The sequence below is a fragment of the Physella acuta genome, unplaced genomic scaffold (assembly GCF_028476545.2).
Source record: "Physella acuta isolate Inbredline_101_S28 unplaced genomic scaffold, ASM2847654v3 ptg000627l, whole genome shotgun sequence".
NCBI lineage: Eukaryota > Metazoa > Mollusca > Gastropoda > Physidae > Physella > Physella acuta.
This window is the reverse complement of record NW_026732146.1, coordinates 336,587-480,765: the sequence shown is the minus strand read 5'-3', so window position 1 is coordinate 480,765 and position 144,179 is coordinate 336,587. Positions and strand designations below refer to the sequence as shown.

The window sequence follows — 144,179 nt, the reverse complement described above, 5'->3', positions numbered from 1 at the left end:
ATTCGTGACCGGTGGTTAACCTCGTCAACGCTGCGTGGCCTATTCGTTTATATAACTAGTGATGCTCGTTCAGTGGTCTCTTTCAGAGCTATGCCTAATTACGAGCTATTTTTAGACTTAATTTAGACTAAATTGATCGGCCGTTAGGGCCTAGCCTTTGTCATTGCTGTGTATTTTAAACAATGCTCGTTCATCGGCCTTTTTTCTTTTGGCGATATAATCTGTTTACTGGCATTTATAGCTTTTTTTTTTCCGCTAGGCATAGATCGTAATAAAAAAATTTTTTTTACTCCAGCGTTTTCTTCTGTTAAAATTATAAGTACAGGATGAAGAGCTTGTATAGTACTTCATTCAAATTTGATTTAGATCTAGATCTATAGATCTACTCATCAAGACAAACGCTATGAAATATATACAATTATATTGGTCAAACTAATGCAAATTACTTAAAAACAACGTAATGACTATTGAATAGCCAGATTTTTAACGGAATCATTTAAGTCACTTAATCAGTGTGTGCCTGTGTTATGTTAAATGTGTCGGATTTTTAGCTAATTAATTATTATTTTTGCTTTGTTACTAATATCATTCAGCGTGTAGTAAAGCACATTGCGTTTTGACCAATAACTATTTCATAAATTAATTTTCTCAAGCAAGTATATTTTAAAATATATAGGCCTATAATTCAAATGAAACGGGTATCGATGGCTGGTTTATTATAAAGCCTATACAAATATTTAAAATTTTTAAAACCATTTGAATTTAAAATATTTAATCCTCAGTTCAATTATAAGAAGCAGGGCAGCATGGGAGAGGCAACAGGTGATTTAGATATACAGTCAGATGAATTAACAGCATTTTCATATTCTGAAGATGTGAAGCTAGAGCCATCTACAGTATTTTCATCTTCTGCTGACATAAAAACAGAATTATCAACACTTTTGACTTTCCATGATATGAAACCAAACATGGCATCGATAACTTCACAGGATTTGAAAACCGATGATACGCCAGAGTTATTATTTTCTAAAGAAACAAAAACAGAATATACATTTTCATCTTTTGATGATGTAAAACACAATATGACATTAGTAACTTCTCAAGATGTAGCAACAGGATGTACAAGATCTGAAGATATAAAATCAGAATTAGCAATGTTATCAACTAGTAAAGATATAAAATCAGAATTAGCAATGTTATCAACTCGTGAAAATATAAAACCAGATTTATGGACAAAATTTGTAGATTTTGAGGACAAACAACAAAATGGACTAGAGGAAGAGCTTAAACTTTCTGAACAAAAAACACATCTGTTTGTTGATGGTCAAGAACAGTTTTTTCAAAGCTTTAACTTGAATAAACATAAACAAGCTCAAGTAGGGGAAAAGCCTCTTGAATGTGATGTTTGCCATAAAAGGTTTTCAGACCGTTCTAGTTTAAGTAAACATAAAAAAGTTCATTCTGGAGATAAGCCTCATGAATGTGATGTTTGTCATAAAAAGTTTTCTTACAGTTCTCATTTATATACACACAAAAGAGTTCATTCAGAAGATAAACCATTTGAATGTGAAGTTTGCTATAAAAGGTTTTCAGATAGTTTTATGTTAAGTAAACATAAGAAAGTTCATTCAGAAGATAATCCAAATGTATGTGATGTTTGTCATAAAAAGTTTTCCAACAGTTCTTCTCTAAGCAAACACAAAAAAATTCATTTAGTTATTAAGCCTAATGAATGTGATGTTTGTCATAAAAAGTTTTCATACAGTTCTGCTCTAAGCAACCACAAAAAAAATCATTTTGTAGTTAAGCATTATGAATGTGATGTTTGTCATAAAAAGTTTTCCAACAGTTCAACTCTAAGCAAACACAAAAAAACTCATTTAGTAGTTAAGCCTTATGAATGCGATCTTTGTCACAAAAAGTTTTCATACAATTCTACTCTAAGCATACACAAAAAAATTCATTCAGGGGTTAAGCCTTATGAATGTGATGTTTGTCACAAAACGTTTTTACACAGTTCTAATTTTATTAGACACAAAAGAGTTCATTCAGGAGATAAACCAAATGAATGTGATGTTTGTCATAAAAAGTTTTCATACAGTTTTACTCTAAGCGAACACAAAAAAATTCATTTAGGGGTTAAGCCTTATGAATGTGATGTTTGTCACAAAACGTTTTTACACAGTTCTAATTTTAATAGACACAAAAGAGTTCATTCAGGGGATAATCCAAATGAGTGTGATGTTTGTCATAAAAAGTTTTTTTCATACAGTTCTGCTCTAAGCAAACACAAAAGAATTCATTTAGGGGTTAAGCCTTATGAATGTGATCTTTGTCACAAAAGGTTTTCAGACAGTTCTAATTTTAATAGACACAAAAGACTTCATTTAAGAGATAATCCAAATGAATGTGATGTTTGTCATAAAAAGTTTTCATACAGTTCTGCTCTAAGCAAACACAAAAAAAATCATTTAGTAGTTAAGCATTATGAATGTGATGTTTGTCATAAAAAGTTTTCAAACAGTTCTACTCTAAGGAAACACAAAATAATTCATTTAGTAGTTAAGCCTTTTGAATGTGATCTTTGTCATAAAAAGTTTTCACAAAGTTCTACTCTAAGTGTACACAAAAAAATTCATTTAGAGTTTATGCCTTATGAATGTGATCTTTGTCACAAAAGGTTTTCAGACCGTTCTAATTTTATTAGACACAAAAGAGTTCATTCAGGAGATAATCCAAATGAATGTGATGTTTGTCATAAAAAGATTTCATACAGTTCTGCTCTAAGCAAACACAAAAAAATTCATTTTGTAGTTAAAGCCTTATAAATGTGATGTTTGTCATAAAAAGTTGTCATGCAGTTCTGCTCTAAGCAAACACAAATAAAATCATTTAGTAGTTAAGCATTATGAATGTGATCTTTGTCATAAAAAGTCATTACAGACTTCTTGCTTAAGTAAGCACACAAAAAATCATACAGGAGATAAATTCTATAAATCTGATGTTGCTGATGAACATTTTACCCATAAGAGTGTATGACATTTTTTTAAATTGTTGAAGCACTAATAGAATAGACATTTTAATCCCCAATTCATTCATAATATGTATATATTAAAAATAGGATAGCATTTTTGTATATATGCAAATACAGCTAAATTAATGTTCATTGCATGCATTTAAATGAACATAAAAGATAATAGCAGACTATTATTAATAAATTATAATAGTAAAATTACCCAATTTAGACCATCCTTGTGGCTGAGCATTTATAGTTGATCTTTTTCTTTAATCTCAGTCTGAGAAGAGTAAGTGGGGCCATTGCCTAAAACAACTATCACTATCAGTTTCTGGTGCTTGACACTATCCCACTTTCTTTTCTATTTGCAAACAGTACCACCCTATACAAGTTGCAAATTAAAAGGCCTTAAAGAGACTAAAGCTGTAATGGTTATGTTTGACGTTTTGGTATTCTATTTCTAGCATAATTTATGCTTTGTTGTGTTTACATGTTTTTTTTTTTATTTTTAAAAACACTTTAATGAAAATGTTAATGTAGTCAACTGGTATGAGATTGTAACATGAAATTAAAAAATTTGTTACTAAATCTATCAATTTTTATTTAGTGTTTTACTACCAATGTCTGTATTCTAACATTAAAATTTCCAATAAGACCAATGTTTGTTGAATGCTGAGGTTTACTTGACCCTCATCTGATAATTGCATGCCTTAACATGCCAGGTATTTGAGGTCAGTGTCAGGCAACCGTGGCTTGCTCGGCATGTGATGTTAACATTTGTCTTTTCTAACAAACCCCGAGCAACCAAGTTTCTACTCTATATATTCTACTCACTATATTCTACCCCGCCTCACCAATCCAATGCGTTCAATATACCCTTCGCACCAACACGCACTCGTGCTAATCTCTATCTTAAACATACATCATAACAAGCACGACAGGATTGAGCTTTTTCATCATGTCATATACTAATTTAGTAACATGGCTCCGTAGTCTAATTGGATGATCGCTTATTGGAAAATCCAAGCACAAAGCCTGGGTCTTTAGTTGAGAAGAACCATGAGATGCTGCCCATGTATCATGGCACCTTCTCTCCGCACAGCTGAGGTGTCCAAGGGACAGGGCTTGGAATCAGCATAAAGGAAACCAGAGTTTATAATTTTATCGCCTAAGGGATTCCACTCCTGCTTGACTTTGGTGTTTTCTCTCTTAGATGGGTTGCTGTCTTCATTTGACGTACCTCATCTGCCCGAGGGTTCGAACTCGGGAGTTAAGGGTTAGCAACCATGAGCTTACCCGCCCGACCACTCTCTATCTCTGTCTATAGAAAAACTTATTTTAAATTTTCTTTCTTGTGCCTTATCTTTTATCATCAGTGCGCTCTCGTGTGCTCCTATACAGATTCAGTAGCTTGGGTTACACGAACTTGTTTGTGTTTACATTCATGTTTACTGCGGGTACAGCATCCAACTCCATCAAATGAAATACAGCAGCTTCTTTTATGATTTCTTTTTTCTTTAACAATAGCTTGATCTCTTTTGTGATCCTTTATTGAATACGCCGATCTCAACTCATCTTTTAAGTCCACCACCTTAACCCTTTAATCACGGAATTAAGAGCTGAATGAAATTTTGTCTCAAACAATGTGTTATTATATTGCTTTTGGCACACTAAAAGCATACGTCAAAGAAAATTTAGTTTCATTAATTTTTAATGGCCCAAATATATATTACTCTTAATAAGTACCGTCAGGAATGTAGGACATATTTTCCAAAATAATAAAAAAATTTACAAAATAGAAATAAACTGTAAAATGTATTAAGTATTAACTAATAACATAGCAATCATTATAACAACCATTTCTATAATTTTCACAAATAAACACAACACAAAAGTATATGTTAGTACGATTTTTTTACTGGATTTTCTATGGGAACACATCTTAGACCTTCTTCTGAATGTATCAAATGCAGAAAAATGTGTCGACATGTCCTACTCCCTTATTCGTTAGTGATACATTCTTGCCTGTGGTCTTTCTGGTGTGGTAATAGTCGCTGGACTATATACTTATATACATATAGGCTATAACTGGAATACATGCTAGATCTAGTTACAACAGGCAACATTGGAAAGACCTTTTTGTTGCGGCCCCATGTGTTTTGGGCCTTGAAGGAAAAAAACAATTTGCTGTTTTCAATTTATTTTTACTTTCTCGTATACGAGGTATAGAGGAAGTTTAAGTTAAAATGCGAATTAATAAAAGGTAATAGTTATACATATTTTTATTTTTAATTGGCAGAAGAGTACTGAAGAGTATCCAAAAACTTTCTTCATCATCTAGCAACAACAAGACAGATCAATATAATCTAGATCTAGATTCTACTTTGAGGTATACTATAGATCTAGATCTAAGTGATTAAGTGGATCTAGATTCTAGAAATCTAGATCTAAAAACTAAGCTCATTTACTCTAGCCGTCTTTAGCAGCCAAGTACAGTAATTAGGTACGTAAATTAAAAATCGCCCGCGACTAGTCTAGATCTAGAATCTAAATCTAGTTCTAGATCTAGTAATGTGAAAAACAGGTGACTCCTTCGGCCTTAGGCCTAATATTTTAATAATTATTTCACATTTTGAGGAGGATTTATGTTTTGAAAAATACATGGTAAAAATTTAGAGAAAACCCTTGATATTTCATAGTATCCGGCTGACGTCATGATGACGTCACGCGACCCGTAAACACTGCGTTTTTGGAGCTAAAAAGGGCCGAAAAAGCCATTTTTTCTACGTCAAACCACGTGAAGGCACCCGATCGACGATTTCGGTCATGCATGAGTGGTTTTCGTACGTTCTCGTGAACTAAATACCAGTTTCTTGACAACAAATTGGAAAGCGACAATTTCGTGAAAATAACGACCCTAGAGGAATGAAGATTATTAAATAAAAATCGATGCATTGGCTACATCACATGTGTTGATTCTAAAGTTGTCTATAATTGACTAGTACTAGTAGGGCATGCTGAAACAACGGCCTTAGGGCGCCGTGTAGTGTGTAGTTTCGCTAAATGTAAATTAATCAGCCCGGCCGCAGATCGACCGCAAACTGTTAAATTTGTTGAATGTGAAAAGCATACTACTTACAAATTACTTTTGAATATTCACATCACACAAAATAATCCCAAAGAAAGCACAAAATAAAATCCGTTAAAAAAGCATCACCATGAAATTTGAAAACCACAATATGTCAACCAGCCATCTTGGGCTCGATCTAGAGGTCATTCATTAGCCTACACATGAGCCTTGCCAACAAATTTAGTTTCTGATGGTACACGAGATTTAGATCAATATATTTATTAACAAACTAACTGAATTCCAACATTCTATCACTATAATCCTAAAATGAAACAGAATTTGAAGCACAATGATCTAACGAATAAATCCCACTCTAAGTAAGTGTCGCAGCTTTAATCCTGGATACAACCGTAGTGTGTAGTCATGTTGTGAGTAAACTTGCACGAGATAAAACACCGACCTAGACCTTCCTGATGCTGTGTATGGCCCCAAAGTTAAATGCTGGGCGTAGGGGAGGGGAATTTAACACCAGAATAGATTTTTTTTCAATAGTTAGGTCACCAGTAGTTCACGCATCCTAACGGGGTTGAAAGTGTAACTTTAAATTGAACTAGGCAAAAGGTGGAGGGGTGGTGTCATTGAAACGACGGAGCTATATTTCTAGTCGAAGAATATGGGGAAGCCGGCATTTCATTATTGTCATTCCTATTGAGTACAACCCTTTATTCTAGTTTAATGCACGACTAGGCTACTCATTACGAAATCTAATAAAATGTCGTTGTGCTACCATGCAAAAGTAGCGTAATATTTCTACTGAATGGGGTAGATATTTGACTTTGTTTATTTAAATGCAGATCCCATTTGCCTAAAAATATTTTGATACACATTTTAGTTATATCGTAAGGATTAATTTTATAATACAATGCATATATTCTTGCAGTCCTTCAAGTATTAGTAGTTATTGGACTATCCATAACTTGTATTTCAAAGATTTATAATGAGCGGGATGCACTCAATGTGTTTTAAGTGCTACATTCGGTAGCTGTTACTTTGTGCATGACAGTATCCCAATAGTTTTTCACTGTAAATATAAACTGAGCTTGATGAGATTCCCATCGCCAAGCAATCGTATGATGATACATTGATAGACCCAGCAAGCATCACTCAGTTCAATTCGACATCATGGCTGTACCCGTCCTTGATTATTTTCATTACTGCCTCGAAACGCCTAGTTCTTGGTTTTTAAAAAAAAAAAACGTCTCCCCCCCCCCTTCAGGCTTGTGCCGACGTCATCATAGACCAATACCACGGTGCATTTTTTTTCAACGAGTATAACACACCCCCCTCTCCCCCTCACAGCAAGCGCCAACAACAGTCACCCAAGGCCCAAGGCCAATAACACGCACCACGGTGGATTTTTTTTTACTGAGTATATACCCTACCCACCAGCCACCTTACAGCATACCGCTAGTCTTTACAAACTGGGTTAAAAGTTTAACTTTGAGTTCAAGAAGGGGAGAGGGTGGTATTGAAACAACGATGTTCTTAAATATGTTTAATAGTACAAGTACACAGTAAAAAATAATACTTATCTACTTCTATAGCATCATACATAATTTTATAAATTAGCAAATTAATTAACTAATTAATTAATTAAATCTAATATAATGAAGGGAGATTTTGGTTAATGCACGACACACAACACTATGCGTGCGTGGTATGTGGCCTGACTGACCGAAAGGAGATTGTTTATATTATTGTTTTGAGTTTATATTTAACTCAATGCAACGAGCCCGCAGGTTGGTTGAGGCCACGATGGGGGGACGATCTGTCCGGGATTTAAAGGGTCGATTCTAAATATTATCCAAATAGAAAAATGTTTCCTTGTTATGATTTATGTAGGCCTATGTGTTTTTAAACAATTGAATTAAAACTTTTCAGTAAGCCTAATAATTTATTAAATGAAGACTAGCGATGTTTCCAACAGATGCAACCATGCTCATTTACTATAGCAGCCATCTTGTTTATTTTTTTTATTGTAAACTTATAGCACAAGATTCAGGGGAAGCCACTCTAAGTTACAGATGGCGGCTTTTTATATAGCAAATCCTGCTCGCAAACACTGCTGTTTAAAGATAATTTCTTGCCTATATTGATATATTTAGCCATTGATTTAGGTTTATTATTCATTAATTTATAATATTTGACACAAATCTATCACAATATACTTCTATTAAAGCCTTGAAAATGAGGTAACTTTTTTGTACATTAATAGCCGTGGGCGATTTTACGTACCCAAAATGATAGATTACCTTTTTTCATAAAATCATAGTAAAATTCAGGGGAAGCCACTAAATTTTACAAATGTCTGCTGTTTATATAGCAAATCTTGCTCGCAAACACTGCTGTTTAAAATTAATTTCTGGCTCATATTGATATATTTAGCCATATATTTAAACCAACACAAACTCCAATCTACTGTAGCTACTAGGCACATAAACTCAAAAAATTGTTTTTTGCAAATACATCAACCGTATAATTGTCCCACATTGTTTTCCTTTTTTTTTTAACTTAAAAATCTTAAAGCTAGAGTTAGATCAACCATCCCTTTTTTTTTTTATAATTTCAAAATTTAATAACACTTACCCAGTCTCCATCTCAACTAACTTTAACAGTTAAGTAATCCAGCTTTGACTAGTGTATCTTATCAAATCCATCTGAAATTTTATTCACAGTGACCTAAAATAGATAAAATAAATAAAACATAAAACCTGATTTATAATCATGTTATAGCAGTAGTATAAATTTTTAAAATGTCTACTTATTTTGATTTAATTCAGCCCAATTTTTATTACAGAAGGATAAATACTAACATGGTGAAGGCAGGCTTTATTTAGTGACTGCTGCACACTTTATAGTACCTGTAAAATCTGAATGACAATGCCGGAAAGGAGATAATCTAATATATAAAGCTCAGTTCTGTATGTAATGCATTTGTATGTCCTTGGAATTGTACGAATTTAAGTGTTAGAAAATTATCGTGCGCATTTGTCTAAATTTATGAGCTAAAAAATTACTGTTGAAAGTGTTGGGAAATAATTTTCATTTTTCAAATTATAGTAATAATTGTCGGCATGTTCATTAAACACAAGTTTTAAAAAAAATATCATCTTTTACAAAAATTCTAATTATGTCTTTATTTAGTCCTATAGCACTTACTTCCCTTTGATAAATTAGGAAAAACACAATTACTTCCCTTTATAAAACCATTGCATTCCGTGAAAATAATTTACTTTTTAATTACTTTGTTTTGGTGTTGGGAAAAAAAATAATTACATAATTAGCGGGGATTGATCAAGTGCAAATGTTGTAGGTATTTTACGGATAAGCTTGGAGTATTAAAATTGTTTATTAAATTGAAACAGGCGCGTTCGTTTAAGTGAGTGCAAAAGACTGTGAATAAGTTGGGGTACTATAGTCGTTCATTAAGCTAAAACAGGTGATTCCGCCCCGGGCGTTTATGTTCGCGTTAGTGTTTTCTTTGTGTTTAGGTGGGTTTGCGTTAGTGGTTGCGTTTTAATTTGGTTCGTTTTTGTTCTTTCTTTTTTCGTTTTTGTTTGTGTTTTTTTTGTTTGGGTTTGTATTTGTGTTTTTGGTTGGTTTTGCGTTTGGATTTGGTTTGTTTTCGTTTGCTTTTTTCGTTGATATTTTTTTTTTTGGTATTGGTGTTTGTGGTTGGGTTTGTTGTTAGGTTTTTGTTTTCGTTTGCTTTTTTGTTTGTTTTTTCTTTGTGTTTGTATTGGTGTTTGTGGGTGTGGTTGTGTTTGTTGTTAAGTTTTTGTTTTCGTTTGTATTTGTAATTGTGTTAGCGTTATGTTCGCGTTTTGTTGTTTTGGTTTTGGTTGGTTGTGGTTTGGGTGGGCAATGCCGGGTTTATGATGATTACTAAACACACAGGTAATGGTCTTTAACAGAAAGGTTTTTCACAGAAGCCAGAGCAGGGCCTGGCCGGGACGGCTAGTTTATTATAAAGCCTATACAAATATTTAAAATTTTTAAAACCATTTGAATTTAAAATATTTAATCCTCAGTTCAATTATAAGAAGCAGGGCAGCATGGGAGAGGCAACTGGTGATTTAGATATACAGTCAGATGAATTAACAGCATTTTCATATTCTGAAGATGTGAAGCTAGAGCCATCTACAGTATTTTCATCTTCTGCTGACATAAAAACAGAATTATCAACACTTTTGACTTTCCATGATATAAAACCAAACATGGCATTGATAACTTCACAGGATTTTAAAACTGATGTTACGCCAGAGTTTTTATTTTCTAAAGAAACAAAAACAGAATATACATTTTCATCTTTTGATGATGTAAAACACAATATGACATTAGTAACTTCTCAAGATGTAGCAACAGGATTTTTACTTCATAAAGATATAGAGCCTGATGTATCAACAGTATGTACAAGATCTGAAGATATAAAATCAGAATTAGCAACGTTATCAACGAGCGAAGATATAAAATCAGAATTAGCAACGTTATCAACAAGCGAAGATATAAAATCAGAATTAGCAACGTTATCAACTAGTAAAGATATAAAATCAGAATTAGCAACGTTATCAACGAGCGAAGATATAAAATCAGAATTAGCAACGTTATCAACAAGCGAAGATATAAAATCAGAATTAGCAACGTTATCAACAAGCGAAGATATAAAATCAGAATTAGCAACGTTATCAAATAGTAAAGATATAAAATCAGAATTAGCAATGTTATCAACTCGTGAAAATATAAAACCAGATCTATTGACAAAATTTGTAGATTTTGAGGACAAACAACAAAATGGACTAGAGGAAGAGCTAAAACTTTCTGAAGAAAAAACACATCTGTCTGTTGATGGTCCTGAACAGTTTTTTCAAAGCTCTAACTTGAATAAACATAAACAAGCTCAAGTAGGGGAAAAGCCTCTTGAATGTGATGCTTGTCATAAAAGGTTTTCAGACAGTTCTAGTTTAAGTAAACATAAAAAAGTTCATTCTGGAGATAAGCCTCATGAATGTGATGTTTGTCATAAAAAGTTTTCCAACAGTTCTTCTCTAAGCAAACACAAAAAAATTCATTTAGTTGTTAAGCCTGATGAATGTGATGTTTGTCATAAAAAGTTTTCATACAGTTCTGCTCTAAGCAAACACAAAAAAAATCATTTAGTAAATAAGCACAATGAATGTGATGTATGTCATAAAAAGTTTTCCAACAGTTATACTCTAAGCAAACACAAAAAAATTCATTTAGTAGTTAAGCCTTATGAATGTGATGTTTGTCACAAAAGGTTTTCATACAGTTCTACTCTAAGCATACACAAAAAAATTCATTTAGGGGTTAAGCCTTATGAATGTGATCTTTGTCACAAAAGGTTTTCAGACAGTTCTCATTTTAATAGACACAAAAGAGCTCATTCAGGAGATAAACCACATGAATGTGATATTTGTCATAAAAAGTTTTCATACAGTTTTACTCTAAGCAAACACAAAAAAATTCATTTAGGGGTTAAAGCTTATGAATGTGATGTTTGTCATAAAAAGTTTTTACGCAGTTCAAGTTTTAATAGACACAAAAAAGTTCATTCAGGAGATAATCCAAATGAATGTGATGTTTGTCATAAAAAGTTTTTACGCAGTTCAAGTTTTAATAGACACAAAAAAGTTCATTCAGGAGATAATCCAAATGAGTGTGATGTTTGTCATAAAAAGTTTTCAAATAGTTCTGCTCTAAGCAGACACAAAAAAATTCATTTAGCTCATTCAGGAGATAAACCACATGAATGTGATATTTGTCATAAAAAGTTTTCATACAGTTTTACTCTAAGCGAACACAAAAAAATTCATTTAGGGGTTAAAGCTTATGAATGTGATGTTTGTCATAAAAAGTTTTTACGCAGTTCAAGTTTTAATAGACACAAAAAAATTCATTCAAGAGATAATCCAAATGAATGTGATGTTTGTCATAAAAAGTTTTTACGCAGTTCAAGTTTTAATAGGCACAAAAAAGTTCATTCAGGAGATAATCCAAATGAGTGTGATGTTTGTCATAAAAAGTTTTCATATAGTTCTGCTCTAAGCAAACACAAAAAAATTCATTTAGTGGTTAAGCCTTTTGAATGTGACCTTTGTCACAAAAGGTTTTCAGACAGTTCTTATTTTAATAGACACAAAAGACTTCATTTAAGAGATAATCCTAATGAATGTGATGTTTGTCATAAAAAGTTTTCATACAGTTCTGCTCTAAGCAAACACAAAAAAAATCATTTAGTAGTTAAGCCTTATGAATGTGATGTTTGTCATAAAAAGTTTTCATACAGTTCTACTCTAAGGAAACACAAAATAATTCATTTAGTAGTTAAGCCTTTTGAATGTGATCTTTGTCATAAAAAGTTTTCACACAGTTCTACTCTAAGTGTACACAAAAAAATTCATTTAGAGGTTAAGCCTTATGAATGTGATCTTTGTCACAAAAGGTTTTCAGACCGTTCTAATTTTATTAGACACAAAAGAGTTCATTCAGGAGATAATCCAAATGAATGTGATGTTTGTCATAAAAAGTTTTCATACAGTTCTGCTCTAAGCAAACACAAAAAAATTCATTTTGTAGTTAAAGCCTTATGATTGTTATGTTTGTCATAAAAGTTTTCAAATAGTTCTACTTTAACTGTAAGGAAACACAAAAAAAATTCATTTTGTAGTTAAAGCCTTATGAATGTGATCTTTGTCATAAAAAGTCATTACAGATTTCTAGCTTAAGTAAGCACACAAAAAAATCATACAGGAGAAAAATTCTATAAATCTGATGTTGCTCATGAAAATTTTACCTATAAGAGTAAGAGTGTATGAAGTTTTTTAAAATTCTTGAAGCACAAATAGAATAGACATTTTAATCTCCAATTCATTCATAATATGTTTATATTAATAATAGGATAGTATTTTTTTTATATATGCAAATACAGCTAAATTAATATTCATTGCATACATTTAAATGAAAAAAAAAATAATAGCAGACTATATTAATAAATTATAATAGTAAAATTACCCAATTTAGACCATCCTTGTGGCTGAACATTTATAGTTGATCTTTTTCTTTAATCTCAGTCTGAGAAGAGTAAGTGGGGCCATTCCCTAAAACAACTATCAGTTTCTGGTGCTTGACACTATCCCACTTTCTTTTCTATTTGCAAACAGTAGCACCCTATACAAGTTGCAAATTAAAAGGCATTAAAGACAAAAATATACTAAAGCTGTAATGGTTGTGTTTGACATTTTGGTATCCTATTTCTAACATAATTTATGCTTTGTTGTGTTTACATATTTTTATTTTTAAAAACACTTTAATGAAAATGTTACTGTAGTCAACTGGCATAAGATTGTAACATGAAATAAAAAAGAATGGTAACTAAATCTATCAATTTTTATTTAGTGTTTTACTACCAATGTCTGTATTCTAACATTAAAAACTCCAATAAGACCACTGTGTGTTGAATGCTGGGGTTTACTTGACCCTTATCTGATGATTTCATGCCTTAACATGCCAGTTAGTTGAGGTCAGTGTCTGACTACAAAGGCTTGCTTGGCATGTGATGTTAACATTTGACTTTTCTAACTGTTCAAATATTTTTCAGTAAAACTTTGTATTCAAATGCAAAAAGAAATGTAGTGTGTCTTTCTAATCAGGGGTAAAAACCATTTGTACTGACTTAAATCAATATATTCAATAGCATACTTTACACCACCTTGTCACATCCTACATTTAAAACAATTGTTGAAAATATGCACATGTATTAACAGAAATATGAGATATTTTTACTTTTCCTCATCCTATAGACAGAGGTTAAGTGCGGGGGGGGGGGGGGGGGGGGGGGTGCGTGCAGACCAAACCGGCTGACACAATGGCAAAACAATTTCATTATGTACTGAAGAATTTGCTCTTTGCCAGTTCCATTAATGGTTAATTAAAGTTAAATAGTCTTTTGAGTAAAAATCGACAATTATTACAAGAGAGTGGGGGTGAGACCATGACGTGCTAACAATAGAGAAAACAATGCTACACCCAACTGTATTATGGGACGGAGTGGTCTAGCTTTAGACAGCTGGACTTACTTTTTACGTTATAGATAAACATCGTTACTATTAAGTCTACAGTGATTAAAGCTTATACACCAGGGGTCGGCAACCTGCGGCTTTTTGATGTCAAGATGCGGCTCTTCAGCTCGATGCACAAATATAAATAACGAGCCGACCCGCTGCGTATCATACGCCGCTATTTAGTTGTTTTTTTTTCTACTTTTCAGTAATTTATAATTTGTGAATTCGACAGTACCAATGCTGCCACTGAAAATATTTGCTTAAAAACACTAACCCACCCCCACCCCCCCCCCCCCCCACGTGAAAGCAGCCTCCTCTTAGTTTCCTCCTCTAAGTTTAAAATCGTTTCAAACTAAATTATCTGCCCCTAATAGCCGTCACCAAACCCGTCTATATGATTGTAAAATGTAAACAGCGTGACCACAGCTCACCAGACAATGTGGGGGTGGGGGTGGTAGTGATAGAGAGAAAGAGAGGGGACTGCAAGGAGGCGCTTGCAGCTTGTTTTCTAACGGCTCCCAGAAGAGAATTATATATATTCTAGATTATTTTATTTTAAATTTAAAGCTCATAAAAGTATTAGTCTGCAACACTCAGTAATGAACGATATAATAACAAATTTAAACAGTAAACACTCGATATTCTATTAGAATATTTAGTGACTCGATATTTCAATGTAGACCTACTTCCTTGTTTCCTAAAACTGAGTTATTTAAATATAAAGAATACCTGTGTTTGGATGATATTTATCGGGGCACTAGCCCCAACCACCATGGCGTGCTGTGTGAAAGCCTTGAGTGTAAGTTAATAACTCACCGTAATATCACCGTTAATCACTCATCGACGGTAAGTGCCGCTCTCGTGAATCCGATAACACTACCGCCGGGGCGTCGCGTAGCCCCTAGCTCGGTTTAATTATCGAATGTCGTATTGTATGGTGCTCCTTAAAGGTAGGCGCTTAGTGCTCACGGGATAGTCCTGGGCGCCAAATTGCACCCTGCAGTGACGCCGGAGGACGCGCCTAATTCAATTTAGTGAGCGACTATAACAACCTATTGTATCCATAGCCTATCGCGCTGTTTAAAATGAACGTATTGTTGCCCATCGTGTCTATAGTGTACAGCCTTTAAAAAAAACCAATGTAGGCGCTATAGTGCGCGCAGGGTCGCCCAATGGACGAGGCGCCGGCGGTTGCGTCTGTTGCAGTTTTGCCGCTGAATATAGTAGTACCCCTTACCCGCTATATAGAACGCCCGACGAATGCCAAGTACTAACATAGCCGCTCTGGAACTCTGGGCGCCAAAACGTGTATTGACAAAAAATGCACCACCCGGGCTCCGCCCATAAGAAATTTTAATTTGTTTGTCGCAGCAATCTTCTCGGGAGTATTTTAATCTACTCTCCAAAGTTTCATGGAACTCGGATAAACTGTGAGGAACCGCATACAACCGTTTTTTTTACCGTATATAGAGAAAAATCGCACATCTACCCCCCTGGGGCGCCGCCCTTGCGAAATTTAAAAAAAAAATTTCACAAACGACCCTAGAAGTATTCTCAACAATTGTCCAAGTTTCATCTGATGAAAGGTGTAGTAATACATAAAGAAAAACAGACACACACACAAACACACATACATTGTTTTATGTATATATATATATATATATATATATTAGCTCCCTAATAAAACTCAATAGCATTATCTAATCAATAGTAATATAACTTTTACATATTATATTAACAATGACCGATAAAAAACTTTTACTTCGGCGCCCCACGTTTTTCATCGCTTATAGTAGAGTGATCGCTTGCATTATTGTGATGTATAGCATTTATTTTCTACTTTTTAGTTCAATCAGAAAACGTGGGTTTTTTTTAACTTTTTTAATGATAATTACTTTCTACTTTTTAGTCTTTGTCTGTTTGTTTGCATTCAAATCTTGCTATCGATTTTATCTTCTCGCATTCACTTTTTTTTTGGGTAGACGAAGACAACTCGTAAAAAACACGTGCCTTTTCCAATCGACGTTTCTTCTGTGTTGCCGTTTCTTTCACCATTTTGTCCTCGCATGCAAACCATTCGACCATCACCATTCTACTTCCTTTGTACACAAACACCGCGTGACCACTACTCAGCCAATCGCGTGCTTGCTCCCCCATACTGGCCACCAGTTGGTACGTTCCGGTTGTTTGTACACAAACACCGCGTGACCACTACTCAGTAAGGCAAAAGAGGGAGAGTACCGAACCTTGTGTTCATCAAATTTCAATTACTATGTTATGTCCCTTTTTTGTACAAATATATAGGGGTCTAAAATGATCAATAATTTTTTTCCATGGATCAATTTAGTAATACTAACAATTGAATATTCTATTGTCATCGGAAACAAAGCTTCCCTGAAAATTTCAGCGCGCTAGCTAACTGGGAAGTGCCCGAAATTTCGATCGCAAGGTTTGATTGGAAAACCAAACAAACAGACGCGAAAGCAAGTTAAAGAAAACGTGGGAAAAATATAACTATTTCAGAACATGAACAAAATATAGAGTAATTTTAATGTTGAACTAATAGAAAAATACTATTTGACTGGTGCAACTTCCTAACTTATGTGAATTACTTGCAATGCTTTAATTTTAGAATAATCAAAAACATTGAAAAGTACATCGTAAAAGCTTAACATAACGTTTGAAATCTGAAAAAGTGCATTAACAAATATATGAGTAAAATTAGAAACAATATTTAAAATTACAGCAAAAATGCCAATTGTTTCCCCTTCAATAAATAAACCAGGAAATAAATTATCTCAGTAAACAGCACACATTTACACCAGTAGCGTAGCGAGGGGGGGGGGCGGACATATGTCCTCGGGCGCCGACCTTAGGGGGCGCCAAAATGGGTCGGAAAAATAAATTGAAAGGTTGTCAAAATCTCCTATGTGCTTGAGCTTTCTCACCATGTAATATACTAATTTAATAACATGGCTCCGTAGACTAATTGGGTGATCGCGTATTGGAAAATCCAAGCACAAAGCCTGGGTCTTTAGTTGAGAAGAACCATGAGATGCTGCCCATGTATCATCGCACCCTCTCTCCGCACAGCTGAGGTGTCCAAGGGACAGGGCTTGGAATCAGCAAAAAGGAAACCAGAGTTTATAATTTTATCGCCTAAGGGATTCCACTCCTGCTTGACTTCGGTGTTTTCTATCTTAGATAGGTTGCTGTCTTCATCTGACGTACCTCATCTGCCCGTGGGTTCGAACTCGGAAGTTAAGGGTTAGCAGTGTTTCTTCCAGACTTTTTTCTCCGGGGGGGGGGCACTTGAAATTTTCGGGGGCGCGGTAGACTTTCTTGGGGGGGGGGCGGACACCGTTAAAAGTATATATCTTCTATATAAATTATATAAATTTCATTTCGTTCCGGGGAGGGGGGGGGGGCAATAGAATTTTTTCGGGTGGGGGGGGGGGGGGGAGGCAAAGCCCCCCCCCCCCCCCCCCCCCCCCCCCCGAAGAGATGCCTGGAAGAAACTCTGAGGGTTAGCAACCATGAGCTTACCCGCCCGACCACTCTCTATCTCTGTCTATAGAAAAACTTATTTAAAATTTTCCTTCTTGTGCCATATCTTTTATCATCAGTGCGCTGTCGTGTGCTCCTATACAGATTCAGTAGCTTGGGTTACACGAACTTGTTTTATGTTTACATTTACATTCGCGTTTACTGCGGGTACAGAATCCAACTCCATCAAATGAAATACAACGCCTATGTTGTATGACCACCACTTTCTCGTATACGAGGTATAGAGGAAGTTTAAGTTAAAATGCGAATTAATAAAAGGTAATAGTTAGGCCCTATACTTATTTTTATTTTTAATTGGCAGAAGAGTACTGAAGAGTATCCAAAAACTTTCTTAATCATCTTCGAGCAACAAGACAGAGATCGAATAGATTCTACTTTGAGGTATACTATAGACTATAGATAGATCTAGATCTAAGTGATTAAGTGGATCTGATTCTAGAAATCTAGATCTAAAAACTAAGCTCATTTACTCCAGCCGTCTTTAGTACGTAAATTAAAAATCGCCCGCGAATAGATCTACTAGAATCCTAGATTCTAGATCTACTCTAGTTAACTCTCTAACTCCTCTACACTGACTCTAGTAATGTGAAAAACAGGTGACTCCTTAGGCCTAAATATTTTAATAATTATTTCACATTTTGAGAAGGATTTATGTTTTGAAAAATACAAAAATGTTTCCTTGTTTCATTTATGTATCTGTTTTTAAACAATTGAATTAAAATTTTTCAGTAGGCCTAGGCCTAATAATTTAATAAATGAAGACTAGCAATGTTTCCAACAGATGCAACCATGCTCATTTACTATAGCAGCCATCTTGTTTATTTTTTTTTATTGTAAACTTATTCCCGCAAGATTCAGGGGAAGCCACTCTAACTTACAAATGAAAAATATGGCCGCTTTTTATATAGCAAATCCTGCTTGCAAACACTGCTGTTTAAAGATAATTTCTTGCCTATATTGATATATTTAGCCATTGATTTAGGTTTATTATTCATTAATTTATAATATTTGACACAAATATATCACAATATAGTATCAATATACTTCTATTAAAGCCTTGAAAATGAGGTAACTTTTTTGTACATTAATAGCCGCGGGCAATTTTACGTATCCAAAACGATAGATTACCTTTTTTGGTAAAATCATAGTGGGAGATTCAGGGGAAGCCACTCAATTTTACAAATGGCTGCTGTTTATATAGCAAATCTTGATATATTTAGCCATTGATTTTAATTTATTATTCAGTTATCTATAATATTATATAATATTATATACTATATATATATATATATATATATATATATATATATATATATATATATATATATATATATATATATATATATATATATATATATATATATATATATATATATATATATATAATTATATATGTATATATAATATATATATATATATATATATATATATATATATATATATATATATATATATATATATATATATATATATATATATATATATATATATATATATATATATATATATATATATATATATATATATATATATATATATATATATATATATATATATATATATAAATACTTATATAAATACTTAAATATATTTATATATACTTTTCTTGTTGGGGGTGACACCCGACCTAATGACCCCACTGCTGAGGTGTCAAGGGACAGGGCTCTATCATTTGCCGAAATAAGCACAACCAATTAGTTTAAGTCTTAAAGCAACACAAACTCCAATCTACTGTAGCTACTAGGCCCATAAACTCAAAAAATTGTTTTTTGCAAATACATCAACCGTATAATTGTCCCACATTGTTTTCCTTTTTTTTTAACTTAAGAATCTTAAAGCTAGAGTTAGTTCAACCATCCCCTTTTTTTTTTATAATTTCAAAATTTAATAACACTTACCCAGTCTCCTTCTCAACTGACCGTAACAGTTAAGTAATCTCTTATCAAATCCATCTGAGGTTTTATTCACAGTGACCTAAAATAGATAAAATAAATAAAACGTAAAACCTGATTTATAATCATGTTATAACACTAGTATAAATTTTTTAAAAGTTTACTTATTTTGATTTAATTCAGCCCAATTTTTATTACAGAAGGATAAATACTAACATGGTAAAGGCAGGCTTTATTTAGTGACTGCTGCACACTTAATAGTACCTGTAAAATCTGAATGACAATGCCGGAAAGGAGATAATTTATTATAAAGCCTATACAAATATTTAAAATTTTTAAAACCATTTGAATTTAAAATATTTAATCCTCAGTTCAATTATAAGAAGCAGGGCAGCATGGGAGAGGCAACAGGTGATTTAGATATACAGTCAGATGAATTAACAGCATTTTCATATTCTGAAGATGTGAAGCTAGAGCCATCTACAGTATTTTCATCTTCTGCTGACATAAAAACAGAATTATCAACACTTTTGACTTTCCATGATATAAAACCAAACATGGCATTGATAACTTCACAGGATTTTAAAACCGATGTTATGCCAGAGTTTTTATTTTCTAAAGAAACAAAAACAGAATATACATTTTCATCTTTTGATGATGTAAAACACAATATGACATTAGTAACTTCTCAAGATGTAACAACAGGATTTTTACTTCATAAAGATATAGAGCCTGATGTATCAACAGTATGTACAAGATCTGAAGATATAAAATCAGAATTAGCAAAGTTATCAACTAGTAAAGATATAAAATCCGAATTAGCAACATTATCAACTAGTAAAGATATAAAATCAGAATTAGCAATGTTATCAACTCATGAAAATATAAAACCAGATCTATGGACAAAATGTGTAGATTTTGAGGACAAACAAACAAATGGACTAGAGGAAGAGCTACAACTTTCTGAAGAAAAAACAAATCTGTCTGTTGATGGTCATGAACAGTTTTTTCAAAGCTCTAACTTGAATAGACATAAACAAGCTCAAGTACGGGAAAAGCCTCTTGAATGTGATGTTTGCCATAAAAGGTTTTCAGACAGTTCTAGTTTAAATAAACATAAAAAAGTTCATTCTGGAGATAAGCCACATGAATGTGATGTTTGTCATAAAAAGTTTTCAAACAATTCTACTCTAAGGAAACACAAAATAATTCATTTAGTAGTTAAGCCTTTTGAATGTGATCTTTGTCACAAAAAGTTTTCACAAAGTTCTACTTTAAGTGTACACAAAAACATTCATTTAGAGGTTAAGCCTTATGAATGTGATCTTTGTCACAAAATGTTTTCAGACCGTTCTAATTTTATTAGACACAAAAGAGTTCATTCAGGAGATAATCAAAATGAATGTGATGTTTGTCATAAAAAGTTTTCATACAGTTCTGCTTTAAGCAAACACAAAAAAAATCATTTTGTAGTTAAGCATTATGAATGTGATGTTTGTCATAAAAAGTTTTCCAACAGCTCTAATCTAAGCAATCACAAAAAAACTCATTTAGTAGTTAAGCCTTATGAATGCGATCTTTGTCATAAAAAGTTTTCATACAATTCTACTCTAAGCGAACACAAAAACATTCATTTAGGGATTAAGCCTTATGAATGTGATCTTTGTCACAAAAGATTTTCAGACAGTTCTAATTTTAATAGACACAAAAGAGCTCATTCAGGAGATAAACCAAATGAATGTGATGTTTGTCATAAAAAGTTTTCATATAGTTTTACTTTAAGCGAACACAAAAAAATTCATTTAGGGGTTAAGGCTTATGAATGTGATGTTTGTCATAAAAAGTTTTTACACAGTTCAAGTTTTAATAGACACAAAAGACTTCATTTAAGAGATAATCCAAATGAATGTGATGTTTGTCATAAAAAGTTTTCATACAGTTCTGCTCTAAGCAAACACAAAAAAAATCATTTATAAGTTAAGCATTATGAATGTGATGTTTGTCATAAAAAGTTTTCAAACAATTCTACTCTAAGGAAACACAAAATAATTCATTTAGTAGTTAAGCCTTTTGAATGTGATCTTTGTCATAAAAAGTTTTCACAAAGTTCTACTTTAAGTGTACACAAAAACATTCATTTAGAGGTTAAGCCTTATGAATGTGATCTTTGTCACAAAATGTTTTCAGACCGTTCTAATTTTATTAGACACAAAAGAGTTCATTCAGGAGATAATCCAAATGAATGTGATGTTTGTCATAAAAAGTTTTCATACAGTTCTGCTCTAAGCGAACACAAAAAACTTCATTTTGTAGTTAAAGCCTAATGAATGTAATGTTTGTCATAAAAAGTTTTCATACAGTTCTGCTCTAAGCAATCACAAAAAAATTCATGTAGTAGTTAAGCCTTATGAATGTGATGTTTGTCACAAAAAGTCATTACAGACTTATTGCTTAAGTAAGCACACAAAAAAATCATACAGGAGATAAATTCTATAAATCTGATGTTGCTCATGAAAATTTTACCCATAAGAGTGTATGACATTTTTAAAAATTGATGAAGCAGCAATAGAATAGACATTTTAATCTCCAATTCATTCATAATATGTATATATTAATAATAGGATAGCATTTTCTTATATATGCAAATACAGCTAAATTAATGTTCATTGCATACATTTAAATGAAAATAAAAGATAATAGCAGACTATTATTAATAAATTATATTAGTATTAGTAAAATTACCCAATTTAGACCATCCTTGTGGCTGAACATTTATAGTTGATCTTTTTTCTTTAATCTCAGTCTGAGAAGAGTAAGTGGGGCCATTCTTTCTTTTCTATTTGCAAACAGTACCACCATATACAAGTTGCAAATTAAAAGGCCTTAAAAACCAAAAAGAGACTAAAGCTGTAAGGGTTATGTTTGACATTTTGTTATCCTATTCTATTTCTAGCATAATTTATGCTTTGTTGTGTTTACATATGTTTTCTTTAATTTTAAAAACACTTTAACTTTAATGAAAATGTTACTGTAGTCAACTGGCGTAAGATTGTAACATGAAATAATAAAAATGTGTAAATGTATTAATTTTTATTTAGTGTTTTACTACCAATGTCTGTATTCTAACATTAAAAATTCCAATAAGACCACTGTGTGTTGAATGCTGGGGTTTACTTGACCCTTATCTGATGATTTCATGCCTTAACATGCCAGTTACTTGAGGTCAGTGTCCGAATACAAAGGCTTGCTCGGCTTGTGATGTTAACATTTGATTTTTCTAACTGTTCAAATATTTTTCAGTAAAAACTTTGTATTCAAATGCAAAAAGAAATGTAGTGTGTCTTTCTAATCAGGGGTAAACCATTTGTAATAACTTATATGGATATATTCAATAGCACACTTAACACCACCTAGTCACACCCTACATTTAAAGCAATTGTTGAAAATATGCACATGTATTAAAAGAAATATGAGACATTTTTACTTTTCCTCATCCTATAGGCAGAGGCTTTGCGCCATTTAAGCAAAACAATTGCAAAATGTTCAGAAGAAAAAATGCTTTTTGCCAGTTGGCTGACCCAATTTAAAGGGGTGACACAATGGCAAAACAATTGCAAAATGTACAGAAGAAATTTTTTTTTTGCCAGTTCCATTAATGATTAATTAAAGTTAAATAGTCTTTTGAGTAAAAATAGACAATTATTACAAGAGGGTGACACCATGATGTAAACGTGCTAACAATAGAGAAAACAATGCTACATCCAACTGTATTATTAATACACTATAGATAAACATCGTTACTATTACAGTGATTAAAGCTTATACATATACACTCATACACACCACGGGGGGGGGGGGGGGGGGGGGGCTGACACCACAAAGTACCGCACTGGGTGACTAAGCAAAGCCACTAAATCTATCCTAATATATTAAATTCAACCCGATACAGATCTAGGCACAACATACATTTAGTGTGTTCTTTTGATTTTAGATGTTGTTTTTATATTATAATCTAAGTTAATTATCTTCATCTTTGATCACAGTGTTAAATACCAGCTGTTAATTAGGCTATTACTAGTATTACTCACTGGGTGGAGGGGGGGGGGGGGGAGTACTAGTGTATAATTAGCATAATTAGATCAGGTTAATTGATTTAACATATCCAGTAGAATCACATCGGAAGTAGAGAAAGGAGTTGCAGGGCAAGTGTTTGCTTAGTTGCTAGTGTCTATTGTGTTCATTTCTCTAATATCTAACTCAAAATCAAGTTATTTTTTTTTCACTATCCTGCCCTCGTTGATCGATCTCAATATTTTTTCTACTACCTCGCATGTTACCAATTTAGACAAATCAAACACAAGTACACAATTTTTTCATAAACGTGTATAGTTTTATATCAATTACCTCGCAAGATAATAAAGAAGTGACATCATTATAAGAACTCTATTCCATTAATTATCTCCCCTCTTTAATGTTTGTCTCCCTTTAATATTACATATATCTTCTTCATGAACTCTAGCTGTCCCGTGCCCTGGTTAAGGAACTTACGTATCCTTATAGAATCATCAATTATTTAACAACTTTTTAATATAGTTTTCTCTGTTGTTTTATTGTACTTTGGCTGATGTTTATTTTATTCCACAAAACATCAAGTATATCTACGTTTTAAAAAGCAGTGGATGGGTTTTTTTTAAATGTGTTTTTCTTCATCAAACTACCTAAATGAACAAAATTAATGAATTTGAACAATTTTTGTTTATTTTCTGAAAAGTGCAACTTATAGTTTTATCTGGTTGATTACGAACTACTAGGCTATATAATTTTCTTTTAGATTTTTGTTATTTTAATATGTGACTTGAAAACTATTAAAATATAACTATTTCGAAACATGAACAAAATATAGAGTAATTTTAAAGTTGAACTAATAGAAAAATACTATTTGACTGGTGCAACTTCCTAATTTATGTGAATTACTTGCAATGTTTTAATTTTAGAATAATCAAAAACATTTGAAAGTACATCGTAAAAGCTTAACATAACGTTTGAAATCTGAAAAAGTGCATTAACAAATATATGAGTAAAATTAGAAACAATATTTAAAATTACAGCAAAATGCCAATTGTTTCCCCTTCAATAAACAAACCAGGAAATAAATTATCTCAGTAAACAGCACACATTTACACCAGTAGCGTAGCGAGGGGGGGGGGGACATATGTCCTCGGGCGCCGACCTTAGGGGCGCCAAAATGGGTCGGAAAAATAAATTGAAAGGTTGTCAAAATCTCCTATGTGCTTGAGCTTTCTCATCATGTAATATACTAATTTAATGACATGGCTCCGTAGACTAATTGGGTGATCGCGTATTGGAAAATTCAAGCACAAAGCCTGGGTCTTTAGTTGAGAAGAACCATGAGATGCTGCCCATGTATCATGGCACCCTCTCTCCGCACAGCTGATGTGCCCAATGGACAGGGCTTGGAATCAGCATAAAGGAAACCAGAGCTTATAATTTTATCGCCTAAGGAATTCCACTCCTGCTTGACTTCGGCGTTTTCTCTCTTAGATGGGTTGCTGTCTTCATCTGACGTACCTCATCTGCCCGAGGGTTCGAACTCGGGAGTTAAGGGTTGGCAACCATGAGCTTACCCGCCCGACCACTCTCTATCTCTGTCTATAGAAAAACTTATTTTAAATTTTCTTTCTTGTGCCTTATCTTTTATCATCAGTGCGCTCTCGTGTGCTCCTATACAGATTCAGTAGCTTGGGTTACACGAACTTGTTTGTGTTTACATTCACGTTACTGCGGGTACAGCATCCAACTCCATCAAATGAAATACAACGCCTATGTTGTATGACCAGGATCATCAGCAGCTTCTTTTATGATTTCTTTTTTCTTCAACAATAGCTTGATCTCTTTTGTGATCCTTTATTGAATACGCCGATCTCAACTCATCTTTTAAGTCCATCACCTTAACCCTTTAATCACGGAATTAAGAGCTGAATGAAATTTTGTCTCAAACAATGTGTTAATATTATATTGCTTTTGGCACACTAAAAGCATACGTCAAAGAAAATTTAGTTTCATTAATTTTTAATGGCCCAAATATATATTACTATTAATAAGTACCGTCAAGAATGTAGGACATATATTCCAAAATAATAAAAAATTTACAAAATAGAAATAAACTGTAAAATGTATTAAGTATTAACTAATAACATAGCAATCATTATAACAACCATTCCTATAATTTTCACAAATAAACACAACACAAAAGTATATGTTAGTACGATTTTTAACTGGATTTTCTATGGGAACACATCTTAGACCTTCTTCTGAATGTACCAAATGCAGAAAAATGTGTCGACATGTCCTACTCCCTTATTCGTTAGTGATACATTCTTGCCTGAGGTCTTTCTGGTGTGGTAATAGTCGCTGGACTATATACTTATATACATATAGGCTATAACTGGAATACATGCTAGTTACAACAGGCAACATTGGAAAGACCTTTTTGTTGCGGCCCCATGTGTTTTGGGCCTTGAAGGAAAAAAACAATTTGCTGTTTTCAATTTATTTTTACTTTCTCGTATACGAGGTATAGAGGAAATTTAAGTTAAAATGCGAATTAATAAAAGGTAATAGTATACATATTTTTATTTTTAATTGGCAGAAGAGTACTGAAGAGTATCCAAAAACTTTCTTCATCATCTAGCAACAACAAGACAGATCAATATAATCTAGATTCTACTTTGAGGTATACTTATAGATCTAGATCTAAGTGATTAAGTGGATCTAGATTCTAGAAATCTAGATCTAAAAACTAAGCTCATTTACTCGGGTGTTGGGAGATTGCGAGACGCGAAAAGCGAAATGGCGAAGCGGGAAAATGCGAGAAGATAATGCGAGACATACCTGCGGAATTAAGGGTAAATAGCGAGACACTTTTTGCGAAAAAAAAAGTTTTTTTCATCTTTATTTATTTAAATTATTTAGGCCTATTTTTTTTTTTGTTTTGTTTTTGTTTTAAAATAAACAAGCATACCCTTTAACACGAGTGTTGTATGTTATTTTTTATCTAGATTTTATTATATAGATTGATAGATACTAAGAAGATAGATCTATATCTAGATCTATCTATTTAAAAATCCTAACATCGTTTCTGTGCTACTGTCATCGCCCGCTCTCGTTAGCGAGAGGAAAATCCCGTCTCAGTCGCCATTAATTTTAAAAATCTAGCCCGCTCATGTTTAAACAAACGTGAGCTGTGTCATTGTGGATTGGTATAATCTTGTAAGCAGGAGAGATATTCTGCGACATGTATTTATGGATTTTTTACTTGCAAAAAGTGTAAAAGTATAAACAATTCTAAAAAGTGCAATTTTTTTTATTAAGTAATTTTAATTACAAACAAAATTTACAAACAAAATCTTCTGAAACAGTCCTAGCACTACTCAAACACACCTTGTGACACCATCTTTCACACATAGTACATCCAACCTTGTGCTTATATTTATATGGTAAAAAAAGCTAGAAAAAAAACCGTAGGCGGCGGCTATAATACACAATTTCTATGCAACAATAGAAAATATGTTTGCGGCGGCAGCGGATCCGGGCACGGTGATCTTCAAAGACGGTAAATCAGGCGGCCTCGAAGTTCCACACAAAAGACAGAAGTTGATCTATCGTCGGCGGTATTTCCGTCGGTTTCGAACAAGGTGGTATTCTAAGTCGACACAAAATATGGGGGTGTTGACAAATCATCAGTATGTCTAGCGACGGAAAAATAGGAAGTTTTAACAATGTAAACAAAACGTCTTTGAAGTCTGGACCAAATACCGCTGAAAATCGGGTGCGGTAAATTTTTCGCAGAAATCTTCGCATTTCAACACCACCCAGCATAAGTTGTGGTAAAATGCGAGACAAAAAGTCACGTGACCGACCGTTTTCGCGCCCTTCTCGCATTTTCCCGCCTCGCCATTTCGCTTTTCGCGTCTTGCAATTTCCCCACACCCCATTTACTCTAGCCGTCTTTAGCGGGCAAGTACCGTTTTAGGTACGTAAATTAATAATAGCCCACGACTAGTCTAGATCTAGATCTAGTTCTAGATCTAGTAATGTGAAAAACAGGTGACTCCTTCGGCCTTAGGCCTAATATTTTAATAATTATTTCTAATTTGAGAAGGATTTATGTTTTGAAAAATACAAAAATGTTTCCTTGTTTCATTTAATGGTATGTGTTTTTAAACAATTGAATTCAGTAGGCCTAATAATTTAATAAATGAAGACTAGCGATGTTTCCAACAGATGCAACCATGCCTATATTGATATATTTAGCCATTGATTTAGGTTTATTATTCATTAATGTATAATATTTGACACAAATCTATCACAATATACTTCTATTAAAGCCTTGAAAATGTGGTAACTTTTTTGTACATTAATAGCCGCGGGCGATTTTACGTACCCAAAATGATAGATTACCTTTTTTCGTAAAATTCAGGGGAAGCCACTAAATTTTACAAATGGCTGCTGTTTATATAGCAAATCTTGCTCGCAAACACTGCTGTTTAAAATTAATTTCTGGCTCATATTGATATATTTAGCCATTGATTTTAATTTATTATTCAGTTATCTATAATATTATATATAAATATATATAAATAAATAAATAAATATTTATATATAAATATATATATTATATAAATAAATAAATAAATAAATATATATATATATATATATATATATATATATATATATATATATATACATATATATATATATATATATATATATATATATATATATATATATATATATAAATACTTTTCTTGTTGGGGTGACACCCAACCTAGTGACCCCACTGCTCTATTATTTGCCGAAATAAGCACTACCAATTAGTTAAGACTTAAACCAACACAAACTCCAATCTACTGTAGCTACTAGGCCCATAAACTCAAAAAATTGTTTTTTGCAAATACATCAACTGTATAATTGTCCCACATTGTTTTCCTTTTTTTTTAACTTAAAAATCTTAAAGCTAGAGTTAGATCAACCATCCCTTTTTTTTATATAATTTCAAAATTTAATAACACTTACCCAGTCTCCATCTCAACTGACCGTAACAGTTAAGTAATCAACTTTGATTAGTCGATCTTATCAAATCCATCTGAGGTTTTATTCACAGTGACCTAAAATAGATAAAATATATAAAACGTAAAACCTGATTTATAATCATGTTATAACACTAGTATAAATTTTTTAAAAGTCTACTTATTTTGATTTAATTCAGCCCAATTTTTATTACAGAAGGATAAATACTAACATGGTAAAGGCAGGCTTTATTTAGTGACTGCTGCACACTTTATAGTACCTGTAAAATCTGAATGACAATGCCGGAAAGGAGATAATTTATTATAAAGCCTATACAAATATTTAAAATTTTTAAAACCATTTGAATTTAAAATATTTAATCCTCAGTTCAATTATAAGAAGCAGGGCAGCATGGGAGAGACAACCGGTGATTTAGATATACAGTCAGATGAATTAACAGCATTGTCATATTCTGAAGATGTGAAGCCAGAGCCAACTACAGTATTTTCATCTTCTGCTAACATAAAAACAGAATTATCAACACTTTTGACTTTCCATGATATAAAACCAAACATGGCATTGATAACTTCACAGGATTTTAAAACTGATGTTATGCCAGAGTTTTTATTTTCTAAAGAAACAAAAACAGAATATACATTTTCATCTTTTGATGATGTAAAGCACAATATGACATTAGTAACTTCTCAAGATGTAACAACAGGATTTTTACTTCATAAAGATATAGAGCTTGATGTATCAACAGTATGTACAAGATCTGAAGATATAAAATCAGAATTAGCAATGTTATCAACTCATGAAAATATAAAACCAGATCTATGGACAAAATTTGTAGATTTTGAGGACAAACAACAAAATGGACTAGAGGAAGAGCTACAACTTTCTGAAGAAAAAACAAATCTGTCTGTTGATGGTAAAGAACAGTTTTTTCAAAGCTTTAACTTGAATAAACATAAACAAGCTCAAGTAGGGGAAAAGCCTCTTGAATGTGATGCTTGCCATAAAAGGTTTTCAGACAGTTCTAGTTTAAGTAAACATAAAAAAGTTCATTCTGGAGATAAGCCACATGAATGTGATGTTTGTCATAAAAAGTTTTCCAACAGTTCTTCTCTAAGCAAACACAAAAAAATTCATTTAGTTGTTAAGCCTGATGAATGTGATGTTTGTCATAAAAAGTTTTCATACAGTTCTGCTCTAAGCAAACACAAAAAAAATCATTTAGTAAATAAGCACAATGAATGTGATGTATGTCATAAAAAGTTTTCCAACAGTTATACTCTAAGCAAACACAAAAAAACTCATTTAGTAGTTAAGCCCTATGAATGTGATCTTTGTCATAAAAAGTTTTCATACAGTTCTACTCTAAGCGAACACAAAAAAATTCATTTAGAGGTTAAGCCTTATGAATGTGATCTTTGTCACAAAATGTTTTCAGACCGTTCTAATTTTATTAGACACAAAAGAGTTCATTCAGGAGATAAACCAAATGAATGTGATGTTTGTCATAAAAAGTTTTCATATAGTTTTACTTTAAGCGAACACAAAAAAATTCATTTAGGGGTTAAGGCTTATGAATGTGATGTTTGTAATAAAAAGTTTTTACACAGTTCAAGTTTTAATAGACACAAAAAAGTTCATTCAGGAGATAATCAAAATGAATGTGATGTTTGTCATAAAAAGTTTTTACGCAGGTCAAGTTTTAATAGACACAAAAAAGTTCATTCAGGAGATAATCCAAATGAGTGTGATGTTTGTCATAAAAAGTTTTCTTCATACAGTTCTGCTCTAAGCAAACACAAAAAAATTCATTTAGGGATTAAGCCTTATGAATGTGATGTTTGTCATAAAAAGTTTTTACACAGTTCTAATTTTAATAGACACAAAAGAGTTCATTCAAGAGGTAATCCAAATGAATGTGATGTTTGTCATAAAAAGTTTTCTTCATACAGTTCTGCTCTAAGCAAACACAAAAAAATTCATTTAGGGATTAAGCCTTATGATTGTGATGTTTGTCATAAAAAGTTTTTACACAGTTCTAATTTTAATAGACACAAAAGAGTTCATTCAAGAGGTAATCCAAATGAATGTGATGTTTGTCTTAAAAAGTTTTCATACAGTTCTGCTCTAAGGGAACACAAAAAAATTCATTTTGTAGTTAAAGCCTTATGAATGTGATGTTTGTCATAAAAAGTTTTCATACAGTTCTGCTCTAAGCAATCACAAAAAAATTCATGTAGTAGTTAAGCCTTATGAATGTGATGTTTGTCATAAAAAGTCATTACAGACTTCTTGCTTAAGTAAGCACACAAAAAAATCATACAGGAGATAAATTCTATAAATCTGATGTTGCTCATGAAAATTTTACCCATAAGAGTGTATGACATTTTTAAAAATTGTTGAAGCACCAACAGAATCGACATTTTAATCTCCAATTCATTTATAATATGTATATATTAAAAAAAGGATAGCATTTTTGTATATATGCAAATACAGCTAAATTAATATTCATTGCATACATTTAAATGAAAATAAAAGATAATAGCAGACTATTATTAATAAATTATAATAGTAAAATTACCCAATTTAGACCATCCTTGTGGTTGAACATTTATAGTTGATCTTTTTTCTTTAATCATTAATCTCAGTCTGAGAAGAGTAAGTGGGGCCATTCCCTAAAAACAACTATCCGTTTCTGGTACTATCCCACTTTCTTTTCTATTTGCAAACAGTACCACCATATACAAGTTGCAAATTAAAAGGCCTTAAAGACCAAAAATATACTAAAGCTGTAATGGTTGTGTTTGACATTTTGGTATTCTATTTCTAGCATAATTTATGCTTTGTTGTGTTTACATGTTTTGTTTTTATTTTTAAAAACACTTAATTGAAAATGTTACTGTAGTCAACTGGCATAAGATTGTAACATGAAATAAAAAAAAATGTGTAACTAAATGTATTAATTTTTATTTAGTGTTTTACTACCAATGTCTGTATTCTAACATTAAAAATTCCAATAAGACCACTGTGTGTTGAATGCTGGGGTTTACTTGAGCCTTATCTGATGATTTCATGCCTTAACATGCCAGTTAGTTGAGGTCAGTGTCCGACTACAAAGGCTTGCTCGGCATGTGATGTTAACTTTTTACTTAACTAACTGTTCAAATATTTTTCAGTAAAAACTTAGTATTCAAATGCAAAAAAAAATGTAGTGTGTCATTCTAATCAGGCGTAAACCATTTGTAATAACTTATATGGATATATTCAATAGCACACTTAACACCACCTAGTCACACCCTACATTTAAAACAATTGTTAAAAATATGCACATATATTAACAGAAATAGGCGATTTTTACTTTTCCTCATCCTGTACGCAGAGGCTTAGTGCGGAGTGGGGAGGGGTGCTGACCAAACTGGCTGACACAGTTTAAGGGGGGTGACAAAATGGCAAAACAATTGCAAAATGTACAGAAGAAAAAATGCTTTTTGCCAGTTCCATTAATCATTAATTAAAGTTAAATAGTCTTTTGAGTAAAAATTGACAATTATCACAAGAGGGTGGTGGTGACACCATGATGTAAACGTGCTAACAATAGAGAAAACAATGCTACATCCAACTGTATTATTAATATACTATAGATAAACATCTTTACTATTAAGTCTACAACGATTAAAGCTTATACACATCATGGGGGGGGGGGGGGGTGACACCACGAAGTACTGCACTGGGTCAATAAGCAACGCCACTGAATCTATCTATCCTAATATATTAAATTCAACCCGATACAGATCTAGGCACAACATACATTTAGTGTGTTCTTTTGATTTTAGATGTTGTTTTTATGTTATAATCTAAGTTAATTATCTTCATCTTTGATCATAGTGTTAAATACCAGCTGTTAATTAGGCTATTACTCACTGGGGGGAGAGGAAGTACCAGTGTATAATTAACATAATTAGATCAGGTTAATTGATTTAACATCCAGTAGAATCACATCGGAAGCAGTGAAAAGAATGGTAGGGCACGTGTTTGTTTAGTTGCTAGTGTCTATTGTGTTCATTTCTCTAATATCTAACTCAAATCCAAGTTATTTTCTTTCACTATCATGCCCTCGTTGATCTGGCTATTGATTTGGCTATTACTCACTGGGAAGGAGGGGGGGGGGGGAGTACTAGTGTATAATTAACATAATTAGATCAGGTTAATTGATTTAACATATCCAGTAGAATCAAATCGGAAGTAGAGAAAAGAGTGGTGGGGCAAGTGTTTGCTTAGTTGCTAGTGTCTATTGAGCTCACATGGAAAACCTAGCAATCACTTCACAGAATGTGGGTAAAGTATGTGTCCACACAATGCCTCCAACTCCAATCTCTCAACATGTTGTAGTCACATATTGTTATCAATCTGTGTTGTTATTTATAAAATACACCTAAAACAAATTATTCATTATCAGAGTTTCTTCCAGGCATCTCTTCGGGGGGGCGAAGCCCCCCCGAAAAATTTTTACCGCCCCCCCGAATGAAATGAAATTTCTATAATTTACATAGAAAATATATACTTTTAACAGTGTCCGCCCCCCCCGAAGAAAGTTTACCGCCCCCCCCGAAGATTTCAAGTGCCCCCCCGGAGAAAAAAGTCTGGAAGAAACACTGTTCATTATTATACAGTGGCAAAGCACGGGGCCCATGGTTGAAAAAGTAAGTAAAGAATCCTCTCTGGCAGTGTTTCTTCCAGGCGCCCCCCCCCTCGAAGAGAGTCTACCACCCCCTGAACAGAATTTATATAATAAATATATACTTTTAACGTGTCCACCCCCCCCCCCCCACCACCGAAAATTTCAAATGCCCCACCAGATAAAAAAATCTGAAAGATACACTGCCTAGACCTAGCAATCCATTATTGGGCAGATGAAGTAGAGTTCATGTTTCTTGACCCAGGCATATGAAAGATAGGTGTGGTCAACCAAAATACCCAGGCTCCTTACTTTTCCTAACATAATTTAGGTACCCGTCAGAACTGGGTTAACTTGGGGACTTTATTCTTACTTGGACCCAGATTTGAGCTGGAGACTTTCAGGTTAGCAGCCTAGCGCTCTATCTCAAGGCCACGCCTCCCATAAGGTTGAAAATATAACTTTATTAATTTTCAGTTATTTTCTTACACTTTCTTATCCTTGGTGTATGTATATATTAATCTACAAGCTTTCTACTACCTTATAAGTCAGTCATAAGATAGCAGCTCCTGGTAAAAAAAAACACATGGACATTATCAAACAATGAATGCAAAGTCAGGTGTAAAATTATACATAAACTTGTATGTATTGTATTTTATTTACATAGCAAAATAACAAAGTAGTAAAAAAAATCAGATAATTCCCTCGCTGTTTGTTTTGTCTCCCTTTAGTGTTTGCCTGTATCTTCTTCGTGAGCTTTAGCTGACCTGGCGAATTGCTGGACCTTGGTTAAGAAAAATTTCTATCATTATAGAAACATTAAACATTTTAAAAACGCATGCAAATTGATAGTTTGTTTTTGTGTTTTATATGTTATAGTACCGAGCATTTCTTTATACTATTATGAAAGGAATGTTTTGTTTTAAAAATTCTTTTTTATTGTTTTTCTCAAATTGTTTAATAAACATTTAAAAAATAATGAATGTGAAATGTTTTGTTAATTTTTTTATAAATGCATTTAATAGTTGCTGAATGCAAACTATGTCATGCTATTTATGATTTGCTGTAGTTTTTAGGACACAGAGTTAAATAGGGTAGAGAAATTTTATTTTATAGTTTTAATAGTATTAATATTGAATAAAAAAGGTGTGGCAAGTACATCCAGCTGATTTCTGTTGGGATGTTGTATTTTTAGAATGGAAAAAAAACCTCAAATCATAAAGACAATACTAATAGTTTTATATAAGAAAAATAAGTGCAGTAGTACATATGAAAATAAGATAAAATAAAACAGATCTTGAATATGATATCATAGCAATAGATGCAAACTATTTTCCTTTCAATAAATAAACCATAAAACATGTTCCAGTAAGCTCAAGCACAAATTACACATATAGATCAAACCAGCAAAGTGTCAAAAGTGGGGGAGACTTGCATCTTCTTATCCAGTGGATAAGTTCAGAACTCACAATGTTGCCCTCCCCTACTTCTTAGCCCAAATGTGGGAAGCCTTACATCTTCTTACTCTACTTCTAAATTTAATTAACCCCAACCCCATCCTAAAGCACTAAAATATGTTTATCAATGTGTGCAAAAACAAACAGATCCCAATTGTTCTATATAAAGTTAAAACTTACTTAGCCTCCCCAATTGTTAAGTTAACCATACATTTTAAAATAATACAATACACTTCTTAAGTTTACATTTACAATGATCCACTTGAAGAAATATGTGTATTAAGTGTCAGAACAGACAAGAGGGCAATGAGTTTCTAGTGCTACCATTTTAAGTGGTTAACCTCTGGTCTAGTATTGCTTAAACCATGGCTAATGTTCTGAGCACCATTTTTAATGTAGGTGTATAATTTCTTTTTAATTATAAAGATGTTATGTTTTTTAAGTCATGAGCTTGTGGAACTTACTTACTAGTTCATCTGTTTTATTCATTGAATAATGGTCTGAAGCGCAGATAAAAAAATACCCTCTTTATTAGTGTAAACTAATAGAGAGAGTTTACAGCCTTTTAATAAATTATGATACACCATGACATGCCTAACCTTCCCACTTCCATTCGAACCATGCTGTACTCAAAACATACCCCTTGTTATGATGCATGTTTCAAGTACAGATTGGCGCAAGTGAATGTTGGTGCGAAGGGTATGTTGAATGCATTAGAAGGATGATGCAAATTGAAAGATAGTGACATGTTTGAGTAGAGACTTGGTTACTGTGCATTTGTGTGTGAGTTAGCCTTATCTTGATCATCTAGGTGAGTGGGTGGATACTGACTGGTGTGACTCAGTTGGGAGGTTGATTCATGAGCATGTACATGAAGATTATAAACAAGTCTAATGCCAGAATAAATTAGAAGAAGAAAGTCCTGTGTCCGTCATATCTATAAATTGTCACCTGGTCGTCTGGATGTGAAATGGCACAATGGCTACATAGTGTCTGATATTATCACATGGTGGTGAGCAAATAGTTCAAACCTCTCACCGAGTCGTAACATCCCTCCACATCTTGCACATACATTTTTTAAAGTTAAAAACAAGAACACTCATTCAACAATTATCTGTAGTCATCAGACACCAAAGATGTAGATAGTTGGGTCATGAGCTAGGAATGAGGGCAGAGAAACTTAGTTGAGCATGGAGAACACGGAGAAGGTTCATGAAAAAAGTTGAAGGAGAGAAGCCAAACATTGCAACAGCCAGAGGTTATGGCTAGAGACAGGACACAATGAAACTCACTTGTTGATGCCTCATGCACCAATAGGAGTTGAGAATGATGATGATGAATGTATGATGATGTCGATTATGATGAATGTATGATGATGTCGATGATGATGAATGTATGATGATGTCGATGATGATGAATGTATGATGATGTCGATGATGATGAATGTATGATGATGTCGATGATGATGAGTGTATCATGATGTCGATGATGATGTATCTATACTCAACCATGTTGAATGAGCAGAAAAGGATACAACCACAATAGGCTTGTCTTTAAGAATAAAACCATTGGTGTCTTTAAGGGCAGTGACTGAGACTTTCTCTGAGGGGAGAGTAACAAAAGCTTGACCCTTCATGCGTCCCTCCTTCATCAGGCGTATGTCAAATCTGCCAGAGCAAACAATCAAAGCATGCACAATTTGGAAAAAATAAAATGTATATTCTTTTAAAGCAAGTTCACCTATTATTTCGACCATGTTAAAGAATCTGCAGAATGTATATAATATATATATTTTCTGCAAGCACAACTATTATTATATAAAAACTATACACCCAAGATCTTCGAAAAAATGCATGGATGATTTAAAATTGAACCATTTCTATGACAACATTACACAACTCAACACCTATCCAGTTTGGTGTCCAACTGTGCATAATTTACACATGTAACAATACTGGCATGCTCACCTGATGAGAATGTATTTTCATGTCTTCTCTTGGACATTTTACTCTCAACAACACTAATGTAACCATACTGTCCTGGGTGGAATTTCAACACAGACCAACAGGACAAACACTAAATTTTATTCTGACTTTTAAAAAGTTGACAGACCAAAGGGCAGAATTCATCTGTTTATTCTACCTCTTTTCTATCAAGTTTTTGCATGTTTGGCACTATCATAATCTTTTCTCAATTATACCTAAGACACATGGGGCAAATAAAATATAAGTCATTCGTTTTAATGGCCTGGGCATAGAGGGGATAGTGTGGTCACCACTATACCCACCTGCCTTTATTTCCCAGACCTAAGTCAGGTACCCATAGTTGGGTGGACTTTGATGTATGCAGTCATGAGCTATATTACCCAACCACTCCAACCCTACATAACAATATGCACCTCTATTGCCACCTTGTCTACAGTGCTTAACAGATCCTGAAACTCACTCTATTATAATGAAAATGTTTACGTACATATTTTTTTCAATGTCATTATCCCAGTCAACATAGCGGCCATACACCCAATGAAGGTCCTGTAAAAAGAAAGCAAAACATGCTGGTATAGTCAGGATCAATTGGTCAGCTTAACTGATATTAGATATAGAAAAAGTAAAATTAAGCAAAACATTACTACTAATAATTTTGATGAAAATAACAAAAATACTATGTATTAAAGTTAAACAGAAAAAAAAAAATCACAAAAGATTTATGTGATATCACTAAAAGTATGTAGAAAAACTATAAATTATGTAGTGTGATGTATTAACCTAGAAAGAGGTATCTACATAATGTATGATCCTCTGCTACATAGAACTAAGTTAAAAAAAAAAGAATTACAAAAAAAAATTACCTCCTCATCAACTGTTTTGGCCAGATTTTTAATGTAGAGACGACAAGAAGGCTCGCCTTCATTGTATCTTTTAAATACACTCAACTCTTTCATTTCTGAAAATTAAGTTTCATCTCAGTGTTTGTGCTTATATAATAAAACTTTAAGTTACATGACCAAATAGTTCAATTTAAAAATATTAAAATGTTTATAAAGTAGTTCTGCTGTTTAGTTTTAAGTATTTTTCTATTTACTTTGTAGTACATAGCCATCTTAATAATTGTTAAAATGATTGCAATGAAATTGATTCCATGCTACAGGAAAAGAAAGAAATAACCTACCAGAATGTGACAATCTTGATTTTCTTAATTCTGATGAAGAAATAAATTTTGATTTTGTCCATTCTCTTTCAGCACTTTCTTGTGTATCATCTTTATCTACAGGCTGGTAAAATAAAAAGAAAGAACATATTTTTTAAGGCAAAATGTAATTATCTTTCAGTATTTTTGGGTTGAATCTCTGATTATAAAAAAGAAGCAAATTTTGAAGTATAATGTAATTATATTGATACAATTGTAGATTGTTGCCTAATTTATATAAATACCCACATATCTAAAAATGTTTATTTAACATAATAATAAACATAAATATTGACACAATTTTAAGATATCAGCAAAAATACACTTAGAAAATATAATGGAATTAATGTAACAAAAATTAATTTTAAAATATATGATAATGACACAGCTGAGTAGAAAAAAATTCTAAAAATATAGGACGTGAATAACCTCTGCATTTTTAAACGACACAAAACAGTTTAGTAATATATTAATATTTGAACAAGCTAAATGATACCAAACATTATAGGAATATCTTACTTTTTTAACAGGTTAAATGAAGCCAAACAGTTTAGGAATATGCTACTTTTTGAACAGGTTGAATGATGCTAAACATTAGAAATATCTTACTTTTTGAACAGGTTGAATAATACCAAATCCTCCAACTACAACAGGAGCTGTGGGTGGGGCCTGATCTGAATGAAATAAAATATCAAGCATTCTTTAAGGAAAAATAGCAAAACAATATTAGCACTTTCTATTGTTGAATTACAATTTGCAGAAACTAAGTAAGATTTAAGACTAAAATCCTTATAATTGTCATTTAAATCTCATTATAGACTTGTGTTATTTACATATAAAAGTCTATGATCAAACCACAGATTTACTTTTAATACTTTTAACAATATAAAATTAATTTAGAATAATTAACTAAATTAACTCCAAGAATTAACAGAAGTTACGTGGATAGGAAAAGAAAAAAACAACTTGATTACCTGCTGTTTAAGTGGGTAGTAAATTAAAAAATAAACTAATTACCTGTTGAGTAATTAGGTGGCAGAGGGACATCATAAGATCCACTGTCCTCAGGTGTGTCAGCCATATCGGTGGAGGGGTGGACAGGTGGAAATGCTGTATCTGAGTGATACTGTTTGGTATCTTCAACTTTCTCACCTGTGTCGAGCAGAATTCCTGAAGTAAGGCGCTGACTAACTAACAAGTTTGTATTCAGGTCATTATTGACCTGGGTTGAGTCTGTAGGGGGGACACCAGAGTTATGTACTGGGTCCGCCTGGGGTAGAGTGGTGACAGGTGGTAAAATTGTAGATGGAATTTTCAGTTCAATTTTCTTGGTTCCAGCGCCGGTGCTTTGCTCAAAGACATCAGACACTTGGACGGGTGTGGTAGATACAACAGGTAAACCACTGTCTTGTAGGTCAGACAGCTTTGGACGTTTACTGGGCCTTTTCTTGTTTAAACGATGGGGTCTTTTAGCAGAATTATCTACCTTTACCCTAGATAAAAGTAAAATGTTTATATTTACAACTACCTACAAACAGAATTATAGATTCATATTTAGCAGAATTAATTTCATTTATCATAATTTTTCATCCCATTCGTGCCCAAGACACTTAGAGCAGATGAAATAGAGTTCATCTGTTTCAACGTTATCGGCATATGAAGGGATAGTATGGTCAGCACTATGCCTAGTTGCCTTTTTTCCTAATGTGAGTTAGATACCCACCAGAGATGGATGGACTTCCAAGATCAAGATCTGAACTCAAAACCTTTAAGCTAGCAGCTGAATGCTATTTCCTTCTACCACACCATCAGCTAACTGCATGTATAATTTAGTTAAAAATAAATGAAATAGGTATAATAACTACAAACGCTGCATGATATATATTACTTATCAATTTACCTTTGCATGCTGTCAGCATCACTTTCAATCTCAGATTCCGACTCGCTAGAAATGTCCATCTCTCTCTGGTCAACATCATCTGATATCTGGTACTCCAGTACATCTGGATGCTGGAAAATATTTGAAAGTATCTCCATTTTAATTAACAAGAACCAAGATAATGGATTGAATGCAGTTCATCATAAGATTTTAATAAAAAATATATAGGAAAGATGCAATGCCCAGAATAAAATATAGATTGAAGTTATTTTGAGTAGAAAGTAAAAATTCACTTCTTTAAGGTCCAGCAGAACCATAGATTTTCTAATTAGTATTGCTAGGCTGGCTAGAAAAGAATGAAAGTGGTAATGCTATGGGAGTAAGACCCTTACGCCAGGCCTGATCTACTGTACTCACTTTTGCATGTATTTCAACATACAAATTAAAACTATAACATTTAGTACTACTCTTATTATGAAAACAGAAGCTAATATCAGCAAGTTGTAGAAGGTGAGTAATGACTAATGGCTAAAATCAGGTTCCCAGAAAAATGCTCAAATGAAAAATGCAGAAAAAGAAAGTGCAAATACAAAATAATTACACAAATACATTTTAATTTTGTTATATTTCATGAAAAAGTGTTTTATTATGCTACAATGTACATGTGGTTATTCTTTGTTAATGTCTATAAATTCTTGAATTTAAAAAAAAATGCCATTGCACACTTTTGTGTGTGTAGTTTTCCATTGCACATTTTTCCTGTCACCCTAGAATCAATGTAACTTACTAAAGGTGGGGTGATAGTGACAGCACCAAATGGAGCAGGAAGATCCATCTTATTCATCAGGTGAAGAACCTAAAACCAAAATGTTCACAGTAATTTAGCAATCATTTGTTATACTATGACCAGTACATTAGGTACTTGTTTGCTTGTAAACGGTAAATTAGTTACATGGTGTCTATACTTATGACCACTACATTAGCTCTTGCTTGTTTCCCATTGTCCAGTAAATTAACTATTAATTATAATTTTTACACATAAATGTTAAATTATCTCTAAACTGTTTACTTCTGACCATTATATTACACGTGCTGTTTACTTATGTATAGAAAATAAACAAGCCTTTGTATACAAATTTGACAAAACATATAAACTAGAGTTGTTTTCTTCTGACAACTTAACTAGCTCTAAGTCAACATCGTCCAATCAACTATCTGTTATTAATTCACTCCCAATCACAAAATCAATACAAGTTTTAAAAGACAAATTACCTGAACATAAAACTTGGGCACAGCTGCTAGAGTGTTCATTATGTTTCTTAGGATTGAAGGGGTGGGTGGGGGATACAAATAACGAAGATCTGGCCTGCGAGGGTGTTTTAACCTACATGTAAAAAACCATTTTGTTTATAGTTGTAACTTTAACAAGAAAAATTAAACATGTTTATTTATTTTAATAAAAAAACAAAATGAAGCACAGACAACACAAAGTAACACTTGGGACATACAAAAAAACTGTTTCCGACAATCACCAGTATATGTCAACATAGAATAAAAACATTTTTTCTTAGCATCTTACCCCCAGACGTTGAAGGTAGTATCAAATTTGATTTCTTTAGGTTCTGGTGGTGGCTGTTTAGTATCTGAGGCTATGCTTGGATCATCTTCCTCTGTTTTACATCTGACCCTGTTAGTATGTTCAAGAAAATTATAACACAGTTTAAAACAAAAGAAAGAAAGAACAGAATCAAATAAAAATGTTCAAATATAAATGAGAGCCAAAAATAATAATAAAATCAATTTAAGTTTCAATTTGAACTTTCAGCATCAAAGAAGGAAACAGCAACCTCTGTGTGACCCATGTGGTGGCTGAGACTAAATCCCTGGAATATATGGCCAAGTTAACATTTACCACCAAACGATTTAGCAGGTGAGAGATTTAGTCTAGAATACTTATAACAATTTGAGCAAATTATATTTTATATGAGTATATAACAGAAAATCTGTTTAAAAATTCTAGAAATACAAATTTCTGTTCAAAAATTCTAAAAAAATTGATATGTCTATAAATAGAAGCTAAATATTGAAAACCTCAATGTAATAGGATATAGCACCTTGTGTATTTCCAGTAACGTTGTCAGCAATAAGTACTTTCTTACCAAAATTGTGTAAATACTAGATTAAGATCACCCATTTTATTCAAAGGATAACTGCCAGTAAGTACAAAAGTACACAAACAACCCACTATCAGTGTTCATCTGCACAGCACAATAGATTTTTTTTTTATTTAATACTAAACAATTAGCATTATCTCTTTAATTCTACTTCTTTAATGTTCACTTTGTCTTTGTCAAAATTGTGCCCCATATTCAAGGCTTTTCATTTTCCAAATGATGCTAATTGATACAATTCTTAAATCAGGTAAATCATTCCACTAAATAATAATTACTTAAAATCGTTTGTATGCTTATGTGTGGGAGAGCTGACTTTAACTGATTTTAAATTTATTACCATTGTTACGAAGTGAGTTATGGACAGGGTTGCTCATACATAATATCGTAGATTTATCAATTCAATACAAATGGCTCGACAAGATCGGATAGTTTCAATTCCCAGTTTATTGTAATAACTAAATAGACACAGACAAAACATTGACAACACATACAAAGACTATATTCACGACGAGCTAAATAGACACAGACAACAACATTGACAACATATACAAAGATTATATTCACGGCGAAGGACCTCCACGCCCTAGTACAGTATAATGAAGACTGTTCTAACCTATTTCTCCCAGCAACCAGATCCTACTCTCAAACGCCACGTCCTTACATCCCTTGTCACAATCTTTTATTAATAAAAATCATTCAATAACACACTCTCATACCCTTGCAATACCTCAGATACCATTAATAAAAAACGTGTACGTTTATTTCAAGAGCTTACCCTTCACTATCCACCACTGAAGGCAGGTTGGGCTGTTTCTGTTTAGCAAACTCAACCACAAGCTTTGATCCTAGAAACTCAACCTGGTGAAGCTGGTTCAAAACCTAGCAATAAAAATTTATTTATTTACATGAAATATAAGAAAGTTCAAAATTGCACATGGCACTTTTGGAGCTCTTTTTTTAAAATGTTTTTTTAAATTTAATTTATTAACTGCTAATAAGAAAACAGTAATAATATTTATAATAATCATTATTTTGTTACTGTACCTAAAAGTAGCACCCTAAGCAGATATACTATAAGATATCTAATATCTTTTAAATAAATAGTACCTTAGTGGCCTGCTCTTTACTTGCAAACACAGCAAATCCTGTATTTTTCTGCAACATGTTAAATACTGAATACTTAATGTTGGTTTACAACTAGTATGATGTATTAAAATGCATTTGTTAATAAAGCCTACATGGCTGCCAGCACTAACTTAATAAAAAGCTCAAAGAAAATTTACAGTTTTAATACTAATAAACATATTAAAATATCACTTCATTCAGATAATGATGTGTAGGATTAAAAAACAATTAAAGATACCGTAAACATTACTTTTTTAATTAGCCATCATCATTTGAATCATGCTGAACACCAATTAAGGATTAGAGGTAAGTTTGATAAAACTTTTCAAATTATACTAACCAATGATAAAGAAGTTTAATTAATGTAAACAAATCTACCATTGGTCCAGTCTTTCCCATAATTTTGACTTGTGTTGCCCCAAGATAATGAAGGAGATCCTTCCGCTCCTCTGGGGACAGAGCAGAAGGCAGGTGGCGGAAAAGCAACGTTGTTTCCTCCATTGCACTGTACTCTAGTTATTTCAGCTGTTAAAATTTTTCTTTCCTTGCTGATTTTTAAAACTTTTGTAGACCTTGATGATCAAAGAAAATTGAAAAGAAATTATTAACCAAAAGTAAACCTTGAATCAACAATAAGATTTCATGTGACACTCATTGCACCCCTCATCTTCACACTTTTACACCATTAAAGTGTCACAATTCCACATTCATTACCTTTGCCATTCATTTTACTGCTGAGTGTACTACTAGAATAATTCTCACTAAAAGCCTACTACTAGTACTATTGCTACTAACTCTACAGTTCACTTTATTTACGGAATTATGTTCTGAATGAGATTTTTACTTAAACGATGTGTTAATATATTGCTTTTGGCACATTCAAAGCATATGTCGAAGAAAATTTCGTTTAATAAATTTTTAATGGCCCAAACATAAATTGGTACTTATAAGTACCGTCAGTAATCTAGGACATTTTTTTTTTCAAATTTTTTTTTTACAAAACAGGAACAAACGATATAATTTATTAACTAATAACATGGCAATCATTATAACAATCACTTTTTGTAATTTTCACACATAAATACAGCACAAAAGTATATTTTGAGTACGATTTTTACTGGATTTTCTATCGGAACACATCTTAGACATCAAACACAGCAAAAGTAGTCAACATGTCATGCTCCCTCAATCTTGTCTGTGGTCTTTCTGGTGTAGCAATGGTTGCCGGAATGAATATGCTTTTGCTGGAAGCTTCCAATAACTAGTACAATGAGCCCCATAAACAAACAAAAGCCTAGTCATTCAGCACACAACTACTAGTAATACTAGTACAATTGTAGCCTACTAGAATGTTATGACAAGTCTACACTACAGTGCAAAGTTCATAAATAGAAGTGAGCTCAATGTGTTTGGAATACCCGTAGTGGATTACTCTTTTCTGTTTACTGATTAAAATTTACCCTGTAGATCTATACTATATGCAGAAGTATGGACTATTACTAGTCTACAGGTAGATGTAAATATAACTAACAAATTAAATCTTACAACTAGAACTAGGCTTTGGTAAACAAATGAAGTATACTAAACCTTGTAAACGAACCTGCAACTGATACCTTTATTCTTGTTATTCTTTTACTACTAGAAATTAACATGAAATTACAATATTTCTTAGGCAAACCATATGCAAACCTTCTTATAAATGTGTAAATGTCATTTTTTGAGTACATTTCGATAATTAAGTATCAAGACAATATTTATGTAACTCCACCTAACAAATCTGCCATTTTCTAAAAATCCTAAAAAAATTACCGTGTGCCCTGATTATGGTAATCTATCATTTTTGGTACGTAAAATCGTTCGTGACTAGTAATGTGAAAATCAGGTGACGTCTTAAATTTTAATAACTATCTCACATTTTGAGGATTTATACTTTGAAAAATACAAAAATGTTTCCTTGTTTCATTTATGTACCTGTTTTTAAACAATTAAATTAAAACTTTTCAGCAATAAATGAAGACTAGCGATGCTTCCAACAGATGCAACCATGCTCATTTACTAGAGCAGCCATCTTTTTTTGTAAACTTAAAGCGCGAGATTCAGGGGAAGGCAACTCTATTTTACAAATGGCTGCTGTTTATATAGGAAATCTTGCTTGCAAACACTGCTGTTTAAAGTAAGTTCTGGCCTATATTGATATATTTACTATTTAGACATTGATTTAGGTTTATTATTCATTTATCTATAATATTTGACACACATATATCACAATATACTTCTATTAAAATCTTGACAATGAGGTAACTTTTTCGTACATTTCTAGTCGCTGGCAATTTAACGTACCTAAAACGATAGATTACCCCGATTTCTAATCTACATCTAGATTCTAGAATGGATGCATCTATTCGGACCCTGGTCCCAATAGCGGCCGTGGCTATTGGGACCCGGGTCCTAATAGCCTCAGCCGCTATTGGGACCAGCCAATAGAATTGTTAAGATTTAGTTATACAAAAATTCTTTTAAAATGCAGAATATATCTTTTCTGTTGTGATTTTTTCCCTTGTAATTACTGACATTACTGACAAATGTTATGGTGAGTGGGTGTCGTTAGGTCTATAATATAATTATGGCCTATGGTATGAACTTCTATGGACGAGCGAATGTTGAGAGCGCATGTAAAAAAGTGTTTTTTTTTCTCTTCTGTTAAACATAATTTGATTTCATAGGTCTATCCGTCCAAATATATATATATATATATATATATATATATATATATATATATATATATATATATATATATATATATATATATATATATCCAAATATATATATATATATATATATATATATATATATATATATATATATATATATATATATATATATATATATATATATATATATATAAATATATATATATATAAATATATATAATTGTATAAGATAGCTCATGTAGGCTGCAGACTACAGCTCCCGGGCCCGTTTTCTTGAACATGAATATCTCAAATGCGTTGTAGTACGGCTTTAATAGAAGCAATACGTAACATTTGAACTCACAATGACCCCAAATCCGTTTTTCCCGCTTGCTGGGTTGGGAGGGGGGAGGACTACGACGACGACAAATCTCGACAAGCTCATAGCAATGGTTTTGCTATGACGTATGCTATACACCTACACTGTTCACACCTAAAGCAATCTGAACTCACAGTGACCCTGCTGGCTAGACCGTGTCGGTATTTTTCTTGCGCTTACCAGAAAACGCGAGCGGGCGATCAATGGAGCAACGATGTTTTTATAGGGCTAATTGGCGTGTTTAAAAACCTAAATCTAGAAAAAAAAATATAAATCTATTTAAAAAAAAAAACAATTACAAAAAGACACTTTTGCAAACAACTCTATGGAATGTTAGACTTAGATAAATATTAAATACACTTTGTTTCACGCGAAAACGAGAGCTTTGATAGGTTCTGATCCCATAACTGATCGAGATGCAGGAGGTACTGCGTTCTCCACTCGACCACGACGTCTTACGATAATAGTTATATATTTAATGATTTTGTATAGGAGGGCCTATACAGCTAAATTAAATATAGGGTATTTAGTAATAGCAACACAAGAACCAACGCTAGATAATCCGCAATAACTAATTACAATAAAAGAAAAATAAATACGAGCAAATCCACAAGATAAATCAAATAAACATAAAAGGTATAGATCTAATTTATTAATACAGGTTGTACAAGTGCTCAACGAACTTAATGCCGGGTCCCAATAGCGGCCGAGGCTATTGACCCGGGTCCCAAATCTAGATCTAGTCTAGTAGTAGTAGGCCTACAGTACAGGCTATTTATTTATTCGGTAACTTACCACAGACATAGAAGATAGATCTAGAACTAGATCTAGATCTAAATCTTGTCTTTTACTTACTATTACTAAGTTACTAGATCTAGTGGCTAGTCTTACGCAGGCTTCAAATTTCGTTTCACTAGAGGCCTATTTTTGAATCTCACTTTTATTTAGTCTCTAAAATCCTAAACGAAAACAATGATAAGCACAAAGTAATCCAGCAGAACAGAAGGTCATAACAAATATTGTTCAACAGAATCCTCTTTCTGTCCTGTTAGCTTTTGTTTTTTCTACGTCAAAATGGGTGGTGGGGGTGGTCATGCACCTCACGAAGTTCCTGACTGGAGAACATTTAAAGCTGAAGGTATCCCAGAGCTTGAACGACTTCAGAAAAGGCTTGCAGCTCGAGGCCTCAAGGATCCATGGATAAGGTAAATCACGGTGTTGGTAAATTGCGAGACGCGGAATGGCGAGTCAGTAAATTGCGAGAAGGGTGCGAAAAACGTCGGCCACGTGACATTTTAGTCTTTCATCTTCCCCCCACATGATACTTACTCTGAGTGGGGGTAAAATGCGAATCTGCTTGTGAAGATTAGCAAAGATTATAATAATATAGAGGAGTTTACACTTTTCGGACACACACCAAAAATTACGTAGGAGCGAACACTTCGTCGGTTTTTGGCTCATAGAAACTTTAATTAGCATGTCTCACGCGAAACCACGGCGCCTGCACGTAAACTGTTCATTTATGAACACTTCCGTGTCAAGTACTTCCGTTTCCTTTCTCAAGAATTATTTTTAGAAATTTTTTAACGTTGCATGGTACGCACATTTCTATTTTTACACCAGCCGGATGAAGTGACCTAGGGTTGGACTTAGGGGCAAAACTTGAACCAATCAATGCTTAGCTAAAAGGTTACACTATAAATAGCTTCTATATATGTATGGAACATCGTAAATGTCAAGGTTAATGGGTTTTTTTGTGCTTGAACAATAAAAAAGGGGTGTTCGCTAACTTATTTGGCCTTACATGGGAGCGGACAGCAACACAAAAATATTACTAAATAAGAATTTAGAGCATAAAAGGGGCTGGTTATTGAAGGGAAAGGGTCAAAATAAGGTCAAGAAGGCAGTGGAATGCGAAAGAGGAGGGGGAATCATGTGACCTGGCTGGCTTAGCAGCGTACTGCGCGAGCCGCAATGGCTGAATGGGATGAACTTTGGGAGTGTGGGAAAAAGGTTTTATACTATTAAAATTACCTCACAAACAATCAATAACACAATATACATGCATATAATATATGTTTTTATTCATTAAATTGACTTTAAATTATTCTAAATGAACAAAAAGTGCTATGTCCGATGACGGGTAAAGGTGTCCGAACACATGTAAAACTGTATTACATGTGTTCGAACACACGTTAAGACCCCCCAGTCACTATAACAAGAATAGCTTAAGTTCTATGCGTATGAATACAAAATGACACACACATTATTAAAGTAGAATGGTTGCGGATAGATATGATACTTTTTTTTGTTTTCTATGTTAAGCGGTTACTGAATGAGACCGCATGGAATTTTTACGTTGCGTTTTTTCGCTATGTGTGTCCGAAAAGTGTAAGCTCCTCTATATAATTGTAATATTTAGTAGTTTTTCTCACTAAATCTAGAATTTACGCAATTATCAATTTAACCATTAATGTCCCGTAACGCCCGCTGCCGCCCGACACCGTTAATGTCCCGTAACGCCCGCTGCCGCCCGCTTACAATACGCATAGAAAAATTAAATTTGTTTTATTAAAATTTGGCCTACAAATCCTAATTTTTAACTAAACAGGAAGTCGGATGGTTTCAGCATCCTTTTCCGGCCTTCTAATTTCAATGGCGCTTTTGAAAGATAAAAAATAATAGTTTCTTTCTATCTCGAAATTTTCGACTCATCTGTCGTATTTTTAGTAGATTTAATATTAAAAATAAAAAAAATTAATGCCTCTAAACGTATCTAGGCATGTATTTTATGAATTATATATGTTAAACATAACCAAATTGATATTTAACTGTTAAATTCGATGCATAGTTGTTTAGACAAAAATAAATAAAGTTGACTACCGAAAATGACCTGTTTTGAATTTTCTCCGACATTTTTTATTTTTATACTGTACTTTTACCGAATATAATATATTCTATTTAATACTGTTGGAAAGCCAGGTTTATGCCCAACATTAAGCAGTAGTTTTTATCTTAATTTTCAATTTCATTTAGACAAAAACAAATATTTTGTGAAACTATTCACTTGATCATACAGAGTTATGCTCCTTACATTGGGTCGTCATGGGTGGAGTTTTGGTAGAATGAATGGGACATTAATGGTTAAACATGACCACTGAATAATAGACATCCATATTTAATCCATTAGGCACTAATTTTGGAGTTTTTAGTTCTTTTTAAACTAAATTACTTAATTTAATATTTATTGTCAATCACTGCCTTGTCCAACACATCTCTCCATGACAACTCTTCTAACCCTTGAAGGTAAAGAAAACCACAAATCAGGTTAGACTTTTTAAGTGGCCATGCACAAGAGTCCCTCACTAGTGATCTCCAAATAGTGGTCACGTGGTTTATTTTTTTAAAAAAAATTTGGTTGTCATTTTTGTGGCTGGTCTTATAAAAAAGGGTTGACGATATTTGATTTATTTTTCATAGACTGATAAAACTAATAATGCTTTACTATGGAAATCAATTTTGTAATATGGAAATCGATATTTAAAAAGTTCTAGTATATTTGATGAAACCAACTTTTAAATTTAGCCTTCATTCTCCAACGCAAATTTTAAAATGCTTTTCTGGCATATATAGCCCTGCCACCTATAGCTTGTTGTTATAACGTGAAAGTCCCGCCATTTTGCGCGTGGTAAACATTTTAAAAACTAATTAGTAGAAGGTCTCTGGAATTTGGCCGAAAAATCGTCGGAAGTCAAGCGTCCAGTCCGGACGCCATATTGTTGTTAGCAACCGACCACGCCTCCAAGTTAGCGAGAAATACTAATATTTAGGCCTAATGTATTTTATTAAATCAAACAGCACATGATTTACATTACAGTTAATTTTAGACACAGACTAAAGAAGTTATATAGTTTGTATGGGTACAATTTTCAATTTTTCCGTTGCTAGACGAGCTGATGATTTATCAACTTTTTGGGTGGAACACCTAAGCCGGACATTACCGTGCACCAAGCCCCTGCCGTAGCATATGTATTGTTGCAAAGAAATTTAGTATTATTAGTATTAATACTGCCTAAGATTATTTTTTTATTATATAAATACGAGCCGGCCCGCGGCATAACATACGCCGCTATTTAGTTGTTTCTAATTTTCAATAATTCATAATTTGTGAATTTGACAGTACCAACGCTGACACTGAAAATATTTCTTTAAAACACTATAAGTAGCTCGTTAAGGACCATACCCCCCCCCCTTCCTTCCCTCCTCCCCCCCCCCTACGTTTAAAATCGTTGGCTCTGCTTGTAAACATTTAGAGTGAACACAGCTCACTAAAACCATGTAGGGGTGGGGAGGTAGGGAGAGCGTTTGCAGCTTGTTTTCTAACGGCTCGAAGAAGAGAATTATATATATATAGATTGTTAAGCTTGGCGTTACACATATTATACATCCTTTTACATTTTATACAATTTAGATGTTTTTTCTTCTCATCTTACAGAAATGAAGCTTGGCGTTACACACCAGAGAATGGTGGGAATGTCACTTGGGGTAAAATGGCTATCCAGAAAACTTTTCGTGGTTTTGGTCTTGCTGTTGCTGCTATGGCTGTCACAATAGTCTTCAAAAAATTAACAGGCTTAGAAGGGGACCATGGACATCATTGATTTTTTTTTCTGATTTTTCTAATGTTTATTTGTATTTAAAATGATAAAATCAGTGCACTTATATTCAGTAATTGTTTGTATATATAGATTGAAAAAAAGTCAGGCATGTTATTTGGAACCAGAAAAATCAAATTCTTTCAAGAATTATTGAATGTATTAAGGCAAAAGCTTTCATGCAGTTTTAATTTTTAGCGTCATTTAAATATACTAGTTCTGTTTGGATGTTGAATTAATCTAGAATGATTGAAGAGAAATATCATTAGCACTATATCAGTTTAATAACCTAATGATTAGTCAGATTAATAAAAGACTATTAATAATATATAAACATTTCTTTGAATTATTTTAATAGTTATTAATAGTTATTTTACAACCAGGAGTAATGGTATAATTATGTAACACTAACTGATAAATGAACAAAAATGAAAACTGATGTGAAGTTCATGCAAATAGCAATAAAACAATTTAAAGACAATTGCACTATGAGTTAAGTAAAGCTCTCCTTCCAAACCTGACCGTTTGTGGGGCAAGTGAAGCAGAGTTCACCTGTTTCTGTGACCTTGGCATATGAAGAGAGTGTGGTCAGCACTATCCCCAGCCGCCTTTACTTTCCCTAACATAAGTTAGGTACCCATCAGAGCTGGGTGGACTCTGGTATGGTTTAATCACTTGAACCCAGAATCAAACTCGAGACTTATAGGTTAGAAGTCTAGCTCTCTACAGCTAGGCCACTCCATCCCCATTCAAGTACAATACAGTAGATGTTTTGACCCAAGGTCTTGGTCATAACACAATGGTGTGTTAAAACAAGACAAACAGTGACATTTGGACATAGATCATCATTGAAAACACTGATTAATGGAAATGGAATCATTTTTATTGTTAGCAAATAGCACTCAATCATGAAAAAATATTAAAAAATTATTTGAACATAAAACACTCTCTGGGAAAATTAAATTATTCTGATTAAAACATTCAAATTACTGCTCAGTCTACAGACAGTTGAAAAAGCATTTAATAAAAATTCATCGAATAACAGCAAAGTCTTCAACCCACCTTAAAATAATGTTACATTTCTTTCACTAGCTAAATATTCAGCAGAATTTTAAATATATCACAGATAAGTCATGTCATTCTATGATCATTAGCAAAGCAATTATTCTGTATTAATTTTATGGCACTTATTGTTAGTGAAATGTGCTAGTTTGTTTATATCACTGATTGCTAAAATAATACCACAGCCATAATAACGATAACAAAGATTAATATAATACATTACCAGTACATTATTTACAGTTTTTGAACGGTTGACTTAAGGATAAAACAAAGCATGTGAATCATGCAGTTTCCATAAATAGAAAAAGGAAATAAAGACCTGACATTTATAGTTAAGATAGCTATATTTAATGTGACAATCTAATAAAAATAATAGAAATTATAACATTTTATTTGAGACCACTTCACGTGGTTTAACACTGATTCATTTAATCAATAACTTACCAGTCACAATGGACATATTATTGAAATCGTTAAAATAAACCACCTCATTACTTTGATTAGATGGTTCGTAAGGCAGATAAAGCAGAGTTTGATACTGGCATAATCAGGATTACGTGGCCCATGTTTTATTTCTCTACTGAGAGTAAGATACACAAACATAATATTGGTAAAAACTTCTTACAAGACATGCATGCTAAACTTGATAGCCCTATAATCTATTATATATATAATTCTCTTCTTGGATACCCTAGAAAACACCAAGCTGTAAGCATGCCTAGCAGCCCCCTCTGTTCCTCTCTAAGCATATCCCTACCACCCTGGCGAGCTGTGGTTTACGCTAAATGTTTACAATCGTAGAGCCGGGTTTAGTGACGGCTATTAGGGGCAGATAATTTAGTTTGAAACAATTTTAAACTTAGGGGAGGTAACTACGAGGCTGCTTTCACGGGGGGGGGGGGGGGGGGGTAGGGGGAAAGTATTATCATCCTTAACAACCTACTGATAGTGTTTTAAGCAAATATTTTCAGTGGCAACATTGGTACTGTCGAATTCACAAATTATGAATGACTGAAAAGTAGAAAATAAAACAACTAAATAGCGGCGTATGATACGCCACGGGTCTGCTCGTTCTTATTGCTAAATATATTGCATACATTTTGAACTGATATAAATATATTGCATACATTTTAAACTGATAACCAGCTGCCCAGAGATTCTAGACAAAACTAATACACTAAATCTTACACAGGATGAAAACTAACAAGATGTGAAATGCACTTGCCTAAAATAATCAAGATAAATAACGTAATGTTACCTTTCTGTTAAAACTTTATTTTGGATACTACAAGCTTTGAGTGTTAAAAAGTCTTTAGCTAGAGAGGGCAAAGGGAGTTTGGATATATTTTCATTTATGTGTCTCCCCCTGCTAACATGGGGTGAAACAAGATGACCCCTGATAGATATGCGAACAATAAAGGTTAAAGGTAGAGGCTGCTGTAAAAAATCTTTCGTCCACTGCAGTTTATCCAACTTGATTCTAATAGCTTTTGCATTCTGCACATCAGGTTCATTTTTTAAACTGTTGATTAATTCATTAATAGCTTGTGTTAGGCATAAATGGTCAACTTTAAATCCCAAGAACAGACAAAGTTGGTGAAAAGACCACAGACTGTCTAACTCTGTAGGAGTTAAAAAATCTCCTAAAAATCTTTTCCCAGATAGGTAGAAAGTTCTTGGTGTTAATCCGGCTAGGATGATCTCGGAACCAAGAGACAGCAGTTCCTGAAAGTCGTCCATGTGGACACGAATACCTGAAGTCATCATGACCATGCCTGAGTTCAAGGCAAACAAAGACTCCACAAAGCAGAAGAATGTCAGGACAACATTGTTTACATCCGCTCCATGCTGGATGAGCAACTTGGTAGTCTGTTAAAAAAAAAACAACATGGTGATCATCGGTAACTACAAAACAAATCTCATGGGTGATGCAGCAATTATACTAGCACAATATATGGAGCACACAATAAAAGTTTCAATTAATCTATTAAGTCTTGGCAAAGTGTAAAATAAGCAATGACTCCTATGTAATATTAAAATAAATTAATAACTGCAATCTAAAAATTGAAATAGAGTTTATCTGTGATTCTTCTTATCAAAATATAATAACTCTTGAAAACTGTTTGTTAAAATGGGCGGGCTTAATTAATGTATAGTACTACAATAAAGTTGACTAATCTAAAATTTAATAGACAACCAATTTGACATAATACATATAGCTTAACTACTTACTTTACTGTTCATACTACAAAATGAAGATAGAAGTGGATGTCTTCCATGTCTATGAAGATTAACATCTGCTCCTAATAGCAAAAGCTGTAATATATTTTCATACGAGTTGAAATGGGAGGATATAGCTACAAAAAGAGGTGTTTTCCCTTCATCATCAAGTATGTTCAGGCTTGCTCCCTTGTCAACAAACAGCTGGAAAATATAAAAAAATGATGAGTTCAAGTAATATATTAATTAATTAAATAGTAAGTAAAGTTTCCTTTCGAACCTGATGGTCCATGGGGCAAGTGAAGTAGAGTTCACCTGTTTCAGTAACCTTGGCAAATGAAGGGATAGTGTGGTCAGCAATATGCTTTATTTTTCTTAATGTGAGTCAGGTACCCATCAGAACTAGGTGGACACAAGGATGCACTACAGTACAGTCATAAACCAACTCGGATTCGAACTCAAGACTTTTAGGTTAGCAGTTAGATGCTCTACTATTATTTCCCATGCTTAATGAAGTCAATTCTCTGAAAATCTACCTATTTAATTTTATTTTCTATTTTTTTTTGTTATTCCCTATAGAAAAAAATAAGCAAACCTTAACCAGTTCCAAGTTACCAACTCGACAGGCTTCAAAAACTGGATGAGGTGAACATCTTGAGAACAATTTTTCATTTTTAAGATCTAACTCATTTTCTTTTATTATCTTTAAAGCTTTCTGTGCAAGCAGGCTGTGCTGCCTAGCATCTGTGGCATGGAGGCGAGTTTGGCATAAAGATAAAAGAGCTTCCATTACTTCGTTTCACAAAGTCATCACTGTCATTGGCAAGACCTAAACAATAAAGAAAATTAATATAGATTGTATTTGCTTATTCTGTTAATATCAATATTTTGAAGTGTAATATCAAATTGACATTATAACGTAATAATAATAAATATTAATTAGTACTACTGTCAGAGGCATAGTGACCTGTCAAGGAATCTATCAGTGTGTGTAGGTGGGGTGAGGAAGGGGGGGAGGGGCATGTGTGAAGACTCTGAAGAGGTAAAAATGTGTACAATGATGGTGATAATATATAAATATATTTTATTTAATATATCAACCATCCATGAAGTTCAGGTCAGAATCAGCAAGGAACAAATTCTTCTAACTTGTTAAAGCCAGTGTGAAATTTAAACATGAAGTCTCACTAAATCAGTGAGTCACTAAATTAAATTATAGTAATTAGTACTTTAGTAGGCCTATTAGTATTATTACTAATTATTAGAATTAGGCCATTTTTATTTTTAAGACTAACTCTATTAAATAATTATAATGACACCACTGTACTGTTGTTATAACTTGTTACAAGTTGTTAGGCCTAAACTTCGAAATTTGGCCACCACTTCTTCTTATTAAGTAGATCTAGATCTATATCATATCACTTGATTATTTAATATACTTATGAATATTTTAATATTATGGCTAGACTAGATCTACTGAATTTCCAGATCTAGATTCTAGCTCTAGAATTTAGTTTTTGCAGTGTCATATCAACATTTTAGCTAAATGTTTAGTTTATTAAATGGGGCAAAGGTCAGGACCCAGATGTTGGATTGGTTAAAAAGTCACAAAGTGGAACTTTAAAAATGGCTTAGCTACACCCAAAAAATAAACAGATTTTATTTCGTATAGATTCTATATTTTTTTACATGGTACAACTATTGGTCGGATTAGCTATGTAAACACTTTAATACAATTGTTTTATTAATTTTACTAATGTAAAAGATTCTAAATCTGTAAACTAAATTTAGATCGTTAAAAAGAGAAAGTGGCCCTCTTTTAGATTTTTAAAGAGATTCTCAAGGCAGAGTAATGAATTGTAATTTCCTTTATAAAAGATCGAGGTATTTTCAACAGGCGTCCTTAACAACTTTGGAGATTTTTTAAAATTTCAATCTAAAAATATTTTTAATTTAACCACGGGGCGGGATAGTAACAGTTACTTAGATCTAGATCTAGATCCAGTAGTTTAAGAAGTAAGCTTTTAGCATATAGATATATATATATTATATAATTCTAGATTATTAAATATCTAGTCCATTTCTAGTCTATGTACTTACTTATGTAGTACTATGACTATGTACTATAGACTATGTATGTAGTATGATAAATGATTAGGTAATCTATCGTTTTGGGTACGTAAAATCGCCCGCGGCTATTTATGTACGAAAACGTTACCTCATTGTCAAGGCTTTAATAGAAGTATATTGTCATACTTTTGTGTCAAATATTATAGATAAATGAATAATAAACCTAAATCAAGGCTAAATATATCGATATAGGCCAGAAATTAACTTTAAACAGCAGTGTCTGAGAGCAAGATTTGCTATATAAACAGCAGCCATTTGTAAAATAGAGTGGCTTCCCCCTGAATCTGGCGCTAAAGCTTATAAAAATAAAACTTAGACAAGATGGCTGCTATAGTAAATGAGCATGGTTGCATCTGTTGGAAACATCGCTAGTCTTCATTTATTACGGAAAAGTTTTAATTCAATTGTTTAAAAACAGGTACATAAATGAATCAAGGAAACATTTTTGAATTTTTAAAACATAAATCCTCCTCAAAATGTGAAATAATTATTAAAATTTAAGGAGTCACCTGTTTTTCACATTACAAATCGCAGGCGATTTTACGTACCCAAAACGATAGATTACCAATGATTATGATACTATAACTATTAACTATGATGATCTATCATAGATTTTAATTTTTATGAGTAGTAGTAATAGTATGTATGTAAGTATTTATTATTTATGAATTACTACTAGATCTAACTACTAGTTACTACTAGGCTCTAGGCAGTCTAAGCCTATAGTATAAAACTATGAATGTTGAAACTTGAAAGTAGCCTAAACTCTAACCCAGTGGCCAGTGGCGTAGCCAAGATCGTCTCAAGGTGGGGGGGGTCCAATTTTTACCCGGGGACAAACTTTCAATTCGCACCCCCCCAAACTTTTGATTTGCACCCCCCTCATACTTTAGTCTTTATATATATACCGAGGGGTCAATGGGGGGGGGGGGGGGGGTATGACCCCCCCTAACCCCCCACCCTGCCTACGCCACTGGTCTAACCTAACTAAATTAATCATTCACTAATGAATCAACAATCAATGATTAGGCCTATTCTTTTTATTAATTAGAAGTCTATATATAAAATTAATAAATTTTTTGGCTAATTACTAATTAATTATTATAGGCCTAATGATTATGACAGTGATTATGATCACCATGATCATAAATAGGGCTTAAGTATTAAATAAAAAATATGTCTTAATAAAATATGATAAATTAGGCCCCTAATTAAAATTACAATAATTAATAATTATGAAAGTTGAAAAAAAAATGTGAAATTTAAATGTACGCCTATTAAAAGTAAGTAAGTAAAGTAAGTCATTGATATTAGCCACAGCGGCTCATTGGCCTTAGTGCCTTAGTAGAATGTAGAACCCTCCCTATTATTTATAACTATTTTAGTATTTAGGCCTACTATTTAATTCACAATATTTTTAGTAGATGTTTTACTTTAGGGCTGTGCCGTAAAAAATGTGAAAGAAAGGTAAATAATTCAATTTTAATAATTAGGTTGCATTTTTACAAGGATTTATGTTTTAAAAGTTACAAAAATGTTTCATGTATATCTCAGCCTACCTGTTTTTAAATAGTTTTATTCAACTTTTCAGCAATAAACCTAAATAAAGATTAATTAATGGTGTCATCATCCGATTAAAGCCATATTAATATTATTAATTAATCACCTATCTTTTACTGTAATTTTACAATTTTACTACCTTTGGATGATTTTACTGTCATAAAGTGATACATAGACAAATTTTAACCAGTTTAAATTTTATTTACTATTTTATTAGAGTACTAGAGTAACAGACTCTACCAGTCTACTTCTAGAGTAGAGTAAAGTAGAGTGCAGTTGGTCCCTACTACTCTATACAGTGGCGTAGCCAGGATCGTCTCAAGGGGGGGTTCCAATTTTTACCCGGGGACAAACTTTCGATTTGCACCCCCCCCCCTCAAACTTTTGATTTGCACCCCCCCCTCAAACTTTCGAATTGCACCCCCGCTCAAACTTTCGATTTGCACCCCCCCCTCATACTTTTTATATATATACCAAGGGGTCTATGGGGGGGGGGGGTTATGACCCCCCTAACCCCCCCCCCCCCCCTGCCTACGCCGCTGACTCTATACTCCAGTTTTACTTACTTTAGTATTGATTTGTATTTAGGCTTACTCTAGTATGTTAAGTAGCCTAAGTACTAAATTAGGTATGCTCTAGTAACATGACAAATTATATTTTTATATGAAAGCATGTTTGTTTGTTTGTGGGTTTGTGTGTGGATTTGTCCTTTATGCCATACTACACCTTTCATTCTATATCCATGAAACTTTGGAAAGTTGTTGAGAACACTCCAGCAGAGTTTTCTATGAAAAAAAATTAAATCATTAAAAAGAGGGAGTGATTTGATTCTTCCCAATATAAGGCATAGAAAAATAAAAGTCGATTGCGGTATGACACCGTTCATCCAATTGCTTTGAAACTTTGGGGAGTAGATGAGAATACTGCAGGGGAGTTTTCTGCAAAGAAATCTTTTTTAATTGCAAGGGCAGTGCCCAGAAAAGGTGCAATTTTTCTCTATGTACATTATATGTACTATAGCACCTATTTCGTTTAAAAAAGAATTATACACTAAAGACCCGATGGAATAATCCTTAACTATGGCACCTATGTTAATTTTAAAGAGTGCGATAGGCTATAGATACAACGTGTTGCTATAGTCGCTCACTAAATTGAATTAAGCGCGTCTTCTGGCGTCGAGGTAGGGTGCGATTAGGCGCCTCAGGTTATCCTGTGTGCACAATGGTGCCTACTTTAGTTTTATATAGCACCCTATAATATATTAACTCTTTGGCACACGACATTTGATGATTAAACTGAGCCAGGGGCTGTACAAGGCACCCCTGCGACAGTGTAACGGGGGGCTCATTAGAGCGCTCCTTTACTTCCCTGACACTCAGGTGGTTGTTGAAGTGTCTTCAACCTCACTTTTAAGGAGAGAGATTAAAGTTAACTCAAGGCTTTCATACAGCACACTCGGTAGGTGGTTGTGTGGGAAAACCAGTGTTCCAACAATTACGATATAGTGCCGGCATTGTTTTCATTTAAGTAACTCAGTTTTAGAAAACATGGTCACAGGTCTAAGAACATGGGATTGGTAACTAACACAGTCATGAAATCCTCTTCAATTCAATTCAATTCTGTTCAATTCTGTTCAATTCAATTCCTCTTAAATAATTATTTAGATTTTCGACTAAGACGACAGCAACGTGCGTTAAAGGGCGCGCTAGTAATATATAACAAGTAATATAATTCTATAAAGTATTGTTAGTTTTACCTTTTTATGAGACTAGCTTCTTATAGAAGTGCACATCGTATCCAAGTAGATTTCTTCATTTTAGATTTGCATATGCATTCTCTGCAGATGCAAAATAAAATGATTCTTCCAAAAACATACTTTTTACAATCCAAAACAAAATCTCCAGGTAATGCCTGGTTAGAAAAATTATGAATGATTAAAATAGAAAATTAGGGTTGCAGTAAAAAATGTTACAAATCTATATATATAATTCTCTTCTGGGAGACACTAGAAAACAAGCTGTAAACGCGCTCCCTACCATCCCCACCCCTACATGGTCTTAGTGAGCTGTGGTCCACGCTATGTTTACCTTCGTGGAGTCGGGTTTAGTGACGGCTATTAGGGGCAAATAATTTAGTTTGAAACGATTTTAAATGTTGGGGGGGGGGGGGGGAAGGTGGGGGGGGGGGGGGGGGTTATGGTCTTTAACGAGCTACTTATAGTGTTTTAAAGAAATATTTTCAGTTTCAGCGTTGGTACTGTCGAATTTACAAATTATGAATTACTGAAAAGTAGAAAAAACAACAACTAAATAGCGGCGTATGTTATGCCGCGGGCCGGCTCGTATTTAATAATGTGCTTTCTATTACTGCATACCAATCTTATTCTCATTATTATGATAAATAATATTTTGCTATAAATCTAACCTAACTTTAATCATTGTTCTCAAAAAAAAAAACATCCCCATAAATCAGACAGTCATGGTACAGTTTGCATAATAATTAAAAAGTCTTTTAATTTTACTATTTTTTATTTGCAGCATCTGTGACTCCAACTCCAAGATATTTTGTAGTAGAGATCCCTGAAGTGCTTGTCCAACACCATAAAACATGGTTGTATAGAACTGATGTGACGCCAACATCACAATATATTGTTGTAGAAAACCTTGATGTGCTCATCCGTTAAAGCAGTGGCCACAAAGCCAAGCTCACATCTGCTACTGCCCACCAAGGGTCTTGATATAGCCCTGTCACAGGTATGGAAAAGAACTGTTTTTCTCCATTGATGAAACCATCATACATTATAGAATAAATACTACTATAATCATGTATATATATATATATATATATATATATATATATATATATATATATATATATATATATATATATATATATATATATATATATATATATATAATATATATATATATATATATATATATATATATATATATATATATATATATATATATATATATATATATATATATATATATATATATATATATAATATATATATATATATATATATATATATATATAATATATATATATATATATATATATATATATATATATATATATATATATATATATATATATATATAATATATATATATATATATATATATATATATAACACTGGTGCAATTTTGTGCAAATATATTACAAATTTAAAATATTTTAATTTTTTTTCCCATCCTAAACAATAGCTAAACAATCCTAAACTAGACTTGTCTGGAGATAAATTCACTATAATTAATGTGTGGGGTCAAATAAACAAGCACTTGAAGGCTACATGACTATTTCTTGCCCTATGCTCCACATACCTGAGGCAACCCTGATCTATTTTTAGACAAGCAGCAAGGGGTGAGCAAATTGGGTCATGGTGAGGTTTGGGGTGCAGTGTGTAGCCTAGCTGTGTTGTTTCTGGAGCTCTTTCAACACTGGGCTGGATATTTGTGTTAGAAGTTTAAACTCCAGTGTGTCTTTCTTTCATAATTTAAACTAATTATGGATCTCATTATATAATTTATCCTTTAAATTATATTAATGAATTACTATGTAGTTTATAGGCCTACTAGATTCTATGTGAAAAAACTCATTTAATTAAAACTCTTTGTGTTTATATTAAAAATAATACTTTTTTCACTACTTAAATTTAGTGACTATAGTATTATTTTATACTTATTTGTTTATGCTGAAGATAAGTGAACATTGTGTTAAAGCGTATTGAATTCGTGAAGTAGAATTGTTTAAACATCGTATGACAATTTAAGTTCAGTAACAATGGTATCCTACCTGTTTTGCCCTTGCTGTGCCTCCAACCGTTTAGTGCGATTATATTCAGAGCCTAAGGTAAACTCAATACTTCAGTATTGAAATCTTTATTGAAGTTGGCATGGATTTTACAACTATTATTTATATTTCCTGTATGTATGCAATAGTTGTTTATTTTATTAATTTAAAGAAAAATCAATTTAGGTAAACAACCTGGCCCAGAATAAAAGATTTTAATTTTATTCCTTCAGAGATAATTTTATACATACAACAACATATGCATTTGAAAATCAATAGAAGTAATTTTGTTGTCAATCAATTCTACTATCAGTAGTTTAGCCAACTTCTTATAAGTTAGTGTTTAGTGAATGAAAAATATAAAAAATATAGGAGAGTTAGGATAATATTTTCTTTTTCACTGCATATTTTATTCTGTATTACACTTAGTAAGATCATTAAGCCAGTATTACTTTTTAACCTTTGCCCTAGACCTAATGCTAACTTGCCAAATGGTTAAGGTTATGGACAGAACCACCCTTTTCTTAAATGATCTAAAATTATTCCCAAAACTAAATTAAAACATTTCCAAACAAGATTTTGTTGGCCACTAATGTTAGTGATGTTTTTGTCTACTTGTAGGTAGAAACACCTCGAATACCCTTTACATCCAAACCAGAAGGTCAAAGGTTAGAAGGAGCAACTCAGGTTCATGCTGCTGCTGTCAATGGAGAAAAACAGACACTCACAAGGCTTATATCAGGTCAGATGTGTAGCTTTGATCATAGAGGCCAGTCATGTTAGCACTGTGTGAAGCACACCTTCATCCCTTTGGCTTTAGCTTGTTAAACCATATTTTCCCATCCAGACTGTCTTCTCCTTGCTAGTCTAGACACTGAGCTGTTGTAGGTTTTTCTCCACTCCTGCTATGACTGTAAGCAGCAAAATGTATAACACTTATTATAGAGGCCAGCCATTTTATAATTGTGTACAAATTTATAAGCTGAAAAGAAATCATTTGATAAACAATAAAATAAGGCTTCTTCTTTTAATGTTGTCGTTCCACATTGTTTCCATAAAATTTTGACCATGTGAACTGAAAACAAAACATACTATCAAAACAAAATAATTACAATAATTGATTTAAAGCTGTTTTTTTTCATCTGCATTAACAAAAAATAAATAGCAAATTTTAGTTATAAAATGTAATCAAATAAAATTGTAACAAAACTGAGCCATCTGTATGTAAAGATTTTAATAAAATGTGATTTTTTTTTTTCCACCAGCGAGCACAGATACTGCTGATCTGGATGTGGGTGATCAGTTTGGGAGGAGTCCCCTGATGTACTGTGTGCTAGTGGACAGGCTGGAGTGTGCAGAGATCTTGATCAAAGCGGGGGCTCAGGTCAACTTGAAGGATAAGGGAGGGAGGACTGCGCTGCATTGGGCAGCTCACAAGGCAAGTCCAGTTTTTTTGTGCTGATTTGTAAATGTTTGCTTGTAGACAATTCTGTGTTTCATAATTAATTTTAAAAATGTGTTTTTGGTTATCTTAAAATGATTAAGAACGTGTGACATCATGTAATTTTTTATTTTAAGGGATCATAATTATAAACAGCATAATTATTTTCAGGAGCTGTGTTAGGATAAGATTGTTAGGGTTTTAGAGTAGCTTTAAAAAATGTGATGTCATTTATGGAAAAAAAATAGGCAAAAATGTAATTTTAATGTACCAATAATTCACAAACAATTTATTTCTAGCCGATAAATACAATCATGTCTGGTGTTAATATTGTAATCTGATGCTGATAAAGTTGTAGGGTAACCTTAGGCTCTTGAAGGCGTTGTTTATGTTTTAGGGTAACCTTTGTCTGATGAAGCTGTCATATGTGTTGTAGGGTAACCTATGTCTGATGAAGGTGTTGTTTATGTTGTAGGGTAACCTTAGGCTGATGAAGCTGTTGTTTATGTTGTAGTGAAACTTTAGGATGATGACACTATTTTATATGTTTTAGGGTAACCTTAGGCTGATGAAGCTGTTTATGTTGCAGGGTAACCTTAGGCTGATGAAGCTGCTGTTTATGTTTTAGGGTAACTTATGTCTGATGAAGCTGTTGTTTATGTTGTAGGGTAATCTTCGGCTGCTGAAGCTGTTTATGTTGTAGGGTAACCTTAGGCTGATGAAGCTGTTGTTTATGTTGTAGGGTAACCTTAGGTTGATGAAGTTTAATGTTGTAGGGTAACCTTAGGCTGATGAAGCTGTTTATGTTGTAGGGTAACCTTAGGCTGATGAAGCTGTTGTTTATATTATAGGGTAACCTTAGGCTGATGAAGCTGTTTATGTTGTAGGGTAACCTTAGGCTGATGAAGTTTAATGTTGTAGGGTAATCTAAGGCTGATGAAGCTGTTGTTTATATTGTAGGGTAACCTAAGGCTGATGAAGCTGTTGTTTATATTGTTGGGTAACCTTAGGCTGATGAAGCTGTTTATGTTGTAGGGTAACCTTAGGCTGATGAAGCTGTTTATGTTGTAGGGTAACCCTAGGCTGATGAAGCTGTTGTTTATGTTGTAGGGTAACCTTAGGCTGATGAAGCTGTTTATGTTGTAGGGTAACCCTAGGCTGATGAAGTTTAATGTTGTAGGGTAATCTAAGGCTGATGAAGCTGTTGTTTATATTGTAGGGTAACCTAAGGCTGATGAAGCTGTTGTTTATATTGTTGGGTAACCTTAGGCTGATGAAGCTGTTTATGTTGTAGGGTAACCTTAGGCTGATGAAGCTGTTTATGTTGTAGGGTAACCCTAGGCTGATGAAGCTGTTGTTTATGTTGTAGGGTAACCTTAGGCTGATGAAGCTGTTTATGTTGTAGGGTAACCTTAGGCTGATGAAGCTGTTTATGTTGTAGGGTAACCCTAGGCTGATGAAGCTGTTGTTTATGTTGTAGGGTAACCTTAGGCTGATGAAGCTGTTTATGTTGTAGGGTAACCCTAGGCTGATGAAGCTGTTGTTTATGTTGTAGGGTAACCTTAGGCTGATGAAGCTGTTTATGTTGTAGGGTAACCCTAGGCTGATGAAGCTGTTGTTTATGTTGTAGGGTAACCCTAGGCTGATGAAGCTGTTGTTTATGTTGTAGGGTAACCTTAGGCTGATGAAGCTGTTTATGTTGTAGGGTAACCCTAGGCTGATGAAGCTGTTGTTTATGTTGTAGGGTAACCTTAGGCTGATGAAGCTGTTTATGTTGTAGGGTAACCCTAGGCTGATGAAGCTGTTGTTTATGTTGTAGGGTAACCTTAGGCTGATGAAGCTGTTTATGTTGTAGGGTAACCTTAGGCTGATGAAGCTGTTTATGTTGTAGGGTAACCCTAGGCTGATGAAGCTGTTTATGTTGTAGGGTAACCTTAGGCTGATGAAGCTGTTTATGTTGTAGGGTAACCCTAGGCTGATGAAGCTGTTGTTTATGTTGTAGGGTAACCTTAGGCTGATGAAGCTGTTTATGTTGTAGGGTAACCCTAGGCTGATGAAGCTGTTGTTTATGTTGTAGGGTAACCTTAGGCTGATGAAGCTGTTTATGTTGTAGGGTAACCCTAGGCTGATGAAGCTGTTGTTTATGTTGTAGGGTAACCCTAGGCTGATGAAGCTGTTGTTTATGTTGTAGGGTAACCTTAGGCTGATGAAGCTGTTTATGTTGTAGGGTAACCCTAGGCTGATGAAGCTGTTGTTTATGTTGTAGGGTAACCTTAGGCTGATGAAGCTGTTTATGTTGTAGGGTAACCCTAGGCTGATGAAGCTGTTGTTTATGTTGTAGGGTAACCTTAGGCTGATGAAGCTGTTTATGTTGTAGGGTAACCTTAGGCTGATGAAGCTGTTTATGTTGTAGGGTAACCCTAGGCTGATGAAGCTGTTGTTTATGTTGTAGGGTAACCTTAGGCTGATGAAGCTGTTTATGTTGTAGGGTAACCTTAGGCTGATGAAGCTGTTTATGTTGTAGGGTAACCCTAGGCTGATGAAGCTGTTGTTTATGTTGTAGGGTAACCTTAGGCTGATGAAGCTGTTTATGTTGTAGGGTAACCCTAGGCTGATGAAGCTGTTGTTTATGTTGTAGGGTAACCTTAGGCTGATGAAGCTGTTTATGTTGTAGGGTAACCTTAGGCTGATGAAGCTGTTGTTATCCCGTGGAGCTGACTGCAGGGAAAAAGACAACGAGGGACAGACAGCCTTACACCTGTGCACCAGGCACAAACTGCCAAAGTGTATGGCCTTGTTACTGCGCCAGTTGACACCTGGGGAGATAGATGACCAGGACAAGAATAAAGTAAGCAATCACTTTCATCTGGTGTGATCATCTCAGAACTATTGGCAGAACAAGGTAGGTGGCCACTGTCACCAAAATATCAGGACCACGCTTCTTCAAAGAATATTTGTGGATATATTTTAGCTAATATATCAAAAATTAAAGTTTTTTAGTTGACCAACATAGAGTTAGTCATATTTGCAGCACAATATTTCTCTATTTGCAGAGGACAGCGTTACATTGGGCAGCATCTTATGGTAACCTGGAGCATGTGAAGATGCTGATCAAACAGGTGAATGCATGATAATCTTTGAATCTTCATATACTAATTTTATTAAACAGGAGGGAGTTTTTTACATGATTTATGTACATTCACAAGTTACATAGACTAAAGTAACTAGGAACTAACGAATTTTATATAAAATTTAAATGATTAAAAATTCGTCTAATTTTGTAACTATGCCAATTAGAGGGTATGTAAAAGAAGAACTGCTCAAACCTTTAATGGTTAATGACAGTATTCAGGTATAATTAAATCAAGGGCTAGTTTAATTAAAGGCCCAATTAAGGTTAATTATTAGAATGTATTTAATATCCAATGGGTTTGCATTAAATATGCATCATCTTGATCTGACTACAAGGTCTTAAAAACTATACATAATATAATATATCAGCATTACTAAACCTGCTGTCTTGCTGGAAACCATTAATAATATTTGTAATTTTTTTATCCAAGGAAAATTCTACAAGTGTGTAACTGCTTTTAAAAGTGATTTTTAACTGTTTAATTACTTTACCCATAACATGTTAAATTAAAACAAATTGTATGCTTTTAAAAAAAAAACCAGTTTAATTTCTATTAAATGAAATTTTTCTTTATAGGATTCCAATATAGGTATACCAGACACTGAAGGAAAGACACCCTTGCATTGGGCTGCTAGCAGTCATGATAGAGAAGCTGTTAACTGTGTTAAACTTATTTTAGTAAGTACTGGTTTAAACAGTCTGTCCTAATTAACAAATCTTAGACCTATCTATCCTAAATTTACAAATGCACACATTTTTGTAAAAGTTTTATCTATGCAAAGTAATACAATTTTAGTTACAATTAAATACATTTCTTTTTTTACATTTATCAAATGTATTTAGTTAACCTTTTTAAAAATAAATAAACCAATAAAATTTTTAAAAAAAAATTAGCACAGCTAAATTTCATAAGTGTAATATCAGAATCTGTAAACATAGTAGATAACCTATGGGGAAAAGTGTTTACCTGCTATTCCTTAAAATGTAGGGCAGACTAAAGCTCTTCTGTTTTTGTACCTTTAAATAGTGTGTTAAAGTGCTAATCTGTTCTTTGAGATTGTTCAAGTAACTATTTCAACTACAATGATTCAGACCAAACTCAAAGACTTTTCAAATAGTTGCTGTTAGCTCAACCACTCGGTCAACTCAACCGTGCAATGTAAAATTTTTATTTATTCCCCAATAGGAAACCACACCAAGTGTTATCAACTGGCAGGACTATGAAGGCCGCACTGCCCTACATTTAGCTGTGGCAGATGGCAATGAGAGCCTAGTTACTGCCCTTGTAAGTAACTCTTTTTCTTCTTCTTCTTCGTTCTTAATTTTTAGTGTTGGGAGGTATCAAGCCTTATCTGCCAGAGGGTTTGAATTCGAGACTTTTTTCGAATTTATCAACCATGAGCTTTTACCGACTCGACCATGCTTCCATCACAATTAAGGATTACGTGTCAACTTGTTATGCACCATTGAGGCCATTGACTCCGATTTCAGCCTGCTTTTCTTTTTGGATTTGCTTCCATAGCCTTTGTCCAACCAAGAACAAATTTACAAGGCAGCAGTTGTTTGATTTCGGAGTTGTCTCTCCTAGAAGAGTGGCTGTCCCCAGCTAACGAGCCTCATATGCCCGAGGGTTCGAACTCGAGACTTTTCGGTTTAGCAACCATAAGCTTTACCGACTCTACCACGCCGACCCCTAGGTTAGGGTTGTCTATAACCTAATATATAATCCTCACCATCTGGCCTACTTTCCCCCACCCCCCACAGGGCATGACCTGCTTGCACAGGGCCTCTTTTGATATAGGAAGTAAATAAAGTAATTCTTCTTGAAGTCATCAATTTTGAAATAGTTAATGAATTTTAAAAGACTTACTATTCTCTTAAAGACTTTCATTTGCTATGAGGAATTAAATAACCGTAACGTTTTGCTATTTTTAAAATACAATCAAAAGATGATGGTTATTGTTTTTTTTTTTTTTAATTAACAAAATTTTTATTTTCATTTTCAATAAAACAATTGTTTTGATGGTGTTACTTTACTGTTCTATAAAACCTATTTTTTTTAAATGTGTGTTTAAATTATCTGCAGACGTCTGTAAAGAACTGTAATGTATCAGCACTAGACAATGTGTTTAGAACTCCATTACATTGGGCTGCTGTGCTGGGTTAGTTCACAATTTTTCTAATTAATTTTTTTCAATTAGTCTTAAAACTAAAAGATTTCATTATTATCATATTAAAGATCTTCTGAATTTTGGTAATACTTAAACATTTCATTTCTCAATTAATTGGTCATTTTAATGGTATAATACGTAACAAAACTAAATGATTGATTGTAAGGATAGATTTATTGTTACAACTATAACAGTAAAAATAAGAAAAAAAAACATGCAAAATAAACTGTAAAATCTTCTCATTTAGTACACCCATCCAAAAATTATCAACCTTTGTCTAGTAAGAAAATAAATCATTAATCATTGCTAAACCATTTCAGACTAAATGCAGTGCAATATGACATTGATAACTGTATTTCATAGTGTGTAGAATCTTGTGACATAAACTATAAACAATTCTACTCGATTTCTTTCAGGCCATTCAAAAATAGTTTCCATATTGTTAGAAAGTGGAGCGGATAGCACCAGTTCAGATTCCAATGGGGCGACTCCCCTGCACTATGCTGCACAGAACAACTACAGCGTAAGTTTTAATTCTTTAATGTTTATAAATCCCTTTTTGTCCAAAACAGCTCCATTTGAGACCTGGTGTTCTGTTTGGCAGTTGCAATGTAGTATATCTATTTTCTTGACATTGGTTTACAAATGGGTTGTGGGTGGAGCACTATGCCCAGCTTTCTTTAATTTCTCATCATAGCTATGTTGGTCCAGGGTTGTCCTATGGACTTGAGTTAGTGAACTAACTCAAGACTTTTGGCTTAGCATTTAAGTGAGTGCTCTACCACTTGACCAAGCCTTCCCATATATATCATAAGACAATTTATAATTACACATTTATTTAATACAATTTTTTAAATTTTTAACTTAGCAGAAAGCAATATTTTCATTATTCTATTACAATTTGATATTTAATGATACTTAAATATTAATTTTTAAGTTTGTTTTTTTAGTTTGTAATTCTATAATACAAATCATAGCGGCAGTTATAAGGGCAACTGTAGGTGCTCCAAGGATCCCCAATAAGGGTTAAGAGGTGATGATGGTGATGGTGAATTCTATAATACTTGTTTTTTTAATGATGTATCTTCTTCTGACAAATGAATATCATATTGGATGTTCTATTCAACCAGGAGACAGTGTCAGTGTTCTTGTCATCCAACTGTACAGATGAGCCTGACCTGGAGGGGAGGACAGCTTTTATGTGGGCTGCTGGGAAGGGAGCGGATGATGTCATCAGGGTATTTTTAGAACACAATGTGGACATTCATCAGGAGGACAAAACAGGAGGCACAGGTAGGTAGGCTGTCACTTTGTTGTAAGTGTAAGAGAGAAAGAGACGCAAAACATCAACATGTCTTAAACTGGAAAAAAAAGCTAAAATAATAGTAGAGTTACTCTCTTAATCTTGTATACTAGATAAATAGCTCGTTGAGGGAGAAATACAATGGGCAATAAGTTGATAGTGTTGTCTTTTTCTCTAAGCCAAAACCAAAAACCAAAATCCCAACCTCAATCTGAAATTTAACAGGAAAAGAAAAAAAATGTAATTGAAAACTGATTTTTATTCAGAAACAGCATTTTAACTGGATCCAGAAATTTAACTTGAAATAAAACACCTAATTAAACATAAAAATTCTATTCTAGGCCTGAAAATTCCAATTTTTCTGCTAACTGGTTAGAATGAGACAGCTTGGACTAAATACTAAATATATTGAAGAGAATGGTTTTTTGGCAATAAATTTTAATGTGCATGTTTTTGAAATGAAATTTTTTTCTTTCAGCACTTCACGCCTCAGCTTTATCTGGCCACAGCACCACAGTGAAGATCCTATTGGACCATGGAGCCAAGCTGGAGGTCACTGACCAGGCTAAACACACCCCACTGTTCAGGGCCTGTGAGATGGGTCAGATGGACGTGGTCCAGACATTGATAGACAGCCATGCCAGGGTGGACGTGCTGGACCTAGATGGGAGGTCACCACTGCACTGGTAGGCTCAAAGATGATTGGTTGGCTTTAAATAGACCTCAGACAAAAATAATTTAATTCTAGTAATAACTAAAGCTGTGTTTTAAAGTTTAAAATTTAGTTGTGTCAACGTTTTTTATTTATTTTAAAACTTTAAAGTTCGTTCAAAGCAAGCTGCAGTTTGTTTCACTCAAAGAGCAAATATTTTGTATTAAATTAAGTATTATATTGCAGTCCTCAATTAGAATATTATTTAAGCTTAACAACATGCTCTTTTGATTTTTACTTTATTTCACTGCTTCTAAATTTGGACATAGTGCTGACCACACTATTCCTTCATATGCCGAGGTCACAGAAACAGGTGAATTTCACTTGCCTATGTGCCGTCAGGGTGAAAAAAGGAAGTTTACTTTACTTTACAATTACACAAACTAAAATCCAAGTGGTGCTAAAACCTCTGAAACTTAATTCATGATGTATTATCACATTTTGATAACGTAGGCAAACATGACAAAAATATTTAGGGGATAAATGAATTTTGTTATTATTTATACATGTTTCTGAGTTAATTAAATTATAGGATTGTTTCATTAGGGCTGCACTAGGTGGACATGCCTATATCTGTCAAATGCTGATCAAGTATGGAGTCAATCCTGATGTTAGAGATCACTCAGGGTAAGTTTGTAACATTTTTGATGTCTGGTGGGTTTTAAAACACCTCTTAAATCATAATTTTTAAAAGGGTTTTAAAATATGGATTAGACTAAGTAATGCTATCAGTTATATCTAAAAAAACAACTTTTTTAATAATTTAAATATGTGTCAGAACCTGTTTGTTTGATAAAATGAATTTCAAATTTTTTCTTTTTTATTAACTATGTAATGTAAGTCTTGGTAGGTTAATCCTTTTGAAACTTTGTTTTAGGAGAGCTCCACTCCATTGTGCTGCCTATGGGGGCTATGTCAATTGTATGTCAGTCCTTATTGAACAAAAAGCAGATCCAAACTTTCAAGACAAGGAGGTATTCATTACTGTATTTAAGTCTATAATGTTAAATTTCCACAAAATAACTACAGCTAATAATGACAATGTGTGTATCAATAATGAGCACCTGCCAATTCAAGAAAAACTGAATGTTTAGCACTGATGACTCCTTAAAATAAGAATATCAAGTCATTGTTGAAAGAATTGTGTGTGAACACTAGCATTCAACAATTGCAGTGTAATACCTTTTCTACTCTACAATTTTACTTGTTATTATTATTTTTTTTTCAATAGCGATTCATTCTTCATCACTTTATTTTAATGTTACTTTACTCCACTTAATTATATTATATTGGTCCTTTGCCACCTAATGTATCATCTAGGTTTTCTCATGTATGGCTAATCCATCTCCATCACTTTTTTTTCCTTCTGTGAAGTCATATCACTTGTCATAAAAGTTATTTGTGAGAAAGTAGTCTGTAACATACCATTGCTTTAGGGGAGTCTTAACCTGTTGGTATTGTTTTTACCACAAGGCTAGTGTTTATGTTAGAATGATCTTTACTATAACTTCCTATTCCTATGGTTATGTTTTAGTTTAATTTTGTCTTTAACCTGGTCATGTCACCAACAGCTTAACTCTCTCCCTCACAGGGCTATGTTTAAGGTTAGGGTTGTCTAATATATAACCTTCAACATCTGGCCTCCTCCCCCCAACAGGGCATGACCTGCTTGCACTGGGCCTGCTCTAAAGGACACCTGGATGCTGTCAAACTCCTCATTGAATGTGATGCCTTCCCCAACCACATGGCTTTCACAGAGGACAGGTAACACTGATGTTTGTGTGGGCTTACTGTTGTCTTCATTGTTTACTTGAGAGGACAGGTAACACTAAAGTTTGTGTGGGCTTACTTGTGTCTTCATTGTTTACTTGAGAGGACAGGTAACACTAAAGTTTGTGTGGGCTTACTTGTGTCTTCATTGTTTACTTGAGAGGACAGGTAACACTAAAGTTTGTGTGGGCTTACATGTGTCTTCATTGTTTACTTGAGAGGACACTGAAGTTTGTGTGGGCTTACTTTTGACTTCATTGTTTACTTGAGAGGACAGGTAACACTGAAGTTTGTGTGGGCTTACATGTGTCTTCATTGTTTACTTGAGAGGACAGGTAACACTAAAGTTTGTGTGGGCTTACATGTGTCTTCATTGTTTACTTGAGAGGACAGGTAACACTGAAGTTTGTGTGGGCTTACATGTGTCTTTATGAGAGGACAGGTAACACTGAAGTTTGTGTGGGCTTACATGTGTCTTCATTGTTGACTTGAGAGGACAGGTAACACTGAAGTTTGTGTGGGCTTACATGTGTCTTCATTGTTTACTTGAGAGGACACTGAAGTTTGTGTGGGCTTACTTTTGTCTTCATTGTTTACTTGAGAGGACAGGTAACACTGAAGTTTATGTGGGCTTACATGTGTCTTCATTGTTTACTTGAGAGGACAGGTAACACTGAAGTTTATGTGCGCTTACTTCTGTCTTCATTGTTTACTTGAGAGGACAGGTAACACTGACGTTTGTGTGGGCTTACATGTGTCTTCATTGTTTACTTGTGCTGGTTTGTAATGGGGGAAGTGTAGTCTAGTAGTATGACATTACTGAATGGCTTTCACAGAGGACAGGTAAAACTGAAGTTTGTTTGGGCGTACTTGTGTCTTCATTGTTGCCTAGTGCTGGTTTATAATTTAGTAGAACAGTCTTTTAGTATGAGATTACTGAACTCCTAAGTTCAAGTCTATTGACAGGCTCTTGTTAGGGAAAATAAAGTTAGCTGGGCATAATTCTGACCAAGCTATCCCTACATATGGTTAGGTTTGTAAAACTTGTCCCATGAACCGTAAGGTTTGAAAGGGTACTTTACTATAGCTTAAGGAATAAAACCCCTTCATTTTACAAAATTCTTATACATATCTGACTTGTATTGAGTTAAAGTAATAAAGCCTAGGCATTATTCTAGCAACATAGATCCCTCAAAGACTGCAGCAAAATAAACTACATTGTGTGCTGAATCAACAGTCAAGTCTGAAGGTGTACATCACTTTTACTTGTTCATTATACTATGACACAATGCGAGAAAACTATTTTACTAGCCTCTCAAGTACCCAAAACAACTGACACCTGCTGTGTTTTTTTATGTTACTGACACAATTGTTAAAGACATTATTATCAAATTATAAAATTTGTCTACTTGAAAAAAAAATACAATTAAAGCCTATACAAATGTATATTATGATGTGCAAGAAAACCCACAACCAGTTGAGGAAATTATATTTTTGCCAATCCTTTGAAATGAAAAAGTTTTTTAAAAAAAAAAGCTAATCAAAATTGGAACATTGTGTCCAGTATTTGAGTTATTAAATAAAAGTATTTACTGTTGATTTTGTTTTATGCTACCGTGCTAGGTACACTCCCCTTGATTATGCCTTAATGGGAGAGCACCATGAAGTAGCCCAGTACATGATAGAGCAAGGGGCATTATCCATTACTGGGATACAGGATATTGCTGCACAAAAAATACAGGTAACTCAATAAAGTAGTCTTTAACCACACAATATATCTTACTTGTACTATGGCGCTGCATGTTGCTGGGCAATAATGTGCACAAGTATGGATGGCAGATTTTAATCTGTACAAATCCGATGAGTCATACCAGCCCTTATTGGTACCTGGCATGAAAATAAGAGTGGCTGGGCATAGTCCCGACTTTACTATCCCTTAATAAGTTAAGGTCACAAAAGCAAATAAAATCTACTTCATCTACCCACTAGACCACCAGATCCTAGAGGGTAAATTACTGTACAACATTGAATAGTTCATATATATCAACCTACACAAAGAAAATGCATGTGTGGTTGCCCATAAATGACATCAACAAATTTGGTCCCCACCCCCTCCCTTATCATCACAATAGATCCAGTAGATCCCGATTATATAAAATCACATATTTAAATGAGTAAATTTTAATAAAACTCTACAAATTAAGAAATACAAAATATGCTACCACACATTTTGTAACGCCTCCTCTAATCAACTCACCTCTTCCCATAATGCACACTCTAACTTGTATCATATCATCACAGAATTCAGGCCCCCCAATATGTTGAATACCACCCCTACCTCTTCCCTCACACTATTGCTTAGTGGTTTAGACACCAGTATTTAACTATATATATATATATATATATATATACATACAAAGTCATACAATTCAAGCAAGCTAACAATAGATATTTTGTTTGACACTATCCAGTCAGCTTTCAGAGGTTACAGGATTCGTAAAACTTTTATTGAGAGGAAGAAGTTGCTGATGAAACATGAGAAGCTGAAGAAGGAGGCTGCAAGGTAGGCCAGACTTTCTTTAATGTTGTCTGGTACCTAGTCCCCAGTGGCATCGTTAGGTCTGGTGTCACCCAGTGTCACCGCCTTCCCCCCCCCCCACACCCCTCAAGAAATTTTTTTCTCTCTATATATATATGTGTGTATTTGTGTGTGTGTAATCCTACATTGGCCTATATATATATATATATATATATATATATATATATATATATATATATATATATATATATATATATATATATATATATATATATATATATATATATATATTTGTAATTGGTCTCATCAAACCTCTCTTTATGCCTAATGGCTTTTATATGTGCGAACATTCTATTAATTTTAAATTTATTAGATTTGGTGTATATAATATGCCATTTTTGTCTTGATGTCACCCCACTAAATGGTGTCACCCAGTGCGGATCGAATAAAAAATGTAATCACTGTTTTCATGCTGTCTTAAGTCTCTAATCAAGCAATACCACCATATGTTTTATTTATTCGTCTAGGAAACGTGCAGCAGAGGAGGGCAAGAAAATATGTGAGGACCAGGCACCACGTAAAAGTGACCCCAACCTAACATGTCAGTCACATGACTCACAGCTGTCACAGACCATAACGGAGCTGAGCACCACACAGGACAGACCACATCACACCACAACAGAGCCAGCACCAGCAACACAGCAAGATCAGGTGGATGAAGATGGTTTCAGTACAGCCACAACTAAAAATACTCAACACAGCAAGTCATCAGATCCTATGACACCAGCTGAAGGTTTCAGTGTAAATACCAAAAACAGAAATATCCATGCTGGTGATATAGACAATAAATCAAGGCCAGGAACTCTTGATTCGGATAAACAAAAATTGGGAATAAAACAAAAAGAACCACGTATGCGTTCCACTCAAAGGCGGAGGCTGCCTGATGTAGAATAAATTTAGGACTAAAAATGTGTTGATTTAAAAACAAAGCTTTCCATATATTGAGTCATAAACTAGTTATTGAGTTATTGTAAATTCTAAAAAAAAAATTGTTGACATGTTTAAATAAAAATTGTGTTAATCTAGTCCAACTTGAAATTGTTTATGTAAATATGTTTTTTTTTTATATTTTTGTTTTGATTCTGATTGTTTCTAAAGATTTTAGCTCAGTTCTAAAATAGATATTGCTAACAAGACTAAATCATAGGCCTGCCATGGTTTCAAATGTTTTTAAAAAAGAAAGATAATAATTAAGCTAAGAATGTTGCATAAAAAGTGCATTCAAATAAATAATAGGTAAGAAGATTATTAACCCGAAAGTCTCAAGTTCAGATCACGAGTTCTATCCATAAGAAGTCCTGGAGTCTCTCCAGCTATGATGGGTACCTGACTCATGTTAGGGACAGTAAAGGCGACTTCTCATAGTGCTGACCACACTTTCACTTCATATGCACAGGTACCTGAAATAGGTAAACTCGCTATGTCACCTGCCCCAGTACTTTAAGGTTGGAAATAAGTACTTCACTTCAATTACTTTTCCTGTTTCAATAACAGCATGTGTTCATTATTTATATTAGTTTGTTGTATTTAGGCTATATAATCAGTCGATTATTAATTAATAATTTTTCAGACACCATAAAATTAAAAAAGTTTCGATTGTCATTAAGGTAGACTGTTGGACATGGTCATATAAGAAAGCCCATAACTCAGCGACGCTTTATAAAATTGTCATTTTCTTTCTTCAATGATTAATTAAAAACTCAGTGTTAGCTTCTCTAAGGTCAAAGTTCATAGATAATAGCAAATAAAAGAGTGACAAAATTGGCCTATACTTAAATATTAGCTGAAAAAAAAAAACACCCAACAGATCTAAAAGTTAGCTATATCAAAACGAGAATTATACTTTAAAAAAAAATCAATAATATATCCGTTATCGATTTCTTTGTGGAGATCTTGTCCAGACAGGCACATTTCCTATTGGAGCTGTCGATTCTATTCTTTTGACTTATCTAGGTCTAGTTCGGGGCCATTGATTGAAACCAATCAATTTGTAATCGATACACAACAAAGATTTTTCTAAACGTAAATCCGAAGGCTAGGCTGTGTTAGTGTTACGACATTGGTGACGGAGCGACATAGGTGTAGGCTGATTTTATGAAGTCCTTTTCATCAGATGTGGTAAAATTACAGTAACTTTTTAAACTATAGGTGAAGTTAACGTATCTCAGGTGACATCGGCACATGAAGGGATAATGTGGCCAGCACTAAGCACAGCCGCCTTTTCTATGCCTAACCTCGGTCTCACCCATCAGAGCTTGTTTGACTCAGGGACGGTCAACTGACTTGTATCCGGATTCGAACTCGAGACTTAGGAATAAGCAGTCTAGATCCCTACCGCCGGGCTATTCCGTCCGCATAAAATTGAATGTAAAATTGAGTTTTGACAAAGGGGGCTCATTGGCAAGTGCCATATTCAATCAAACCGTTTCGCCAGGAGATTGTGTCAAGAGTCGTAATGACGTGAGCCGTTTTTTTGAGCACGTAATCCAAACTGGAGACTCTCGGGTTAGCAGTCGAACTAAAACTGTCGAACTCTCTACCAAAGTAGAATTAGTAGGAACTATTGGAGTTGACCCTAAGCTGTGATGCTAGTCAGTCAGACAAACAAGTTGAGAGTACAGGGATTGTGTAGACATGTTAAATTATGGCCAACATTTAAAGGTAATTACAATATTATCAGCAATAAATGAACGGCGTGGCCTAACCTATATAGCTAGGCTGCTAACCCGAAAGTCTTGAGTTCGAATCCGGGTTCAAGTTCATATTATCCCTTAATATGTTGATGTCATTGAAACATAAACTCTACTTCATCTACGCCGTGTGTCTTGTGTGCGAACGGGAAAAGATGATGATCGGTGCCACAAATAATCACAGATGTAGCCATAAGACTAAATCACACATTGAAACTATCTTAATCTAAACACTAACAGCAATACATCAGTTAAAACTCGATATTGCACTACTTTGCTGCCCCCCCCCCCCCCGAACGAAATATAATATAATATAATATATATATATATATATATATATATATATATATATATATATATATATATATATATATATATATATATATATATATATATATATATATATATATATATATATATATATATATATAGATAGATAGATAATTTATGTCTGCCTCCCAACCCACGGACATTTTATTACGCCCCAACGAAAATTTCAAGTGCCCCCCCTCCCCCAGAGTTTCTTCCAGGCATCTCAGAACAAAATGAAAATTATATAGAAAATATATACTTTTAACAGTGTCCCCCGTCCCCCCCCCCCGAAAAAAGTCTACCGCCCCCCCCCCCCCCCCGAAAATTTCAAGTGCCCCCCCCCAGAGAAAAAAGTCTGGAAGAAACACTCCCCCCCCCCCCCGAAGCACGTCTACCGCCACCCCTTAGATCCCAAACGAAATATAGTAATATGTATATACTTTTCAAATGCCCCCTCCCTCCGAGGAAAACAAATTTGAATGATATACTCGACCCGTATCTCCAGAAATACAAGATACGCCCATGCCGCTGAGAAATCAAGTTTCCTAGAAAAAGGTTAGTTCACGGTAACCTGCTGCGTTTTGTGGCAGCGTTAGGAAAAGGAATTAACACAGGCAGATGATTTACACAGGGATTAATGTTAGTAGGGATTAATGCTAGCAGGGATTAAGACAGGCAGAGGATTCACACTGCCAGGTGTTAACTTAAACAGAGACTAGCACAGACAGAGGCTAGTAGAGACAGGCAATTTACATTCTCTTGTAAGTTTTCTATGAATGTAACGCAATGCACTAACCTAAAACAGTGTGAATGATGTTCTTTTTCGATTATTTGATAATGTTTGAAAACATTGTTGCGGTAAACTATCAAATATTTATTTAAATACAATAGTGGCCTAAAAACTATCGGTAAAAGGAAGTAATATGCTATTCGGATCAATATTTTGTATGGTATTTTGAAATTTTTTTGCAACCTAACTTACTGCTGTGATATGCATATATTTAAAACAATAACCCTAGCAATGAGGGACGCGTGGCCTAGTGGTAGAGCGCTAGACTGCTAACAAAAAAGTCTCGAGTTCAAATCCGGGTTCAAGTCAGTATAATGTTACTGAGTTCACCCAGGTATGATTGGTACCTAACTCACGTTGAGCTGGGGATAGTGATGACTACACTATTTCTTCATAAGCCGAGGTCATGGAAACAGGTGAACTCTACTTCACTTGCCCCATAGACCATCAGGTTCGGAAAGAGAACGTATTTGTAGAAATGTTTTTAGACCTATATTTGAAATTTTATTATAGGGGGTCACCCATAAATGACGTCACGCTTTTTTGGACGATTTTTACCCCCCTCTCCCCTCCGTCACACATCGTCACAAAAAGCCAGACCCCCCCCCTAAAATGACGTCACACCTCAGCCTACAACCCCCCCCCCTCAAAATTGCAGTTGAATTTTTCTTAAAACGTCGATAATTTTCCAAAATCTTGTCTGAAATCTCTCAACATAGAGTATTTTAATCAATTCCTATTACAATTTATTTAAACAGTTTTCTAAAACGCGAAATTACGGCTAAAATTCGTTTTCTAACATTGCATTTTTATAATGCAAAAGTGTGACGTCCCACCATCTGAACCCCCCCCCCCCCCCCACCCCCTCATCACACACCGTCACAAAAGTACGGACCCCCCTCCCCCCTACGAATGTGACGTCATTTGTGGACGACCCCATAGGCCTTCGTAAGTAACAAGAAAAGGATAGCATAGGTCTCAAAGATTTTGATGTTTTGTTTTTTATGTTATTTTTTAAAATACAGAAACTACTTTAAAAAATGAATAGGCCTGCTCCTTTCTGGCACCCTGAGAAAAAAGAAGAGAAAAAGAAATCTCGTCCAAGGAAATCTAACTCTCTGCTAGGTAAAGGAAAAATGTTGCAGTTCACTCCCTTGTATACAAAAGCTGGTCTAGTTTCAGTCGGTTGTTGTACATAGCCTGAAAGAGCTAACCAGAGTTTCTTCCAGGCATCTCTTCGGGAGGGGGGGGGGGGAAGAAAGTCTACCCCCCCCCCCCCCGAACGAAATTGAATTAATATAGAAAATATATACTTTTGACAGTGTCCGTCCCCCCGCCTCCCCCCCCCCCCCCCAGAAAGTGTTGTCCGCCTCCCCGAAAATTTCAATTGCACCCCCGGAGAAAAAAGTCTGGAAGAAACACTGGAGCTAACGCTTAACATAGCTGTGGTGAAAGTGATAGCCGGGGTTTCTTTCAGATATTTTCTTCAGACGGGGCAGTTATAACGATTGTTAGAGCAAATTTCCTCCAAATGATGCCCAAGGGTTTGATTTATACTTTAATAGCTGCTCCACACGCTCGCGATGATGATAATGATATAACTTTCTATCTATGCAAACAGCTAATTGACCAGCTAGTGTAGATTAATTATTTAATATTTAAAGAACTTAATACATGAGGTCCATATAGATTAATTCAATGTCTTTTTGTTAACTAATTTTATACAGTCTAAGTCCTATTTTGGTTGTATTTATGTTGACTGTTGTTGTAGAACGAAATGGAATTTATATAGAAAATATATACTTTTAACAGTGTCCACCCCCCCCCCCTGAAAATTTCAAGTGCCCCCCCGACGAGAAAAAAGTCTGAAAGAAACACTGTCTATAGGTCTGCTTCCATGTAGGCCTATATGTCTTAAGTAAAGAACCTGCTTTATACTTACAATATAGGGTACAAAGGTAAAATTGGCTTTAAAAAAACAATCAATGGACGTATCATGTAACAATTTCTTTTCTGGGACAGCCGAATCCCTAGAGCTGGCCCGTGACCTCTACGACCCCTGGTACAAAAGGTTTGCGCCTGTTTACCCTGATCACGAATTTTACCGACCAACGAAACCTTATGGGTCACCATTGTCAAGGTCATCCAGTTGGTCATCGTCTGAGTCTAGCGGTAAATGTTTACTTTTTTGTAAACAATTCTACACGTAAATAGAACATATTATATTGTGTAACTATTTCAGGGGATACAACTGGAAAATTAAACACTAATTATGAAAAAGTTGAATACCTTTTATAATCTCAAATCTAAAGATAAACTACTAATTAATATTATTTAAGCGACACTAAATATTTATTAATTCTTTTAAAACTGTTAGATAGCTTAAAGTTTTATTTAACAATAAATGATTACTAATTAGGCTATTAATTAATCAGATTAGTTTTCTGAAAAATGTATTTAATACAATAAAGACCCAAGCCCAGTGAAGTTAATAATAAAATGAATTTGTTAAAGAATAAATTATTTCAATAAAAAAAAAAAAAAAAAAAAAAAAAAAATGAAAATATTAACTAAAATAACATTTTCGTTTCAGCTCATTACTATAAGATGTATTTATTTTTATTTGCTTTTGCATTTTGAAATGAAAGATTAATGATAGAGAAATGGTTTAACAGATAAAAAGTAATGTAAACTATGGCATTCCCTAACAGCCAGTGATGAAAAAGTAAGTTTTATATATAGGTAAAATAATAGTTCAGTATATAAAACTTTACAAAACTGAGGCAAAAAAAAAAAGAAAAAGAAGAGAGAGAAAAAAAAAAGAAAGAAAAAAAAATATTCATTATAAAAACAACATGGCAAGCATGAATAGCGAGACAGATGATGATGATTATGATTATAGTTCAGAAAACTCTGCAGGAGATAGACTTTCAGACTTAGAAGATGACAGACATTCTGACATAGGTACTGAAGGAAATCCACAAGAACATGTTGAAGAAAAATCTGGAATGGCCAGTGTTGTGGCTAGAATCTTATCTAAAGACATTTCCAAAAGCAATAGAGTGTTGCTTGCAAAGGGAAAGACAAATAAAGAAATATTGAAAGATATATCAGACAGAAAAAGACTAAGGGAAGAAACTAAGGATGGAGATGGCCTTACAAAACCAAAGAAATCAAAAAAGATAGAAAAAAAGAAGTGAATTTTTTAAAGAAGAGAAGAGGAAAATATGGGAATCAATGGGCAGAAAAAAAGCCATCAGTACTTGATAATCCAAGAGAGGTTAGGTTGAGAAAAATTGCCACACAAGGTATGGTTCAGTTATTCAGATCTGTAAATGAACACCAAAAGTTGATGAAAGAAAAGTTATCTTCAGTGGGGCCTTCAGAACGAAAAAAGGACATGGTCATGTCAGAGTTTACAAAAGGAAAATTTCTTGACCGTTTGAAGGGGAAAAGCCCCCAGATTATGGATAATGATGATGAAAAGAAAGGCCAATGGAAAATTTTACAAGATGATTTTATGTTAGGTGCAAAGATGAAAGATTGGGACAAAGATGATAATAGTGATGGAGATGCCAATGAAGAGTCCATGGAAGATGATGATTTATCAGATGATAATTAAGTTTTTTATTAAAACAAAGTAAAAAATAAAAAATAAATGTAAATATTCATTATGTAAAAAAAAAAAAAAAAAAAAAAAAAAAAAAAAAAATTACTTAACGAAGCATTTTATATTTTTATAAAATGTTTCATCTATTACAGGGGTCGGCAACCTTTTGAGCGGGAAGAGCCATAAACTACAATTTACATAAGTTTCCTGTTTGTAAAGAGCCACTAACATTTTTGTTTCAATATTTTGGCATACGATTAGGATTAGATACATACATTTTTTTTTAATATTTGAAATAAATAGCTTTAAATATGAAATAATGTTTATACTTAAAAAACATACTAATATTTCGCACAAAACATATTAAAGTATTTTAGTTAGCTCTGCTATGATAAAATTAGTAATCAAATAATATAATTATATGACTATCCCAATCCACTTTACAAGCCTATAACCTTTTTCTTTCTTTGCGAACACCACTGGCTCGGGAGGTGTCTCCCATAGCCAGGCAGGCCTCAACACGACAAGCACCGACTAACTGGCTTGGGTATCGGTTTGATTACTGTGTATTGGTCACTTCTGTCCTTTGGTTCTCACAGGGCTTATGTTCCACCACACTAACCTGTCAATTGCTTTTTTTTACCTCACCTACTCTCATTGTTCTCTGATGAGTATTTTGATCCTGTTTAAAGCTATTTTTCTTTATAATATTTTAATGAGGTTTTTAGATAATATAAAATAATCATTACAATTTGTGCATGTAGCTGGAGAGCCGCATCTTGACATCAAAAGAGCCGCATGCGGCTCGCGAGCCGCAGGTTGCCGACCCCTGATCTATTATATTGACGTTGGTTCTTACTTCACAATTAATTATGTGTTCAAATTAATTAAATTATGTTTTTAAATTAATTAAAAGCCTATATATTTTAAAAAGATAGAAAAGGTAAGGCCTATTTGATTAATGAACTCATCCTAAACTTCTGTTGATAATTTTAAAAATTTCCATTTCAGCTCCCACCTCACCAACGTCATCCACGGATTTGCCTTTCCAAAGCCGAATTTTCAAATATAATAAATAGATGTAGTTAGAAGATAAGTCCTAATTTCTAAAGTAGTTTAATATAATCTTCACGTATATAATAATATGAAGAGGATAGAGATAGCTTAATATTTTGTTGAATTGTGTTTTTTAGAAAGTTGTAGAATAGTGGTACGTTAAATAACACTGGTTTTTACATATTAAAGTGTTTGTTATTATTTCCAATATTTAAATTGGTGAAATGAATATGTTTACAAAACTTGCTTACAGATTATATCTTCAGTTTATCGTAAACGCAAAGCCATGTTTGTTATTTATTTATAATGAAAATATAGCAAACATTTTTCTATTACATGTAGTGATTTGCAAAATTCATTATAAAAACCGCAGTTTCTATATCATAATGTGTTATATTTTTTGTGTGAGTGTAGAAAGGAGACTGCAGAAATGTGCATTTTACTACATTTTAAAATTGTTTTATTTTTATGAGCCTCCAGTATCGAGGCCATTATATTAATTGTGATTGATATAAAATAGACTGATATAATTTGCCGTATCATTATATAATGATATATCCATACCGGAGATTAACTACGCAGAGGCGTAGCGACCCCTACCGGCGCCCGGGGACAAACTTTCAATTGCCCCCCCCCATATATGTTTTTATATTTATAATTCAAAACTGCAGGAAAATGAGCTTTTAATTTTTTTTCCAACCCATTTTGGCGCCCCTAGGGTCGGCGCCTAATATAATTAAACATATAGGAAGACTAGGTTCAATAAGATAACACAATATTTATTTAAAATAAATGAAATTGTCAAAAGTAGTCATTTAAGGGTTTTTCTTTAGTATTGAAAGATTGTTTAGTAAGTTTTTATTTATGATAGTTATGTTTATTTTATCCAGTTGAAAAGAAAATGGAAATTTAATATACACGTTTACTTTTGCTTTAAGTAAAATATATTAACTTAAAATCAGAATGGGAAAACATCTGCAGTAGAAAATATACATGTGGATTTAAAATATTGGTAACATTACAGGAATTCAGTCCTTTGAAGGACTGTAGTGCAGAGGCGTAGCAACCCTTCCCGGCGCCCGGGGACAAACATTCGATTTGCACCCCCACCTCGAACTTTTCATTTGCACCCCCACCCCTCGAACTTTCGATTTGCACCCCCCCTCGTACTTTCCATTTGCACCCCCCCCCCTCTCAAATTTTCAATTTGGCGCCCCCCTAAGGTCGGCCCCCTCCCCCGCCCCCCCCCCCCCCCGCTGCGCCTCTGCTGTAGTTTAACAATTAGGTCTAGAACATTTTACACTAAAACACATTGACAAACGCTACTTGTAGGCACGCGAGCACCAAGGGCAATATTACACTAGCGGCGCAATCAAATGATTGGTTCTCAGACATGACACTCGCAAACTTAAACTCTCTCTCAGGTGAACAGAATTTGCAAGTTAAAGAGCAATAGGCTTTCAGATAGTCAATGGCATTTTCGTTTTGACAAAGTCCTTGTGACTCCCATAGTTTGCAAATCGGTGCACGATCAGTGCACCCTGACGCGGCGTCTTTGCAGAGCCCGCAGGATTTCTTGCAGTTAGCCTGCACGAACTCATTTTCATAGCAGTAGCCAGCGTTCGCCCAATGCTCACAGAAGTGTTTGTCGTCCTTGCAGTTAGATTCTTTCGTTTCATGATTTCTCTCAGCAGGCGACCCCCCACAGCTGACGGTGGGGTTACGTGGGGTACCCGGACACCAGCACTTGCAATCTTTCCCGACAAAACCTTCCTCCGGACAGACCGGCTTATCCAGGCAGTGGCTGTCGCATTGATACATCATATTGGCTTGTTTGATATCCAGAAAACTCATACTGAACTGATTTCCGATGACCAGTTGATACGAGGAATTCTTTGTTTTGATTGTTATTCTGTTCTCCGGGGACATATAATACGCACCGTAGTGCATAACACTTTGATAGTCGTACGGGACGCTAGTCGACACGACGTCGGGAGGAAATTTAATAAAATTTGGTAACAACTCCTCGGTGATATTTTCCGTGGCGATTTCCACGTGATCGTCACGATCGGGGCGGCTGTGTTCGTGGAAGAAGCCAACAGCGTGACCTATCTCGTGGACGACGATGCCTTTGCGCCTGCAGCCCTCACCTAAGTATACACTTTGGGACCCCCCGCGCATGCCGAGACGGGAGGCGCAACCATCGCCGTCTTCAAATTTCAAAAAATTTGGATCGGATTCCGTGGCTTCCTCCATTGTCAAACATGTGTAGTTTCTCCAATCATTAATCGCGGCCATTATTTCATTTTCCTCAAACTTTTTGAAAACATGTGGCTCTATTTTGAACGGAATTTTTTTGTCTGGCCATATCAGTTTCAACATTAGAACACCTTTCCTCTTATATCTTTTTTCATTTCTTGAATAACCCTGAAAATAAAAGACAAACATATTATCAGTGGCGTAGCGAGGGGGGGGGGGGTGCGGGGGTGCGGACCGCACCGGGTGACACCATTTAGGGGGGGGGGGTGACACCAAGGCAAAAAAATAGCAAAATATATAGAGAAAAACTTGAGGGGGGGGGGGTGCAAATCGAAAACTTGAAAGTTTGTCCCCCGGAAGGGTCGCTACGCCTCTGGGGATGACACCATTAAGTGCCGCACCGGGTGACACCCGACCTCGCTACGCCACTGCATATTATTATTATCTAGTATTATATTATTCTATTATACTATTATCATAGTATTATATCTGAGAACTAATTATTTCGACAAACATTAATCTAAACCTCAATCTGGAGTATTTTTAAAAAATGTTACACGATGTTCAAACCAGGATGACACCGTGGTCTAGCGGCGGAGCGAAGGATTGCTAACAAAAGACTCAAGTTCGGATGCCAGAGCAGATGAAGCAGCCCATCTAGTAAATTGTACTCCAAAAATCAGAACTGCTGCCTTCAGAGGCGTAGCGACCCTTCCCGGCACCCGGGGACAAATTTTCAATTTGGCGCCCCGTTCGGGATCAACCTTTCAATTTTCTATTTGCACCCCCCCCCCGCCTCGAACTTTCAATTTGCACCCCCCCCTCATATATTTTTTATATTTATAAAGCAAAAATGCAGCTAAAATGAGATTTTAATTTGTTTTTCCAACCCATTTTGGCGCCCCCTAAGGTCGGCGCCCGGGGACATGTTTACCCCCCTGCCCCCCCCCCCCCCCCTTCGCTACGCCTCTGGCTGTCTTGTAGTTTGCTCTCCAAAATTGTAGTCAACTGGCCATAAAACGGATACCAGGTCAGATACTCTTTAGAGCTGGGTGGGCTATGGGAGGTCCGACGTAATACGAACACACATTTTTTAGCTTGCAATTCTGCGAAGCTCCGCCGTCCAATGCAATAATAAAGCACCGCACTATTAGATCAAACAACAACATCCGAATTTCACCGAGGAACAATTAAATGTGTAGGGGTCGGTGAATACCGAAAATTTTCGAGTTCGAACCTTCGGGCAGATGAGGCTCGATATCTGGGGAAAGCAACTCTTCTAAGAGAGACAACTCCAAAATCAAGCAACGGCTGCCTTTTAGTTTGTTCTTGGTTGGACAAAGGCTATGGAAGCAAATCCAAAACAGAAAAGCAGGCTGAAATTGCAGTCAACGGTCTAAACGGCTCATACCCAGTTGACACGTATACTTTTTGGGTTGGATGGAACTACTTCAAAAACTAAAATTAAGATCAAAGAAAAAAAAATAATGAACTGTGTTACCCGCAGGACGTTCCATTCCTCGTCTGTCAGTATCATGTCCAGTTCGCGGATCTCTTCTACTCTGCTTCTGAGCCATGGGTATCTCCCGTGTCTAGCTGCAGCGATCATTTGGTCGATGGACATACCGGACGTATGTGGTGAGACCAACAGAACCTTAGACATCATCACATCAAGAGTTAACTACATCATCACAACAAGAGTTAACTAGGCCAACACGATGGTCGATGGACAAACTGGACGTATGTGGTGAGGCCAAAAGAACCTTAGACATCATCACAACAAGAGTTAACTAGGCCAACACGATGGTCGATGGAATAGACGTATGTGGTGAGACCAAAAGAACCTTAGACATCATCACATCAAGAGTTAACTAGGCCAACACGATGGTCGATGGAATAGACGTATGTGGTGAGACCAAAAGAACCTTAGACATCATCACATCAAGAGTTAACTACATCATCACAACAAGAGTTAACTAGGCCGACACGATGGTCGATGGAATGGACGTATGATGTGAGACCAAAAGAACCTTAGACATCATCACATCAAGAGTTAACTACATCATCACAACAAGAGTTAACTAGGCCAACACGATGGTCGATGGAATGGACGTATGGTGTGAGACCAACAGAACCTTAGACATCATCACAACAAGAGTTAACTACATCATCACAACAAGAGTTAACTACATCGTCACAACAAGAGTTAGCATGGCCAACACAATAAGAGAATTAGCATGAAGTATTATCGGTAAATACACGTTAAACATGGTCGAACAGCTCAAACTAACCAACTTTTATCATGGATCAGACTACTTAAACATAAGTAGATATAAAGATAAGATAATCTTTTCGGAACTGACTGTCAATATGGCAGGTCAAGTAGAGTTCACCTGTTTCCGAAATTAGGCATATATATGGATAGTGTAGCCAGTTCTTTGTGCAGCTGTCTTTACTTTACCTTACTTGTGTCAGGCACCCATTAGAGCTGGGTGGACTAAGGGAAGTACTGTAGACCCGAACACGGGTATTTTCGGTTAGTAGTCGAGGGCTCTGCCGACCGACCACGCCTTCTGATTGTCAGCAAAGTTAGTAGGAATATACACCTTGATACTTGAATGTGGGTATGACTAATCAAAAAACAACTGCACATTAAGAAATAAATATATTTGGGTTTGACTAATTAAACAATGTCTGCAAATTATCTTATAATAGAGACATGTATGTGGGTATGACAAAACAACAAGCAGGTAAATAGTAATTACCACATAGACACTAGTGGGAGGTTATGTTTAGCCAACAGACACCTACCACTATTACAGCTGCCAAAGCTTGCCAGTATCCTCTTCTGCTCATTTTGACGTGGGAACGTTTCTATATTTAGACTTGATAAGGTCCTAATCTATTTGAGATATGGAGGCCTCCATAAGTCGAGATATTATATGTCATTGACAAATATTAATTGATTTGGCACTTACATTTAACATGTGAACTTATTGAGGCCGCATATTCAGTGGCGCAGGCAAGGGGGGGGGGGGGGTTAGGGGGGAGTTGTAACCCCTCCCATGGACCCTCACTCCTATAAATATAGCCTATGTATATATATATATATATATATATATATATATATATATATATATATATATATATATATATATATATATAATTGTATACATATGGAAAAAAATTTGAACCCCTCCCATGACCCATTCCTGGCTATGCCACTGCGCATATTTCAAATAATTAAGAAGTATAGAGATAAGAAATTGAAATAGTTATCTTTATCTTAAAAATAATTTTAAAATTATAATAACATTTAAAAATAAAATACTTAAAAAAAACTTTTTAAAAAACCACGTTTTTCTTGTGGACTAAAAAGTAGAAAATAAATTTTTCTTTTGTGCTTCCTCGAGCTGTGCAGGTTCTTGTGATGACTGACAAAAAACGTGGGTACGTTCACCATCAAATTTCCCGACCCATCTGCCCGACCCACGTTTTTTGTCAGTCATCACAAGAACCTGCACAGCTCGAGGAAGCACAAAAGAAAAATTTATTTTCTACTTTTTAGTCCACAAGAAAAACGTGGTTTTTTAAAAAGTTTTTTTTAAGTATTTTATTTTCTCCTTTTTAGTCCGTTGCTACACATGAAAAACGTGGTTTTTAAAAAAGTTTTTTATATAGTTTATTTTCTACTTAATCTAATGACTTGATTAAGTATGACTTGACTAAGTGTTTATAAATACACGGACTAAAAAATCTTGAGCGACCAGGATTCGAACCTGGGTTGTCGCGGCCACAACGCGAAGTACTAACCACTATACGATCACGGCCAGCGCGCTCACATCGATTGGGGCCCAAGTAACTGTGTGAATAAGCCTCCAGTCTTGTCGGTATCTTTAGAAATCATGTCCTCAATTTTATGGTCCTTGGGGCGTAATTAAATTAAGCTAATTACGGTCTCTAATTGCTAGTTTTTATGATTACATCTGAAATTGTTAGGCGAAAGTAGCCTGTATGCCAAATTTCAGATCTGTAGAGCAATCAGAAGTGGGCTAATTTTCGATGTCAATTTTAACAACAAACAAACAAATCCACAAACGCGAAGCTGAGTTAAGAAAAACGTGTTAATAATAAAGTGTCTCGCAAGAGGTGACTAGTCTTATGAACTTCATCGAACACAAAACTCTATAAATAAAACACAATAAATTCAAGTACGTTCATTCTTTACAACATAATTATTTAGGGCTCGAGTTATTGCGCCTTTCTGTGTAACATGCAACTAATGCAATTAAGAAATTCTTCAATCATAACTATCAAGCATTGCATTTATGGCCACTGAATGTGCTTCCTGTTTTGTCTTTGACAAAGATTTTGGACTTTTCAAACATCTCTAGTCTAGATCTAGATCAAAATCTTTAAAAAGTTTACCTTTTAAATTAGTTTTTGTTTTTTAAGCCATTAGAAACAATGAGAATGTCACAGACAAATTAGATTTGAGCTCCATTCTACAAATAATTGTATGAACAAGATGTATCATCTATAATCATATAAGGTTACTTTGAATGCTAAACGTCTAGTAATTATCTTCATACGTTAAATCACTATAAACATCTTTTATGGCGCGTCTTCCTACAAAGTCACCCTTACACGATTTCGCACATTTTAGTGCGAAACTATCAGCTGCAAGTGCGCACATCGTACAGCCATATTTAAGTTGGTATACAGGCCAAAGAGTAATTAGTTGCACGACCTAAATTTCGAGAGTCATTAACAAATAATTATATTTAAGGTCAATTAAGCGTGAAATCAACAAGCCAATTAAGTGCGAATAGTTGCAGTGGATTCACGTCAAACTAAAAATAGGTTCTTTTTAATAACATTATGATCGTACCCCTCGCGTGACCGGTACAGCGAAGAGCTACCGTAGTTCTATCGATTTCTTTCAGTCATAGCTACATACACCTTGAGAGAAACATGTTGGGATTGTAGAAATGTTTTAAATTATGTAGCACTAATGTTTTAGGCTGGATTGAGTTTTGTTCTAACATTTAAAAATAAATCTCCAACGGCTTTTTAAAAATAGGTTAACAACGTTATATGGGACGGAGTGGTCTAGCGGTAGAGAGCTGGACTGCTAACCCGTATAGCTTTATACCCCTTAAGAGAAACATAGTTGGGATTGTAGAAATGTTTTAAATTATGTAGCACTAATATTTTAGGCTGGATAGAGTTATGTTCTAACATATAAAAATAAATCTCCAACGGCTTTTTAAAAATAGGTTAACAACGTTATATGGGACGGAGTGGTCTAGCGGTAGAGAGCTGGACTGCTAACCCGTAAGTCTCGTAACCCGTAACTCAGTAGACTGTCCCTGAGTCCACCCAACTCTGATGGGTACCTAACTCACGTTAGGAAAAGTAAAGGCGGCTGGGCATAGTGCTGACCACTCTATCTCCTCATATGCCGAAACAAGTGAGATCTACTTCACTTGCCACATAGACCGTCAGGTTTGAAAGGGAAACTTTACTTTTAACAACGTTATCCATATAGTTACATAAGCTGACAGCAGAAAGTTACGTACACACACTTTTTCAAAACAAACGGATGCGCACAAACGCACACACCTACCATTCATACCAATGAATAACAAACACAATAAATGTTCTTGTCCTTTATTACATTTATTAAATTTAACAAGCGAAAACATTGTGGATTTAATGACAAATTTAAAACGTTATTTCGTTAAACTATTAGGAGTTTCCTTTAAAGAAAAGCAATACAAGCTTCTGTTACATTTTTGTTACTATACAATCACAAGGCTCATGGTAGATAAACCGTAAAGTCCCGAGTTCGAACCCCGGGCATATGAGGCGTTTAATGTATGTGTCTGAGTTTACTTGAAGCAATATAATCTACTATGCTATGCTTTTGTAGGATTATTGTTTTCTGACTACATAATGAAAAGCAATAGGATCGGCGTGTTTGGGTCGGTATAGTTAATGTTTGCTTAACTGATATACCAAAGTTCGAACCCCCGGCATGGTGAGGCTAATTAGCTTGGGCCAGCAACCCATCTATGGGGCATAACACGCCTAAATCAAACAACTGCTGACTTGTAGTTTTTTTTTCTTTGATGGACAGAGGTCAATGAAGCAAATCCAGAAAGAAAAGCAGGCTGTAATCGGAGTCAATGGTCTATTTGGCGTAAAAAAAGTTGAGACGTAATACGTAATTGTGTTGAAAGAAAGCGCGTCAAACAATACAATTAAGAACGAAGAAGAAAAGAGCCGATCTCTTCCAAGAGTTTCTTCCAGGCATCACTTCGGAGGGAGTATACCGCCCCCCCCCCACCCCCTTGTCGGGATCGTCAATATGTTCTTAAAATACTTTTAACTCTAATTAACCATTTATTGAACTGGCAAAAAACATTTATTCTTTATATCTTGCACTTTTTGTGTGTCTTGATGTCACTCCCCCCATCTAAATGGTCCCCCCCCCCGCCCCCCGCATCGCTATGACTCAACTTACGTCTACTGTATAACCGCGGAAAATACGGACTCAAAATGACTTATTTGAGAACCACTGTCTACGTAATAACATGACACCGTAAAGGAAAATTTAGTGACCTCAAGCTTAGCTTAAACGCATGACTGAACAATGACGCCATTGATTACGTCAACAAATCGTCTGATTTGAGTCGTATGTTTGGCTAAGGTTGAATAAATCGTATGATAACTATTGATCGCTTTACTGCCCATTGCTGTAAAGCTTTACATTGATCACTTACATTGATCATTTACACACCATTTACGTTGAGCACTTACATACTCTTTACATTGTTCACCAACCTGCCATTACTGTGCATGTTCCCTATTCAGCTAAAATGTAGACCCTCCTACATAAAAACTTAGCTTTGTGGAATTTTTTTTCTTCTTCTCTGTTTAGACTACCAACCACGTCACTAAAACATCCTAACTGAGCATGTGGCCAAGGTACCCAAGTGGTGAGCACTTACTATCACAAATGCATGTGTCATTTGAGTGCAGCCACAATGTTGTAAGTTAACAACCCATACCATAATAGGGTAAAATACTTTACAGCTGATAGCTTGTTCGTTTATCTGTGTCTGTATCGGTGAATAATGAGTTTTAACATAGTTATTTGTCTGTATTTGTTTTTAGTGTATAATTTGACCGATTTGGTCATTTAATTGCGTGCTTTTGAGCAAATTGGACTCGAGTCCCCTATAATGTCTATGTCTTTGAGTATACACCGCTGATGGGTACTCACGTTAAAGAAAGAAAAGGCGGCTTGGCATAATGCCGACCTCAGTTCTTACGTAAATGCGATTGATATCATTTATTTTAATAGCCTGAACAAAATATTTATACAACATTACTCAATTAAAAGACTTATAAAGTCTTTTCACAAAAAAACCACAGAGATTAAATGTTTAATAAACTGAACTGTTGGTAATGCTTATTTCAACCTTTTTTTTATATCTTAGAGTATAACATAATAATGCAGTTAATGAATCATAACAAGTAATTTGCATTTTATAATATATTTATAAAAATTAAGGTTCATTTCAATGTAATAAATGATTAATTAAAATCAAGTATTTATTTATACCGTGAACACGTTTATTTAAGTTTCACGTAAAATGTTCACACTTGTTTATTTATTCATGTTTGTTCTATTTCTGGTATAGGCAACGGTTGTTAACTTGTTCCATAGAACACCAGGTCAATGCCAAGTGTTCTATAGCCCGTACTTGGTCGGGTCGCACAGCTAGTACGGTAAAGACGTATACGTCCCCTGCAGCGCTAGATACACCCTGTAGGTTTTAGTGATTGAGGTCATTAGATACGATCGATTTGATTAAATGAACGGTAATTTTTAATGAGCTTTGGCATTGGCAAGGGTGGTATAAGCGAGTAGGTCTAGTCTGGATCCAAATAGACTAGGACTGAGATCTTGGATATGTCTCTTGGTTTTGGTTGATGTTATTGTCTTTTTTGTGTAGGTACAGTATTACTTGAGTTTGGAGGAAATTAAATAAAAAAATAATAATACAACAAACAAACTATAATACTTTCTTGGATTGTTATAAATTAATTAGTTTATTTGTTTTATAGTTCACAGTAATTTGTGTTAATTACAATATTCAATCTGGATTATCTGAAATTAGGAAATATTTTATGGCGATTACAATTGTGAGTATATAGGCATATATATATATATATATATATATATATATATATATATATATATATATATATATATATAAATATATATATATATATATATATATATATATATATATATATATATATATATATATATATATATATATATATATATATATATATATATATATAACTATTTAATTATTTAAAAAAAAAATTAAAAAATGATCATACATGTTTAAGTAAGATTTAAGGTGTTTTATTACCATAGGCTGTGGACTAATTGGCTGATGCTACCCTACATCACCAGCTGAGGAGAGATTGTTTTAAAATGTTCTACAAGCTAATTGTATTCTTCTTATATGGTGAGCTATTTCATGTTAGTCTAAATTCATTTAATATTTTTTTTTAATCTTTACTTTGTAAGTACAATCACGAAAAAACATGTCTCAAATCCTTTCAAATAAATTTCTAATGATTATAATATTAATGATCCTATATATTTTGCCTTTTGAAGAAAACGAAAAGAAACAAGCGCTAGGTAGTTTCATGACTTTTGTAACTAGCATTAATCAAACAAATCTAGTTTTGAATTGTCTGTAGTAGTACTAGACCTATAGGCACAGTCATTATTTTATTTCAAAGTTATTAATAAATATTTTTCCTTTTTAGCAACGTTTGTTGAAAATTTACATGAAATCAAATGTTTTTTTAATGTTCTGCTACGTTTAAAAGACGAATTAATTAATGTAAAGAAATAATGTAATCCGTAAAGCTCTTTATTAATCTTTATTCAAGATCCAGACCCTTCAATAAAACTTAAAATCAAAATTAGAAAAAGATAAAAACAACAAATAAAAAAAAAACAAACGCAAAAACAAAAATTTAAACAAACCATTATTAAATTTTAAATTATATACTATCTACTGTAAAGTCATAACTGACACGTTAACCAAATAGGCGTAGAATTATTATTTTATATTTTTCTTTATGCTAATATTATCATAGGGACGTTTCACCTCTCAACAACGTCCATGTAAAACTCATCGAGAAACAGAAGGACACAATAGTCAAGCTTTTAATAGTTGACCATCAACATTGAAACGTTGTGTTAGAAGTTATTTTACATCACATGTAACACAACTCAAAACAAAACAAGAGTATTAACACTGATTCTATGACTAAGCAATAACCGATCCTAAAACTGTACTTAAAAGCACGAATCATAAACAAACATTTATTAAATGTCTACCGAACATAAGCCAATATCCCCCCCCCCCTGGGGTCACAATACAGCGAAACTTCCGAACTCCCTCATGTTGACGTCGCATTGCTCCAACTCGTGTTAAACCATAATTCTAAGATGTGTGTACAATTAGAACAATACAAACAACCCACCTCGTGTTATATAGACCCCCGATCCCTGACTATATATCAAGGCATGACTTACTGCTTCATGCACCTTGCGTAATGAAAAAACTAAATTACACAAACCCTATTAACTGTAGTACATTTTAATCTAATACATTATGTTATATATATGTTTTACATATATGTTTTACATGAAAACTCCTATTTTTAATTACCTCACCATAGACTTACATTTCAACGATTTGGTTTTTGTGGTCATTTTACGTTTTTTTAAAATATATTATAATGAAAATTATAAAAGAGTAAAATTAAAAATGCTATTTTATTTCAGTTTTATATACATTCAAACATTTCCAATCAAATAGACGAAAAAAAAACAAAACAACAAAGGCTTTACGTTAAATAAAGAAAACACGATTTTACAAGTTTGGTTGAATTAGTCAAAATACAGCTCATTTCATAGAAATTTTCAACAACACATAATTACTAGATGCTGCATGATTCAATCAGTTGGATTGTTCAATATCACTACATTTTATACAAAACACATTTTATAAATGTGAAATTAAAGTTAAAACTAATCTTTATTTCCATATATTGTTAATTTTAATTAGCTAAATATAACGCAGATTTTTTTTTCATTTTTCCAAAAACCTCACCTCCACCCCCTCTCCTTGATTCATTACACAACTCCTAATTCCAGTCTCACCACTCCCTTAGATACCGTAACGTTATTCCTTGATGACTCGTCATAAGCGCGTCAAAACTTAAAATTTTTAACAACCTTGCCAAAATTGAATCATTTTCAATAACATTAATTACCCTTGCCCCCAAATGTAATAATTAAGTGGGCCTCTTTACCTCTAAAACTAGTTCTTCAACAATTATTGAAGTCTGGGTACCAAGAAGAACATAATTATCATCCAGTGGCGTAGGCGGTGGGGGGGGGGGGGGGAGGGGGTTAGGGGGGGGGGGTCATAACCCACCCCCATTGACCCGTCGGTATACATATAAAGTATGAGGGGGGGGGGGGGTGGAAATCGAAAGTTTGAGAGGGGGGGGGGGTGCAAATCGGAAGTTTGAGGGGGGGGGGGGGTGCAAATTGAAGTTTGAGAGGGGGGGGTGCAAATCGAAAGTTTTTCCCCGGGTAAAAATTGGAACCCCCCCCCCCCCCATTGAGACGATCCTGGCTACGCCACTGTTATCATCAAATGAGAACCACATTAGCTTAACATTGTTTTTATACCATGTGAATAGACTTATACGTCGAACTATAGATCCTACAAACCTATTTCCCAATCTCATAATATTAGTATTGATTAAAATGTCGAGCAACTAGGCTTAGCTATATAACACGAAAACAAGCCTAGCCAGCCCATAGAAATACACACATACTTGAGCACGTTCGTCATTCATTTAAATCTGACACGAAATATTTGCACCGTGAAATATTAGCACATGACAGTGCGCAATAGCTTGACGCTTGAATGTAGCGAGTGTTGAAAGAAGACTTTTATTCTGAACGAGGATAATTAGATAAGCTCCAATGAGCTGAGGCATAACATTTTGAATGGGACTTGGGTGATATTTTTATACCTGAAGAACACGATGTTTATTTGACAGGTTTTATATTATTTAACACGTATGCAAAGTGGGCTACGTTACGTCCATATGTTATTATTTTAATTTTTTTTAGCGCAATTTCAAAAAATGAAAAATTGCGTTTAATAATGCGTCATTTCTGGATGTATGGATGTATGGATGTATGGATGTATGGATGTATGGATGGATGGATGGATGGATGGATGGATGGATGGATGGATGGATGGATGGATGGATGGATGGATGGATGGATGGATGGATGGATGGATGGATGGATGGATGTGTGTCCGCAGCTTTAAGTGGTATCTCCTCCTCAACGAAGCAATATCGAGGACTAGTTCCAAAGCAAAAATGTTAAGAGGGTTCCGAGGATGATTGTGGGCCAAAAAAATTCCCGGAATTCCTTCCTGGATTTCCCGGAAAAGCCAAAAAACCTCGAACAAATGCAGTTTTTGCTCCATATCTCGGCAACCAGACCACTTAGCGACTTGAAACATTTACCAATCGATTCCTGCCATAGTTTAAACCAATATTGCCGAAGAAAGTTTTCAAAAATATCCTTTCGTTCGGTCACACATTTTTTAAAATATATTTTAAACTGAGCGTCTTGTAGGCCTAGTTTAAATTTTAAACTGAGCATCGTGTAGGTTTTTAGCGCAAAGCGCTGAGGTTCGAAAGGATTTTACCATAGCGAATGAGCGGAGGTTAGAAAGGATTTTTACATAGGTCTGTGAATTCTAAAAAAATAATTAAGGAAATTGCGCTTAAATTGTCACTAGACTTTTTATTACCTTGTCTTAAACATTACTTCTTATAGAAATAATAAGCATGTACATTTTTTTTTCAAATACATCGTTTCTACTAAAAAGAAGACAGTTAAAAAAAACATAAAATAAAAATGTCAGTACTTGACAAAAGCTACAATGAGAGCTAAAATGAGAGGTAGATTGAATAATCTTATCTATTCAAAATCTGATTGACTTGACGTAATAATTTTTACTCCTTGTGAGACAGCTCCAAAATCAAACTACTGCTGCCTTGTAGCAGGCTGAAATCGGAGTCAATGGCCTCAATGGCGCATAATGAGTTGACACGTATCCTTAATTGTGATGGAGGCTTGGTCGAGTTGGCAAAAAGCCCATGGTTGATAAATTCGAAAAAAAAGTCTCGAGTTCAAACCTTCTGGCAGGTAAAGCTCGATTCCTTCAAACACTAAAAATTAAGAACGAAAAAGAAGACTCCTTGTTAAGCATACGGCCTCGATCATAACCTATTTTTCCTGTCCTGGCTGTTGATTTTGCAACCTCCCAAGACATGTATGCTGTCGTCAGTTCTTCAAGCTGACCCTCTCAAGGTCTGTCGTAGGAGCCCTCTCATTCGCCTTCCCTAAAGTAGGGGCTTTTTTTGTCCCTCCCACATCTTCCTTCTTTTTTGTAGTGTCATAAGCTCATGCTTAGTCCATCTCCATAGGTCTATAATCGGCAATTTGTCCTGCCACCTTAATTTCAGAATCTGAGACATTTGTCCTTGAATGCCCGTATTTTGTTTATACCAACTCTCCATGAGTCTGGTGTTTTTAACATTGTTAGTGGTTCAAAATCTGATGGATTAGGATAAATAATACTGTGTATTTATTCATGTGGTAAATGTTTAACGTTTTAGAAAAATATTTTAAATTATTTAAATACTTTCATGCATTATACGGTGTTTGTTTCTTGCTTTATTCAGTGGGTTTATCAAATTAACACACGAGTTTGTTCCAATTGAAGGAAAAATTTCCACATTATCTATATATATAATTCTCTTCTTGGATACCCTAGAAAACACAAAGCTGTAAGCGCGCCTAGTAGACCCTTTTCTTTCTCTCTAGGCATATCCATACCACCCCCACTCCGCATGGTCTGGTGAGCTGTGGTTCACGCTAAATGTTTACAATCTGGGAGCAAGGGATCCGAATTCGAGACCTTTGGATAAGCAGTCGCAAGCTCTACCATTCAACCACGCCGTCCATTGATATTAAGTAAAATATAATATAAATAACATTTACAGATTATATAGAAACAAACAAAATTAATTTATCTGTCAAGTCTGTCATTTCAATAGAAAAAGATAAAATAGAGTTCACCTGTTTCTGTGACCTCGGTATATGATGGTATGTTGTGACCAGCACTATTCCCAGCCGTCGATACTTTCCGTAAAGTAAGCCAAATGGACTCATTGAGTCTTACGGACTTCAGTCAGGAATCCGAACTCATGACTTCCAGATTAGCAGTCTCACATTCTTACATCCAAACACAGCAATCCATACATTTTTATCTATATATATATAATTCTCTTCATGGAGACCATAGAAAACACCACGCAGCTTAGCCACCACCCTCATCCCCACCTGTCAGGTGAGCTGTGGTTCACCCCGAATGTTTACAATAGTAGAGACGGATCGGCGGCTATTAGGGGCAGATAATTTAGTTTTTAAACGATTTGAAACTAAGGGGAAACGGCTTCTTTCACTGGGCGAAGCGGAGGGGGGGGGGGGGGGGGGCAGGGGGTGGGGTGGTGTCGAATTCACAAATTATGAATTGTTGATAAGTAGAAAATAAAACAACTAGATAGCAGCGTATGCTACGTCGCGGGTCAGCTCGTAGTAAGTAATTGAACTATTTTATTGTGATCCCTCACCAGTGTGGATTCCTACAGCCTGCCTCGGCTTTAGTGTGGCGAAAGAGACCGAGCTTCGATCTGATCTGCTGACCAATTATGCGACCAGCGTCCGACCTGACGGGGTTACCATAATCAGTCTCTCGTTCCAACCAACAGCTTTTACTTCAGTGGTAAGTTATCTAACCGGTAGCACCTACAATAGTAAGTTGTCTAACCGGTAGCCACTACAACAGTAAGTTATCTAATCGGTAGCCACTACAATAGTAAGTTGTCTAACCGGTAGCCACTACAACAGTAAGTTGTCTAACCAGTAGTTACTTAGCTGTAAGTTACCTAACCGGTAGCCACTACAACAGTAAGTTGTCTAACCAGTAGTTACTTAGCTGTAAGTTATCTAACCGGTAGCCACAACAACAGTAAGTTGTCTAACCAGTAGTTACTTAGCTGTAAGTTATCTAATCGGTAGCCACTACATTGGTGAGTTATCTAATCGGTAGCCCCTCAAATAGTAAGTTGTCTAACCGGTAGCCACTACAACAGTAAGTTGTCTAACCAGTAGTTACTTAGCTGTAAGTTATCTAACCGGTAGCCACTACAATAGTAAGTTGTTTAACCTGTAGCCACTACAATAGTAAGTTGTCTAATCGGTAGCCACTACAATAGTAAGTTGTCTAATCGGTAGCCACTACAATAGTAAGTTGTCTAATCGGTAGCCACTACAATAGTAAGTTGTCTAATTGGTAGCCACTACAATAGTAAGTTGTCTAACCGGTAGCCACTACAATAGTAAGTTGTCTAAGCTGTAGCCACTACACTAGTAACTAACCAATAGCGAGTTCAGTGGTAAGTTGTCTAACCAGTAGCCATATCAGTGGTAAGTTTTTAAACCAGTAGCCACATCATAGGCATATTTGTCTAACCAGTAGCCACTTAATTATTTAACCAATAGTTAGATTAGTAGCACGTTAACCAACTAATAACCATTTCAGTGATAAATTTTAATCAAGTAGCAAATATAAGCGTAGCCATCCTAGTGGTAAGTTAACCAACCAATAGCCACTTTAGCGATAGGTTAACAACCCAACTACGACTTTGAGTGAACTAGCAACTACTCTACATCACATCAGTAGTAAGTTAGATAGGCGTTAAAAGTGTTCACCGAGCTAGCCAGTACCTATTAAACACGTTAACTCTTAACTGGCTAGTGGCCACTACCTATGGCGTTACTCTGAATCATTTTCTCGACAGGACATAAAAACCCAACAATTCGGAGTGTCGGGATGGTGGCTGATGGTAAATCATATATTTCTGTTTTAATATTTTTGTTAAAATGATTGATATATTGTCATTAAGTCAACAAAAAATATATCTAACTTTGAAAGTAAAAAGACTTAAAACCACATCTATTGTTATTTCATAAAGATAGGTAGATAGAATCAACATTGCCGTTAAATTTTCGGATCAAATAACCTTAAATTTAAAGAAAGATAAACAGGCTAAAATTGTTCGCTATTGTTATTATTTTTAACATTTGTCTTCAGTGTTAAGTGAGCGATTTCGGTTTGTTGTTTTGCTTCCAGAGGTGGAGTGACCACCGGTTGTCATGGACACCGAGCTCCTACGACAACATCCCAGTGATACAGGTCATGTCCAGCGATATCTGGACACCAGCACTTGTAGTGGACAACTCGTGAGTACACATGATATGGTGTGGTACATACAATATGTTGTGTTAAAGTATCGTGAGTACACATGATATGATGTGGTTCATACAATATGTTGTGTTAAAATATCGTGAGTACACACGATATGATGTGGTACATACAATATGTTGTGTTAAAGTATCGTGAGTACACATGATAATATGATGTGGTACTGTATATTGTTTTAAAATATGATGAGTGCACATTATACTTTGTGTTAAAATATATCGATTACATATTTGTATGGTGTATTGAAATATCGTGAGTACACAAGCTATTTGCAGTATCGTTAGTACACATTATATGGCGTGTTAAAATTTCGTGAGTAGGTCTACATATTACATAAAAAGAAAATATCGATGAAAAAGTATTTTGCTGAGTGATGTTTCGTTCGAATATTGTGTTGAGTGATGTTTTAGTTCGAATATTTTGTTGAGTGTTGTTTTAGTTCGAATATTTTGTTGAGTGATGTTTTAGTTCGAATCTTTTGTCGAGTGATGTTTTAGTTCGAATATTTTGTTGAGTGATGTTTTAGTACGAATATTTTGCTGAGTGATCTTTTGGCTTGGATAGTTTGTTGAGATCATGCGTCTTGCCATCGGGAAGACAAGTAGTGTTTTAATTTAATTTTAGATTTAGACTTATGAACTGCTACTATGATCAAGGATAATATTCCAAGTCAAAGGTTTCGGTTACCGTGTAATAATTTTCAAATCGTTTACAACCCAAAACAATATTGGAAGATAAATCCTTAAGGATTGCATCATCTACAACGGTGGTTCAAGTATAAAACGGCTTCACATTAACTTTGGTGTCAGGTATAAAATAAGGTCAAATTTAAATGAGGTCCGGGAATAAACTGACGTCCCGTTTACCTGTACAGTATTGACGATCTCAGCGCAATTGACGAGGATTCCATCCCCTTGAGGATCGACAACTCAGGCACCGTGTCCTGGAATCCTCCAGGTCTGCTGACCGTCTCGTGCAACATGGACATCAGTTACTTCCCCTGGGATCAGCACACGTGCGCTATACAGGTCACGAGCTTTGGGTACACCGTGCAGGTGAGTACAATTGAAAAAAATTGTTCGTGCTTCAAGAATAGGATGTTCAACAATAGGGCTGGTAAGTAGGTCACATGGGCAGCCTGTGCTATCGGTAGGCGTACCGTTACTTAATTTGTTTTTATTATTAGTACAAAAATGTATAATTATTGCCTTTTTTTGGTACTTTTGGTATTATTAAATCTTGAAGCGAGGCCTAAAAACAAATAGCAGCAAATACTTTTTTAAATATTGGAATCTTGTTAACAGTTATTTAAGTTCGAAAATGTAGATTTTTCCCTGGCTAACAAGATTTCGAATTTTAATCGAAAGAGACCGTGACTTACAAGCCCTATTAAGGCGAATTACGTGATAATATAAACAAGTGCTGTCTCACACAATGAATTTTAATATATAAAATACAAGGATGTGTTTTACCGCTACGATCTCACGCTGTGAAAACGAGTAGAAAAAATAAATAAAATCACAAGCTTGCAAACCTGTCCATCAAATGCTTCATGTGTAAGATAAAGTATATTTTATAATAAATACTCCACGTAAGCAACGCAGGCATTAATATCAAGCAATAAAGTCTATTGGACGACAGGAATAAGCAAGGCCAAAATATCATTTTTGAATATCAAATTTTTGTTCAAGTGCCTCCCTTTCCTGAAACGTTTGCCGACTTGGTCATCTTGTAATTTTTTTAAAAGCGTTTAAAGTTGCATAATTAACGTTTACTTGATTAATTGCCCAAGTAACCAATACACTAAAATAAACAGTTATTTCTCATAAACTAGCATATGTATTTCTGTTTTACGCATCTTATGTAGACATACGTACCTAGTAAAAATAGACAATAGTAGTGTTATCCAGTGTTGAATTCATGTAACGTAGAAAAAACATTTGCCTTTTGCCTGAATGCTGTTTTTCCGAATGGAAAGTTGCTCAAAAGTGTCAAACGCCGGATTTGACATTTGCCCGAATGGGACAGATGCCCCAATGCCTCTCGTCCGAAGGCAGTTTTCCCGAAAAGGGGTTAAAATCAGATATTACTTAATAGCCGACGTTAATAAATTTGAATTTGACATTTTGATAATCAACACATTTCTAAACATATTAAAAAAAAAACATATCGGATATCGCAGGTCACAAAAAATTTTAAAATATAGGTTTTTCATATTATTAAATTTCGTCTAACTAACTGAAACATTATTCTAGTTATCGTGTTCAATAGGAAATCATACAAAGTACCACTTGCGGTTACCGGAATCGTACACAATGTTGAAGTGAACTTTTGCATACAATTTAATACTTATATTTGAAATTTTGTCTACTAAGCTTTAATGTTACTCAAGTTATCAATTTTCGAGAAACCGGAAGTAGAGGACGTATAATTTCCGGTTACCGGAAATTGCTAAAAGTTGATAAACAATTAACTTTGATATAATGCGCATATTTGAAAATTTAGTCAAACTAAAACGATACTCAAGCTATTGTGTTAACATTACAGACAAACAGGGTTGCAAAACTAAGTTTTTCCGGCTACGGAAGGTTATAAAACGTCAAAATTTGCCAAAATGTCGATTTCGATTTTTGCACGATTACAATGCATCCATGCGAAAACTAGATCTAGTACGATTTCATTTAGTTTTTCTGCAATACTTTCTCTATAGGGCCTACTCTGTATGCTAAAAAGTAAACATATATAAACAAGTTTATGTTTATACATTTTTGCTTTGAACTGAGTAATAATTATGCTTAGAATGATTCAAATGTCTACTTCAAAACTTTGTAGAATGTCTACTTGTCAATCTATAATATTAACATTTTTGGGGCAAACGGCCTTCAAGCAAATGACTATTCGGGCGTTTGCCCCATGCATACAAATTTGCATGCGGAAACACGTCTTTCGTGAAAAACCGCATTCTGTCAAGAGTCATTCGGGAATTTGTCGTAGACATTTATAAATCTATTCTGGAAATTACACGCATGCATATATAAACAATAGAAAAATATCAATGTAAAAAAACAACAAAATAATCCCACAACAGGTCTATATTTCACTGGATGCGTCAATGTTTTCAGGAGCTGGACATTAAAGTCTATGGGAGTGGTGTGGACATTACCTACTTCAACCCTGACGGTGAATGGGTTCTAGAAGAGAACTGGACGAATAGAACTACATTTACGGGAGATAACTATCAGTACACAAAGGTGAAACAGACTTGATAAACAAAACCACATGTAACCTCATATATTCATGTAACTATTGGCCTTAATGTATAAATATCTTTATATTTATGTATATATTCTAAATACACACACACACACACATATATATATATATATATATATATATATATATATATATATATATATATATATATATATATATATATATATATATATATATATATATATATATATAATGAAGCCGAGTCGCGTGACTTTCAATCAAGTTGAGTTAATGTTTACAAACATAATAAAATTTATTTGATCTTTAAACAGAAGTAAAGCTTCAATGCGTACTGCGACGGATTATTGTTTTCTTTACAATTGCAGGCCTATTTTGTACTTTTTTAAGAGACCCGTGGTTTTTATATGTAGGCCTTGGTCTATGAAAATGTCAATCTAGAGATGGTGCCCCTTTAAAAATTTTCCAGTTGTTTTGGACACAAACAGTCTACCCCTGGATAAATATAGTACTTTTATATGGATGCATATACTTACTTACTTGCTTAATCCTCATCACTCCCTGTGGAGTATAGGGCAGTAACAAATTTCCGCCATTCCACGCTGTATTGGGCGAGCCACTTCAGTTCATGCCAGGTCTTGCCAGTAGCCTGCACTTCTTCTTCCATCTCTCTCCTCAATGTTCCAAGTGGTCTTCATGCATACATATAGTTCTTTTAATTTTGCAGATCTATTACTATTTTAAAATGACCCGACGACCTCTCTACTATGGACTCAACTATCTACTTCCGGTTCTAATCACGTCCTTCCTGATCATTTTCGTCTTCGTCCTGCCCGCCGAGTGTGGAGAGAAGATCGGCTACTGTCTGACCGTTATGCTGGGGTACATGGTCATCTTGACCCTCATCGCTGCTGACCTTCCGACTACGGCCCAGTACACGTCCATCTTGGGTGAGCCATGTTGACATTGATACTAAACCCATTAACCTACTGACCAGGCATAAACATATTTATTCTAAACTGTCATAGAATCCTGAAAAATAAAAAAAAAATTTCCATTTAACATGAAGAAAAATGTTTTTACTTATTCTTCAATTTGAAAAAAGAGTTGTCTCTCTTTAATTTTTCAAAATTACTTATCTGGAAACGAAATAATAACAAGCTTTTATGTAATGATGCACTAAAAAGTAGAAAATAAATTATAGACTACTATTTAAATAACTATAAAGAAAAGCGTGGGTCACTTTAGTATCTATTGGATACCTTTACTAATGTTAAGGAAGACACCCACGCTTTTCTTTATAGTTATTTAAATAGTAATCTATAATTTATTTTCTACTTTTTAGTGCATCATTACATAAAAGCTTGTTATTAAAACGTTTTTTATGAATTTTTTTCCCAGTACTTTACATGTTTTATTTACAATAGAGTTACATGACTAAAAACCATTGCGCGCCTACTGAACATCACGTTCAGTAGGCGCGCAATGGTTTTTGAACGCAGCCATTACGTGATGGCGCAGCTATTGAAGGTGATGACGCGTGTGGTGTGGTTGGCTAGACATGCCTACTAATTCGGTCCAAATTTTAATTAATTCATAAAAAATTAATTAGGCATCCAATTAAGTCAAATTTAGATTCAGATTGCATTGTCTTTATGTCTTGACCCACGTGCCAAGTGTGAATCGTATCGGTCAAGTAGAAGTTTCCGAATTTTCACTCCTGCGTTTCCGTCTAGACAGACTGACGACTGACGACAGAGGAAGCGAGTTAAATAAAAGCTTGTAAAAAAATTCATAAAAAACGTTTTAATAACAAGCTTTTATGTAATGATGCACTAAAAAGTAGAAAATAAATTATAGACTACTATTTAAATAACTATAAAGAAAAGCGTGGGTGTCTTCCTTAACATTAGTAAAGGTATCCAATAGATACTAAAGTGACCCACGCTTTTCTTTATAGTTATTTAAATAGTAGTCTATAATTTATTTTCTACTTTTTAGTGCATCATTACATAAAAGCTTGTTATTAAAACGTTTTTTATGAATTTTTTTTTCAGTACTTTACATGTTTTATTTACAATAGAGTTACATGACTAAAAACCATTGCGCGCCTACTGAACATCACGTTCAGTAGGCGCGCAATGGTTTTTGAACGCAGCCATTACGTGATGGCGCAGCTATTGAAGGTGATGACGCGTGTGGTGTGGTTGGCTAGACATGCCTACTAATTCGGTCCAAATTTTTATTAATTCATAAAAAATTAATTAGGCATCCAATTAAGTCAAATTTAGTTTCAGATTGCATTGTCTTCATGTCTTGACCCACGTGCCAAGTGTGAATCGTATCGGTCAAGTAGAACTGTCCGAATTTTCACTCCTGCGTTTCCGTCTAGACAGACTGACGACAGAGGAAGTGAGTTAAATAAAAGCTTGTAAAAAAAAAATTCATAAAAAACGTTTTAATAACAAGCTTTTATGTAATAATGCACTAAAAAGTAGAAAATAAATTATAGACTACTATTTAAATAACTATAAAGAAAAGCGTGGGTCACTTTAGTATCTATTGGATACCTTTACTAATGTTAAGGAAGACACCCACGCTTTTCTTTATAGTTATTTAAATAGTAGTCTATAATTTATTTTCTACTTTTTAGTGCATTATTACATAAAAGCTTGTTATTAAAACGTTTTTTATGAATTTTTTTTTCAGTACTTTACATGTTTTATTTACAATAGAGTTACATGACTAAAAACCATTGCGCGCCTACTGAACATCACGTTCAGTAGGCGCGCAATGGTTTTTGAACGCAGCTATTACGTGATGGCGCAGCTATTGAAGGTGATGACGCGTGTGGTGTGGTTGGCTAGACATGCCTACTAATTCGGTCCAAATTTTAATTAATTCATAAAAAATTAATTGGGCATCCAATTAAGTCAAATTTAGTTTCAGATTGCATTGTCTTCATGTCTTGACCCACGTGCCAAGTGTAAATCGTATCGGTCAAGTAGAAGTTTCCGAATTTTCACTCCGGCGTTTCCGTCTAGACAGACTGACGACAGAGGAAGTGAGTTAAATAAAAGCTTGTAAAAATAAACATTTCTGCTACTCCATGCCAACCCAGTTTGTGTGTGTGTGTGTGTGTGTGCGTGTGCGTGTGTTTGTGAGGGAGAGAGAGAAATAGTTAAAATACAAATTTCAGTACCGTTTTGTAAATGTTGCAAAAAACAAAATCAGTAGAGAATGTGTGTGCAAATGACATGAATCATAAAACGTCCATATATATATATGTATATATATATATATATATATATATATATATATATATATATATATATATATATATATATATATATATATATATATATATATATATATATATATATATATATATATATATTAATATTTATATATATATATCCTTGTACCCGGAACCAGTTTTGTCACCTGGTCGCGGCTCCACCCGTGCAGTAACTGAGGGTATCACCCAACCCTTTCAACAATTTTATATTTTAGATTTAAAGTCACCCCTCTCCCGTTCACCATCTTCTTCCTTTTATGCTCAAGACACGTTTGGCTCAAGACACTTTTGTCGGTCACTTTCAAAGCAGTCCCCCACTACCTATCCTATTATTTAACAAATTAAAACATTGTTTTGACATTAACTTTTACAATGTTCAAGTTGGTATCCCCAACCCCCTAATTGATGTCTCCTGGTGCTTACCCCATTCACCCCCCTTCACCCCCAACTCTTCCACCCCTACATTGTGACACTACGGCCCTTAATCCTGGCTATCGATGTCTAATGATCTTTTATCTCCCAGAGCTAAACATCGCCCTTTACATTTGATATCGATGTCTAATGATCTTTTATCTCCCAGAGCACTACATCGCCCTTTACATTTGATATCGATGTCTAAGGATCTTTTTTCTCCCAGAGCTATACATCGCCCTTTACATTTGATATCGATCTCTAATGATCTTTTTTCTCCCAGAGCTATACATCGCCCTTTACATTTGATATCGATCTCTAATGATCTTTTTTCTCCCAGAGCTATACATCGCCCTTTACATTTGATATCGATCTCTAATGATCTTTTTTCTCCCAGAGCTATACATCGCCCTTTACATTTGATATCGATGTCTAATGATCTTTTTTCTCCCAGAGCTATACATCGCCCTTTACATTTGATATCGATCTCTAATGATCTTTTTTCTCCCAGAGCTATACATCGCCCTTTACATTTGATATCGATGTCTAATGATCTTGTATCTCCCAGAGCTATACATCGCCCTTTACATTTGATATCGATGTCTAATGATCTTTTTTCTCCCAGAACTCTACATCGCCGTGGTGCTGATCATGGGCGGACTGTCCGTCGTCTTCTCCATCTACGTCCTTGAACTCTACCACCGTCCAGACGACAGGCCCATCCCGCTCTACATCCGGCGTCTGACTCTTCTGGGCATGCGCATCTGCTGCTTTGAAAACAGTTGCTGCTCACCCAGGGTCGAACCTACGGCTCATCCTTTAAACAACGCGGAGGCTAATGGTAGGTTTATGTGGTCGGCAGAGATCATTATATCACATTACAACCTATGGTAGATTCATGTGGTCAGCTGATCAGTATATTACATTACAACCTATGGTAGGTTCATGTGCTTGCCAGATCATTATATTACATTACAACCTATGTTTGGTTTATGTGGTCAGCAGATTATTATATCACCTTACAACCTATGGTAGGTTCATATAGACGGCAGATCATTATATCACATTACAACCTATGGTAGGTTCATATAGTCAGCAGATCATTATATCACATTACAACCTATGGTAGGTTTATGCGGTCAGCAGATTATTATATCACATAACTTGATAAAGTTAGCAGATCAATCATTATATCAATTACAACCTATGGTAGGTTTATCTTGTAGCTGTGGTCAGCAGATTATTGTATCACATTACAACCTATGGTAGGTTTATGTGGTAAGCAGGTCTTTATATCACATTACAACCTATAGTAGGTTCATATAGTCAGCAGGTCATTATATCACATTACAACCTATGGTAGGTTCATATAGTCGGCAGAAAAAATTATATCACATTACAACCTATAGTAGGTTCATATAGTCAGCAGGTCATTATATCACATTACAACCTATGGTAGGTTCATATAGTCAGCAGGTCATTATATCACATTACAACCTATGTAGTGGTAGGTTCATGTAGTCATATGAGTGTAGGCTTATCTTGTAGCTGTGGTCAGCTTATCATTTGAACCGCATTACAACAAATGGTAGGTTCATGCTATAGAAGTGGTCAGTATCTAATTTGTCACAATACAACCTATGGTAGGTTCGTTTTAAAACAGTGGTCAGTATATAATTTATGTCACGTTACAACAAACGGTAGGCTCATTTTATTGTCAACAGATAATTTATATAATTTGACTTTATAAAACAATCTAACATTATCAAAGCTGTGCTATTGTTAGGATCATAGACAACTAGGCATGCTGCCCAGCTTCGCTTAGGCTTTCGAAAACATTGAGAATTTGAATGCTTAATTAATGTTATGAAGAGGTTCCTCCGTGGACATTTTTTTTCGATTTATAGCTCATATAAGGCGCCGGTCAGTCGAGGTCAGTTTTGACCCCATCATCGTAGACTTTTCGGCCAACCGGCCCCCGTGTTCTGTCGCCCCAAGGCAAGATCCTGCCAAATTTGAAGCGCCTGCGGCGCCAGGAAGTGCCCTATCGGGCACCCGACAACTTTGCTTTATATATTATAGAGATTAGCAAATTGCATAGATAAACAAAGATTTCAATAAAGTAATTAAGGCCTGAAATACTTTAGTATAGAAATGTATTATTTGAATCGATTCTAGATCTAGGTAGGGTCTACATCTGTGTAAGTCTAGTTTTTCCGTAGATCATGATCATCTAGATCTAGAACTAGAACCTCTAGATCTAGATTATCTAGAATCTCTAGATCTAGATGATCTAGAATATCTAGATCTAGATGATCTGGAATATCTAGATCTAGAATCCCAATAGAATTTTTTTTTAAGTTTAGCCCGAGCAAAATAAAAAGAAAACAACAACCAAGTTTGACTTGGTGTGTCTCAAACCCGCACCACCTGCGTGGTTTAAAGTACACTATCATCTCAGCTATTTAGGCATCTTACAAAACTCAGAGAATGAAAGACGTATTTTAAAATCTTAACTTACGCGAATATGTCTATTCTTTCAAATTAATTTTTTTAGCCCAAATTAGCCAGTTCTAAACAAAGAATTCGTATAAAATAATTAAGTCTTGAAATAGTTTAGTCCTAATATAGAAATTTATTTTTGGAATAGTTCTAGAGTAATTAGAATCTAAATCTAGATCTTTGCGTCTACGTCTAGTTATTGCGTTGATTTAGATCTAGTCTAGATCTAGAATCTCTAGATCTAGAATCCAAATAAATAAAATAAATTGTATGAGTTTAGGCCGGAAAAATTGTATTGTATACATTTCATAGTGTACGTAGATTTAAATCAAATTTGAATGAAATAGTTCATTTCTTTTTATTCGAAACACGGCAGATGACGTCATTAGTTAATGTATAAGCAATAGTGACGTCACAGTTTTATGCGTTCTTTTTCAAATCTATTAATGCTTTTCCGGTTGCATAAATAATACTGCTCCTACCCCTATCTGTCTTTCGAAATGACTGGTGGGTTAATGATTTAGAGGGGGTAATGTCGTTTACCCATGTGCATGAGGGAACAGACCTGGAGGCGGAGTCTTCTTGAAGAACTGAAGCCAACAGGGATGTCTTGGGCGATGGCAAAATTAATAGCCGGGGATCGGAAGAAATGGGGGTCGGCGTGGTCGAGTCGGTAAAGCTCATGGTTGCTAAACCGAAAAGTCTCGAGTTCGAACCCTCGGGCAGTTGAGGCTCGTTAGCTGGGGACAGCCACTCTTCTAGGAGAGACAACTCCAAAATTAAACAACTGCTGCCTTGTAGTTTGTTCTTGGTTGAACAAAGGCTATGGAAGCAAATCCAAAAAGAAAAGCAGGCTGAAATCGGAGTCAATGGCCTCAATGGCGCATAACCAGTTGACACGTAACGCTTAATTGTGTTGAAGGCGTGGTCGAGTCGGCAAAAAGTTCATGGTTGATAAATACGATCAAAGTCTCGAGTTCAAACCCACTGGCAGATAAATCTCGATCACCTTCAACACTAATAATTAAGAACGAAGAAGAAGAAAAAGAAGTTCATTTCTTTTTATTCTAAACACGGCAGATGGCGTCATTAGTTAATGTATAAGCAAAGGTGACGTCACAGTTTTATGCGTTCTTTTTCACATCTATTAATGCTTTTCCTGTTGCATAATAAAAATTGTTTTTTTACATTCGAATACGCCTTTATTTTATATTTTTCTTCTTTAAATAAAATTGTGGTTATGCATTTAAAACATCTAACATATTATTTTCAACAAAAGTCCGTATAAAGTTCTTCATATATCGCTGCAGTTTCTGACGTGATGTCCGGCGAAAATATTTTGCGGACAGACAGAGAGAGAGAGAGAGAGAGAAGTGCGCACGGGGGGTTTTATATATTAGGATTAGTGATAAGAAAATATCAGTTACGTAAGTCACTAAATACAACGTAGTACTTAACTTAATATTATAAATTACTTAAAATAACTTCGTTTTGGCTATTATAAAAATCAATTGTTTTGATGATCAATCAATCCACGTTTTAATATTTAGTTTGAAAAAACTTTTATTAGTCGGACCAACCACTTACAGTGTTTCTTTCAGACTTTTACTCAGGGGGACATTTGATATTTATTTATGGGGGCGGGGGGTTGGACACTGATAAAAGTATAAAAGTATATTTTAAATTTAAGTTCCTTCCGGGAGATGGGGGGGGGGGCGGTTGACTTTCTTAAAAGAAGTGCTTGAAATAATCTCTGCTTGCAAAACATCATCTTAAAACAATAAACTTTTCACCGTTAAGTTTTGGAGGATGAGTAATTTTTGTTTGCTGCGTGATACTTGACTTGTATACTCTAGCGGTTGAAAATATAAGTAGTTTTAAAGTTACCACCTCTCTCTTGACTTATGTACTCTAGCGGTTGATGATATAAGTAGTTTTAGAGTTACCACCTCTCACTTGATACGAGCTTGTGTTGAAGAGACGACATTAGCTTAGTCTAGATACGGGCGCACACGTTAAGTTTTAAATATAAGTTATGTTCTACAGGGTAACCATGCACTATACATGCGAGGTATAACCTAAACCAGTGGCGTAGCTAGGTTGGGTGTCACACGGTGCGGTCCGCCGCCCCCGCCCCGCGACGCCTTTTTCTAAATTGCTAACAAAATAGCTTGTTAGGCCTGGTAATTCAAGCTAGTCGGTAATGAATCAATCAATAAATGTCATTTAAAAAGTGGAACACTCAAAATTTCACCTTTTAGCTAAAAAAAATATAATATAATATTCTTCAATTAGAGTTTGTGTTTTAGTATTGTAAAGCGCAATTTATTTTTGAGAAGAGAAAGTGTGGTATTCCTTCTTTAAGCCATGCAATGAACAATGCCTCCCCCTTCCCTCCACACACTCACACGCCCACCACCTACCCAGCGTCTGACCAAATAGAAAATAAAAACGAAACTAATATAAACAACATTTATATTCTTTAACCTCTGTCCGTCTCAGTGCCGGAAGTATTAAGTACCCTTGGGGAAGTTTCAAGTACTGCTCATCCCATCACGAGTAATGTTGATGTAACTTCTCTAAAAAAATCTTGTTTGTTAGGAGTAAAGACATATGAGTGTATCAGTGTCAAGTTGACATAAGATCCTTAGGGAAACAAGCACATTTTAATAGGATGTGTCAAACGCATGACGTATTATCTTGATAATCACGGTTATTTCCCTTTAGTGAGTGTGTCAAGACGCGGACATTCATAATCCTTTATACTTTATACACTTGTTTACATGCATGTGTATCCGTAATATGATCTGGCGGTACTTCTACAGATTCTCATGTGTCTTTACTCAAAACAATACACTTTTGTTTATTTATAGGATAAGAGGAAAAAAACCCATCTATAATATGTTGCGTTTAGGTAGTGTGTCAGTCACCAGCTAAGGAACTTACCAGTTTACCAGGGTAGTCGAATAGAAGAGAAAATTTGATTGGACAATATACATGTATATACACGTTGTATCTTGCGTCTTCCAACTCTTGAAATTGTAATTGTGTATGCATATATGCGAAACATACAGTTAACTAAAGTTTGACTTGGGTTTTTCATCCATCCTGCCAAACCATTCAGGCGTCCAATGGCAACCACCGCTACCCCCACACTCTACTGAAATGAATTCACTAAGGCAAAGAAGAGGCTCAGCTCAGAATTCCTGTAAGTCTTCGTTTTTCTGGGATACGCTGATTAACTCCAGTCAAAGGTGTCGGCAATATTTATTTTTAGGGATGAGGGCCCTGAACCATCATCACGTCCTTTAGTTACGCCACTGACTCCAACTGACTCATATTCATTCACAATCAACACAATAATGTAACGTCGAAGCGTATTTCACATTAATTCAGAATCAACAAAATAATGTGTGCGAGTCAAGTTTATTTTTTATATCACACAGACAAAAAAATTAAATTATTTCTCTCAGACTATTTAATGTGTTTAACAAATCAATATATTTTTTGATGTGATATAATAATAATTTTAAAAAAGTATAAATAAATGTTATTGGCAGTGGCGTAGCGAGGTCGGGTGTCACCCGGTGCGGCACCTAATCGTGGTCACCCCCCCCCCCCCAGAGGCGGACAAACTTTCAATTTTTGATTTGCACCCCTCTCCAAAACTTTCGATTTGCACCCGCCTCCCCTCAAACTTTCGATTAGCACCTCTTAAAACACTATTTAACACTCGAATTAATCACTTAATTAAGTGGAATTATCAGTTTTCTCTATATATTTTGCTATTTTTTGCCTTGGTGTCACCCACCTAAATGGTGTCAACCGGTGCGGTCCGCACCCCCCCTCGCTACACCTCTGGTTATTGGTCATGTATTACGTTAAACATGAAAAGAAACAAGTAAGGGGCCCGCGCTACCTATAAGGCAAACTAGGAGGTCGCCTAGGGCGCCATCCTCAGGAGCTACAAAAAGATTTAATCGCTATTATCAAAAAAGTACTGAATAATTAATAACTTTGATTATTTTTTATAAACTATAGATATCTTGTGCCGCCCCGCGATCAGCTTAACCGGTGGGTCGCCATTCAGCTGACCGGTCCATTACGTGTCGTGGACGGTTCCAGCCCGTTTGTTACATAGAGTTAGTCTGGCCAAAGTTTCCGCTGGACCGGTGGTTCGCTATAGGGCTAGTAAGTAGGTCACCAACCAGTTCTTTGGCTCATGCAGGTTTTATTGAGCCGTAGCACTGGTTGGTGACCTACTTACCAGCTCTATTCAAGTGGCAGATCCACACAGTAGCGTAGCGAGGGGGGGGGGGGACATATGTCTCCGGGCGCCGACCTTAGGGGGGGCGCCAAATTGAAAGTTTGAGGGGGGGGTGCAAATGAAAAGTTCGAGGGGGGGTGCAAATCGAAAGTTTGAGGGGGGGTGCAAATGAAAAGTTCGAGGGGGGGGGGGGGGCTGCAAATCGAAAATTTGCTCCCAAGGGGGCGCCAAATTGAAAGTATGTCCCCGGGCGCCGGGAAGGGTCGCTACGCCTCTGGATCCACAAAGTAGTTTGGCCACACCCAGGATGATGTAAGAGCTAACGGCGTGCGTTACTGAATGACCTTAAATATAATATAATGAATATACAAATAATTACTTTAAAGATACCCCTAGAGTCTATAAAAATATATATTGATATAACTATTTTACGGATATCTTTGAAAATTAGTATAACGAACATGGGAATACTTACTTTAAAGATGCCCATATAGTGCATCGGAAGTATATTGGCGAAATTACTCTAAAAGATGCCCCTACACTATACTAAATAAATAAATATCACACACTTAATATAAATACCGCGTTTATTAAAGGAATATCAATGACTACCACGGGACTACCATTCCCTTATCACTAATGCCCGCTGTTTCTATGTATTGTTTGCGATAAGGACAGTATTATGTCGAAACGAGGGAAAGACGATTGAGTATTTGTTTTGGGTAAAATTGATAAATCAATCAGCAACAAATTTAAAAAAACAACAAAACAATCCCCGTTGGATGCCCGGGGCCTGGGTCACGTCCGCCCCCCCCCCTGCACGCCGCTGTTTGTAGTAGAGAAGTGAGAATGTAGATGATTGGGTATCGTAGTTCTGGAGTTCGGGACTATCGAGTCTTGTGGTATTAAGGTATCGAATTGTGTTGACTGTTAAAGTTTAGTAGTGGGTCCAGTTAAATCGTTGTTGATTGGGAGTATCGTTTGTAGAGATAGAAGTTAAGCGTGTTGGTGTCGTAGTACTGGAGCATCAAGTCAAGTTAGGTTTAGGTATCGAAGTTTGATATGTGTTGTGAATGTAGTATATTGAATAGTCGAGTTTATCGCAAGATAGATTATTTAAATTCAGGACGGAACACACTACAGAGAAAGGTAGGCGCTCTCTTGCTGAAAAATCTTGTTTATTAGGTATCTACATTACCATTCTTAAAGTATTAATAATATGTAATCCTAATATAAAAGCCCCTGTGCGCACTTCTCTCTCTCTCTCTGTCCGCAAAATATTTTCGCCGGACATCACATCAGAATCTGTAGCGATATATGAAGAACTTTATACGGACTTTTGAAAATAATATGTTAGATGTTTTAAATGAATAACCACAATTTTATTTCAAGAAGAAAAATATAAAATAAAGGCGTATTAGAATGAAGGAAAACAATTTTAATTATGCAACAGGAAAAGCATTTATAGGTGTGAAAAAGAACGCATAAAACTGTGACGTCACTAATGTTTATAAATTAACTAATGACGTCATCTGCGTGTTTAGAATAAAAAGAAATGAACTATTTCATTCAAATTTGATTTATAGCTACGTACACTATGAAATGTATACAATTCAATTTTTCTGGCCTAAACTCATAAAACTTATTTTATTTACTTGGATTCTAGATCTAGAGATTTTAGATCTAGACTAGATCTAAATCTACGCAATAACTAGACGTAGACGCTAAGATCTAGATTTAGACTCTAACTACTCTAGAATCTATTCCAAAAATAAATTTCTATATTAGGACTAAACTATTTCAAGACTTCATTATTTTATACAAAATCTTTGTTTGGAACTGGCTAATTTGGGATAAAAAAATAACTTGAAAGAATAGGCATATTCGCGTAAGTTAAGATTTTAAAATGCGTCTCTCATTATCCGTGTTTTAGATCTAGATCTACGGAAAAACTAGACTTACATAGATGTAGACCCTACCTAGATCTATAATCTATTCAAACAATACATTTCTATACTAAAGTATACTAAAGTATTTCAGGCCTTAATTACTTTATTGAAATCTTTGTTTATCTATGCAATTTGCTAATCTCTATCTATCTATCTATATATATATATAAAGCAATGTATGTGTGTGTGTCTGTCTGTGTGTCTTTTATGCATTACCACACCTCTTATCACATCTCCGTGAAACTTTGGGAAGTTAATGAGAATATTCCTGGGGAGGTTTCTGCGGAAAAAAAAATTCAAATTCGCAGGGGTGGCGCCCTGGCATGGCGCGATTTGTTTTTTTCTCTATTTACGGTATATAACTAAATAAAAGTCAATTTTGGTTAGGCAACTTTCATCCGATAGCCATGAGACTTTGTGGAGTTCATTATACCACTCTAGGGAAGGATTCCGTAAAAAAAAAAAAATTATTTCGCAAGGGCGGCGCTAAGGGTGGGTCCTATTTTTCTCTATATACGGTATATAAAAAATAAAATTCAATTTTGGTTTGACATCGTTCATCCGATAGCCATGAGACTTTGGGGAGTTAATTATACCACTCTAGGGAAGGGTCCTGTAAACAAATAATCTTTAATTTCGCAAGGACGGCGTTTTGATTTGTATCTATATACGGTATATACGGTATATACGGTATATAAAAATAATAAAAGTGAATTGCAGTGGCACTGTTCATCCGATAGGCATGAAACTTTGGGGAGTTAATTATAACACTCTAGGGAAGGGTTCTGTAAAAAATCATTTTTAATTACGCAAGGGGGGCGCCACGGGAGGGTGCGATTTTTCTCTATATACGGTATATAAAAATAAACGTCGATTGCGATTTCACGGCGTTCATCCGATAGCCATGAAACCTTGGGGAGTTAATTATAACACTCTAGGGAAGGGTTCTGTAAACAAATAATTTTTAATTTCGCAAGGGCGGCGCAACGGGAGGGTGCGATTTTTCTCTATATACGATACATAAAAATAAAAGTCGATTTTGGTTTGGCAGCGTTCATTCGATAGCCATGAGACTTTGGGGACTTGATTAGAACACTCCGGGAAGGGTTCCGTCCAAAATCGTTTTTAATTTTGCAAGGGCGGCGCAACAGGAAGGTGCGATTTTCTCTATATATGGTATATAAAAATAAACGTCGATTGCGGTTTCACGGCGTTCATTCGATCGCCATCAAACTTTGGGGAGCTGATTAGAACACTCCTGGGAAGGTTTCTGTAAAAAAATCCTTTTTTAATTTCGCAAGGGCGGCGCCACGGGAAGGTGCGATTTTTCTCTATATACGGTTTATAAAATTTAAGTCTATTTCGGTTTCACACCGATCATCCGTGTACCATGAAACTTTTGGGAGATGATTAGATCACTCAATGGTAGGGTTCTGCAAAAAAAAAAAAAATAATAAAAAAAAAAAAAAATTTAATATTGCAAGGGCGGCGCCCCAGGGGAGAGCGATTTTTTCTCTATACACGGTATATAAAAATTAAAACTCGGATGCGGTTCATCCGAGTGCCATGAAACTTTAGGGAGTAGATGAGAATACTCCCGAGAATATTTCTGCGAAAAAGAAAACTAAAGTTTCTTATTGGCGGCGCCATGTTGGGTACAATTTCGTCAATACACGGTTTGGCGCCCAAAGTTTTAGAGCGACTATGTTGGCACTTGGCATCTGTTAATCGAGCGTCCTGCATAGCGATTAAGGAGTACTACTATATTCAGCGGTAAAGCTACAACAGGCTTCTAAAAATAACTTTGTAACGCGAGGAAATCCTTCTGTACAGTTTCGTCACCTTGCGAAAGATGAAAAAATAACTATTTGAATCTGAGGAGCCTACTGCAGTAGCGTAGCGAGGGGGGGGGGGGGCGGGGGGGGGGACATATGTCCCCGGGCGCCGAGCTTAGGGGGCGCCTAAATGGGTTGGAAAAATAAATTGAAAGGTTGAGGGGGTGCAAATCAAAAGTTTGAGGGGGGGGGGTGCAAATCGAAATCTCGAGGGGGGTGCAAATCGAAAGTTTGAGGGGGGGGGGATGCAAATCGAAATCTCGAGGGGGGGGGTGCAAATCGAAAAGTTTGTCCCCGGGCGCCGGGAAGGGTCGCTGCGCCTCTGGCCTACTGTAGAGTTTCGTAACTTTGCGAATGATGCAATAAGCATCTATTATAAGCCGATCCAGTCAGAAATTGAGATCGAGCATCTAATAATAGACCATCAGTAACGATACCATATTGCATCAGTCACACTGATGTTTAAAACACGTCAAATAATTTTTACGTGTTAAAGAAAAAAATCCTATTCATTTGTGTCACTTCAACGAATGACGAAATGTGCATCAGTGTTTACAGGATGCTATTTTGTACTCCGGGTTATCCTATGAGCACGATGGCGCCTATGAGAGAGTGTAATCAGGGGTGGGGGGCTCCTTAGAGCGTCCCTCTACGTCCCTAACACATGGGTGGTCACCGAAGTGTGTTCTACCTCATTATTTCTTTGAGTGATTAATGTACACATAAGGTTTTCATGCGGTAGTGTAGGTAAACCCGTGTCCCGATATTTATGATCCAAGCGCAGGCATTGTTTACATTTAAATAACTCACTTTTAGATAACAAGGTCACGAGTCTAAGAATATAGCATTGGTAACGCATGGATGAACCCCTTCTTATATATTTTGTCGGACTATCTTCTATTCCCGCGGCAACGCGCAGGGACGGGTACGCTAGTAATATATAAAGCGAAGTTGTCGGGCACTTCCCAGCGCCGCCGGCGCTTCAAATTTGGCAGGATCTTGCCTTGGGGCGACAGAACACGGGGGCCGGTTGGCCGAAAAGTCTACAATGAGAGGGTCAAAACTGACCTCGACTGACCGGCGCCTTATATGAGCTATACATAAAAAAAAATGTCCACGGAGGAACCTCTTCATAACTCCTGAGGTGGTAGACCGACCCTCGGGCGAATTAATTAAGCATTCAAATTCTCAATGTTTTCGAAAACCTAAGCGAAGCTGGGCAGCATGCCTAGTATTATATATGCTGGAATTTATAACTTACCGTAAACTTTTTTTGTTTCAAATTATAATCATTTCATATTTAATCTATAACTTTAGCGATATCTTAAACAGTTACCCGTATTGGATTTTATTTTAAAGACATCCTGCTATTTAGGGAATCGAAAATTTTAGAAATTAAATGTAGCAAATGAAGAAACTACATTATACCTTATGTCTTCATAATTGACTAGAAAAAGTTTATAATAAATCTAATGTGTTTAGGATGTTAATTAAAACCTACAGTTAAGTAGTCAATTATTATAATATATTTTTTTTCTCACAGTTACATAGATAATATAAAAGATTGATGTAATATGTACGTAATGAAATTTATATCATTTTATTGTGTCTTTTAAGCATTTTTTAGTTACATCTGGTTATTTTATCTATTCCTAAAAATGTTATTTCCCTTGCGTTTGTGTGAAAAAGGGCGTTTTAATAAGTTTTGACTTGGGCGCTAAATAACCTGGCGCCGGCTTTGGGCAACTGTTTGTAAGATACTGTTTTAAAGGATATCGTGTTAGTTATTTTGATAATTACATCATGTACATGTCGATTTTAAACCTTAATTTATTTGGTTAGGAAAATAATTCATAGATACTTAATTTTTACTGATCAAAATTTAATTTTCGATTTCAAGCATTTGTAAAGTAAGGTACATGAGATTTACAATCAGAAATCTAGAAGAAAATGCTAAATCAATAATTATTAACTTTTAACTTGCACAAGAATAAAACAAAGAAAATATTCTAAAAAAATATTTTCCATTGCGGAATCAGAGTTTCTTCCAGCCCCCCCCCCCCCCCTCCGAAGAAAGTTTACCGCCCCCCCCCCCCACCCGAACGAAATGAAATTTATATAGAAAATATATACTTTTAAGAGTGTCGAAAATTTCCAAGTGCACGCCCCCCCCCCCCCCCCGGAGAAAAAAGTCTGGAAGAAACACTGTGCGGAATTCGTCGGTGTATTTAAATTACGATTAATAACAATTATAGTTTCAATGCTGTTAATCCAAATAATTTCTTTCCAAAAGTGACAACTGTTACAGAAATTATAATACCATTTTACTTTTGGACATATTTATTGTGTCTTTTATGCTAGAATCAAAGTATTAACTAAATGCTGAATGTGTGTGTGTGTTTCATAATTACAGCCGCTCCCCCGGGCACCAAGCTGTTTAAACCAGTGACCTACCACGGTGTGGCTGATCCCCTGGGGTCGGGGAAGAACAACCCGGACAAACACTTCGAGTCTGACAACCACATTATGCTCAAGCAACCCAACTCACGCGAGCAAAGCTTCCTGGGACTCCGCCCAGCAACCGTCCAATCAACGCCCGAGGAACAATCACGTGGTACGGAGATCTCGTGGCAAACCGTTTCCATGGTGCTAGACGCCATTTTGCTGAGATTTTACATTTTGTTTCTTGTAATTTCAAGTGTAGTCTTCATTACCATTCTAGTTGTTAACTAGAACAAAACTTCAGACACAAACAAAGAAGAGCCCGCACTGATACCATGCTATTTAATAATTATATTTTTTAACAATTTGTATGTGTATGCTACTTTAATTTGATTCAATAGTTTTTACTTCTGAATAAAAAAAAAAGTTAAATAATTTTAAAATGTTTCCAATTAAATTGTAGCTTCCTGACATTATTTTGCGTTATGTTTGATTTTGTTAAAAAATATTATCAATTCAAAAATATTCTATATAATGAATTAAACATATGAACACGTTTGATAATATTGTTTTTTTTTTACTGTTTTTACCAAAATTTCAGGCACCCTTGTGTGTTATACAGGGTTACTTTTTCTGTAAAATTTTTAGTAGACTAAAAATAACAGTTTTGAATCCTTTACTTTCAACGCAGAACTTCAAAATGTGCTGAAGTAATTTGACATGACTAAGTTCAAGTGTTCTAATTAACAGAAGTATTTTGTGGCTGTTAGTACAAGTGTTTTCAAAGTAGGATGAAGTCGGATGTATCTGGGCCACTACATATTTCTTCTGTGTAACTTGTTTACATAAGAAGTTTATGAAAATTAGAGTAAACAAAACCAATTATACATTATAAATGATCTCACCTTACTGACTTAATCGACTCAAAATTGTAGCAATATAAATAAAGTTTATTATTTTATTGAATGAATTACTTGTGATTCTTAAGTATTTGATAAGAATGATTGCTAATAACAACAACTTGTTCAACAGAATATGTATCAAATGATTTCTAATAAATAAAATGAAAAATTGTAAAACAAAATCAAATAAGAAAGCTACTAACATTTTTAAATATCGATTTTTTTTATCAAAGTAATAGCTTTAAATGTAATTGAGATTTCATTTGTTAAAAATTAAGTATTTTAAGTTGTTAAACCAAGATTTGGAATTTGTTATTATTTTTATAGTGGCAATTAAATCATAAATTAAATAACAAAAGTCGTCATACATGTCTTCACAACCAGAACGAAAATCCACGAGAAATGGAGGGAATGTGTATGAGCATTGTTCGAGGGCTTCGTAGTTAATTCATCAACGTTACTTTTTACGAGACTTCTGCAAGTGTTGCATGTCTGAGCGCAGTTTAGTTTGACCGCCTTGTACTTGCTACAGTAACCTTTGACCTTCCACTTTGAGCAGCTCAGGAAGTTGTCTTTGCATACTTTTTTTGGCTCACTGGTTATAGGTTGACACGAACGGCAAGATTTTTTACAATACGATTTGACGTAACTATTGCTGCTACAATATCCTTCTTTTTCCCAGGAACGGCAGTACTCGTTTATATCAACACAGTTTGAAGCTGTAGGAGTAGTTTTCGTTACTGGACTTTTGGTCGTTTTTGTAGTTGGTTTTGTTGTTATTATTCGTGGCTTAGAGTTTTCGCAGAGTTTAACAGGCGAACCCTCACACCAACATCTGCAGTCTTTACCCAGAAACCCATGGTTAGGGCATTGTACATTTGATGAACATCTATTTTTACATTCGTACATTAAATTCGCTAATTTAATATCATAAAAACTCAACCCTTTTCTGTTGCCTATTACATCCTGGTAGGCGGGGTTAAGGGTTTGAATGGTGTCCTCCCCATTTAAGGTGAAGGACGATCTCCCGTAATGCATAACACTGTTGTAATCGTACGGGACGCCCATTGTTGACACGGCCGACGACGGGTACTTCTGAAAGTTGTACAACAGACCTGAATCGACGTTCTCGGTTCTTATCCGCACATAGTCGTCCCGATCCGGGCGGTTCTGCTCGTGGAAAAACCCCACCGCATGCCCTATCTCGTGTATGATAACCCCTTTACTCCTACACAACTTCGCCAGCCCTATAGTTTGAGAACCGCCGACCATGCCTATGCTTGAATAACAGCCGTTCCCGTTTTCAAACGAAACGAAGTTACGGTCCTCTCTTTGTGCTTGACGAAACTGGATACAGGTATAGTTCGACCACTCTTCAATGGCGCCCATGATCTCCTCTCTATCATTGTAACTGAACGCTCCGGTTATTTTGTAAGGGATGAGATTGTTCTTCCAACGAAGCGCCGGATTGTTTATCGCTTTTCTTTTCTTTCTGAAATATCCGTCGCCTTTGGAAGATGTGTCGATTACCTTTTAGATAACAATAAAGACGAATAAATAAATATATAAAAAATACTAAATTCCCCACAATACAACCATGGATAAATATATTGTTTGCTACATTCAAAGAATAGAAGTACGGAAAGTTGTATTGTAAAATAATATTTGAATAAATAAATAAATAAATAAATAAAAACCACTATAAAATTCAACACAATACAACTTTAAATAAATATTTTGAGTGATATATTCAAAGAATCGATCTATGAAAAGTTGTCTAGTAAAATAATATTTGAATAATATTTTATACTCTCACTGTCAGATGGTATTCAAGAGCTATGAAATCAAAACAAAAAAACTGAAGACACTGATGCATAAAGTGTATCAATTGTGATTCACACAATGGCAACAAAATTATGTCAATATATCCTCTTCACACGAAAAATATTTATTTTTTAAATAAAAAAATATTTTTCAAAATATATATATTTAAAATTTACTTCCTATAAAATACCAAAAAACAAGTGAATTAAAAAGTCTAGTGACAATTTAAGCGCAATTTCCTTATGTTATCTAAAAATAGCTCTGACGTATAATGCTGGGGTGCGTTCAAGCTAGGAGAACGATCGGTTTGTAGGTGTTTATGTAATTTTAAAATTTGTGACCGAACGAAAGGATATTTTTGAAAACTTTCTTCGGCAATATTGTTCTAAATTATGGCAGAAATAGATTGGTACATGTTTTAAGTCGCTAAGTGGTCTGGTTGCCGAGATATGGGCCAAAAACTGCATTTTTTGAGGTTATTTTGGCTTTTCCGTGAAATCCAGGAAGGAATTCCGGGAATTTTTTTGGCCCACTATCATCCTCGGAACTTGCTTAACGAAATTGCTTTTGGAACTAGTCCTCGATATTGCTTCGTTGAGGAGGAGATACGACTTAAAGCTGTGAACACACATCCATCCATCCATTCCCAGAAAAGACGAGTTAATAAACGCAATTCTCCAGAATGGAAATTGCGCTAAAAAGATGCTATTAAAGATAGAACTCACTTGAAGAGCTCTCCATTGGTCAAGTGTCAGCACCATGTCCAGCTCTTGAAGTCGTGTTGGAGAGTCAATGTCCTGCATCATCAAACTGTCCATTGAGACCGAGGCTCCGGCTATGATTTCATCAAGTGTTGAACTACTTGCTGGACAGGTGTGCGTCATGACCTGTTCATCGTAAACCGTATTTTGTTAAGTAAAATATATTTAAAAAACACATATTATAGTCCTTGTCATGACCTGTTCATCGTAAACCGTATTTTGTTAAGTAAAATAGATTTAAAAAACACATATTATAGTCCACAAAGAAGAAAGCTAACCCAAACAGGCATAATAATCTTAGAACAAACTGGGAGTCGTCACACATCTCTAAAAAACGTATATAAGAATCTTTAACTAACAACGTAAGTGAACGAGAGAAATTGGTTTTAAACATATTACATGTGCATACTCACCAGCAAAAACAATGAAACAACTTGCGGATGTAAGAATTGAATTTGTCTTCCAACACTCATTGTAAAAGATGTATTTTATTTTATGCTCAAATTATAATGGACACGTTATTTTAGCTTCAGAAGGTATTTCGATTTATTGAAACAACTGCGTAGATTATCTAAAGATGATATGCATTACTGAGGACAGTGTCAGCTTTATAAAACACAGATGTCAATTATTATTAAAACAGCGCATGTGTCACTGACAAATCTACAAAACTCATGTCAGTGACAATTCTACAAAACTCATGTCACTGAAAATTCTACAAAACGCATATGTCTCTGACAATTTAAAACAACTAGGATTTCAATGACAAATTCAAGTGTAACTAACTGACAAAAAATAACGACCAGGATTTAACTAACAAGTTAACTCAATCTAAGTGTGGCTAGCGATGTAATATAACTGCTACTTGGAAGTTTAACGCTGGATGGAAGACACCGCTAGTTATATAGACTTGCTGCTCACCAGTGTAAGAATATCCGGGTTCACGGTGTGAAGTGATACACAAGTCACTCAGTGACTCATCACAGCCGAATGCCCTCAAAGTTGATGTGTCACAAATGGCGTAATAATTATAAATAATTTGTCCTTTTTACAAATATGGTAAAAGAGCATCAGCATGTTTCATGTCACATGGAGCGTTTAAAATGTCAAATTTTGATTGATGAGTGTCTTTTATACCGCAACACTAATAATAGATAACCCTGTTTTGACATATTTGGTAAGAAATTAAAAAATCATTCTTGTTTTATTTTAAATTGAATTAGTCTGTTCTTTGTTGCTCGTTTCCTTGATTTTGAATTTTCGACATTGAAAGTTATGATAGCTTGTCAGGTCTTCATGACGTTTGCTAAAAAAACCCAGTATGATTATGTCTTGTTTCAGAAAGTTTGTTTAAAATGGAAATATTTTTGGGTTTTATTTGGCATTTGTCGCATTCGGGCAAGTGTCCATTCGAGTATTTGTCGCATTCGGGAAAGTGCCCATTCGGGAAATCGGCCTTCATGCAAACGCCATTCGGGCAAGTGTCTTTCGGAAATTTGTCGTAGACCTATTTTTCTATTGTGTCAAGGTTTGTCTACCTGTAGGCCAGGAATATAACCAGTGGCGTAGCTAAAGGAGGGCGGGTGAGGCGGCTGCCCAGGGCGCCGGGATGGGTCGTTCCGCCTCTTAGTCTAATACAGTTCTGTGGCTATATGTGTATGACTGTGTATGACTGTGTATGACTGTGTATGACTGTGTATGACTGTGTATGACTGTGTATGACTGTGTATGACTGTGTATGACTGTGTATGACTGTGTATGACTGTGTATGACTGTGTATGACTGTGTATGACTGTGTATGACTGTGGCTATCTATGTATGACTGTGTATGACTGTGGCTATCTATGTATGACTGTGTATGACTGTGTCTATCTATGTATGACTGTGTATGACTGTGTATGACTGTGTATGACTATGTATGACTGTGTATGACTGTGTATGACTGTGTATGACTGTGTATGACTGTGTATGACTGTGTATGACTGTGTATGACTGTGTATGACTGTGTATGACTGTGTATGACTGTGTATGACTGTGTATGACTGTGTATGACTGTGTATGACTGTGTATGACTGTATGACTGTGTGTGACTGTGTATGACTGTGTATGACTGTGTATGACTGTGTATGACTGTATATGACTGTATGGCTGTGTATGACTGTGTATGACTGTATATGACTGTATGACTGTGTATGACTGTATGACTGTGTATGAATGTGTATGACCGTGTATGACTGTGTATGACTGTGTATGACTGTGTATGGCTGTGTATGACTGTATAACTGTGTATGACTGTGTATGACTGTGTATGACTGTGTATGACTGTGTTATACTGTCTATGACTGTGTATGACCGTGTATGACCGTCTATGACTGTGTATGACCGTGTATGACTGTGTATGACTGTGTATGACTGTGTATGACTGTGTATGACTGTGTATGGCTGTGTATGACTGTGTATGACTGTATATGACTGTATGACTGTGTATGACTGTATGACTGTGTATGAATGTGTATGACCGTGTATGACTGTGTATGACTGTGTATGACTGTGTATGGCTGTGTGTGACTGTATAACTGTGTATGACTGTGTATGACTGTGTATGACTGTATAACTGTGTATGACTGTATGACTGTGTATGACTGTGTATGACTGTATGACTGTGTATGACTGTATTTTTTAAAATTAAAATCTCGGTATAGAGAAATAAAAATAAACATGAAATTCAGGGTTTTAAAAATTCTTAAATTAATAGTTTTATTAGTTTACAAAATCATATATGGAGCTTAACTACCTTGCGGGCCCACATTATTTCTGTAAAAAAAAAATTTCTTCTTTTTTTTTTAAATTTTTTTATTGGTATATTAAGTTAAAACGTAATATTTTGTTGTGTTGGAGGAAATACCTTTAAGTATGCCAATTTAGAACAAAAAAGTACAAGACATATAAGGTATAATATACTATAGCCCTGGTGTAATATGTAAACTACTATTTATTTTGCACTTCAACGATCCTCTACCAAGTCACTTAATACTATTTATAGAACCTGACCCAGTGGCACACATACAACAATCAATTGTAAGGTTAACACATCTCTTTGTGAAGCTTGACAGAATGCATCCATATAAGTGGTTGTAAGGGAGGTCACTAGGTGAACTATTTATTGAACAAGAAATGTCATTGTAATTTGTTGACTCAGATAGTTATTTTTGTTCTCTTGCATGTTGTAATGATTTATCAAATTTTATTTTATTTATAAATAGCTATTTGACGTAGACTTTTTAAAAAAAAAGTAGTCACCATTGCGGATTGTGAGATCAATGGGGAAATGAATGTAAATTCAGATATTCTTCACGGCATCTCTTCGGGGTGGGGGTTGGGATAAACCCCTCCCGAAAAACGTCTCCCCTTGCCCCCCCCCCCGGAACTAAATAAAATTTACATACACAATAGATACTTTTATCAATGTTCACCTCCCCTTGAACATTTCAAATGAGTCCCCCCACCCCCCAAGAATAATGTCTGGAAGAAATACTTTGTATCTTTCACTTGTATCTGTGATTTCGGCATTTGAAGGGCGAATGTGGTCAGCACTAAGGCCTGCTTATTAGACGGCGTGGTCTAGAGGTAGAGCGCTAGACTGCTAACCCGAAAGTCTCTTGTTTGAAATCGGGTTCAAGTTAGTAGAACGTCCTCGAGGCAGGTGAGCTCTGACGGGTACCTAACTCACGTTAGTGAAAGTAAATGCGGTTGGACATAGTGCTGACCACATTATCCTTTCTTATAACGAGGTCAAGAAACATACGAAACAATACAAATTTGAATAGCTAATACTACACTAAATCTAATCAATGTGTAAAATCGTGTGCTAGATTTGCCAAAGTATGTAGACATTTTTAAAACATTTTTCGTACGTAAGGTGTAAGTTATTATTACTACGTGATTAAAATGAATATATAAATTAAAGTCTCATTTTTTGGAAGAAAACGTGCAGAATCTATTAAACAATTTCATATTATTAAAAATACTTGAAAAAACAATTACTAATGAAATGTAATTATCTAATTATATAAACTGTGCCGAGTTTTGCATAAGTATAATGAAGTTTGTTTTGCAACTAACATTTAATAAAAAATGTGTTTTTCAAAGTCATTGTTCTATACATATTAAATGGAGTGTTTTGTTTTTAATTGGCGAATAAGGTCAAAGGGAAGCCATCGTTGAATATACATTAGTATAACCAGTGATCGATTGCTGTTCTTTGACTTCGATACATTGCGACAAAATCTTGTTTAGGTAGGTTTCATTATATAAAAAAATAACGAGCAGTATCAAATATTTGAGTAGTGTATTTCTATCACAACAATATTAACTACCACGGCATGTTACTGTCATACTGTCTGGGGCGCCACATGGACTGTGCGGGGGCGCGGGCCTCATTGACGCCACTCCATACTGTGCAAATGTTGCTTTCGTTTTGTCTTGACTTTGACTTAATTATGGGAAGTCCCAGCAGAACTAAAGACTAGGGCTACACCTCTATTGCAGACTCTAGTTGGACACAGTGTTTCTTTCAGACTTTTTTATCCGGGGGGGGGGCACTTGATATTTTCGGGGGAGGGGCGGTCTACATTTTCCAGGGGGGGGGGGCGGACACTGGTAAAAGTATAAAGTTCAGCTAGGGTTAGGGTTAGGGATAGGGTTAGGGCTAGTTAGAATTATGATTCTATCTTGGGGGATGGGGGGGGGGGGGGTAATTCCCCAGGGGGTAATTGACAGGGGGCGGGTTTAGTGACAGGGGTAATTTCTCCGGGGGTTAATACGGGGGAGGGGATGTCCCGGGGAGTAATTAAAGAGGGCGGGGGCGGTAATGTCCTGTAGCCATATAGAATTGCTAGTGCAGATGGCTTCTGTTTTGAATTTCTGGTGGTTCAAGGTTAGGATGTAATAATTTGTTTAGAAAACTCAAATTTTATTTAAGCTTTCTTATATATTATTTTAATTATATATTATTATTATTATTTTAATATAAAAATTCTGATATATGTTGGACTTATATAATGCAATTTTAGTGTCAATTTTTTATACAACCAAACAAATTTACAAAATCAACATTATGACATTTTCGCAATTATTACTATATTATACAAAACATTCTAAACGACTTATATTTAACATTCAAGATACATTTTTGCATATTCTCATTTTGTTAACACTTTTTAGCGCAATTTCCACACGGACAATTGCGGTTATTAACTCGTCATTTCTGGATGGATGGATGAATGAATGAATGGATGGATGGATGTGTGTCCGCAGCTTTAAGTCGTATCTCCTCCTCAACGAAGCAATATCGAGGACTAGTTCCAAAACAAATATGTTAAGCAAGTTTCGACGATGATTGTGGGCCAAAAAAATTCCCGGAATTCCTTCCTGGATTTCCCGGAAAAGCCAAAAAACCTCGAAAAAATGCAGTTTTTGCTCCATATCTCGGCAAACAGACCACTTAGCGACTTGAAACATTTATCAATCGATTCCTGCTATAATTTAGACCAATATTGCCGAAGAAAGTTTTCAAAAATATCCGTTCGTTCGGTCACAAAAAAATAATTAAGAACATTTAAACTGAGCATCGTGTAGGCCTAGGATGATTTAAACTGAGCATCGTGTAGGAGTTTATATTTATAGGATGATATTTACAAAAAGTTAAAAATTAAAAATTGTTATGGATAACATAAGGAAATTGCGCTTAAATTGTCACTAGACTTTTTATTAACTTTTTTTACTTTCTCGTATATACGAAGTATAGAGAAAGTATTGTAATCGTGCAAAAAAAAAAATCGAGATTTTTACAAATCTCGACGTTTTACACCTCACTGATACGGAAAAACATAATTTTGCAATCTTGTCCGTATGTCTGTGTGTGTGTGTGTGTCTGTGTGTCTGTCTGTCCGTGTGTAAACACGATAACTTGAGTACCGTTACTGCTAGGTTGATGAAATTTCATATATAAGTATTTTATCAAAATCGTAGATCCGTATCAACTTTTGAGCGATTTCCGATAACCGGAAGTGGTACTTTTTCTACTTTGAATTTTCAAAAGCCTATAACTTGAGTACTATTTCAGATAGATAAATGAAATTTCACATGTAAGTAAAAGATCTAATTCTCTACCTTCTGTTAAATTTTGAGTAATTTCCGTTGACTGGAAGTAGTAATTTTTTCTCAAAAAACTAATGTAAATTTTAAAAGTACTAATAATATTGCGCACTATTATGCGCTTTTTTATTTCGCGTTCACTTGGTGTGCAATTAATTTGTCTACGCGATTTTATTCTATTTTTAAAACTTTAAGTATTTAAAATGGATTAAAAATCATGTCTATAGCCCGAGTTCCTATCCCCTGTTATTTTATATAAGAATATTCGAGAAAGTTTAGGGGAGATCACTCCCGGTTTATTTAAAAAGGAAGACAGTTCGTTTATTGTGTTTGATTTTCGCATTTTTTTGCTCTTAGAATGACTGTCATACATACGTTTGCATTACATGAAGTAGGTGTTAAGTAATTTGACCCCAGCGTTCTAGTTTAGTGATATGTGGTGTGTGTAGGTCATTACATTTACTTCATTCAACAGATGAATAGGGCGAACAAAACCCTCGAGGTTTTAATCCGCTTTAAATTAGGTCACATATGTTGCTTCAATTGCGTAGGATCATGTAATGAGTTTACTAGAACATTCTATTGTAGTTTAGCGATCATTCGTTTATAGCTCAGTTAAGACCTAATGAAGTAATACAAACATATGGTGGTAGTTTAGTGAAGCCCTAGTGAAACATTTAAAGGTAGTCTAGTAAAGCCATTGTGAAACATTCGATGGTAGTTTAGTGAAGCCCTTGTGAAACATTCGATGGCAGTTTAGTGAATCCCTAGTAATAGAACATTCGGTGGTAGTATAGTGAAGCCCTAGTGAAACATTCGGTGGTTGTTTAGTGAAGCCCTAGTGAAACATTCGGTGGTTGTTTAGTGAAGCCCTAGTGAAACATTCGATGGTAGTATAGTGAAGCCCTAGTGAAACATTCGATGGTAGTATAGTGAAGCCCTAGTGAAACATTCGATGGTAGTATAGTGAAGCCCTAGTGAAACATTCGGTGGTAGTATAGTGAAGCCCTAGTGAAACATTCGGTGGTAGTTTAGTGAATCCCTAGTAATACAACATTCGGTTGTAGTACAGTGAAGCCCTAGTGAAACATTCGGTGGTAGTATAGTGAAGCCCTAGTGAAACATTCGATGGTAGTATAGTGAAGCCCTAGTAAACATTCGATGGTAGTATAGTGAAGCCCTAGTGAAACAGTCGGTGGTAGTATAGTGAAGCCCTAGTGAAACATTCGATGGTAGTATAGTGAAGCCCTAGTGAAACATTCGGTGGTAGTATAGTGAAGCCCTAGTGAAACATTCGGTGGTAGTATAGTGAAGCCCTAGTGAAACATTCGATGGTAGTATAGTGAAGCCCTAGTGAAACATACGGTGGTAGTATAGTGAAGCCCTAGTGAAACATTCGGTGGTACTATAGTGAAGCCCTATTGATAGAACATTCGATGATAGTGGTAGTTTAGTGAAACCCTGGTAAAACATTCGATGGTAGTTTAGTGAAGCCCTAGTAATAGAACATTCGGTGGTAGTATAGTGAATCTCTAGTAATAGAACATTCGGTGGTAGTATAGTGAATCCCTAGTGAAACATTTGATGGTAGTTTAATGAAGCCCTAGTGATAGAACATTCGATGATAGTGATAGTTTAGTGAAACCCTGATAAAACATTCGATGGTAGTTTAGTGAAGCCCTAGTAATAGAACATTCGGTGGTAGTATAGTGAATCTCTAGTAATAGAACATTCGGTGGTAGTATAGTGAATCCCTAGTGAAACATTTGATGGTAGTTTAATGAAGCCCTAGTGATAGAACATTCGATGATAGTGATAGTTTAGTGAAACCCTGGTAAAACATTCGATGGTAGTTTAGTGAAGCCCTAGTAATAGAACATTCGGTGGTAGTATAGTGAATCTCTAGTAATAGAACATTCGGTGGTAGTATAGTGAAGCCCTAGTGAAACATTTGGTGGTAGTATAGTGAAGCCCTAGTGAAACATTCGGTGGTAGTTTAGTGAAGCCCTAGTGATAGAACATAAGATGGTAGGTTAGAGGAGTCTTAATAAGGTTGCATATACCCATTTACGCGTGGGTTTTTTTTTCAATTACAAAATCCAGCTAGCTAAGCCTTATGGGCTTAATCTTCAATAAATCCATTCGAATTATGGTATGGACAAATTTAGGTATAATGCAATGAGATGTGCGCGGAACATTTAGATTGAAAATTGACTATCTGTCATTGTAAATTATGTCTATCTGTATGTACCCAGTACCATAGTTAAAAAATATTCCCCAATCACTTTATCACTAGTATGTAGGATTGTTATAGTTTTATCACTAGTATGTAGGATGGTTATAGTTTTATCACTAGTATGTAAGATGGTTATGGTGTTATCACTAGTATGTAGGATGGTTATGGTTTTATCACTAGTATGTAGGATGGTTATGGTTTTATCACTAGTATGTAGGATGGTTATAGTTTTATCACCTAGTATGTAGGATGGTTATAGTTTTATCACTAGTAGGTAGGATGGTTATAGTTTTATCACTAGTATGTAGGATGGTTATAGTTTTATCACTAGTATGTAGGATGGTTATAGTTTTATCACTAGTATGTAGGATGGTTATAGTTTTATCACTAGTATGTAGGATGGTTATAGTTTTATCACTAGTATGTAGGATGGTTATAGTTTTATCACTAGTATGTAGGATGGTTATAGTTTTATCACTAGTATGTAGGATGGTTATAGTTTTATCACTAATATGTAGGATGGTTATAGTTTTATCACTAGTATGTAGGATGGTTATAGTTTTATCACTAGTATGTAGGATGGTTATAGTTTTATCACTGGTATGTGGGAGTGTTTATAGTTTGAACATAAAATCAACATTGTTAGTTTGATAGGTATTAGGATTTTTTTTTCTTCGAGTGTAAATATGGTTTATGGCTTTCGTTCATGAAACAACATAAATAAATGTTGAGATTTTAGAATGAACACCTCATTCTGTTGTAAGGCCAGTAAAATTTCTATGCTAATTTAATTAAAAATGATGATTGCTAATGTTTATTGGGAATCCCGTTAATTTAATGTAAAATATTTCTAGTCTACAAATTAGTTGCATTGATTATTTAGATAAGTTCATTTGTTTAAAAAGAATAGTATTGAATACTTGGTGGTTTTAAGCTATAAACTAACTCCTCATTTTAACCCAGAATTTAGAATTGTTTGAGGAGTCGGCAGGGTCGGGTCGTTAGAGCTTAACGTGGCTAAACCGAATTGTCTCGAGTTCGAACCATCGAGCAGATGGTAGGTACAGCAACCCATCTAAGTAAGAAACTCTAAAATAAAACAACTGAAGACTTGTAGTTTGTTATTGGATGGACAAAAGCTAAAATCAAAGTCAACGGCCTACATGGCGCATAACAAGTTGACACGTTATACATAATTGTGTTGGATGAAATCAAGTCCAAAATTACTACTGAGAACAAAGAAGGAGAAAAAAGAAACATCTGAAAACTGGAGTTAATTTCCATACAACAAATTATGTATAGATTTCTCAACCATTACCGAATCGTAGTTATGGGCAAAGTGGAGATTAATTACGCAATTAAAAGTATATGATCTTTCTCTCTCTTGCCCTCTCTGTATATATATATATATATATATATATATATATATATATATATATATATATATATATATATATATATATATATATATATATATATAAGGAAATACTAATTGTTCGGATTAGAATGAACAATCATAAATAAAATATTCAACTCAGTTCAATCAACGTTAAGTAAGAAAACCATAAGCATAATCAGACACACATGCCATATCATATTGTATGCTTTACTCAAACAATGTTTTAATTACAATTTCCTCTTTCGATCACTTATGGTTTGGTTCACACTCGTGTCCCGCACTTCTCCATCTGATTGTATACAGAAAAAGATGCATATTAATTGTTAAGTTATCAAAATAATTTGAATATATATATATATATATATATATATATATATATATATATATATATATATATATATATATATATATTTCTTCAGTACCATACTGTTCTAACACCGATTTTTGATTATTTTTACTTTCTCGTATATACGTAGTATAGAGAAAGTATTGTAATCGTGCAAAAAAAAAATCGAGATTTTTACAAATCTCGACGTTTTACACCTCACTGATACGGAAAAACATAATTTTGCAATCTTGTCCGTATGTCTGTGTGTGTGTCTGTGTGTCTGTGTGTCTGTGTGTAAACACGATTACTTGAGTACCGTTACAGGTAGGTTGATGAAATTTCATATATAAGTATTATATCAAAATCGTAGATCCGTCTCAACTTTTGAGCGATTCCCGATAACCGGAAGTGGTACTTTTTCTACTTTGAATTTTTCAAAAGCCTATAACTTGAGTACTAATTCAGATAGATAAATGAAATTTCACATGTAAGTAAAAGATCTAATTCTCTACCTTTTATCAAATTTTGAGCAATTTCCGTTGACCGGAAGTACTAATTTACGCTATTTCTGATTTCTCAAAAAACGCATGTAAATTTATAAAGTACTAATAATATTGCGCACTATTACGCACATTTGGTTTTGGTGCTCGCTTGGTGCGCAATTTTTTTTTCTACTAGATTTTATTCTATTTTTAAAAGTTTAAGTAAACAAAAATCATGTCTATATTCCGAGTTGACATCCCCCGTAGTGTTATATTAGAATATTCGAGAAAGTTTAGGGGAGATCACTCCCGGTTTATTTTTATGGTTTTCACACTTTATATTCTCAATTAAGCAATGCATTCTTCTAAAAGTAGAATGTAGCCATATTTCCAGACAGACGCACACACACACTTATATATATATATATATATATATATATATATATATATATATATATATATATATATATATATATATATATATATATATGTATATTCATTAAATATTTCAAGATCTTTTTCCTTATCCAACTTCTTTTTATCAACAAATTTGTCCAACATCGTTTTAGAACTGAATAGAACATTATAACTAAGATCTCAATACAATCTGTTTCGTAATATTGCGTAATAACTATCTAATAGAATATTGTTAATTCGTTCATTTTTGCCTCTTCGTATTTATCGATATAATTTTTTAAATAATTGTGAATCATTTTTATTGATATTATAGTAGAAGTAAAATGATCAGAATTTATTAATTTTTAACTTTTGCCTGCAAGTATCAGATTTCAAGCAGCATTTCTTGGTCGAATCGCACGGTTCATAGGTATCTGAACACCTGGGAGAAATGAAGCAAAAAATATCTTCGATTAAAGATTAAAATGTATCAAAATACAATATATATATATATATATATATATATATATATATATATATATATATATATATATATATATATATATATATATATATATTTATATGCATATATTTATACATGTGTGTATGTGTGAATGTGTGTATCTGAGTGCTTTATCGAATGTAAAAGAGTGAGTAATTTTAGATTATCGCCATCATCGTATACAATGCTGAAAATACAACAATTATGAGTATTTAGGAAATCGTTCGCAGTTTTTATAAAAGGTTTCATTAATGTTTCTTAGCTGTTTTTTAAAAAAATGGAACATATTTTTCCACGATTTTTATGTGGCGATTTATTGTGGTTTATTTAATTATAATAACATAATGACACTCACTTGAGTAAAACTGCATTAACTAATTCCCAAGTGCTGGCACTCAATAGAAGTATAAAAAAAATCATAGCCTTCATTATACTGCTGGTGAAACTTCTCACAGTGGTAATGTAAAAATAAGTCACCAAAAAAATAAAAAAAATAACAGAGTACTAGAAGCTATAGTACTATTACAACTCTATTTATGTTGCTCATCGATTTGCTTAACCTGTCACGTTAAATCTATTATTTAGCCCGGCTGTAGTGATCGCATTATTTGTATGATATAGTGGTTGCTATTATAAACAAAATATTTAATATATTGAATTTGAATTTGAATTTGAATTTGAATTTGAATTTGAATTTGAATTTGAATTTGAATTTGAATTTGAATTTGAATTTGAATTTGAATTTGAATTTGAATTTGAATTTGAATTTGAATTTGAATTTGAATTTGAATTTGAATTTGAATTTGAATTTGAATTTGAATTTGAATTTGAATTTGAATTTGAATTTGAATTTGAATTTGAATTTGAATTTGAATTTGAATTTGAATTTGAATTTGAATTTGAATTTGAATTTGAATTTGAATTTGAATTTGAATTTGAATTTGAATTTGAATTTGAATTTGAATTTGAATTTGAATTTGAATTTGAATCTAATTATTCGACCATTCTCTAACTGATCTACGCAATTCCGCTGCTTAAAATACTCACCCATGTCTATTTAATACAAGGTTGTTGAATATAATGTTAGTAATAGCATCTGTTTATTTATCGTTTATATCTTTAAAGAATGAGATTTTAACACACTGCACTTCTCAATTTAACTTTTTAGCAATTTGTTAAATCTCATTCTATATATATATATATATATATATGCACTATTGCATAATAAGGATCACATGAAAAACTTCAGCCGAGCAAGTAAAAATAAACTTTTATGATTTATTGTTTACATACACACCCATATGTATATACATACATATACATATGTATATATATATGTATACATATTATTATGTATACATATGTATATATATATATATATATATATATATATATATATATATATATATATATATATATATATATATATATATATATATATATATGTATTCATATGTATACATATATATATAAGTAACTATATATAAGTAACTATTTTATTAAATTGGCTACACTCGTGTCTTAGTCTATCGGTTTACAATGCGATTTCTTCGCATTGATGAAAGGATCTGAAGATGTTTTTTTTTTGTTTTAAATAAATTTTAAATTTTAGATATTTACTTTGTGATATATTGTCCTTATGATTATAATTATTCATTTTTATACATGTTTATACTACGTGCGACTAAAGCAGACGTGCTACAGGTGCCTGCTCATTAATAGCATATGAAATCAATTTTTACATTACAAATCGTCTCTATCTTTAACAAAGGTGATAGAGACTTGACCACTGAATAATGAAAATTTTGCTCCTATTTCTTCTTCTTATGGTTGGTGTCGCAGCGTCTACTACGGCGAAAAGAGCTACGCCGAGGTGAATATAATTTAACTGGGATAAGTTGAATCTTTTCAAGCATTTCATTAAGCTTTAATGTGGTCGAAAACGGGAGTAGAATCTAAGTTTTTTATCATAAAAATTATCTTGGGCATCTACGTCCCAAATTTAAGGCCCTACACTAGTAAGAATATGACATTTTATTTAAATTAGTTTCTTACATTTTTAGGCTGTACGGGACTGAATAACCTATATTCATAGCATTTTTTGTTAAAGCATGTAAAATAATTTAGAATACTTTCCTTATAAATAACTGTCTTGTCTATCTCTACTATACAAAACAGATCAACATCTAAGAAGTATAGCTTCACTTAAGATATTCTTTTAAAATATTCGCGGGCTTGATTAAGTTTATTTACCAAGGTTTGTTTGCTAGTTATGAACAAAGTGCAATAATTTGTTGCTTTTTGCCAGTTCTGCATAGATAGTAATCAGATTAGAATAACAGATTATGGTAAGCGTTTGTAGTACGCATAAACAAAGCAATACATTGGAACGATACTTTGTATAACTGAGCATAATATAGAATTCGAATTTTCACCAAATATCAATTTATTTGTATAATACTTCAAACCGTTGATTTAGAAATTAAAAAAAAAAAACTAAATGCCCATTCGAAACAAAAAAAAACAAAAACATTGAGCATGAGCTAACATTCAGGGCGTATCGAAAACTTCCCGAAAGCAGTTATTTTGACAACACATGTGCCAATAAATAAGATCTCCGACGCCGGAGCTTTGTTCCAGAGTCGTAGCGACGAGGGGGGTACATATGTCCCAGGGCGCCGACCCTAGGGGCGCCAAAATTTTGAATTATAAATATAAAAAATATATGGGGGGGCGCCAAATTGAAAATTTGTCCACGGGCGCCGGGAGGGGTCGCTACGCCTCTGTTTTGTTCCCTTCGTATCAAACTAGGACGATTTTCAAATATATAGTGTCATGTAAGCGATAAGCATCACGGATCGAACACATACATCACATAACAAATACATTTTTTTTGGTACGAATTTTAAAACAATTTAAAAAAAAAATCCGTATAAAAAGGAAAAACAAACATTTCATTTTGAATACTACTCCAATAACCATATCAGTAATTTTAAGCTAAATAATGCACACATATTTTAATGTGTTATTCTAATGTATAAACACGTTATATAACGCATTGCATTATGACTCATAATGGGACGGAGTGGTCTAGCGGTAGAGAGCTGGACTGCTAACCCGTAAGTCTCGAGTTCGAATCCGGGTTCAAGTCACGTTAGGGAAAGTAAAGGCGGCTGGGCATAGTGCTGAACACACTATCTCTTCATATGCCGAGGTCACAGAAACAAGTGAACTCTAATTCACTTGCCCCATAGACCGTCAGGTTTGAATGGGAAACTTTTTAAAATTATGATTCATATAGATAATTTCATTTTCACAGGTGTGATGGCATTCTCTGTGACCAGTTAAGCGGTTGTTGCTTACAGTATGAATGCGTGTATGTTTGCTATAAATTCTAAATTAAGAAGTATATTATAATATGGGTAGATAATTAAATATCGATATATAAATTCCATGAAAATTTTGATGTAAAGATTGATAGATATATTATTAAACACACACACACACACACACACACACACACACACACACACACACACACACATATATATATATATATATATATATATATATATATATATATGTATATATATATGTATATATATATATGTATATATATATATGTATATATATATATATATATATATATATATATATATATATATATATATGTGTGTGTGTCTATATATATATACATGTTCTATTTTTTCAGACAAGCACACCCTAGTTTTCCTTATCGGCGATGTGTAAAAAAGGTGCCGCCAAAACCAAAACCCGGTTAAATCTCATTCTATATATATATATATATATATGTAGATTTGGACGTGTGTGTGTGTGTGTGAGCTTACATGGGCCTCTAATTTAAATATATACCACATACGCGTTCATCTAAGTGAATACGTTTCATCACTGCAGATGTAATTGTAACGATGTTTATCTATAGTTTGTTAATAATAAATGAGGATGTAGCATTGTTTTCTCAAGAGTTAGCACGTTTCATAATGTAATAATTGTCGATTTGTACCTGAATAACTATTTCTCTTTACAAAAAAAGCATTTTTCGTCTGTACATTTTGCAACTTTTTTGCCTTGGTGTCACCCCAAAATGGTGGCTCCCGGCGCTTTCTGCACCTCACGCACCGCTTTTGTTACGCCGCTGGATATAATCTTTTTTTGAGTGTCAGCCTCCAACACAAGTCAATCATGAGAAGTCATCCGTAACATTTTAAAGCACAGTGAATAGTTTTCTTAAAATCTGATCAATGTTTTAACAAATGTATTGGTAACCCCATGAAAGTTCCCATAGAGATTACATAAATGAAACTCATCAGTGGATTTCAAAGTTTTAAAAAGGCTGTTTGAATACTCACACGCATTTGTATTTAAGAAAATTAAACAAGACTTTAAAAAAAAATGTTGACATAAAGGCTACCTGATTTGAAATAATAATTATATTTGGAGTTTTGTCAACAACAACGAAACATTACTCAAGCTATTATGTACACAGACACACAGGAACAAGAACGAAATTGTGAAACTAAGTTTTTTCCGAAGCCGGAAGAATTTAAAACGTCAAAGAATTTCCAAATTTAGATTTAGATTTTTTTGTAGCTACGTCACCATATTCTCATTTTTTAACTTCAATTTTTAAGAATGGGACAACAATAAAAGAAGCCGTTAAAAAAAAATAGCTTATCTAGTATATATTTTTTTACTTACTTCATTTAATATGTTTACTTAATAAACACGTACGCACACAAATGGCTTTAAGGTATTCTGGCATTTGTCGCATTCGTGCATTTGTCGCATTCGAGCAAGTGTCCATTTGGGCATTAGTCGCATTAGGGCAAGTGTCCATTTTGGCAATGGCCGTAGACACTGAAAAACCCCAACAAAACGACGTGAGTCTTGAAAGTTAATTCTGAATCTTCACTGTTCAGTTTATCTAATTCTATTTCTAACATTTACAAAGCTAAGAACATTTCAATGGGGTAATGATAATTTCCTATAAATTGCGTCTGACAGAAATTGTGTAGCAACAGATATGTCTATTTCAACTGATTGCAAAGCACAAGATGCACTGTTTACTTTGAGTTCAAAATTAATGGTAAAAAAGAATTCAAATTTCTGCATATCATGCTTCAAATCAACATATTACTTCTCTCCTTTGAATCTTTGCCAGAACTTGAAAATTTCAGGGTTTTTTAACATCATCAATATATATAATTCTCTTCTGGGAGACGTTAGAAAACAAGCTGTAAGCGCGCCGAGCAGTCCCTGTTATACTATATTGCTGCTGTGAGAGGGTTTGAGTCACTCGACTCAGCCAGCTACCATTTAACTCCTCTCCAATACCAGGGAGAGAGTATTAAACCTTGAGAACCACTATGGCTCTTTTACGTTCATACAAATCAACGACGTTTAGAAATAAGAGGAACTAAGTACTTCTTGTAAGAATCTTTTATTCTTGTATCTACATATATCTATCTTCCTAGAACCCATCTCTCGACTTGAGTCATGCCAACCAGCACACGTCCTTTTACACCGACGCTAAGGATTCGACTAACTCACCCACAAGCTCATAGTAACCAACTCTCTAACCTAAAACTTCACTATCTTATCGCGTCACACATTCACTCGTTCACTAAATGGCCGCACCATCAATCATGCGCACCGATTTCCCCAGTCAAACATGCATCATAACAGTCCCCTCTTTTCCTCTCTAGGCATATCGCAACCACCCACACACCCACATGGTCTGGTGAGCTGTAGTTCACGCTACATGTTTACATCGTAGAGCCGGGTTTAGTGACGGCTTTTAGGGGCAGATAATTTAGTTTAAAACTATTTTATACTTAGGGGAAGTAACTAAGTGGAGGCTGCTTTCACGTGGGTGGGGGTCGCGGGGGTAGGGGTTGGGGTTGGGGGAAAGGAGGGTTTTAGTGTTTTAAAGCAAATATTTTCAGTGGAAGCATTGGTACTGTCGAATTCACAAATTATGAATTACTGAAAAGTAGAAAATAAAACAACTAAATAGCGGCGTATGATACGCCGCGGGTCGGCTCGTTTAAAATAAGATAACTAAATTGTTCAGTCTTGTCTAGTTACTCAATATATTTACTAAAAAATGTGCGGGCACATGTGAACTCAGGGAACCTATGACCACAGTGTTTATTAACTTAGTGCATCTTTTTTACGCGGCTGTCACCCCAGGAACAGAGACACCTATTGATAAATTAAAAACTACAATTCTACTATAATGTAATGCTTCATCCACAAACTAAACCACTAAAGCTTCTGTAATTGAATACAACAATGAGTAGAATTAACTATTGATTTTATCTAACTAGAAGTTAGGACAAAGATCCCGACATCCTAGATAAAGATTAGATTATTTGCCGCAAATACGATATTATAAACGAGCCGACCCGTGGCGTATCATACGCCGCTATTTAGTTGTTGTTTTTTCTACTTTTCAGTAATTCATAATTTATGAATTCGACAGTACTAATGCTGCCACTGAAAATATATTTGCATTAAAACACTAAAGCCCTTTCCCCCCAACCCCCCTCCTCGTGAAAGCAGGCTCCTCTTAGTTACCTCCCCTACGTTTAAAATAGTTCAAACTAAATTATCTGCCCCTAATAGCCGTCACTAAACCCGTCTCTACGCTTGTAAACATATAGCGTGAACCACAGTAATAGAGACATGTCTATAGAGGAAGAGAGGGGACTGCTAGGCGCGCTTACAGCTTGTTTTCTAGCGTCTCCCAGAAGGGAATTATATATATATATATATATATATATATATATATATATATATATATATATATATATATATATATATATATATATATATATAGATGTTTAGTAGTATACTTCTTTTTGCATTTTAGCAAATGTTTGTTCTAACAAAAATAGTCAAGTGCGTGCTAGGTATACATAAACATATTTGTCAAAAGAGGATAATATTTAACACTATACTTCTGCTTCTTCTTCTTCTTCTTCGTTCTTAATTTTAGTGTTTGAAGGGATACCCTCAGCCACAATTAAGTATACGTGTCATCTGGTTATGCGCCATTGAGACTACTGACTCTGGTTTCAGCTTCCATAGCCTTTGTCAACCAAGAACAAACTACAAGGCAGCAGTTGTTTGATTTTGGAGTTGTCTCTCCTAGAAGAGTGGCTGTCCCCAGCTAACGGGCCAGAGGGTTCGAACTCGAGACTTTTCTGTTTAGCAACCATGAGCTTTACCGGCTCGACCACGCCCACCCCTTTTAACACTCTTAAGTATTACATGTCTACATGCTTTGCAACATGGTCGGATGACTCCGATTTCAGCCTGCTTTTCTTTTTTGAATTTCTCCCATTGTCTTTTTCCAACCAAAAACAAAGTGCAAGGCAGTAGTTGTGTCTTCTTTCTTCTTCTTCGTTCTTAATTATTAGTGTTGAAGGGGATCGAGATTTATCTGCCAGTGACTTTGTTCGAATTTATCAACCATGAGCTTGTTGCCGACTCGACCACGCCTCCAACACAATTAAGCGTTACGTGTCAACTGGTTATGCGCCATTGAGGCAATTGACTCCGATTTCAGCCTGCTTTTTTTTTGGATTTGCTTCCATAGCCTTTGTCCAACCAAGAACAAACTATAAGGCAGCAGATGTTTTTATTTTGGAGTTGTCTCTCCTAGAAGAGTGGCTGTCCCCAGCTAACGAGCCTCTTCTGCCCGAGGGTTCGAACTCGAGACTTTTCGGTTTAGCAACCATGAGCTTTACCGACTCGACCACGCCGACCCCTAGTTGTGTCATTTTGGAGTTTTCTCACCTGGATGGGTCGCCGTCCCCAGTTATGGAGCACCCTCTGTCTGGGATTTGGAAAACCATGAACTTTAACGACTAAACGAGAGTTTCTTCCAGGCATCTCTTCTGGGGGTTGGGGGGGGGGCGGAGCCCCTCCGAAGATGGTCAACCCCCCCCCCCCCGAAACGAAATGGAATTATATAGAACATATACGCTTTTAACAAAGTCCGAATCCCCCCCCCCCGAAAATTTCAAGTGCCCCCCCCCCCCCCAAGAAAAAAGAAGTCTGGAAGAAA

The 144,179-nt window shown here is 34.6% G+C and overlaps 11 protein-coding genes, 2 long non-coding RNA genes and 1 pseudogene across 16 annotated transcripts in view; 9 read left to right on the top strand and 5 right to left on the bottom strand.

The window, feature by feature from the left end:
* Positions 1-3,557, top strand: part of LOC131948181 (zinc finger protein 883-like) — a 5,448-nt gene extending 1,891 nt beyond the window's left edge. The window contains exon 2 of the mRNA XM_059309715.1: positions 783-3,557. Within this exon, the coding sequence (XP_059165698.1) occupies positions 807-2,828 (2,022 nt within the window). The 5' untranslated portion in view covers positions 783-806 and the 3' untranslated portion in view covers positions 2,829-3,557. The remainder of the gene's footprint in view (positions 1-782) is intronic.
* Positions 3,558-5,159: 1,602 nt separating this feature from the next.
* Positions 5,160-13,681, top strand: LOC131948178 (zinc finger protein 271). 2 transcript variants are annotated; one of them, XM_059309710.1, is made up of 2 exons: positions 5,160-5,405; positions 10,178-13,681. In XM_059309710.1, the coding sequence occupies exon 2, from the start codon at positions 10,202-10,204 to the stop codon at positions 12,755-12,757; it is 2,556 nt and encodes an 851-aa protein (XP_059165693.1). In that variant the 5' UTR covers positions 5,160-5,405; positions 10,178-10,201; the 3' UTR covers positions 12,758-13,681. The 2 variants fall into 2 exon arrangements, with proteins under 2 accessions (XP_059165693.1, XP_059165694.1); XM_059309711.1 differs by lacking the exon at positions 5,160-5,405 and adding an exon at positions 5,437-5,519.
* Positions 13,682-26,369: 12,688 nt separating this feature from the next.
* LOC131948180 (zinc finger protein 883-like) lies at positions 26,370-31,422 on the top strand. Its single transcript, XM_059309714.1, has 2 exons — positions 26,370-26,440; positions 29,164-31,422. Exon 2 carries the CDS (start codon positions 29,188-29,190, stop codon positions 30,961-30,963), a length of 1,776 nt encoding a protein of 591 aa, XP_059165697.1. The 5' UTR covers positions 26,370-26,440; positions 29,164-29,187; the 3' UTR covers positions 30,964-31,422.
* Positions 31,423-34,088: 2,666 nt separating this feature from the next.
* On the bottom strand, positions 34,089-47,302 carry LOC131948168 (RNA-binding region-containing protein 3). The gene is made up of 15 exons (XM_059309701.1): positions 47,152-47,302; positions 43,666-43,859; positions 43,270-43,317; positions 42,938-43,041; positions 41,568-41,675; positions 41,261-41,372; positions 40,776-40,844; positions 40,010-40,119; positions 39,127-39,602; positions 38,719-38,783; positions 38,092-38,194; positions 37,772-37,866; positions 37,396-37,454; positions 36,458-36,590; positions 34,089-34,244 (listed from the first exon to the last, which is right to left on the bottom strand). Exons 2-15 carry the CDS (start codon positions 43,786-43,788, stop codon positions 34,194-34,196), a joined length of 1,656 nt encoding a protein of 551 aa, XP_059165684.1. The 5' UTR covers positions 43,789-43,859; positions 47,152-47,302; the 3' UTR covers positions 34,089-34,193.
* A 20-nt stretch (positions 47,303-47,322) lies between these two features.
* LOC131948167 (NADH dehydrogenase [ubiquinone] 1 beta subcomplex subunit 3-like) lies at positions 47,323-51,490 on the top strand. The gene is made up of 2 exons (XM_059309700.1): positions 47,323-47,561; positions 50,852-51,490. Exons 1-2 carry the CDS (start codon positions 47,431-47,433, stop codon positions 51,015-51,017), a joined length of 297 nt encoding a protein of 98 aa, XP_059165683.1. The 5' UTR covers positions 47,323-47,430; the 3' UTR covers positions 51,018-51,490.
* Positions 51,491-53,015: 1,525 nt separating this feature from the next.
* On the bottom strand, positions 53,016-58,755 carry LOC131948169 (uncharacterized). 3 transcript variants are annotated; one of them, XM_059309705.1, is made up of 4 exons: positions 58,710-58,755; positions 54,889-55,122; positions 54,306-54,497; positions 53,016-53,942 (listed from the first exon to the last, which is right to left on the bottom strand). In XM_059309705.1, exons 2-4 carry the CDS (start codon positions 55,081-55,083, stop codon positions 53,328-53,330), a joined length of 1,002 nt encoding a protein of 333 aa, XP_059165688.1. In that variant the 5' UTR covers positions 55,084-55,122; positions 58,710-58,755; the 3' UTR covers positions 53,016-53,327. The 3 variants fall into 3 exon arrangements, with proteins under 3 accessions (XP_059165688.1, XP_059165686.1, XP_059165687.1); XM_059309703.1 differs by lacking the exon at positions 58,710-58,755 and adding an exon at positions 55,733-55,833; XM_059309704.1 differs by lacking the exon at positions 58,710-58,755 and adding an exon at positions 55,621-55,701.
* LOC131948162 (inversin) lies at positions 56,059-75,804 on the top strand. The gene is made up of 18 exons (XM_059309693.1): positions 56,059-56,309; positions 60,521-60,736; positions 62,403-62,523; positions 63,047-63,219; positions 65,897-66,070; positions 66,276-66,341; positions 66,932-67,033; positions 67,542-67,640; positions 68,442-68,517; positions 68,943-69,049; positions 69,657-69,819; positions 70,308-70,515; positions 71,088-71,168; positions 71,419-71,515; positions 72,199-72,305; positions 73,935-74,052; positions 74,783-74,874; positions 75,378-75,804. The coding sequence occupies exons 2-18, from the start codon at positions 60,650-60,652 to the stop codon at positions 75,802-75,804; spliced, it is 2,298 nt and encodes a 765-aa protein (XP_059165676.1). The 5' UTR covers positions 56,059-56,309; positions 60,521-60,649.
* Positions 75,805-78,452: 2,648 nt separating this feature from the next.
* On the top strand, positions 78,453-83,725 carry LOC131948171 (uncharacterized). Its single transcript, XM_059309706.1, has 4 exons — positions 78,453-78,673; positions 79,728-79,827; positions 80,725-80,874; positions 83,324-83,725. The coding sequence occupies exons 2-4, from the start codon at positions 79,743-79,745 to the stop codon at positions 83,389-83,391; spliced, it is 303 nt and encodes a 100-aa protein (XP_059165689.1). The 5' UTR covers positions 78,453-78,673; positions 79,728-79,742; the 3' UTR covers positions 83,392-83,725.
* Positions 81,556-82,324, top strand: LOC131948170 (RRP15-like protein; annotated as a pseudogene).
* A 907-nt stretch (positions 83,726-84,632) lies between the features above and the next one.
* Positions 84,633-90,231, bottom strand: LOC131948174 (zinc metalloproteinase nas-13). Its single transcript, XM_059309707.1, has 4 exons — positions 90,056-90,231; positions 88,439-88,529; positions 87,129-87,281; positions 84,633-85,795 (listed from the first exon to the last, which is right to left on the bottom strand). The coding sequence occupies exons 2-4, from the start codon at positions 88,481-88,483 to the stop codon at positions 84,671-84,673; spliced, it is 1,323 nt and encodes a 440-aa protein (XP_059165690.1). The 5' UTR covers positions 88,484-88,529; positions 90,056-90,231; the 3' UTR covers positions 84,633-84,670.
* Positions 90,232-99,477: 9,246 nt separating this feature from the next.
* On the top strand, positions 99,478-122,059 carry LOC131948177 (neuronal acetylcholine receptor subunit alpha-3). The gene is made up of 9 exons (XM_059309709.1): positions 99,478-99,621; positions 100,700-100,744; positions 101,032-101,141; positions 102,038-102,218; positions 104,286-104,414; positions 105,122-105,344; positions 108,729-108,944; positions 113,730-113,813; positions 121,070-122,059. The coding sequence occupies exons 2-9, from the start codon at positions 100,742-100,744 to the stop codon at positions 121,387-121,389; spliced, it is 1,266 nt and encodes a 421-aa protein (XP_059165692.1). The 5' UTR covers positions 99,478-99,621; positions 100,700-100,741; the 3' UTR covers positions 121,390-122,059.
* A 286-nt stretch (positions 122,060-122,345) lies between these two features.
* LOC131948161 (zinc metalloproteinase nas-13-like) lies at positions 122,346-125,438 on the bottom strand. Its single transcript, XM_059309692.1, has 3 exons — positions 124,999-125,438; positions 124,550-124,711; positions 122,346-123,530 (listed from the first exon to the last, which is right to left on the bottom strand). Exons 1-3 carry the CDS (start codon positions 125,056-125,058, stop codon positions 122,346-122,348), a joined length of 1,407 nt encoding a protein of 468 aa, XP_059165675.1. The 5' UTR covers positions 125,059-125,438.
* A 9,131-nt stretch (positions 125,439-134,569) lies between these two features.
* Positions 134,570-136,637, bottom strand: LOC131948173 (uncharacterized). Its single transcript, XR_009387985.1, has 3 exons — positions 136,440-136,637; positions 135,953-136,024; positions 134,570-134,665 (listed from the first exon to the last, which is right to left on the bottom strand). It is a non-coding gene; the product is annotated as an uncharacterized LOC131948173 (long non-coding RNA).
* A 635-nt stretch (positions 136,638-137,272) lies between these two features.
* LOC131948172 (uncharacterized) lies at positions 137,273-139,895 on the top strand. Its single transcript, XR_009387984.1, has 4 exons — positions 137,273-137,341; positions 137,856-137,957; positions 139,404-139,460; positions 139,797-139,895. It is a non-coding gene; the product is annotated as an uncharacterized LOC131948172 (long non-coding RNA).
* The last annotated feature ends 4,284 nt before the right edge of the window (positions 139,896-144,179 follow it).

What these genes read in the sequence shown, in the direction of transcription:
- LOC131948161 (XM_059309692.1), bottom strand. Translation starts at nt 125,058, where the DNA reads ATGAGTGTTGGAAGACAAATTCAATTCTTACATCCGCAAGTTGTTTCA. An exon ending in TTGTTTCATTGTTTTTGCTG is followed by an intron (nt 124,712 to 124,998) that starts GTGAGTATGCAC and finishes TACGATGAACAG; the next exon opens with GTCATGACGCACACCTGTCC. An exon ending in ACCAATGGAGAGCTCTTCAA is followed by an intron (nt 123,531 to 124,549) that starts GTGAGTTCTATC and finishes GTTATCTAAAAG; the next exon opens with GTAATCGACACATCTTCCAA.
- LOC131948180 (XM_059309714.1), top strand. Translation starts at nt 29,188, where the DNA reads ATGGGAGAGACAACCGGTGATTTAGATATACAGTCAGATGAATTAACA.
- LOC131948162 (XM_059309693.1), top strand. Translation starts at nt 60,650, where the DNA reads ATGTGCTCATCCGTTAAAGCAGTGGCCACAAAGCCAAGCTCACATCTG. An exon ending in ATGACCAGGACAAGAATAAA is followed by an intron (nt 66,071 to 66,275) that starts GTAAGCAATCAC and finishes CTCTATTTGCAG; the next exon opens with AGGACAGCGTTACATTGGGC. An exon ending in CTGAAGAAGGAGGCTGCAAG is followed by an intron (nt 74,875 to 75,377) that starts GTAGGCCAGACT and finishes TTATTCGTCTAG; the next exon opens with GAAACGTGCAGCAGAGGAGG.
- LOC131948177 (XM_059309709.1), top strand. An exon ending in ATAACTATCAGTACACAAAG is followed by an intron (nt 104,415 to 105,121) that starts GTGAAACAGACT and finishes TTAATTTTGCAG; the next exon opens with ATCTATTACTATTTTAAAAT. An exon ending in AGGCTCAGCTCAGAATTCCT is followed by an intron (nt 113,814 to 121,069) that starts GTAAGTCTTCGT and finishes TCATAATTACAG; the next exon opens with CCGCTCCCCCGGGCACCAAG.
- LOC131948167 (XM_059309700.1), top strand. Translation starts at nt 47,431, where the DNA reads ATGGGTGGTGGGGGTGGTCATGCACCTCACGAAGTTCCTGACTGGAGA. An exon ending in CTCAAGGATCCATGGATAAG is followed by an intron (nt 47,562 to 50,851) that starts GTAAATCACGGT and finishes CTCATCTTACAG; the next exon opens with AAATGAAGCTTGGCGTTACA.
- LOC131948168 (XM_059309701.1), bottom strand. Translation starts at nt 43,788, where the DNA reads ATGGAGGAAACAACGTTGCTTTTCCGCCACCTGCCTTCTGCTCTGTCC. An exon ending in GTAAAGAGCAGGCCACTAAG is followed by an intron (nt 43,042 to 43,269) that starts GTACTATTTATT and finishes TTTTATTGCTAG; the next exon opens with GTTTTGAACCAGCTTCACCA. An exon ending in AAGACAAGCCTATTGTGGTT is followed by an intron (nt 34,245 to 36,457) that starts GTATCCTTTTCT and finishes ACCAAGGTCCAG; the next exon opens with CAATTCGCCAGGTCAGCTAA.
- LOC131948169 (XM_059309705.1), bottom strand. Translation starts at nt 55,083, where the DNA reads ATGGAAGCTCTTTTATCTTTATGCCAAACTCGCCTCCATGCCACAGAT. An exon ending in GTAACTTGGAACTGGTTAAG is followed by an intron (nt 54,498 to 54,888) that starts GTTTGCTTATTT and finishes TATATTTTCCAG; the next exon opens with CTGTTTGTTGACAAGGGAGC. An exon ending in TTTGTAGTATGAACAGTAAA is followed by an intron (nt 53,943 to 54,305) that starts GTAAGTAGTTAA and finishes TTTTTTTAACAG; the next exon opens with ACTACCAAGTTGCTCATCCA.
- LOC131948171 (XM_059309706.1), top strand. Translation starts at nt 79,743, where the DNA reads ATGAATAGGCCTGCTCCTTTCTGGCACCCTGAGAAAAAAGAAGAGAAA. An exon ending in GAAATCTAACTCTCTGCTAG is followed by an intron (nt 79,828 to 80,724) that starts GTAAAGGAAAAA and finishes TTTCTGGGACAG; the next exon opens with CCGAATCCCTAGAGCTGGCC. An exon ending in GTCATCGTCTGAGTCTAGCG is followed by an intron (nt 80,875 to 83,323) that starts GTAAATGTTTAC and finishes TTTCCATTTCAG; the next exon opens with CTCCCACCTCACCAACGTCA.
- LOC131948174 (XM_059309707.1), bottom strand. Translation starts at nt 88,483, where the DNA reads ATGAGCAGAAGAGGATACTGGCAAGCTTTGGCAGCTGTAATAGTG. An exon ending in CTTTGGCAGCTGTAATAGTG is followed by an intron (nt 87,282 to 88,438) that starts GTAGGTGTCTGT and finishes ATGATGTCTAAG; the next exon opens with GTTCTGTTGGTCTCACCACA. An exon ending in AGGAATGGAACGTCCTGCGG is followed by an intron (nt 85,796 to 87,128) that starts GTAACACAGTTC and finishes TTTTATTTTCAG; the next exon opens with GGTTATTCAAGAAATGAAAA.
- LOC131948178 (XM_059309710.1), top strand. Translation starts at nt 10,202, where the DNA reads ATGGGAGAGGCAACTGGTGATTTAGATATACAGTCAGATGAATTAACA.